Source organism: Haemaphysalis longicornis, unplaced genomic scaffold, assembly GCF_048455015.1.
Source record: "Haemaphysalis longicornis isolate Haplotype H1 unplaced genomic scaffold, Haemaphysalis longicornis Haplotype H1 scaffold_20, whole genome shotgun sequence".
Lineage (NCBI taxonomy): Eukaryota > Metazoa > Arthropoda > Arachnida > Ixodida > Ixodidae > Haemaphysalis > Haemaphysalis longicornis.
This window is the reverse complement of record NW_027526296.1, coordinates 6,987,154-7,131,332: the sequence shown is the minus strand read 5'-3', so window position 1 is coordinate 7,131,332 and position 144,179 is coordinate 6,987,154. Positions and strand designations below refer to the sequence as shown.

At 47.7% G+C, this 144,179-nt stretch overlaps 3 protein-coding genes across 3 annotated transcripts; 1 reads left to right on the top strand and 2 right to left on the bottom strand.

The window, feature by feature from the left end:
* Positions 1 to 69,501: 69,501 nt before the first annotated feature.
* On the bottom strand, positions 69,502 to 74,880 carry LOC144172381 (iris-like). Its single transcript, XM_077701132.1, has 2 exons — positions 74,789 to 74,880; positions 69,502 to 70,860 (listed from the first exon to the last, which is right to left on the bottom strand). Exons 1-2 carry the CDS (start codon positions 74,878 to 74,880, stop codon positions 69,528 to 69,530), a joined length of 1,425 nt encoding a protein of 474 aa, XP_077557258.1. The 3' UTR covers positions 69,502 to 69,527.
* An 11,719-nt stretch (positions 74,881 to 86,599) lies between these two features.
* Positions 86,600 to 115,940, bottom strand: LOC144172338 (calcyclin-binding protein). Its single transcript, XM_077701097.1, has 7 exons — positions 115,857 to 115,940; positions 114,633 to 114,703; positions 110,105 to 110,315; positions 108,583 to 108,679; positions 96,781 to 96,880; positions 92,381 to 92,475; positions 86,600 to 87,603 (listed from the first exon to the last, which is right to left on the bottom strand). Exons 2-7 carry the CDS (start codon positions 114,648 to 114,650, stop codon positions 87,426 to 87,428), a joined length of 699 nt encoding a protein of 232 aa, XP_077557223.1. The 5' UTR covers positions 114,651 to 114,703; positions 115,857 to 115,940; the 3' UTR covers positions 86,600 to 87,425.
* Positions 115,941 to 116,312: 372 nt separating this feature from the next.
* On the top strand, positions 116,313 to 134,797 carry Vha13 (V-type proton ATPase subunit Vha13). Its single transcript, XM_077701098.1, has 3 exons — positions 116,313 to 116,543; positions 123,417 to 123,517; positions 134,505 to 134,797. The coding sequence occupies exons 1-3, from the start codon at positions 116,462 to 116,464 to the stop codon at positions 134,670 to 134,672; spliced, it is 351 nt and encodes a 116-aa protein (XP_077557224.1). The 5' UTR covers positions 116,313 to 116,461; the 3' UTR covers positions 134,673 to 134,797.
* Positions 134,798 to 144,179: the final 9,382 nt, after the last annotated feature.

The following is a 144,179-nucleotide window of genomic DNA, read 5'->3' as shown; positions in this document are numbered from 1 at the left end:
CCAGCGTTTTATTTACTAGGGAAACCGCTATGGATATCTCAATGAACTCGCAGAAATCTTTTTAATTTTCCACTCAAATTTCTAGCGTCTGAAACGTGGCGACATGTTCTGTCTAAACGTGACACTATAATAAGTGTCCAAACAATGCCGTCTATTTCAAAGCCTAATTTAAAAACCGCATGAAGGAATGGGAAAGGCTACACATTATCGTTGTTTTATCCGGGGAGAAGTTTTTCAACACCCCTTTTACACTCAGGTCCAGTTAAAAACACGTTGCAGCGCAGCTAACTGTCATGGTTGCCAGTATTCCTTCAGGCTGGGCACGTACGGCTGGTAGATCTAAAAATTGGGATTTTAAAAGTTCTAGGGCGCTACCAGCAAAATAGTTTCGGGTCAATGTCTTTAGAGTGATGCCCTTACATTTGGAATAAAGAAAATATACTTCACAAAAATCGGTTATCTTTCCCTTCAAGAAGGACCACCTCGGCGAGCTGTTGACGCTTCTTACTTAAGGAACAGCACTAAAAAGCGGCAGAGAGAAAACACGCAGCCAATGGGGCATAACGAACTTACCATCGTATGTTTGTCTTTTTTTATTTTGCTTTTTCATCTTGCTTACTTTCCCCTGAGTGTCCATCTTGAATTGCACAGACCCTTGCTGCGCTTGGTAGGAAGGTACGCAACACACTAAAAAAACTCTTTAGAGGCATGGAGCGACTGCAGGCGCAAGGCCCAACTGAGGCTACATGGAGACTACATGGAGCAGTGGTCTCCATTTAGTGCGCGTAAGTGAAGTTGCGATCCACCTGGTGGCCGTAAAAACGGCGTCAATCATCATAAGCATAACAAGAAACTAACCGGTGTAGGCGACGACAATGCGACATTTCCCGGCGCCGGGCCTCTCCGCGCAGACGATGCATCCGCTTACATCGCATAGATATAGCGGCCCCATTATCGTTCCCTCCTAGACTTCATTTGTGAGGCGAAGCTTTCATGTTGATCAAATCAACCTTCCTCGTCATATATTCTTACCCACTCATCTGCGCACCCATCTAAAAGAATTGTAGGAGCATTGCTGAAGACGACGAAGCACCACTCCCGTGGCGCGTGCAGTCAGTGCTCCTACGAACTTCGAGCGTTTGGACAGGCATAGCTGCCACTGGCCCGTGAGCTGCTGCCTTCTGTTCCAAATATATGTGTTGTTCTGTGGCTCGGCGTTCTCGTTACCTCGTGCTGCCACAGAATTAGTGACCACGGACGTCAGACATGGCTGACGACAATCACAACGCTTTGGATGCCCAACTCAGAGCCACCGCTGTGGGTGACAGCCATCGAACATCCTCCGCCGCGAAAGGTGACGTGACTGCGCTCTCGCTGCAGTTTCCTCAGTACTGGCCTGAGGACCCACAGCTCTGGCTCGCCCGGGTAAACAGTTGGTCCGCCTTAGCGCGCATCACACCGCACAGTCAAAAATGTATTCACCTCGTGTCTGCGATGCTTCCTGAGATCGCCACCGAGCTTCGCGACCTGATTATTTCATCCCCGGAAATCGTCCCATTTGACACCCTGACGAGTGTACTCATCAAGCGGACAACAATGTCGGAACAGCGACGGTTGCAGCTTCTACAATTCGAGAAGCTCGGTGATCGCAAATCCTCACAGCTACTGCGTCGCCTCCAGCATCTCTTTGGAGAAAAGGAAGCCACGTTCGATCAAGCTTTGCTTCGAGAGCTTTTTATCCGACACCTGCCGAACTCCGTCCGGATGGTGCTGGCGACCGCGAGCAGTTTATCCATTTCCAAGCTGGTCCAACTTTTTGACTGCGTCATAGACGTATAAACTCCTTTCGAACGTTCCGTGTTCAACTTATCACTCCCAAAACGCTCCGGGCCCACTAAAGTAGCACCCACAACGCAGTCTTCACCTTCGCTGCAGAGCCTGCGCGAGGAATTCCATGGTGAGATCACCAAGCTATCAGATAAAATCACCGCTCTCTCAGCCCAGCGCCGGCATTTTCGCTCGTGCGGCCACTCCTTCTCGTGCCGCCGTTGGCCGTCGCCTTCAAGGCAAGACGTATGGTGGTATCCCCAGTTATCCCCGCAACTTTGTAAAAGCAGCGTGGTAGTGTGCGGCACCTTGAACTTTTCAGGGAAACACCCCGGCGCAACACTAAGGCAGCGAGTAGTGTCAGTTGCGAAGTAGGCCGCTTGTTTTTGTGACGAACAAAACCACCGGACTGCGTTTCCTCGTCGCCACCCGCGCTGATGTCAGCGCCATACCGTTCTCAGCAGTATTTCGCAAGCGCAGGCGAGCCACAAGCAGCTCACAAGCCGCCAACAAGACTCCCATCACCACCTACGGACAGTAATCGCTGTCGTTCAACATTAGCCTCCGAAGAACATTTCGATGGCGTTTTCTTGTCGCTGATGTGGCCTACCCTATTCTGGGCGTAGACTTTCTCCATCACTACAACCTGTTAGTTGACATGCACCGCAAGCGCCTCATTGATGCTACAAAGCACCTCTCTTCGCTTGGTATAGCATCGAAGGAACCGCACTTGGCGGTCGCAAGCACCTCGTGGAAGACGGTTTATGACAAGCTTCTTGAGGAATTCCCGGCCCTCTACGACCTGCCAACTTCCTCCTTCCCGTTCGACATGGCGTCACTCACCACATTGTCCCTACTGGCTCACCCATTCACCCTCGAGCTCGTCGCTTACCACCTGATCGCTACAAGATCGTATCAACGTCCTATTAAACCCGCGTTACCACCTTGGCAATTTTCTACGTGGTCAATAACAACAGTGCCTGGAATCGGGAAAAAGTCAGCGATGCCTCCACCGGCCTTGACCTACTACACACTTCAGCACACATCTCGCGGCTATGTCGGGTATACCCACGTATATGCTGATGGGTCCGTGACTTCTGAATCTTCCGCCATAGGTGTATGGGTGCCATCATCGGGGGTCTCTGTGAGCCAAAAGCTCAGCCACAAGGCATCGACTACAAAAACCGAGCTGGCAGCAGTAAGAGCTGCGCTGGACTCCCGCTCTGCGCTACAAACGCTTCTCAAGCGAGGAAGTAACCAAGGCCAATTGATACAAGAAATCAACGTCATACACACTTAGGTACTCCGCAACGGGCACACTATTTCTTTGCAGTGGCTTCCAGAACACTGCGGCATCACGGGCAATGTGATATCGGATCGGCTCGCACGCGAGGGCCATTCCACGAACTCACCAGTACAACTCCCTTTATCCAAGGAGGACATCAACGGAATAGCCACAACGCATGGATGGCGCATGCAATTGCAGCACTGGCGGAACCCGGACCTGCAGTACGCCCCCCTTTACGCTATCGACCCGCAGTGTACGTTTCGTATACCTCACAGTTTATCGAGGCAAACAGAGTGTGCTATACATCGCCTGCGCTTCAAAGTAGCCTATACAAAAACCTTTCTTAACAAAATCGGTCTGATGGCATCACCTCTGTGTACGCTTTGCGGTGTACGAGAAGACACTGAACTGAACAGCTGTTCTGCGTTTGTCCACGTTTTAACTCGGCGCGAACGACAGCGCGAAGTTTATTACGGGCGAGAACTTTCAGCATGGAGGACTTTTTCGGCCCCTGGAACAGCGAAGACAAGGCGGTGCGGGGTTTTAAAGCTCTTGCGCGTTTCCTCAAAGACTCTTGACTCGACTCCAGGCTGTTACTGCCTGTGACTTTTTTTGTTTTTGTTTTTTGTGTGTTCATGTGTCTGTCTGGTGGAGTTTCTTCCGTTTTTTTCTTTTTCTTATTTGTATTATTCATGTAAGCATATAACCCTTATCACATGTTCACCAACCATCCGAAGTAGCAAGCCCAGCATTATGCAGGGCTGACCTCTTCGGTCTAATTAAATAATTCTCTCTTTCTCTCTCTCTCTCTCTCACACACACACACACACACACGCGCGGCGAGTTCAAACACATCCTTGAGCTCGGAATCGTTCTACCGTCGTCAAGCCCTTACGCATCCCCGCTGCACATGGTGCCAAAGCCGTCACCTGGAGACTGGCGTCCCTGAGGAGACTACCGGTAGCTTAACAACACCACTATTCCCGATCGTTACCCCCTTCCGCACATCGCAGACTTTTCAGAACCACTGCATAGGGCGACAGTTTTCTCTAAGATCGACCTTGTTAAGGCCTACCATCAGAATGCTGTGGAGCCGGCAGATGTTCCGACGACGGCAATCATCATGCCGTACGGACTTCTTGAGTACGTGTGGATGCCTTTCAGCCTTCAAAACGCTGCAAAACGTTCCAACGGTTCATTGACACCGTGACCTGAGGATTAGCTTTCTTCTTCGCTTACATCGACGACCTGCTTGTGTTCAGCAGCGACACAGAACAACACATCCTAGCGATCTGAGGGGCTAGTTGGTGTATTTACGTATTGTAATAAAAATGCGCATGTAAGTACGGGGCAAGCGATGCCCTGTTTGTTGTCTCCCTTCGCTTGCCCCGTCCTTACATGCGCATTTTTAAACAACTCCAGCACCTTCACCAACTTTTCAGTCGCCTTGCCGAATACGGCCTTATCGTCAGCAGAGCCAAGTGCGAGTTCAGTGCTCACGAGCTGGACTTCATCGCACCGTGTAGACAAGAATGGCATTCGCCCCTTGCCTTCAAAAGTACAAGCCATCCAACGCTTTCCGCAGCCATCTTCCATAGCAAGCACCGCGAGTTCCTTGGCCTCTGGAATTTTTACCGCCGTTTCATCCCAAACTCCACCACTATCCTCCGGCCGCTAACAGACATGCTCAAGGGAAACAAAGCAAAAGCATATCCACTCACTTGGTATCCATAAGCGCTAAACGCTTTCGAGAATGTCAAGAACAAGCTTTCCCAAGCAATCCTTCTGGTCTATCCGAGACCGGGAGTTCCACTGTGCCTAGTAACTCATGCATCTGACGCTGCAGTCAGAGCTGTTCTGCAACAGTTTGTGGACAATGCCTGGTAACCTCTTGCTTTCTTTTCCCGCAAGTTGTCACCCGCGGAGCCACGCTATAGCACTTTTGGAAGAGACCTTCTTGCAATGTACATGGCTGTACGTCACTTCCGGCACTTCTTGGAGGGTTGAGAGTTTCATATCCAGACAGACCACAAACCTCTGACCTTCGCCATCCGGTCGAACTGCACCAATTTTTACCTCGTGTAATCCGCCATCTGTCTTTCGTCTCGTAATCCACAAACGAACATAGGGCACGTGCAAGGACAGGACAACGCTGCCACGGCTGCGCTCTCACGTGTCGCCGCTTCAATCTACAGTTTCCACAACTCGGCTGACATCGACTTCACCGCACTCACCTCAGCGCAGCAAGATGACACTGAAATAATCGCGCTTCGCGAAAATCCCGGCACGTTGCACCTTCGTGAAGTACCCATTCCATCTTGTGCTGTCCCGGTACTTTGCGGCGTTTCAATGCCCACTCCACGTCCACTTTCCCGGCGAGTTTCCGGCACATTGTTTTCAATGCCTTCTATAGACTATCACACCCTGAAATACGAGCCACGCCACACCTGCTGACGTAGCGTTTCGTTTGGCCGGGCATCAATAAGGACATACGCGCGCGGACGCGCTGCTTTCTCGTATGCCAGCAGTCCTGGGCTCACCGGCACACCAAGGCCCATTTCGGTTGGTTGACGGCGCCAACTGAGCGCTTCGACAAGGTGCCCATACATATTTTGGGGCCATGGCCTCCTTCAAAAGGGAACACATACCTACTAATTTGCGTCTATCGTTTCACGCGTTGACCCACGGTGCTTCCTCTTCCCGACATCCGTAGTGAAACCATCACCAACGCATTCGTTGCGGGCTGGGTTTCCCGCTATGGTGTCCCATCAACTATCATCACCGACCGAGATCGCCAGTTTGAGTCGCAACTGTTCAATAACCTGCTGGCTCTTCTTGGCACTTCCCGCGTCCGCACCACAGCGTACCACACCATTGCCGACGGTCTCGTTGAGCGTTTTCACCGCTCCCTCAAGACCGCACTCAGGGCATAGCCAAACACTACCCACTGGTACACCTCTCCTTCGTTGGTTTTGCTGAGTCTTCGGGCTACTTTGAAGCAGGATCTGCACTGCACGCCCGCAGAGATGGTCTTTTATGCGCCGCTACGCCTGCCAGGAGAGTTTTTCACTGCTTCAGAACCATCAGCATGCCCTGACCCCACCGACTACGGGACGAAACTGCGAGATTCGTTTCGCTCACTTCGTGTGCCCGCACCACGTTGCCAGCAGGCTGCGGCTCCCCGTGTGCCCATGGAGCTGGCAACGTCCCCCAACGTTTTCGTCCGCCGTGACGCGGTGCGGAAACCACTTCAGCGCCCTTACGATGGACCCTACCACGACATTCATCGTTCTGATGAGCATTTCATCATGGATTTGAATGGCAGACAGGTCAGTATTTCTGTTTATTGCCTCAAACCAGCCCTCATTCAGGAGCCGCTTTCTGTAAAACCAGATGAATATCCAATACTAATTGCGGTACACCCTACCTACCCGCCCCAGTCGCAACAGCAACCAAAATCCATGAGACGGCCTCCAAAAGTATCCTTCCGGCTTACTCCACGGCTCCGCCACCAGAGGAGGGGCCTCCTGTAGCAGCATTGCCGAAGACGACGAAGTACCACTCTGAGGCTCACTGCGCGAGCCTCGTGGCGCATGCAGCCAGAGCTCCTATGAACTCCTAGCGCTCGGCCACGCATAGCTGTCGCTGGCCCGTCAGCTGCTGCCTTCTCTTCTAAATATTTGTGTTGTTGTGCAGCTCGGCGTTCTCATTGCCTCGTGCTGCCACAGAACTAACTCCAGCTGGCTTACCTCAGTCGCCTACCACCTCTCTCCCGCTCAGGAGAAATATTTATTAACAAATTTATTGCAATGCAGGATACACAGGCGAACTGCATCGTAAGTGGTATATACCTGCTCCACCGATCACCTTACTGCCATACCACCCCTCCATCGAACCTTGCACACCTTTTTTCACCACAGCCCCATGCACAACAAATTCATCGTCATCATCATCCCCACCCTATCTACGCCAACTGCAGGCCAAGGGCCTCTCCCATTAATCTCCAGTTACCCCAGTCCTGTGCTAACTGCGACCAATTTTTCCCCGCAGACTTCCTGATCTCATCTGCCATCTAACTTTCTGCCGCCCTCTGCTACGCTTGCCTTCTCTAGGAATCCACTCTGTTACCCTTAATGAACAATGGTTATCTTGCGTTCACATTACATGCCCTGCCCAGGTCCATTTCTTCTTCTTAATTTCTACTAATATGTCCTTACACGCGGTTGTTTCCTGATCCACTCCGCTCTGTTCTTGTCCCTTAATGTTACACCTATCATATTCCGTTCCATTGCTCGCTGAGTCGTCCTCAATTTAGGTTGAACCCTCTTAGTGAGACTCCAAGCTTCTGCCCCGTAGGTGAGTACTGGTAAGATGCAGCTGTCATAAACTTTCTTCTTCAGGGACAATGGTAGGCTGCCATTCATTATCTGAGAATGTCTGCCGTATGCAGTCCACCCCATTCTTATCCTTATAATTATCTCTGCCTCATGTTCGGGATCCGGGGTAACAACTTGGCCTAAGTAGATATATTTGCTTACCACTTCGACTGCCTCGCCACCTATCTCAAACCGCTGTGCTGTCCCAAGGTTATTGATCATTACTTTGGTTTTCTACATATTAATTTTCACGCCCACGGTTCTAGTCTGTTAGCCCAGTGCGGAAAGCATGCTTTGCAATTCGTCCCCCGAGTTACTTAGCAAGGCAACGTCATCAGCAAATCTGAGGTTACTGAGGTATTCTCCATTAGCCCTTAATCCCACCTGTTCCCAATCCAACGTTCTGAATACTTCTTGTAAACATGCTGTGAGTAACATTGGGGAGATTGTGTCTCCGTGTCTGACACCCTTCCTTATAGGTTTTTTACTGCTCTCCTTATGGAGGATGATGGTAGCTGTGGACCCATTGTAGATATCCTCTAGTATTCTTACATAATGCTCATCTACCCCCTGGTTCCGTAATGCCTGCATGACTGCTGAGGTTTCGACCGAGTCAAACGCTTTCTCATAATCTATGAAGGCTATATATAGAGGTTCATTATACTCAGGGCACTTCTCTAATACCTGATTGGTCATGTGACTATGGTTCATTGTTGAATAGCCTTTACGGAACCCTGCTTGTTTTTTAGGTTGACTGAAATCTAAGGTTGCAGAAATTAGGTTAGCGATTACCGTTGTAAGTACCTTGTAGACGACTGACAGTAAGCTGATCGGCCTGTAATTTTTCAAGTCCTTCATGTCACCTTTCTCATGGATTAGGATGATGTTCGCGTTCCGATACACTTGCGGTCATGGGGCGATTGCGTGTACAGGTTTGCCAGTTTTACTAGTACAATTCGCCCGCCATCCTTCAAGAGGTCTGCTGTTATCTGACCTTCACCAGGTGCTTTGCCCCCTTTCATTTCTTTCCAAGCCTTTCTTACTTAGTATGTCGTTACTGGTGGGATGTGTATCTCCTCTGAACTACTTTCTCGTTCAGCATTATCCTGGATGTCCTGGGTACTGTACAGATCCCTATAGAACTCCTCGGTTACTATGACTATTTTATGCGTATTGGTGATGCCATTTCCTTGCTTGTCTTTAAGTGCATACATCTGGTTTTCCCCACGCCTGAACGCCTCCACTGCTTTCAGGCTGCCTCCGTTCTTTACAGCATATTCGATCCTCTCCATATTATACTTCCGTATGTCGGCTGTCTTACGCTTATTGATTAACTTCGAAAGCTCCGCTAGTTCTATTCTGTCAGCTGCAGTGGAGATTGTCATGCTTTGGCGTTTCATCATTACATCTTTCGTCTCATGGTAAAGTTTACCCGTATCCTGTCCAGCCATCGTGCCCCCGATTTCTACTGCACACTCTGTGAGAATGCGTGTAAGATTGTCACTGGCTTCCTGTGTCGTAAAATCTGCTTCCTCGGTGAGAGCTGAAGATCGGTTCTGCAGCGTGATCCTCAATTCTTCAACTTAACGCCTTACTATTACCTCATTGATCGGCTTCTTACGTACTAGCTTGTTACGGTTCCTCCACAAATCTAGCCTAATTCGAGATATATCATACGGTGGTCACTACACCTTACCCTTCCGAGCACTTCCACATCCTGCACGACGCCAGGGTTATCGCATAATATGAATTATATTTTTTTATGCTCCCAATTCGGGCTCCTCCACGTCCACTTCCGGCTCTCCCGTTTGCAGAAGGTGTTCATGATGCGTAGATTATTCCGTTCTCCGAACTCGACTAGTAGGTCCCCACTGCTATTTGTACAGCCCTGACCACAGTTACCAACTGCCTTGTCTCCAGCCTGATTCTTACCTACTTTAGCATTGAAGTCTCCCATAACTACGGTATACTGTGCTTTTACTTTAGCCATTGCCGATTCCATATCTTCATAGAAGCGTTTAACTAGCTGGTCGCCGTGGCTGGATGCTGGCTCGTAGCCCTATACCACTTTGAGTTTGTACCTCTTATTAAACCTAATTACAAGACCGGCTACCCTTTCGTCAAAGCTATAGTATTCGTCTATGTTGCCCGCTGTGCTTTTATTGACTCGAAATCCCACTCCCAGTTCACTTTTTTCCGCTAGACCACGGTAACATAGGACGTGTCCATTTTTCAGCACCGTAAGGGCTTTACCTGTCCTCCTAACTTCACTAAGCCCTATTACATCTAATTTATTGCCCTTTAATTCCTCGAACAACACCTCTAGACTCGCTTCGCTAGATAAAGTTATCGTGTTAAACGTTGCCAGGTTCAGATTACAACAACAAATTGATGCACAAATATTATCTGAAATTGGAGTTTACTCAATTAAAAGCGGTCTAGCACGGTTGTTTGAGGGGGTTTTCCATCAATCGAACTGGCAAACCTGTACGGACTACCCATTCTATAGCGGTTACCATGAACAGACACATTAACTGCACATTCCAATAACTGGCCCATTCATTGAATCAACTGGCTCTTTTATAAAGTTCCAGCATTTGTTAATATTTTCTTACCCCCCCCCCTCCCCATCTCTTTCTTCCATCGTGACCAGAGGTCCTACGTTTCCAGTAAAGGATCCGTACTACTGCTACTACGACGTCCAGCGGCAAAGTAAACGCTCGAAAAGACTAGCAAGAGCTTTCAATCATGACTATCTGTGTCACAGCTAGCACACACAAATTGAACCCTCTCAGCTTCCTATTTCGTAAAAATGAAACAAACCGCATTTATACTGAAGTAGCGTACACCTACTGGCCACTTACACACCTGGCCACTACAGGAAATTCAGAGGTGTTTCGTATTTGAACAAAAAAAATGCACTGTTTTGACGTCAAAGATTCACGAACGGAACACTTCGAAGGATCTGCCTGGTATTATAGCCATTGAAATAAAACCCAAGCCAATATTATTATTTTTGTTAGGAAAGTCTCTGGAAAAGCTCCTGTCAGCAAACATATCCGTAATTTTCATGCCTGATGATGACAGCATCATGTAGAACCTCACACCTATGTGAAAGTCATTTAAAGGTCAGTCCATAAAGTAAGTTACAAACGTCAGCTTTTATAATAAAAAAACATTAGACTGTTGCCCCTGTCTGTTTCGACTACGTGAAGAATGTGTACTGAAACCAGGAAATTATTTCACAAGCAAGTATACCTACAATGTTTCGCGCAAGGCTACTAAGATAATCTGAACCTACTTACCTCAAGGGTCTGGTGATGTCTAGGATCTGTTCCTTTAGTCGTCGAATGATGTCCTAGGTAAACGAATAGGCACAGAAACCAAACATGGTGTGGGGTTGAACATTGCTGTCTCCTAGAGAAGCGGTTTATTGGGGGTTACTATGCGTCCTGAAAGTTTGGCCTGGCCTAATAAGAGAAGCGAAATGAGGTGTAGCTTGTTCGTCTGGTTTTATGAGGCTTTGGCAAGCGTCTAATCTATGGCGCAATTGTCACTGTATTTTGCCTGTTTTAAATGCGAATGCATTTCTTAGTCGAGCCATGTCAGGCGGGGTGCGGCGTCCACGCGCCCGCAGGTGTTATCTCTCCGCTCTCATCCCCTCTCCCATAGCAACAGCTGCGAGCGCGCGCGCTCCTCCTCTCCCCTAGCAACCGGAGCAGGGGGTGCGGGCGGATCAGCGGCGAGTGAGTGGAGAGGAGGAGCGCGCTCGGGCGTGTGAGGGCGCTCGCATCGCGGGAGCTCGCCGGAGCTCCTGCGTGGTGTTAAATAAATGGTTACGCTACAAATCACCGTCTCCTCATTAATTATAAATTCCGCGCACTCTCGCGCAAAAGAAATGCCTTCGCATTTCCTCACGATTCCCTTCGGGGAGGTGGGGTGAATTTTTTTCAGGGTTTCTCGAAAATAGCGAGTGTGTATACTAACGTTCCTCCGGAGCACTGGACTTCTCAGTGAGCTATGAACTCTCAGAGAAATGTCTATATCGCCTGATTGTGTGTGTGCTTTTTGTGTGTGTCTGTGTGTTTGTGTTTGAGTATTCATGTGTAAGTGAGTTTTCATTATTTTCATCACACCTTCACCCCCATTTGGTGTAGCAAGTCGGGCGCCCTGCCTGGCTGACCTCACTTGCCCATTAAAGATGTTTCTCTCCCTCTCTCTTGGGCTTTGTGAAGGAGATTGCGGAGGAGATAGATCAGACATCTTATCCTGCGTGTTCTAGGCGGGCACGGTTCCACGTAAGCTGGAAGAGCAAGCGCTTCGCTTCTGGGCCGTGGCTGGTGCGTCGAAAGCCGGGTAGGGTAAGCCATAGTAGGCCGCTATAGGGGAGCTGGAGTGGCCTTGCGGGTTGCAGACAGTTAACTTCGGACTGTTTCGGGTAGATCTTCGAGGGAAATGTGTTGAGTAGTGGCTTCTCCATATTTTACGTAGACATACGTAAATAGCACTTTAGCACTAAAAGTGTTTATGCGTAGTAATGATGACGAATCAGGCTGCAATGCACACTGTGGTCCGGAATGCTACAATAGGAGTGGTGCAGTCCAAGAAAAAATGCAAAAAAAGAATGCGCGTAGACTGTGTGTTCCTGCTTTGTAGCACTCGTTCATGCGCTCCTTGCTGTTCCTTCGCTTTTAAAGTGAAGCTTCTATCCCTAGCTTCCGAAAGTTTATGGTGTCCGCGTGCGCTCGTAAACACGCAATGTTGGAACGAGAGAGACAGCAAAACTTTTGTTCGGCATTTCTATGTGTGGTGGTGGCTTCTCAGTCGAGAAGCCTATAGCGTCGTTTTCGCAGGCTCTACCCTATCTGTAAGCATGACCTGGTCGGCGAAATGTACGCTGGTCAGCGCAGCCTCCCGCTGCTGGTTTTGACTACATTCATAGGCTATGTGGCATAGTTGTCGTCGTTGTTGTCAGCGCCGTTGTCGTCGTTCATCCTTCTTATGCCCCGTCTATTGTGTGCTGCTTGTTCGATATGTGGCAAAAAAAGCCTTAATTTCGAGAGAACTTGCATTGAGGTGAATGCTGCTTGGGGAACGTATATGAAGTCAGACTCGGTCAGGAACTTGTTTCTTTGAACGTGTTTCTCCCCAAAACTGGGAAATCAAATAAATTTTTCAGATCTCTTCCGTTCATTCTGCTTTAATAGAGGGAGGCATCAAACACCTGCTTTGGAATCGCAGCAGGGTAATTATATACTGTACATTCCTTTCCAAGTGTCAAATACCGTGACCATAAAGTATGCTGCTGGCAGAATTTGCCTATTCTTGAGAGAATCGCATTGAAAACATGCTCCGCGTCTCCGAATAACCTGAAGAACGATTGCTGCTCAGGAAACTAATTTTCTGACTTGTTTAGAACCTAAGGTAGATTACAAGTTTCTGATACCGTCGCTAGAAAAACGTGGGGACCATATTTTATTATTATTTCTTTAAAAGGATACGTTTCGCGCTTGCTCTGCACAATCTTTTAAGGCGAGGGGTTCATTCGTCGACGTTATTAGCACCCCAAAAAATCGCTAGAGCTCGTCATCAATGCACAAGCTGATTTTTTCCACTTACATTCTCCTGTTAAGTCAACAATTACTGCTCCTGAGCACCATCATTTCTAAACGTGCGAGTTCTCTAAGGCGCTAGTTTTTGTTTTGTAAATGTGCAACAAAAAGTTTGCTTCACTGCGGTTAACTTTAACGGTTCAAAAAATTTAACGGTTTACTTTAACGGTTCAACGCGTTTAACCTTAAAGGGGGAAAGCAATAAAGTGACTGGTTTTTGTAGTCATCATATTCCAAACAGCACTCCAGATAGTCATCCTATTTCGCCTCCACCAGTAAATGACATTGCAGAATATCTACGAGCACAAAAAGTATGCACAAGTGTTAAACGAGCCATGAAGACAAAACACAAGTTTGTGTTATTCGAAAGATTTCGTGTTTTATAGTGCCCCCAGCGCTTGTCCGAATGCAAACGATGCTTTAGTCACTGAGAAATTATTCATTTCAGTTAAAATTTTGAATTTGCCGCAAAATAGTGCTTTTCGATGTCTGCAATGACATCACAGGGCCTTGTTTACCGTTAGTGAACCTAGATGACGCCACCAAACCACGGCAAGCCGTTTTCTGCTTTTGGTTTGTTTGTGAACGTATTTTTACCTGGCTTGTTTTGTTCATGGAGACAATCGTTTCGTAAAACATGGTGCTCACTCGACAAATACGGTCACGTAAGACATCATCGCTTGCGTCAATCTGCTATTGTCGTGTGTAACAACCCCACAACCCCGCAGTCCTGTGCAGCTAAACCAAGTATAGTGCGCGCAGTACTAACAGCAGTACGCATCGGTACTTCTATGTTTATGTGTGCTTTCGTAACTTCCACTGTTTGTCCCACAATCTTACGGCTTTAAAAAGAATGTGCCCTAAATTTAAGCGCAAATAGCTTGTTCGGCAAGCTTATATATAAGCTCTGCCTAATTTGCGTTTTTTTTTTGCCGCCCTCCGCCAATTACAGAGCTGTAAAGGAAAGTTTGACATCCACCTAAATGCAGCCATACGGCTACAAAGGAAAGCTATACAGCTTTCTCACAAACTTCGCAGTTGAAGAAAAATTCGTCCTGGTCTAGGATGACCAGGATGACCTCCAGGATGACCTCCACCTTGGGGATTTCTCCTAAATCTGGTCGATCAATTACAGAGCTGTCTGGCATGACATCATAGGTTCTGTTGCGGAAAATGAGCCAGTGGGTCGCATGGCCATTCCCTTTTTTCCTAATTATGTAGCTTATTTCAGCGAAGTTTACGTTAAAAGCGGTGTCAGTATGATTCTAACGAGGCAATCTTTTGTAGGAACCAAACTTGTGTTTTCTCTTCATGGATCCTTTAATAAGAACGGTTGCCGTCACCTCCCGTAAAAGCCACCGAGGAACTGAAATGAGACCAAGAACCTTATCGCTAAGCAAACCTGCGAGACAGCAACAAAGGCAGTAAGCTATCGTGAAGTTCCTGGTCTGGCGCGTGTAGATCTCAACACCTACTCCGAAATTTCCCTCGTTGGTATATGTTGTTATGTGACTGAGAGCCAGGAATTGCACTTTTTCACGCCAGATTCCCCTAGAAAACAGCCGCGCGTTTTTACGCATTCTTGACCATTTACCCAGCGTACGTATATGTGGTATTCATTTAAAAGTTTAGCTGTCAATTTCTTCGCTTGGCAACCCTGGAAACGGCCTCGGACACGCCCGAAGTGCCACGCACATCATGCGGCTTGTGCCACTTTGCTCGCATGCCAAAGAAAAAAAAAACACCAGCGTGCGTCGTCTGCTCCGTCTCAACCCGATTCTCAACAGGTCTTTATATCTTACGCCCATTAGGATACTCGTTCCGTCCTCCCCGACCTCAAACAACTCCTCTAGACAGCAAAAACCTCCAACATATTACCGTAGCACTTATTCCCCGCCACATGAACAAAGAACGCAATCCCAAACGTCTACTTATTCGTGCCGCATACTACGCCAAGAAACTAAACTGTGATACCGACAGCCACCACGTATTCACAGATGTGGCATTTAAAGATAACATCGGTGTGGTCGCCTTCATCACTTCAGGGGGTACTCACTACTCCAGCACTCGACGCTTCACCTCCCCAGAAGAAGCCGAACTTCTCGCCATCGCTTTTGCCGCTGCTGACAACACATCGCCCGTCCGCACGACCAATATTTACACCGATTCCAAGTCAGCATGCTGCCACCTGGCTCAGGGTCTCGCCTTCCCCTCCACAATGTCCCTCTTCAATAACGTTAAAGGGCATTTTCACGTGCACTGGATCCCTTCTCTGGTCACGCAGGCGTTGCAGGGAACGAACGCGCTCATCAGCTTGCCCGCGAAGCTCTCCTCCGGGCCCCTGTCGACGCTCGCGACACAAATCCTTGTCCTCCCCCTCCACTCCCCACCTTAGTAGTCATTCTAAGCATACGCCGCATGTTCCCTCCCCTCCATTTCGGGATTTACCCGTCGCGAACAAGTAGTCATTCGGCAGGCGCGTACATATACACATGTGTTGTACACGTTCCTATAAAATAGGAACGAAAGCTCGTTCCTCGTTCCTTCCCAATTTTGAAACGAGTTCCCGTTACAAGTTCCTTATTGCGAAAGGAACGCGTTCCAGTTCCACTTCGAAAATGGGAACGTGTCGTTGCATTAACGTTCCAATTAGGTTTTTAAATTAAAATATAGTGTCGGATAATCCTGGGGCAAAATAAGTGAGAATTTTAAAACTCACATAGAACTACGTATATTATACTAATATTAACACCGCCGGCAGCAGATTATCTGGAGATAAAAATAATGAAAAGAAAATCTCCTGGGCGAATTCTTTTAGGAAGCACCGTAGTCCTAATTTACCGTGCCCGCCAAAACAGTGTCGTTGCTGGTGCTTTCGCCACATCTTCCCTTACTAATACAAATATTACCCGGTTCTCTGAACAACATAACTTATTACTGCCGAAAGCTAACACCAACTACGGTAAGCAAACTGCCCTTTTTTCAGCCATAGCACTCTGGAATTCTTTGCCGGTATCAATTAAGTCATCGCCTTCTCAACATACTTTTTCCAAGTGTCTGAAAACATACCTACTCGAAATGTACTTAGGTGATTCTTAAAATTGTTTTTTCTGTGTGCCTTTTATCTTTTGGTTGTATACTTCTTTCCGAATTTAACTTCGGATTTTTGGCGTTTTTTATACCGATGATTGCTTAGATATTTATGGGTTATTGTACTATCACGTAATCCTGATTTCTTGATGTTCGCTACCTGAATATACATTTTGATTTGCATTCCTTGTTTATTCGTGTAGTATTGTATACTTCCTAATCTTTGTGCCTCAAACTTTCGCAAAAATATCAAATGTTATTTAAAGAATTGATTTTCTTCGCCTGACCCTGACATGCTAATGGTTTTTATTACTTCGTGTGCATTCCGTTCTGCCATTATATTAACTTTGTCTTGTGTGAATTTTGAGCCAGGAGGTCCCCCTGACAGTTTTTACTTCGGGACCTCCTTCTGTACTAACCTCAATATAACGCATTTTGTAAACCAAACATTTATTGAATAAACCTTGAAACCTTGAAACCTTGAAACAAACTCCAGACGGCTCTAGAACATTTCGGTGCGGAAATTTCAGTGTACGGACATAAGGGTGTACGGGCGTTTCGGTGCATGGACATTTCGGTGTACGGACATTTCGGTGGGCAAACTTTTTGGCGACCAAATTATCCGGTGCTTGGCTGTTTGTGACATCCGTTATATTTTTATTTCCGCTTAACCTGGTTACGGACAACAATCTGGAGCAGTGAACTTATTTTTTGATTTTTTTAGAAATTCTGCATTTATATATTTTTGTTTATTACCTATTCCTGGGGACACCTGTTATGCAGCCGATTGAAATCTTTGGCAGACATTTTTTTTTTTCATTTACAACAGCTGTTAATTTATATTCGCTCTATTTCAGCTAAGAGAATTAACCGGTGTTTACGATGGTCCGACACCTTTTTTCTTTTGTTTTTTTAATTACACAACCTCAAATTACATAAATTACATGCACACCATCAATATCCAAAACGTAACAAACATTAGCTAGCCCCCCAGAATGCAGAAAACCTTATGAACGGTATTACGTAGGCTGGGCTGCCTTGCTAAAATGAATTTGCGAACACTGGTCTAGGATACTGCCGTGGAGGAAGAACGGTCCTTTTTAAAACAGCCGCTGCTTCTAATGTCCTAAATGTTGATTAAGCGTTTACGGGTTGTGCATACAAATTGCACCCATCCTCTTCTGGAAAACCAACCTTTGTTTTATGTTTACATGTCTACATTCACCACATTTTATTACTTTGTCATAGCGCCCCCCCCCCCCCCTCCCTTCCAGACTGCACGCTCGAATCTCGACCAGATTTCTTTTTCAGTCATATTATTTTCGGTTTCCCCTGAAAATCCTACAGGCGTGGTGGAGTTCACGGTCTCCGAAGGCTCACCGCAGTGATGCAGGAAAAAGTTTTACATTCACCAGGAGCTCACGAAACCTCTATAATGTGCAAAAGAAAAAGCCGCTGAAAACACAATGGCCACTATCGTTTGCTGGCTACGTCTTTCTGCGCGTCGCGGTAGTACTCATGGCGCCCACACTCCAGGAATCGCTCTTTCTTCGCCTTCAGTCTCCCCATTGGGAATTAACTCTTCAAGTCGCGCATATAATGGACACCCCAGGCATACATTTCTTTCTACAATTATAAGGAGCAAAAAATTGAATAGTCTTGTGTGACGAGAGCGGCAACAGTCGTCTTCAAGTGTTCGAAGTTGAGTTGACGCAATGGTGAACCACAAGTGACACCCCTCTCTCTCTGTACCAAGGGGGCTGGTAGCCTGCGGGGCTGAACCTTCCCCTCCCCCATGTAACGCCACCGTAAGTGCGATCATTGGTTGCTTAGTTTTAAGTAGTGCCGACACCTAATGCAACAAATACGAGATTTATTGGAAAAATAATTCAAACGGAATGCACCCGCGCTTAACCTACCTCGTTTTTCTGTTTTTTTTTTTTTTTGATGTTTCGCTGGGGGGGGGGGGGGGGTGGCGGAGCGCAGGACAATGGACTAAAAGCAGCAGCGTCTTGCACCGTTGAAAGCAAAGCGCTTTGGTAACACCTAATGTAGTAGGGCTGTTCACATGAATGTTAAAATAACAAAAGGGTTGAACGGATGAAAATTAACAACGTTAATTTTTACCATCTACTACAGAAATTGGGTATTACGTGGCAATGCTCCGCAGGGTTTAGCGTTCGTTTTCACACACAGCGGTGCAAGCACAAGTCTCGAAGGTAAAATCATATGAAGTCACGAAATTACAATAGTAAAGCTAAAATGTTCAAACAAATGCCTGGGACATCCCGTGACTCAAAATGTCTGGACCAAAGCGTCGTGCACCAAAATGTCCGTGCACAGAAATGCCCGCACCGAAACGTCCTGCACCTAAATGTCCTACACCGAAATCTCCGGATCCTGTATTAGACAATCTTTCCCCGCCACGGACCAGTTCATTTGGCCAGACGCGCGTCCTGGCCTCCCCAGGCAAACGATGAAAGGTGAAAAGCATTCTCGCGGCCGCTATTCACCCGTCGAACGCCGCGTACGTTTGACCAGCATGAAAGCAAGCACAAGCTGCGGCCTCCTGCGTGGTTATTCTTCTGCCTTTGACCTTCGAGGAAGCACTTACGGGTGAAGGGCGGGCAAATTGACCAGCTTATAGGAAGGTAAATGTAGTAGCGACTTGTAGATTTTTGACTCGAGCCTTGGCATCAAAAACGGCCAAATCCTAGCGATGCAACGGCAGGAACGCCGTTCCGTTCCTACCGTTCCATCAAAAACGTAATGAGTTACCGTTACAGTTCCACCGACCCTTAATGGAACGGTGGCGTTCCTCCGTTCCTCCAAAAAGGAACTAGTTCCAGGAACGCCGTTTCTTGTAACGCCGTTCCGTACAACACTGATATACACTGCCCACACCCACTCGGCTCCATCTATTCCAACGCACGCCAGACACCCCTGTCCCACTCTGTCCGCACTGCGTTATTCCCCCTACCCAGGACCACATTCTGTGGGAGTGCCCCTACAACCCTACCCAATCACACAATTACACCGGAGAGTGGCTGGCTGTCGTGGCGAGTCTCCAAGAGCAACAGGAACTGGCGGCCCACATTATCAGGGCCCTCAGCGGCTGCCTGGACCGAGGCGGCTGATTTTCTTCACCATCACTTGAACAATAAAGTTTCTATCTATCTATCTATCTATCTATCTATCTATCTATCTATCTATCTATCTATCTATCTATCTATCTGTCTATCTATCAACGGCGGTGTCAACAGAGATGTTATTATTCGCACTCACATTGGAGGTGAGGCATCACTTTTCGTTCGGTGGAGCACTGTTTGGAATGTCCAAGACACATCATGTGCTTAGCACGGACAAGTACCTCCATCCCGAGGGGCCCGACGTAACCAGTTACGGCGCACTCACATGGTTGCCGGCACGCGCGCCTCGCTAGTGAGTGCGAGCTATACGTGCATACTCAGCTAGGATGGTCCTCTTTTATAGACCGCAATGAACGTCCTAGCTGTCCAAGTATATACAGCCTGCACTCGGGGCGTTGCTGGTGTTGCGACGTTGTCATCCCACCGCTGACAACCCGTTGCTGCATACAGGAAGACGTACCCGAGCCGAGCTCCGTCACCTCCTACATGCGTGTGGTAGCGTAGTGAAGCGAGCGGCCAGCCAATGTTGCAGCTTTGAAGAAGACCAGAAGCCGAAGGCAAACTTAACTTGTTTACTTCATGGCGAGAGATGGCCGAAGCCAGAGAAGAACAATGCCCCGACGGGCGAGGTTACAGTACAGGACTCAAGCAGAGTGACTGCATTGATTCACTGCTCAACAGGTATGAACTGCAGCCCTTGGGGGGGGGGTCTTATTTATAGCGAAAGCGCTAACGGTCAAACAAGCGTTCCCTCTAGATTGTGCACACGACACGAACGGCACAGACACACACAACCCTTTTTCCAGAGTTCGTGAGCGGTCGGTAGTAGCGGCGCACGCTGTGTCCGAGAGAGGGGTGAGAGGACGTCCCCGCAGCCGCTTCCGCGTCCTTCGGACAGGTTGAAGCATGCCTCGTCTGCCAACGCTGAAGTTTGAATCGCGCCGATAGCGAGGCGCCAGAGAGAGAGAGAGAAAAGACTTTATTCATAATTCCTGCGTGCGGGAGCGATCGAGACAGGTAGCAGCTTGTTTGAATCCAACGGCTGCAAGCGTGAGTTACCGACAGGGAGGCCTGCTCGAAGCGCGCATGTAGTGGAGGCTTCGCCACACAGCCGAGGGGTGTTGCACAAAGCACTGCGGATGGCTGATTCGTAATACTGGTTTCTGTTGGCTCATACGTACAAATACCACTGAATTAGGTGCCCCTTCCTGTGGACGTTCTCTGCGAATGAGTTCGCACACTAGACTTCGGCAACTCCAGCTCCTTTTCAATCGGACTATGATTGGTTCGTAAGCCATGCGAAACGGTTCTCTGCCTAATGGATGCTTTTTCTTTGTCAAAATACGCATACAATGCAGTGTAGAACATGTAACAACAGATCAGGAGGGACTCCTAATGGTATGTGACATAGTGGTCCCATGCCGTTCTTGTAAATTTGTTGTGGTTTACGCTTCTTGTAAACCTTATAATTACAAAAAAAGCAAAGCCTGTTTATCCTAACAGCTCATATGTATTGCTAAGCGGGCGATTCGCCGAACCTCCAAATCACAGTTCCTGAGAAAACAGCGCAAACAAGAAATATAATGACGACGGCAATAAAACGACAATTCCACCACGGAACACCTTTCTGCTTGCCTGTGCTACAATTAATCCTGAAGCGCCTTCCTCGGCGGCAGCTGTGAAACGTTCTTGCACAATGAAGTAAATAAGAGAATGAAAGAGAACACAAAAAAATCTCTCAATACGAGCAAAGAAAAGGCAGGCTCTTGCTGCACCTAAAAACACCACCAGCCGACAGCACCGAAACAGTTACCGCGCTTAGTTCCCATACCATGCATGGCAGAAACAGAAGAGGATATAATCACGACAGGCTTGCCGTTAGACATACTGAATCGCACCGGTGGAGATGAAAAGTAATGCTTTCGCACAGTGGCGTAACTAGCTGGGACGGCGCCCATTGCAAATATATTTTCGCGCCCCTCATGGTGATAATGATTGTAATTATCAATATTATAATATTATCAGTACTAACAGCTGCTGTAGAAGCTCTAAGTTCGGTGTTGCAGGAAAAAATGCCAAGGAAATGCCGAGCGCTCCGGAGCGCGGGCATCGCGGCGCCTGCAGAGCCCGGCAGGGCACGACCGCAGTGGCTTTAACAAGAAAATTCCAGCGCTATCGTCAAGCGCTACCGTGTATAAAATGCTTGGCATGAGGGACACGAGGATATCAATTAATGTGATGATTACTACTACAAGCACAGCGCAAACTAACGGCGGAACATGTAAATAAAAAAATTCCAACTTGTACAATGCATGGTGATGTGTCCTTCAGTGGTAACGTAGAGAGAAATCCAGCAGCTTTGCTATGGTTCAAGAATTGCGCGACTTAGTGCAAGCTTCGCCAGTTGAGCTGGAGGAAGCCTACAATGCTCTGGATGACTTTGCGTCAACCACTCGCCGCGAAGAAGATGAGAACTTCTTCGAAGCCTATGATGACGATTACTAGCACCGCATCTATGCAAATAAACAATGATACTGAAACTTAACTATGTATTCGGAAATGCTCCCCTACAACAGCATCGCCATTCAAGTATTGCGCATAAGTGCAAGCGTTCCTGAATTTTTAATATAATGTAAGCGCAAATAAGGCCCCCTGGCTGTTTTCGGAAAGAAAATTCTGAGCAATATCGTGATTGATTGTTCACTACAGTTGGCAATAGCCATCTTAGAGAGAGAGAGAGAGATAGCTATGTTTAATGATAAGATCGTTCTCTCAGACGGCTTTAATGAAAAGCTGTCTGAGCGCATCAGACGGCTTCGACGGTATCAGACGGCTGAGCGCATCGCTGGTGTATAGCCGTCTTAGCATGTCCATGAATCGTACCATACACGCAAAGTCCATAAAGTTAGAAAAAAAAAAGTGAAAGAAGAAATTTACCTTGCCGGTCACCGGTTTTCGTCTTCCTTGGCACGAAGTAGGTGAAGATCATAAATTACGTACAACCACACAGAAGAGAACGACCATGTAGGCATGTAAGCAGCTCTTATCGTTTTTCCTTCATTACCATGAAATGCATTGGCCAAAAGTATTTATTGCGTACTTCAAATCTGCATACTATGCCCCCAGTTTTTATCAGTGCTAATACTGCGTTCAAAAAGTCATTCCGGGAATCCCTGTTGTCTTCCAACAGTATTGCCGCTTGTTAAGAAAAACACGTTTTTTTAAACGCCTCATTGAAATCATTCGGTCGCTATTAACCAATTATTTAAATCAAGGGCACTCCGTCAAAGCTAGACCAGCAATTTTCTTGTTTTAAAAGAAGCAAACTGTTATATAATGTCATAAAACTTTGTTTTATCAGTTTCTTCTCTTTCCATGCCCACCAGAGCGAGATTAGATTCTTGCTTTCCTCCGAAAGAGAGATGCCTATCTGTACATGTAAATATGTTGTTTTTATTTTGCGAACAAATTAAAAAAAGCCTGTTTTGGCCCCTTGTAGCCCAACAATATGAAAGTGTCAAGTTTAATTTGCAGAAGGACATGTCACAGCCACCGACAGAAATTGTTAGGGTCCCCGCACGGGGCACCTTGAGCAATCTTGGTGACGGTGAGTGGCGACACCGCGTACCCCGAGCCCCCCATACTTAAGCTGTCACCTACCGTGGCTAGAAGTTGAAAGGTGAAGGGTTAGAAGCCGTGAACGGTGGCCGTCGGAGCCTTGGTCAAGCTCCGGCCGATGGGCTCCCTGCCTGTCTACCAGGCAGGGAGCTCCGGGACCTCTTTGACTACCAGGTTAAGGTCAAAGAAGAAAGTACCCCCGTCTCCCTGCTTTCCAATGTATCGTATGGCATTTTCCAAACCCCTCCCCCCCCCCAGACGTGATCGGCTCCCGAAAAGGGGCCGCACCGAAGCATCTTTTCCTCCGTTGCAATCAATCTCGCTCCAAAAGCCTGATAATTTCTCACGCTTTCTGATCATGGAGTCTCTTGACAAGACAAAACCAATCACTTCCCAGTCCATGTTTCAAATCTCCAAGTATCTTGAAAGCCTTGTCGGAAAGTCGTACAAGGCTAAGAAACTGAAAACAGGAGAACTTTTGATTGAGGTAGACAACAAACAGCAGTCTGCAAACCTTCTTTCACAAACGCGCATGGTCAATGTTGACATCAAGATCACACCTCATCGCACCCTTAATAGCTGCCAAGGCGTGATCTCTGATTCAGATCTTATAAGTCAAACTGAAGCCAATCTGCTCGAGGGCCTCCATGATCAGGGCGTGACGGCAGTGAGGCGAATAACCATACGCCGAAACAATCAAATCATACCTACCAAACACATCATCTTGACGTTTGACCGCTCAACACTTCCTGTGTCGGTCAACGCAGGCTTCGTTAGATGTCCGGTCCGACCCTACGTGCCGAATCCACGCCGCTGTTATAAGTGTCAGTGGTTTGGCCACGGCACAAACTCTTGTCGTGGGAAACTGACGTGCGCCAAATGTGCAGCACAAGATCATCCAACCGATAATTGTGAATCTGAGCACTTCACATGTCCGAACTGCCAGGGACCGCACGCTGCTTATTCCAGAAGTTGTGAGAAGTTCAAACAGGAGAAACAGATCATTGCCTTGAAAGTAAACGAGAACATCACCTTCCCCGAAGCGCGAAAGAGGTTCGCCTCCTTCCCTCTGGGCAGGTACGCTGACGCAGCTCGCCGGGGGGCGGAGCGGCGTCTGGTTTCGGCGGGGACCCAGTACCGCGAGTCGGACTTGGTCCCGCCCCCGCCCCCCCCCCCCCTGGGTTGCCTCTTGCAGCCCAACCCGCCTCCACACCGCTCGCTGAGCCAGCAGCGGTTGTGGTGGCAACCTCTTTCGTCGGGACCGGTGCCGCTCCCGTCCGTGCCTCCCCATCGGCCAGTGCGTTGGAGGGTGCCATGGACACCACGAGCCCCGCACCGGCTCCCACCGCCACCGCACCGCCCGTGCCACTTCTGGTGCCTCCGACACCACCTGCCGTGGCGGGTCAAACGAAGGGCCCCCGAAGGGGGGCCAAGTCCGGGGGGCCCGGTTCGACGTGCACACCCAGGACATCGGACGACGAGATGGACGTCGTGCCGTTCTTGCCTGCAACGCAGCGCAAGGAGCGGCCTCCGACGTCCAAGCCTACAGATAGGCCGCCCAAAAAGCCCAATCCAAGAGCCACAGCCCCGAAAGACGACGCATAAACATACACACTCCAGTAGCTCTCACACTAAATAATGGGAAGATAAAATATTGTTCAGTAAAACTGCAGAGGCCTTCTGAATAATCTTGACGACGTGTATGAGATTCTGCATACCAATCAGCCAAGTGTAATGTGTGTTCAGGAAACACATTTGAATTCTAAACACACAAATTTCTTGAATAGTTACCTGGTATACAGGAAAGACAGGGATGGCTGCACACACTCTTCTGGCGGTGTGGCCATAATCGTCCGGAAATCCTTAGCATGCCACCCTGTCACCTTGAACACTATCCTTGAGGCTGTAGCAATACGCTTAATAATATTTAATAGGTTGATAACGGTATGCTCCATATACATTCCTCCTGATCTTACACTTTTGAGCTCTGACTTCGAGGCGCTGGTTGACCAGCTGCCCGAACCATACATTCTAACAGGCGCCCTTAATGCTCGCAATTCTCTTTGGGGCTCTTCTCGTACGGATGCTCGGGGTCGCCTGATCGAGAGGTTTCTTACATCCTCTGGAGCATGCCTTTTCAACAATAAACAGCCTACATACCATAACATAGGTCACAACACATACTCACACCTTGACCTGGCTATTGGCTCTGCAATTCTCTTTCCATGTCGTGAGTGGGGTGTGGGCACGGACCCATATGGTAGTGACCATTTCCCCACTTCATTAACGTATATAGGTACAGGCCCGAGCAGTCCATCTTCCCATAAAAGGTTTAATGAAGCAAGAGCTAACTGGAATACATTTACAGAGACATCCAAACTACACCACACATTCATAGGACACCTACACGTTGACGAAGCTACCCAACTGCTCACGGCGCACATCCTCGACGCCGCCGAAAAGTCCATTCCCCACGCCTCTGGTGCCCCGCACAACCAGCGGAGGCCGTGGTGGAATGAGGACTGTAGGCGGGCGCGAGAGGCCCAGAACAAGGCGTGGCGTATCCTTCGTCGGTACCCCACGTCGGGAAACCTCATTTTGTTGAAACGGGCCAAGGCGTTAGGAAAACGTGTGCGCCGTGAGGCAAAACGAGAGAGTTGGCGTTCCTTCATAACATCAATAAACTCCTACACAGACGCACGGAAAGTATGGACAAGAATACGCAAACTCAAAGGACAACAAACACACAGCCTGCCGCTGGTCAGCACAACAGGGGACACACTCGAAGACCAGGCTGACACCCTCGCACAACACTTCCAACACGTGTCCAGTTCCGCACACTACACAAACACTTTCATGAAACACAAACAAACGGCCGAAAAGAAGCCTCTACTATATAACAATAGGTCAACATCTTCTTATAACTCAGAGTTTTCACTGCATGAGCTGAGGGCTGCTTTGAGCACGTGTAAACCCTCAGCTCCAGGCCCAGACAACATCACATACACAATGATACAACACCTGTACGCAGACACTCTTCTAACACTCTTACACCTATATTACAAGATATGGCTTTCGGGGCACATTCCAAACTCTTGGAAGGAGGCTATAGTTGTAGCTTTCCTGAAAGAGGGAAAGGACCCGTCGTCCCCCTCAAGCTACCGTCCTATAGCCCTGACGAGCTGCCTGTGCAAGCTCTTCGAGAAGATAGTAAATCGCAGGCTTGTGGACTTCCTCGAGTACAACGGTCTTCTCGAGAGCTGCCAGGCAGGCTTTAGGGAGGGGCGATCGACGAACGATCAACTGGTAGCTCTTGACTCGTACATCAAGGATGCCTTCGCGCATAAGCAGTATTGTTTAACTGTCTTTTTCGACCTTGAAAAGGCATACGACACCGTTTGGCGTTATGGGATCCTTAGTGACCTCAAGTCATTCGGTGTTTCGGGTAACATGTTGAACACTCTTGTTAGTTACTTGTCAGACAGAACGTTTCGAGTAAGAGTTGGTTGTGCACTCTTAAACGTTTACGTGCAAGAAAATGGCGTGCCACAGGGTGGCGTGTTGAGCTGCACTCTCTTCATAGTAAAAATGAACTCTCTTGGTAAGGCACTGCCACCTACAATCTCTTATTCCATGTATGTAGATGACGTGCAGATATCCTATAAATCATGCAATATGTCAATCTGCGAACGTCAAGTCCTGCAGCTTGGTGTAAAGAAACTTGCCGGCTGGGCAGACAAGAATGGTTTTAAATTAAATCCTGTAAAAAGCTCTTGCGTTGTGTTCTCCAGGAAGCGCGGGGTCCATATGGACCCAGACGTTACTCTTAATGGCGTGTCGCTTCCTGTGAACAAGGAGCACAAGTTCTTAGGTGTTGTGTTTGACCAGAAACTCACATTCATTCCACACATCAAGGAACTTAAACATAAATGTCTGAAAACAATGAATATACTTAAGGTTCTCTCCCATCAATCTTATGGTTCCGACAAAGAACTCCTACTACGGCTCTATACCGCTTTGGTTGGGTCTCGTTTAGACTATGGCAGTGTGGTATATGGTTCGGCGACTAAAACAGCGTTGCGAATGCTTGACCCAGTGCTACACTTGGGGCTTCGTCTCGCCTCGGGTGCTTTTCGCACTAGCCCTGCCGAGAGTCTGTATGTCGAGTGTGATAAGTGGAGCCTTGAGAACCAACGAACGTACATGGACTTGCTATATGCTTTTAAAATTTTATCACTGAATAATCATCCTTTTTATCCTGTCTTTAACGATACATCAACGTCTCTGCTCTTTGCAAATCGCCCATCCGTTCCTCTGCCCTTTTCACTTAGAGTGAGAGAGCGAGCCTCGGATCTCAGTGCTTCGTTTTTAGATGTGTACAGGTCATCCTTTTCTAACAGTGTACCGCCTTGGCAAGTTCGTCCTGTGTCGTGCGACCTTTCTTTTATGAGACTTGACAAAAATCGTGTACCACGAGCTGCAATACTGCAGCACTTTCTGTCTTTGCAGTTTAAATACACATGTGCAGAATTTTATAGTGACGCTTCTAAAACCTCCAGTATGGTGTCGTGCGCTGCTCATGGTCCTAATTTCAATGCAGCCAGAACCATGAGCGTGCACACATCAATTTTTTCAGCAGAAGCGTATGGAATTTTACTGATTGTACGACACATTCTTGAAACTCAAATTCCCAATTCCATCATCTGTACAAATTCTTTGAGTGTAGTGCGCGCACTGTCATCGCACAAGCCGCCCAAAAACCACATAGTTAATCTTGTATTCAGCACTATCATGTCCGTGTATGCACAAAAGCATGAGCTGGTCCTCTGCTGGGTCCCAGGACACGCAGGGATCGCTGGGAACGAGTTGGCAGACGAGAGGGCCGGTGCTGCTGCACTCAGGAACACTGTGGACATTACAACGGTACCCTACACAGACCTCAAGCCCCACATAAGACAACACCTGCGTAGAACATGGCAAACACACTGGGACGAACAGACAGACAACAAACTACATGTAATAAAGCCACACTTGGGACGGTACACAGCTTACTCACACAACAGACCCGCGGAAGTCGCCTTGGGTAGGCTACTGATAGGGCACACCCATGCGACGCACTCCCCTACATCCATCGTTTTTTCTAGGTGACGATGCCATTGTTTCTGTGAAACGTGTGTTTGAGTATTTGTTAGACGTCAAGTTTTTAAACCTCATTTCCTATCACGCATCATGAAATCTGGCCCTATACACCAGCCATGCTCATTGTCGTTATGTAATTTCACTTTTGTTTTTGCTGACTGTACTTAGTTTTTAAGGTTTCTCCCCTCATATATGACTATTGTTTTGGCGCTCTTTGCCCCAGTTGGCCTTGCGCCATAAACATCCAACCACCACCACCAGAAATTGTTAGGGTAAACATCTGAATGGTGACGCGAATTGTGGTAAATACGCTATCAGTTCAGTCCCATACTGTACGACAAATTTCGGAAGTTCTTCAGGTCTTGACACTGGATGGTGAACCCCACGTGGAAGCAGCAATCGCCAATCTAAAATCTCTTCATAGAGGTAGTGCGCGTCAACGTCGGAAAGCTAAAGCTCGCCAAAGGTATAGAAACCCCACAGCGACCTCAGTAGCGGAACACCTTCCACTTGGAATTCGCGGCGGGTATTTTTTGATGAAACATGACCTCCCTGAACGTGCATCAGCTCGCCTTTTAAGAATACCTGGAAAGGGTTGATAGCAATACAAGAGTGCACATTTTTGGCACCGCCCTCCCCCCCTCCTCGCCGACTGCTGGAATACAAACGGGAACAGATGAAAACACACGCATGCAACACGTACGCACGCACACTGGATATCATCTGAGGGTTCCTCCTGGACTCCTTGATTCGGGCGCACCTGAGTATCCACGCATGGGTGGAGGCGCTACACAACAAGGACAGCAGTTTAGCTGGTAGCTCGAGCATAGCACATAACTGGTAGACATGTATACATTTGTCCTCCTTCGTCGTTTCAGTTTCAGTTTCAGTTTATTATTCATTCCAAAAAAGTAGTACAGTAATATTATTATACAGACGAGGGTCCCAAAGTTAAAAACTGTAACGGGACCCTCGACTTTTTGTATAATTTTTGCGCTACCATGGATACGAAATTGCGCTACCATGAATACCAAATTTTTGCGCTATGGCATGAATACCAAATTGCCCAAAAATCCGTCTTAATCAGTTTAGCTGCTTGAATAGCGACATTGCAACAAAAGAATAGCGCTTAGGTAGACAAGGACGAAGAGAGGGGGACACACGAGGAAGCTAGCTCCCCATGTGTGCTAAATTCACTGGAACTTGGAGAGCACCGTCTCTCTTTTCTCTCCGCTGCCGTGTGAATCCGCCATTCAGTGGTCCGTCTCGGTCACGTGGACGGCGGTGAGCACATTCCCTCCAACTGTTCGAGGATGCACATCGAATTGCATCATCGATTTCTCGCATGTTTTTTTCTAATACATTACGTGATACAACACAATGTAAAGGATAACTGAATTCCACGGGCTGTGCTTTTGTGCATGCAACAGAAGGTAGTCTGGAAAGGCACTTTTTTCGTTAAGTGCTATTGAACGGAGTTGATTACGCAGCTTACTCAAGTTTTATTCGAGGCCCCCTGAAGAACTTTGAACCCATTTTACTTGTTTTTATAATCTCCATTCGTCCCCTGTCCCTTTTTGTGTTCTGGACCTCTCATTACTTGCCACCCTAATCCCCCCCCCCAAAAAAAAAGGCTAACGCATGATGTTACGGTAAATATACTTCTTCAATGGGAATTTTTAGATATCACTACGTTAAACCTCAGGGACGGCATGATGAAAGGGGTTGCTCATTCGAAGATCGACAGAGAATATGCCCTTCTATAATTCCAATGACTATAGGCGATTTCCTGCCACAAAACTTTTACAAAGTGCACGTTGGGGAAATTAAAAGACGGATTGCATATTGCAGCTAGTGCTGATACAGATTTTGTTTACTTTTTAATCTAATTTGAGTAAGCTCGAACATGATGCACGATAAACAAACTACATACGTTCTGTACTCGGATTGGAAGGGCTGGCGCCCCCACCCCTCCCATGATTATTTGTCACGGGTATGCGGATAAGGGAGGTTATATAGCTTGAATCAAGGTCACTGAGGTTACCCATAAAGGATGTAGCTGTTTTCAAGGTTTTGACCATTAAAAGTGATTTTTTATTTCAATGGTTTCATTGGCTCTCCCTAGGCGTGAACGCCCTCCTCGCGCGAAACTCCGAAAAGAAATTCAGTGTACGACAGTGGCGCATACGGATAACCTTGATGTTCGCTGATATGCGTGGTGGTGGTGGAGAAATATTTATTGAAGCGAAATAGGTTCGCGCTTGAAAGCGGGAGAAGCGGCCCCTGCGGCGCTTGCGGTTCTGCGTGCCCGGTCCACCAACTGTCGCTGGTCCTCAGGATCCGAACTGCACAGCGCGGCCTCCCACTGCTCGAGGGTGGGAGTGCGAATAATGGGGGCTGCTGGTGTGTTTTGGCAAGCCCATGTGGTGTGGTACAGTGTTGTATGTTCGCTGCAGTGTGGGCATGTTGGTGCATACATTGTGGGGTGTATGATGTGCAGGAAGCTAAGGTGGGGGTATGTGTTGGTCTGTAGTTGCCGCCAGGCTACAGCCTCCTCTCGGGTGAGCTTCTGGTGCGGTGGTGAGTAGGCACATCTGGCAAGGCGGTGGTGTTGCAGAAGTGCACGGTACTGCGGCTGGACAGGCTCTGGGTCACGGGGCGACTGGTGCGGTGCCCGGAGGTTGCATGCTCGGGCTGTAGCGTGTGCTCGCTCATTTCCGTCGAGCCCTACGTGACCTGGCGTCCATATTAGTACAGTTGGGTCAGGGTGTCCCTGTACTTTTTTAGTAGTCGGAGAGCGCATATTGAGATCCGACCATTGCCGTAGTTTCTGCAGGCCTGCTGGCAGTCTGCAATTATATGAAGTGGGCTATTCGAAGTTGGAGACGTCATCGCCAGTGCGATGGCCGTTTCTTCGGCTTCAGCGATGTTTTTGGCGTTTACAGTCGCAGTGCGAACGACATCGCCCGAGCCGTCAATGACACTAACTGCTGTGGCTGGATGGGACGCGTAGTGGGCCGCGTCCGTGAAGCCCACATGCGGGTGGTCAGAGTACTCCCCTTGCAGGAATTGTACCCGTGCTTGTCTGCGCGGTACGTGATGCTCAGGATGCATGTTTTGCGGGAGCGGAGCAACCCTGATGAGCGAGCGGCTCTCCTGAGGAACAGTTTCCTGACGAGGGTGGCTGGCGTCCGCTATCCGGTAGCCTAGCTGCCTCAGCACCGTTCGACCGGTCGAAGTTTGTCTGAGCCGCTCTAGTTGGTTGACAAGGTGGGCATCAGTGATCTCCCGCACCTTGTTGTGCACCCCGAGCTCTTCCAACTTGCTAGTGGCGGTGTGAGGAGGGAGGCCTAGCGCTTGCTTGTACGCCTTCCGCAGTGTATGTCAAGTTGGTCCAATTCCCGCGGTTTCAGCGGGAGGTAAGGTGTCATACGCCACACTGCATGTTCGAAAACTGTGATAGAAGTGGTGGGACAATAATCTTTGGCACTATTCTGCGACAACAACCAGCTTGATTGTGAACACGGCGCACGAAGTTCCGGTGACTTTATGGCGCACGGGAAAGCTTGTTACTTGCCCTTGACGTGAATACCGTTAGCGTGCAAAAACAAATCCTGTATTGCAGCCAGTTTCTTATTTTGTTCGTAAATTACATAAAATTCTCAAAAACACTTCAAAAAGGGCTAATCCGCATGCAGTAGAATAGTTTTCACACACCCAAGCGGCGATTTCTATGCGAAGCAGACAATGCCAACATTTATAGATTCTTTAAACGTTGGACTATAGTGCATAGAATATATTCTAGGCAATGTAGTTGGGCGACACGGCCGCAGCGCTGGACTTAATTTGGCAACAAAACCCCAATGTTACCCGCGCGTCGCTCGCTAATGGCCGTACTTTCCTAGTTTCAGTGACTTTAGTGGGTGTACACCGGCACAGCGCCCCTTGTGTGTCCCTCCCTCTTGGTTCTTGTCTCCCTCAGAGCTGTTAGTTTGTTAAATGTACCGGCAAGTCCAAACTATACTCGGGTACAACTTAAAGGAGCCATGAAAAAAAATACAAGTTGGGTTTATTAGGAAGACTGCTTAGTCCTGATAACAATGATACCAATATCATCGCAATCCTCGAACAAATAACGGAGATATTAAAGAAAACTTGTGAAGCAGTCGCGACCCCCTAGACAATTTCCCGCAACTTTTCTATGCCGTCACGGAACCTTGTTTGTGTTATTGGTGGCCACCTAACTGACCTGTCGCGACAACACGACTGGACGTCTGTGATGGGGCGTCTAGTTCCATTTGACCGCATCACTTGAATGCTAACGTGCAGTTAACGCACTGAAAATTGTGTTTTATTGTTGGCCCATATGACGTCATTCTTGCTCATAACGCGTCACTGTGGCGCAAAATTTGAAAGTTTTTAAATACTTCTTGCTTTTTTTTTGTTAAAAAAAACATCTTTTGTGGCTGTAATGGGGCTGAGTAAGATACTGAATCCTAGTTCTTTCAAATTAAACGAAGTTGTATTTTCTCTTCATGGCTCCTTTAAGAACAGCAACAGAAGTTGCCGCTGTGCCTCATCACCTCAGCCAGATGTTACTCCGCGCGGCGCAAATGATGCGTTACTGGGAATATTTTGAACATGGCATGAGCCCTTTCCGGGATTTTTTTGGCCCTAATATGCTTATAAACTACTGCAGCGACGACAAACAGAGTGAGAAAATGCAGACGATATCACGCATTCACAGCACTCTCCTTTCAAACGCGCGCGCCCGTTGACATCCGGGTCCGTCGTTTAGGCGGAGTGCATGAGCTATGGCCGTTCAGAACTTGTTCCGGTCACTGCTCAGAGGGCGCGGCTGATGATGATGATGATGATTAAAGGCCTCCCCTTTGAATCGGGGTGACGACATGCGCCATCTAGCCTATCTTAGTAATTTAAATTTAGTTAGCCATCAACTCGGATTTCTTTTTAACTCTGCCCTGCCGCTACCCCTGCCTGGGATGACACTTTATGGACTTCCCTGCTTTTTTTCCACCAATACTCCAGCCGATGCTTAGTAATACCTACTGCTGACCAGTTAATGCTTCCATCAACTGCGAAGCCCAGTGCCTCAGGAAGTAGGACTTTCCCCCCAATTCTATCCGGCTGAATCGTTTGGCATTCTATTACTATGTGGTCGATTGTTTCTTTATCCCTGCCACATCCCACACATGTCTCATCCTGGGACGAATATTTGCTCATGTAGGTTCGAGTTCTCAAGCAGCCAGCCCGCGCCTCAAAGATCAACGCGCTACCTTTATTGTTGTCATAAAAGTTCTCTTTCCGTATCTCTTGTTTGCTTGCTTTATAGATTCCCAGTGATCTCTTCTTTTCCATCCTCTCTATCCACATGAGCGTCTCTGTTTCCTTCACTTGCTTTTACCTGCTCCCACTTGTTTATTCGCCGCGGTCAAGTTATATTTAGTCGCCAGCTTTCGCGTCCTCTTCCGCCAGTGGGAGTCCACACTTTTAAGGTACAGGTACCTGTGCACTTTGGCTGCCCAGTTCTTCTCATCTAAATGTCTAAGCCGCTCCTCAAAACGTATTTTACTATGCGCTTCCCTCGCCTCAAATGAAGCCCAGCCCATATCGCCTTGTACCGCCTCATTTGTAATCTTACTGTGAGCTCCCAGTGCTAATCTGCCGACTGCCTTTTGGTTAACCTCCAGTCCCGCTAGGATATCTGACTTTAAGCATAATACGGCATTAGAGAACGTGAGCGCCGGCACCATTACCCCTTTCCAGATGCCTCGCACTACCTCGTACTTATTGTATCCACAAAGTGCTCTATGTTTCTTTACTGCTGCATTTTGTCTCCCCTTCAGTTTGAGGTGTTCTACATGGGCATTCAGGTAGCCTTTTCCGTCATTAAGCCAGATCCCCAAGTATTTGTACTTATTTACTATTGGTATGGCTTCCTGTTGAATCCTTAGTGGTACTGTATGTGCTTCCTCGTTAAACACCATGACTCTAGATTTCTGCAGGTTAAAATGTAGGCGTAGGTACGTTGCCTCATCCCCACAAATGTCGGCCAGTTTTTGAAGATCTTTCACATTATCTGCCAGCAACACTATATTGTCCGCGTACATCAATCCCGGAATCAGTTGCTCCACCAACACTCCATTGCTTCGGTACGACAAGTCAAAGCCTAATCCACTCTCCTCCAATCGTCTTTCCATTCCCCTAATGTAAAGTGTGAACAGCAATGGCGAAAGGGGGCACCCCTGTTTTAAACCTCTTCGAATGTACATGGGCTCTGTGCCTGTACGCCCTTCCCATGTAATATGCGCCTTGTTATCCTCATATATTGCCCTTAGCAGCCCTACAAATTCTGACCCAATCCCGTCTTCTTCCAGTATATGCCACAACAATCCCCTGTCTACGTTGTCATAGGCTCCCTTTATGTCCAGAAACAGTAACCATGTTGGTCTGCCCTGAGCTACCGAAATTTCGATGGTCTGGGTTAATACGAAAATATTGTCTTCTAAGCGCCGACCCGGCCGAAATCCATTTTGTAGTTCACCTAAAATACCGTTACTTTCCACCCACTTCAACAACTCGGATTTGATAGCTTGTACAGCTAATCTATAGAGCACTGACGTGACTGTAATCGGCCTGTATGAGCTCGCCTTGCCCTTCTCTCCCTTGCCTTTATAGATCAAACTCATTCTGCTTTCGCGCCAGTGCGTAGGAATCCAGATTTTTATAGCGCGCTCGATGGCTGTATACAAGTGCGACTTTCCCACTGGTCCCAAATGGTTGATAATCTCTATTTGGATTCCATCCGGTCCTGTTGCCGCATTTTTGGGAACATTGTGTTCTGTTTTTTTCAAGTCCAAAAATTCGATATTAAATTTTTCGTCTGTCGCGCTCCTATTGACCACCTGTGTCCGGTGAGCCGATATCTCGTGTGTTTGGCCAAAAGTATTTGGTACCACGTAGGTAGCTTAATGCGCTGTCCCCCAGGAGAACGTTACTGTCCCCGTCCTGCATGTGAGTCTGCACCTCTTTAGTCGTCGTTCCCAATGCCTTTAAATGATTCCAGAATTTTTGGGGGGCGCTCTTATCCTTCTTACGTATACCTGATACCCATCTTTCACTCACCCATTTAATTTTCGCTTGCACTAGTTTTTGCACCTCTAATTTCTTTTCTCGGTACAGGCTCCACCGTAAGTGCACCTCTCCATCCTGTTATCCCATTTGTTTTGCCTTTCTGTGCAATTTAGAAGCCTGTTGTCGCTCTTCAATGGCCAGTTTAATTTCGTTGTCCCACTAGCTTCGTGGTTTCCTTTTACCCCTCCAGCGGTTTTTTTTTCCTTACTTTGTTTATTTCATTCGGCCCCCACACATTTGCGGGCTGGGCCTCTACTTCTCTTTCGATGCTATTGACGATGTCTGCTATCTGTTTCTCGCTTAATTTCGGGAGCCCAACCTCCCGTGTTTCCTTCCTAGCCCCTCCACTGTCAAATTTCAGGATTACACGCCTGTGGTCGCTGCCCATGCTGTTTTCTCTTTCTTCATCTATCGTCATTTGGTTCAGCCGCTCGTACGTGTGCTCTGAGACCAGGCTATAGTCTATGCAAGACTGTATATTGCCGCTTTGCCACGTTATCTGCCCATCGCATTTATGCTCCCGGTTAACTATCACCAGTTGTTGTTCTTCACACATATCTAGAACTAGGGCGCCGTTATAGTCCGTATATCCATCTAGATCCTCAATGTGGGCATTTAAGTCTAATATCACCTCGCCGGATTCTTTGAATTTCTTTATGTCCTTCCTGATGCAGTCCACCCATTCTTTGTTTTGTTCTCTGGTGTCATTCCCTGTCCTTAGGTAGGCCACTCCCAACCGTGTCTTTTTTCCACCCACCGTTCCACAATTCCATAAGTTCTCCTTGCAGCCCTGATTCTCCCTTTGCCAATTCCCTCCTCGCCTAATCAGCATGCCCACGCCCCCACCTTTCCTCTCTCCCGCTGCCCTGTTGCACCCCAACCATAAGTAGTCACCCATCACTGGTGGCTCCTCCATATCTCTCAGGTGGGTTTCAGTCAGGGCGTACACGTCAATTTCTTCTTTCTCGAGTTGGGTTTGTATCTCAATCCATTTTTCCTGCTTGCGGCCGCCTTGCATGTTTATATAACTAATTTTAGTTCCACGGTTTATTTTCCTTTTCTTTGCTTTACGTTTCCGCCGCCGTGCATCAGTGCCCCCTCCTTCCTGCGTTTCGCTACCGTCTCCACTCACTCCGCCTTCTTCTTGAACGTTCGGGGCCCCCCTAATAAAGCCACTGCGCGGGCTGCCAGTCGGTGCCCTACAGGCTCAGCTAGACGGCCACTGAAGTGTATGCCGTCGAACACAAACACCCCGTTGCGGCCTGCACGGACCAGGTCCCGGTTCAGGTTGACCACCTCAAACTTCATCGTTTTACCCAGGGTCCAAAGCTCCCTGTTTGCCGCAACCACCGCCCTTTCTACGTGGACCCCTTGTATCTGCACCTCCGGCACCGTGCAGACCACAATGTGCACATCCTCCAAGACCACCCTCATCTCGGTGATCCCCTTCGCAATATGCTTTGTGAACCCTCCCCCACGTTCCTGCAACACATCTTTCACACCCCCCATTATCACCACCAAGCTGCGGTCCTCCATTCTATCCCACAGTTGCCCCTTTGCTGTTGCATTACTTCCCCGACTCTTTTTCCGGGAAGCTTGCTCCCCTTCACGCGCTCGGCGTCTCCCACCCTCCCCTTAATCACCTCTCCCACCCTGGCCATGTTGGAGTCGCCGAGAATGATGACTTGGCGCCTTCTCTCGTCTTTAACCGGCACTTTTGCAGGTGTTCGAGGTCTACTGTGGTTGACCAGGGCAGCAAATGACCTGGCTGGCGACCCACCACTTCCCGGCGTCGCCTCGGTGCTTTCTTTGCTACCCGAGTCCGCTCTGCGTTGACGGACACCGCTCGTGCGCGCAGCCTCAGTCGCCCCCTGTGGCTCTGCGTTCTCGCCGGCGTGCCGCTCGTCGTGCTGAGCCCGCGCACTCGCGTCGTCTTCTGCCGCCGGAGTCACGAGCTCTTCCACCCGCTTTTCAAGCTGGGCCTTCTTTTCCCGAGCTTCGTCCAGTTCGGCCACCGTGCGCACCAACTGGGCGGTCTTCGCCTGCCCCGCCTTGTCAAGCTCGGCCACTCGCGCCTCGAGAGCCACCCGCACTTCTCTTTCCTCCCTCAGGTACCCCTCCAGCTCCTCCACCCTCGCATTCAGCTACTTCTCAAGGCGTTCGAAGCCCTGTCTTGCCCGCTCGCAAGGCCTACATTCGAAGGGCGCCTTCTTAGCGTCGGCCACGCGCTCGAACGCAGTCTCCCCCAAGAAGCACCAGCGCAGGCACTCTTGGCACTGCACCTGGTCCTCGTCCTCAGGGCCATTGTCCGGCCAACCCCTAAGCCTAAGTCGCCCGTCACACAAAGCCCGCTACTTCGCTAGAATTGTTTTTCCCCACTTGATCACTAACGCGCCCGTCGCGTCGCCACCGTTCGGTCACACTCGTTGCTCCCAACCTTCAATACATTTCTGTCACTGCGCTAATACAAAAAAGAACTACTACCTACCACGTGGCTTTAGCACTTGTTACATTTAGGTGCCCGCTTACTCACGCTAACTGCTCTTTTACCTGTTTACCTCTATTTATTAAGCCGATTCCTACTTCTACAACATCCCGAAATGAAGCAAATAAGTACACACAGCGCCGCCCCGCGGAAGCCTGAGCTAACTTTGGGTCGGTGAGAGCCAGACGGCGGGCGCGCGTTCATATATTCGGCACCTCTCGGTTGTTTGTATTGGCGATTCTGCGATTTTTTTAAAGGTGTCTCGTGCTCGAAAACTTCTGGCAAATAGTTTCTCCGTGTCCCAAGTGCTTCTGTGCGATTACCCGACAATTACGGGGTAGCACTTCTACTGTCCACCTCGCGTGCGCAAGAAGGGAAAGAGATTGAAGAGGCAAATACACCAACCAAGGGCGTTTATTCAAAGCGGTCCCAACGTTTCGGAGCCAACTCGGCTCCTTCATCAGGGGTGACTGTGTACGACATGAAGCAGCGGTTATATAGGTGTCTTCTTCTTTTTTTTTTTTTCTTACTGAAATCTTGCACTTGCGCGTCGGAGGCCATGGGCGTAGACGGTGGGAAGGGCTCCGAGGGATCTATTCAGGCCTTGCCGGTTCCCTTGTATGTGCCAGGACTTAAGGAGTAATCTTTGTGAGTAACGGGTTTCGGTGCCAATCACCTGCGCGCCATCAAAGTTAATCCTGTGGTCAGCTTTTTTGCAGTGCTCGGTCAATGCACTTCGCTGAGCGTTGGACTTGCGAACGTGGTATTTGTGTGGGCGGAGGCGTTCCGAGAAGTTCATGTTCTCCCAAACGTAACTAGCGGGGCATTGTGCGCAAGTAATTTTGTAGCTGACCCCTTGGGCTTTTTTCTTTTGGCGGCCGCTTTTTAGGTCGAGGTATGAGCCGTCCAAGAGTTGACACTGGCTTGTGGGAGATGACAATGCCTTCCTTGCGAAGAATGCGGGATAATGTTTCACTCGTTCCTTTAACATAGGGGAGGGAAATGCGGGTGGGTCGGCGTGCGGAGAGGGTGGGGGGGGGAGGGGGGCAGACGGAGGAGACAGGAGAGGGGTTGTTTACCGGCGGCGTCAGTAGAGAGGAATTTTCTTTGTTGCAGCCCGACTGAGGGAGACGGCGTTTGACGCGTCGTATGAAGTTGCTCGTGTATCCATTTTTCTTCAGGTCAGCGATTACGGCTTTTTTTTCTTTCTTCCGGTCCTCTCCTGTTGAGCATATAGTTCTGTCTCTAAGTAAGAAAGCTGAGACCACATATGATTTGTGGGAATTTGGGTGGCAGGAATCGAATTGCAGGTAGCGGCCGGTTGGGTGGGTTTTCTGTACACTGTGAAATTTAGTCCGTCTCGCTGTCTTTTTATCAAAACCTCGAGGAATGGTCAGGTGCTGTTCGTTTCTTTTTCCATGGTGAATGGGATGGCTGGTTCAATTGAATTTAGCTGCGATCGGAAGTTGTCTGCTGTTGTTTCTTTGATGACACAAAAACAGTCGTCAACGTACTGGAGAAACCCCTTGGGCTTTTCGGGGAAATTTTCCAGAGCATTCCTTTTATTTTTTTCCATTACAAGATTCGCTGTGGTCACGCAAATAGCAGCCCCAATCGCAGTTCCACTTACTTGCCTGAAATATTCCTGCTTGTAGCAGAAATATATGCTTTGCAGGCAGAACTGCAGAAGCTGCGTTATCTCACCGAAGCTGAGGCAGGTCCTGGAGCTCAGGCTGTCGTCGTTCTCGATGGCACTTGTGGCGGTTGCGACAGCCAGGGAAACAGGGACGCTGGTGAAAAGCGACACGACGACAACGTCAAAAGAGACGAGTCTACCCCCACGGTCGATCGGTACTTCGAAGACAAGTTCGACGAAGTGGCCGGCGTTCTTGACGTGGGTGGACGTTTTGCCGACAAGAGGGCAGAGAACCTGATGAAGGAAGTTGGACAGGGCTCGAAGTGGTGAAGTTGTGAAGTCCACAATAGGCCGGAGGGGCACATCAGGTTTATGAATTTTGGGTAGCTCATAAAAACCAGGCGCTGAGCCATTCCGGCAGATCAGTCGCAGATACAGGCTTCGAAATTCGGGGTACTTCTGGAAAATGTTGGCCAGGAGTTTGTTAAGCTCCCTTTGAACATGTGGGGTTGGGTCCTTTTTCAGTTTTTCGTACGTTGAGCAATCGAAGAGCTCTTGAACTTTGCTTTCGTAGGCTTGGCGGGCAAGCACGACGGTACAAGTTCCTTTGTCAGCAGGGAGGACGACTACATTATCATCATCTCGTAGGCTACGGATGGCTGCGGCTTCATCTGGGTTGAAGTTTTGTTGGTGCTGTCGGGGAATGCTCAAAAGAACGCCAATCACCTTCAGTCTGACTTCCTCTCGGAGAGTGCCGAATTAGGAAACTTTGGGGCCCGGGGCTACTGCGTCTTTGGGGCCCTAATGATGATGATTATTATTATGATGACGATGATGATGATAATTATTCCGCTTTATTATGTGAAAATTTTCGAAGACCGTTATGCTCCCTTATCAGTGATAAATTCTACATAATTTTACGTTTCCGGAAACTAATTTCTTGGCTTGATGTCTACCAAGATATAACGGATTTTATCAGGAGTAAAAGTTAGTATGGTTTGGTTGCTGGTCCATCACCGATTAACAATTAATCGAAGCGCCGTGTCGGCCTGCAGACGCCATGGTACAGAAGAGTATTTTCACACAAGAAGAATATTTTTTTTTTGCCTGTAAGGTTTTAGTTTTATTGTAAAGTTCTCCACCTGCGTATATGGGAGGGCTCAAAGTCCGCGCAGTCAGCTGCCACTCACAGACATCTGCCAATAACTTAGCCGCCACGGCTTACGGGCCAAAATCCTCTAGGTTACCCGCGCAAACGAGAAAGCACGCGGCGTTTAGAACACGCGCCGCCTTAAAGGAGGTTAGGGGAGGGGGGGGCACAGACGTGTCGTGAAACGCAACCTTCATATCGCAGCACGATTAGCACAATGACGATAAGCAGAAAAATGCGTGTGTGGGTTTGCGCATGGCCGTCGAACTTTCAGCGGCGATGAACTCCTGTTGCGCAGCTGTGATGGTCTTGCTAGTCGGCAAGCCGTTCCACATTAACGAATCCCCTTTGGGTTGGAGAGCGACAGGTGAGCACGAGAGATGGCATCAGACAACAGTTTAATAAGGATAGAATGTCTCTGCTCACCCCCGCGCTGCTGCTCCCGTCGGCGCCGCGCAACAGTTCCAGCAGTCACTAGTTCGTTGTCGATCGGTCGGGTCGTTGTTCGGTCGTAACTTGCAGTGGAAACACGCTGAAACTTCTCGTCTAGATTCGGGGTCTACGACGGAGGCGAGTATGGGTGGACCTGTTGTTTTCGAGTCCTCAACGCGTCTGCCGCGTCCACTGCTTTTCCCGCGCTTCTTCGGGGGTTCCTCTCCTCCTGCCGCGGCGCCCAAGCGGGACCAGATCTTCGGGAAGCCTTTGGTCCGTGCCGTCCGCCGGCTCATCCCAAAGTGAAAAGCGCCCACGGGGATAAACAGCTTACCGCCCCCAAGTCGCGGTGAAGGTCCCTTTCAAGACGGCATCAAAGGGGCCGCACGCAGGATACGTTTTTAAGTGGACACAGCTTTCGTCATAGGAAACAGACGTTGTTGTTGCTTTGTATGGCGTCCACACCTGAGCTCTTCACACTGCCTAGGCCTGCTGATTCCCCAGCTCGAAGGGAGCCGCAAGGGTCGTGCTGGCCCCGTGTCCTCTGCGTCCACACGGAGTGGCGCCTAGAGAATTACGCTACGAATGGAGTCGCGCGGACATGTAGCTTCCGCAACGCTTGTTGCTCAGACAGCCTGCAGGGGCTACAGCACAAAGGCGCGGGCTGAAGCCGAACGACCCCGCGAGTGGCCTACACAACCTTTGAACATTTAAATAAGCATATATACGATGACCATGCAGCAAAAATATCGAGTCGATATCAATCCCGCTTATGCGATTCAACTAATTCAGTAGCTTTATTGAACGGGTCATCATCGCAATGAACTTCTTTGTCAAAAGCTATACATTGAAATTTGTGGCAGAAACTGAGCCCGTAGGGCAGGGCTTAAGTTGTCAATAATCACATATAACGTCCCTCAGGCTTAAACAATTTACAATGTTCTTCAGACATTATTTCATTATTACCCGCCTCGGTGGCTCAGTGGATAAGGCGTTGCGCTGCTGAGCACGAGGTCGCGGGTTCGATTCCCGGCCGCGACGGCCGCTTTCCTGATGGAGGCGAAAGGCAAATACGCCCGTGTGTACGAGATTTCGGCGCACGTTAAAGATCCCCAGGTGGTTAAAATTAATCCGGAGCCCTCCACTACGGCGCGCCTCATCGCCGGCGTTGCGTCGGCGTGTTAAACTGTTGGTTAAACCCTACTATCAATCAATTATTTCATTATTCGCACTCCTGACCCTTTCTTATACCGAAACGTACGCGCGCCGAAACGTCCGCGTAACTAAAAGACTACCGAAACGACCTGTGCCGAAAAAGACCGAAGCCGAACTCGGGACTTTATTATGTGGCTTCTTAAGGACCATCAAGCTGTGTACCCACGACTTTTGGTTCAAGACGTCTTCTGATAAACCTCGGGAAAAAAAGGAAGAGGAGTAGGAATAACTACATTAAATTGAAATGGACTCGAAGGTTGTCAACCATAACGTGAGGGGCCCCCCACTGCTCCCCACCTGTCACGTGTTAGTCAGATTCGGTGTGAAAGTGAGGTTGAAGCTCTTACCTTCAACTTTCAATGCGGGCAGCCAGCACACTCAAGATATTTTTTTTTTCATATGATCGAGTGGGGCCACTGGCAGCTGGGGGGCCGCGGCCGCAGCCCCCCTAGCCCCCCCCCCCTCCCCTTAATTCGGCCCTGCTTTCGGACGCCTGCTTCAAGACGCCTAATCCCACTTTCGATGGCAGTCACCATTTCTTCCAGAGGGGGTGGGTGGTCGTAACGTTAAAGCCATGACCTTTGGCCACAACTTCCGTCAAGGAAGGCGAGAGTTGTCTGGGTGACAAATTAACAACAATGCTGGCACGGTCAGCGGGTGTGGCCTCTTTTTTCTTCAGTTCCGAAAGCTTGCTTTCTTGGGATGCCTGATGTTTAACCTGATGCTCAAGTTTAACCCAACCAGACAGAGGTCTGTAGAAGATTATTGTACGTTGCCGGGCGCGTGTACGCCGCGAAAGAAATTTACGGGACAGACATCGTTGTAAAGTTCCATTCTAAGCAAGGGAAGCTTATCTACAGCGGTTCTCTTCAGGTCAGTACCATTTTTTTTTTCTTTTTGTGTATGAAAGCCTAATAAAGTGACTCAAGAGTATACAACGACGCTCCACGGCAGGAGCTTGTTTGTGTTGTTGTTTTCTCTGTTCTCGCCACCACACTACAGTTACTTTTTCGGTGGCCCTTCTTCGGCTCGGTTGGTTTTGACACTAATTTGCAACGCATTCCAAATGTTATTAGCTGATGGCAAAGTAAATCCAGTTCCACCCAGTGGGAAATCTGCTGATACAGTGTAGCTGCGGGTTGTCTTTACGAAGATTCTGTTTAGTTTCGGCTTCTTTCTTGAGAGTGATGTTAGAGTCGTCTTATCGGCTAATTGCGATACAATTTGTTCAGGCAGTTCAGAATTCTCCACAAAAGTATTTCCTCCCCCTCCCCCCATTCCCCTCCTCTGCTTATAAAATAATAACCTCAACTTTCACAGTACGCAAAACGCAATAAAGGGGTCAACGCGTGTGAATGGCATCTTGCCTTTGATATTTTGCCACGCTCTCGCTTGTAATGCGTGGCCAAACTCTGTACACTTCGGGCAACAATGTAGGGCAGTAGGCGGGATGCGTCTTTTGGCACCACCAGCGAAGTGCTGTGAACATATTCTTGTGCCTCCTTTTGGCGTCCATTCGCTGCCGTGAATGTCGCAAAAAAAGTCACTGCTGATAAAACAAAAGTGGCGGAAGCTGTAATACCCTGTGTTATGCAAATAGTATGCGATTCACAAATATCGCAGTGTGCGATGTGTATGAAACACTGAAAGCAAACGTTTGTTTTATGGCCCTTCATGTCTGCGCAGCGCATAAACGGTAATCGTACTCACAATTTTACTCCTTCAACTGACAAAAACTGTCATGGTTTTCTTGCTTACTTGACTCTTCCTACTGCCGAAATTCATTTCTTGCGACTCTCCTTCTCCCACGGCTGCCCGATAAACCTGCAGAGAACCACGGCCGCTGGATGAAAGGCGCACTTTGCGTGCGCTCTCATCCAGCAGCCGTGACAGAACGATGCCAGGCCGCCCTTCGCGATTGTGGCAGTCCTTCACGCCGCAGTAGCGGCGCTGCCACAAATTCTTTCCTGCAGCACTTTGATCCTTTCGGACACTGCAGCTTGGCATTATAACTGTGTTTCTCAAAAAACGCAAGCCACACAGCGTCGAGCCGCACGCAACGCGCGTGTTTTCACGCGCGCTGAACGGCCGGTCGCGACATCCACCGACCCAAAGTTGCTAAGCGGCGGCGAGAGCCGGCGCAGCTGTCGCGGGCAACCTTCAGTGTCCGGTGCTATGGTGACCGGTGCCTATAGATGATGATGATGATTAGTGGCTTCCCCTTTGTAACGGGGTGGCGTTGCACAGCGGCTTTAGTCGCAACGCCACTGTACAATCACCTCGCCAAAAAATAAATAAATAGGAAAAATTATGTCAAAATAAAAAGAAGATACTTTTACGAAATTTTTGTGCTAGACTGACTTCTTTGTTCGCATGTCTTCCCAGATTGTTCTCTGCTCTTTTCCCACCAACATTTTAACCTTCTTTTACTAACCTCTACTGCTGTACAATCCACTTTTCCGCTAACCTTAAAACCAAGGGCTTCCGGAAGCTGGATGGCTTCATCACTGAGGACTGGACGGATACTTTTGCACTCCGTTACAATATGTCGCATGGTTTCTGGCTCATTTCCAAAGCCCGCGCATAGTTCTTCCTGTACCGGCTCGCGGATAAGCGTTTTTGTCCGCAAGCAACCCGCCCGGGCTTCAAAAAGCAATGCACTCCCTTTGGTATTATCGAAAAATTTTTCCCTTATAATCTCCTGCTTCCCGGTCCTGTAGATATCTAAGGACTTCTTCGCATCCATACTCTTTTTCCAGGTTGTTGTCTCTGTTTCTTTCACTTCATTTTTTATTGCCTTGGTCGTTTCCCCTGCACTTCCAGGTTTCACATACTTTGTCCTGAGCCTTCTGGTTCTTTTCCTCCATTGTGTGTCCACGCTTTTCATGTAAAGATACCGTAACACTTCGGCCGCCCATCTCTGATCATCCATATTTCTAAGTCGTTCTTCAAAACATATTTTGCTCTGTGCTTCTCTCACTTCGAAGGATGCCCATCCCATGTCTCCCTGCACTGCCTCATTTGTTGTTTCACTGTGTGCGCCTAATTCCAATCGACCTACGGCCCTCTGATTTACTTCTAGCCCTGATTGAATCTCTGATTTGACACACACTACTGCGTTTCAAAAGGTGAGTGCTGGTACCATTACTCCCTTCCAGATTCCTCTCACTACTTCATGTCTGTTATATCCCCACAGTGCTCTGTGCTTCATGATAGAGGCGTTTCTTCTGCCTTTCATTCTTAAATGGTCCTCATGAATTTTTAGATACGCCTGACCTTCGTTTAACCATATGCCCAGATATTTGTATTCCGTTACTCACGGTATTCCTGCTTTTTGAACGAATACTGATTCGTTACGGGTGTTGTCATTAAAAACTAGAACTCCCGACTTTGCAGTACTAAACTCCAACCCCAGTTCAGTGGCTTCTTCCCCGCAGATATCTGTGAGCTGTTGCAGATACTGTTTGCTATCTGATAGTAGTACTATGCCATCTGCATATATCAGTCCCGGGATATGTTGTCCCACTCCCTGTCCTTTGCGGCTATAACATAGATTGAAACCTATTTTACTGCCTTCAAGCTTTCTTTCTAGTCTAGCCATGTACAGCATGAACAGCAATGGCGACAGAGGACAACCCTGCTTTAAACCTCTATTTGTGACTACCGGTTCCGTGCACTTTTGGTCCTCCCAGGTAATTTGCACCTCGCTCTCATTGTAAATTCCCTGCAACAGCTGTATAAAGTCCTGCCTAATCCCTCCCGCTCAAGTATGCTCCATAGAAGTTCTCTATCTACGTTGTCGTAGGCTCCCTTTATATCGAGAAATGCTATCCATAGTGGTCTCTCCTGAGCCATTGACGCCCCTATGCATTGGGTTAGGACAAATAAATTGTCCTCTAAGCGTCTGTCCCGTCTGAAACCATTTTGTAGTTCTCCCAGTATGCTGCTCCCCTCTATCCACGCCTGTAGTTCCGCTTTTATGGCTTGCATTGCCAGCCTGTATGCCACTGAGGTAACTGTAATAGGCCTATACGAATTGGCATCAGCCCTGTCTCCTTTACCTTTATATATCATATTCATCCTGCTCTTACGCCAATTGTCCGGTACTTGCTTAGTTTTTATCATTTTTTCGATTGCTCGAATCAGTTGTGCCTTGTTTTTTGGACCCAGTGGGTTGACCAGCCGTATAGGAATTTCACCGTATTAGCTGGAACATTTTCTTCTGTTTTTTTCCAGTTTAGATTGCCGCCATCTACCGCCATCTACCGGTTTTGGACCCAGTGGGTTCACCAGCCGTATAGGAATTCCACCGTATTAGCTGGAACATTTTCTTCTGCTTTTTTCCAGTTTAGATTGCCGCCATCTACCGCCATCTGCCGGAAGAAAGTGCCGCCATTTACCGGAAGAAAAACGAAACGAGCACGCGACGCCATCTTGGGGGATGGCGGTCGCGGGATTGCTTGGTACGGAGCGTGTGAGGGGCTTTCTGGGCTTGGCGATCCTTTTATATTCAGATTTAAGCAGTGTGTCGAACCGAAAAAAATACGGGTTCGGTTACGGTTCAGGTTCAGGTAAATTTATTTTGTTCCTGTTCGATTAATTCGATCCGCGAACCTGTTCGGAAATTATAAATGGCAAATTGCAACATCAAAATAAATTACAAATAAAATATCTGAAATCAGCACATACGAAATGGGATACATCGTAGTGTAAGGCTGAGGGATTTCTACCAGGAATGGTTTCTTTATGTGCACTCAAAGGTTACCTCACCGACGTTTACTCATTCGGACTTCATCTAATTGGGTCCGACGCAGTAGCTGTAAAATCCGCGACCTGCTTACAAACCCACTTACAAGTAGAACTCGCTAACTACCCGCCACCTCGGCGTGTAAGCAATTGAAGGAACAGTGGGGAGAAAACACAGCTTTCACCTGCCGCGGTGGCTCAGTGGCTAAGGCGTTGCGCTGCTGAGCACGAGGTCGCGGGTTCGATTCCCGGCCGCGGCGGCCGCTTTTCTGATGGAGGCGAAAAGCAAAAACGCCCGTGTGTACGAGATTTCGGCGCACGTTAAAGATCCCCAGGTGGTCAAAATTAATCCGGAGCCCTCCACTACGGCGCGCCTCATCGCCTGCGTTGCGTCGGCGCGTTAAACCCCCACAATCAATCAAAACACAGCTTTCTTTATTTGAACTAGCCTTCGGTAACTCAAATTAGACCCTTAAAGAAGTTTTCATTAAACAAGATACGGAATATGAAAAACACTTCACCGAACGCAACGCCAGAAGGACGTAATAGGATAAATATTAAAAAAGAAGAGTTCGCTGTCTCACAAATATGTTAGCTTCTAAGTGCCTATACGAAACCGGATGCATCGTGGTGCTGGCTTTCGTCAGCGGCCGCCACTCGCACAAAACTACACCGCACACTATATTACCTGTACGTCTAAAGGGATGCGGGAGAAGGTAACCACTTCTGTTCCAGTGACCACGTGGTTACTATGAGGTGCTGCTTTATGACGTAAGTTATTCTCTCGCAAAAAAAAAAAAAAAAACTTGCCACTGATTGATCTTTTTTCAAAAATAAATACATAATTGCATTTATGTGGCGTTAAAATTGGTATCATTGTTATTGGTATAAAGCCGTTTTTTTCTCAAATACCAGCTTGTTTTTGTTTTCGTGGCCCCTTCAACAGCTTCTGCAGCAATCAAAATAACACTAGTCTGCAACTACAAAAAGGTTAAGAATACCACAAAGCGTAGGACGACCCGGGAAATTTTCCATTTCCCGCTTTTGTTCTCTACTGCGCAAAAATTTTCAGTTTAGGCAAAGTCGTAAAATTAGAAACGCAAGGAATGCGCAGGAGAATAAATCCGAAATTCCGTAGGGCACTTCGAAAACGGTACAAAACGAACGGTCTCCTGCCGGAAAGATTACCACAGAAACGGAAGTTTGAAACGAAGTTGTGTATTTATTCCCTCAAATCGTTAACCACGAAAGGATCATATCAGAATGAAATATCCCTTTCAATCAACGTACATCTGACTGGGAAAACATTAGTTATACAATAACAACAATAACGCAATATTGATAAAAACCAAACTTGGTATTAAGTTGGTTACAGTGCTACCTTAAAGAAATCCACAATTACATATAATTATAGTTTCAACTTGGTTACCAAAACGGCCCGCAGGATCAGGTGTAACATCATCAGTCGTGGATTATCACAATTATTACAATGTAGCTTAAGAGGGCTGCTACAGATCCCGTGGTGACGGCGCTACTGGTGTTAAGAAAACTTTACCGTTAAACAATAGGAGATTTTAACAGTGTTATTGTGCAGCCATATGAAATTGGCACTTTCGAAAAAAGTACTCACACAGCAAGGAAATTGTGTGACGATGACTACAAACCTCCAACCCGTCACTCTACGGCACAAACAGGCTGCACTGCACGACCCGGCGGACAGAACACGGCCGAATAAGCATCTGGAAGCATTATACTCAGCTGTCATTTACAAAAATAGGAGAAAACATCCTCAATCCACATTTAAAGGGGTCCTGAAATGCCTTCCGCCGATGCATGGATGTACATGTAACCAAATAAAGCAATGTATTAGCAATCTCCTCCTGCAAGAATTTTGTTAAAGCGATGAGTATTAGCTGAGAAATCGTAAATCAAAAACCGCGAATTATCGTCGCGCCGTATTTCCTCCTCCTTTCAACTGTTTCTTCGCTGTTGGCCTCCCCTCCCATGATGCTCCGCTCCTCTGCGGTGACGTACTTCCGCTATTGCGCTCCTACAGACTGCCGTCTGCTACGGGCCAGCTCTTTCGGCTTTTTCATCTCTGTAGACACCATGGACACAGGCTGGAAAAGCGAACGAATGACCTGGCCGCATGTGTGCGGCCTGGCCTTGCCCTTTCGCGGTGTACGTAGCTGCAGGGCTGCAGTTGGTATCGGCGGCGAACTCGCAGCCGCGTGGGGAGAATCCTGCGCTTGTTCCCTTTGGTGCACCGCGCACTGTTTATCCAAAAAGTGCGGTCTCAGATGTGGCCCCGCTGGTGCCGGGTGTTATTTTGCGGTGGTTGTAATTCCTACTACCGGCGGCATGTGAAAAAAGACATTTTCAACCGACACAGAACCCGTGCACAAAACGCGCCGGATCGGATCGCTTTATCAGCGGCGATGAACGTGAAGGCGAAGAGCAAACCAACGCTGCACTCGATCAGCGAGAACCCGTGTTCTGACAAGCTGCACCCATGTGTTGCATTCAACACTGACGGGAAAGCGTTTGTTTGCAGTTGTTTGGATAGTCGTAAAATGTTCAAACACTCCGGCACTCCGCTAGCAGATCAGCCGGCGAGACATTTCGGAAAACATTTGACAGATGGCGCCGTATGCATTAGTGTGTCGCTACGCAAAACTGATGAGACGCTCTACTAAAACTCCCATCGCGGTGTCACGTAGCGGGACGCAAAAATTTAGTGTTTAGCGTATGCAAAGGCCCCAAACGCTGTACTAAAACTCTATTAGCAGCAAAATAGCGTGCGTATGTGAAACCGCTTGCGTTTACAAAGCTGCACGCCGAGCGCGTACGTTTCAAACCTAGTGACATCGTTTAAATACACTGGCAAGCACAGTGTAACGTAGTCAGATATCAACCGTATGCTCAGGCGACAAGCAAGAGCTTGTTTTATGTGGGGCGAAGATTGCGCATAAAGGCCCGTTCGCACTTGCGACGAAAGCGAGTGAGAGCGGCAGGAATTCCGTCGCTTTGTCGCGCGACGATCGTTTTTGTCGAATGGTCGGGACAAGTTTTGGTTGCGCGACAGAATTCCCGTCGCTTTCGCTCGCTTTCGTCGCAAGCGGGAATGGAAAGTTCTGCCGCTGCCGTCTGCTACGCAGCTCGGAGGTAACCGCGCGATCTGCTCGGGCCGGATGAACGCGCAAACTCCCGCACGGCAGCGCCCCAAGCGGCAGACGGCCGCGTACATCGCTCCCGGCGCCCGCCTGGAGCCCGCCATCGGCACACTAGCCAGTATATTTCAGGCACTATACGCCTCGAGCGCGGCCTGTAGGGGCGCCACTGAAATCCCCCTAGCGGCCCGTTTCGAAAGCAGGCGCGGGAGTCTCCGTCTCGCTCCCCACTGTCGCCGCTGCTTTTGCGGCATGTTCACGACTGAGATTTAGCGTTTGCGAGCGTTGGAAATCCATGTTTATGTGGAGCAGTCATTCTGTTCGCAAATAAGGTGGGTTTACGAGAGTGTAAATGTTTCTGACGCGATATTAGTGTGTTATATTCGGTCTGTATAAGCGCCAGGTATGTGTCACAGGCCAGCTTCGCGGAACCGGCGTATGCATGGACCTGATTGTAGTTACACTACCCTGAATTTACTAGCAGTGTCTCCGTAACCTCAGGTTCCTCAGATGCTCATGCTCCGGGTATACACTACGATGTAAATCAGTTTTGTGCGCTTACATGTTCAGCGGAACACTCATACCCGATAGTACGCCAGTTACTTTTGCCAATAATGAACCTCAGATATTGATCACCACCATTTAAAGCCAGTGTGTGTTAATTTCGGGAATATTCAACGTAAGTACGATGGATAATGCAGAATTATACTCGGGGATCAGCACACGACAGGGTCGTCTTGTCGTGAGGTGGGCGCCCGCAAACATTCATCTGCTACATATATCCTCTGCGAGCAGTGCGCAGACGGCGTCCGCGACTAAACGCCTAAAACGATTAAAACGACTAAAATATAATCGGTGTTTATGACTAAACGCTTCTTCGAAATATCGTCACATGGCATAGGGAGACTGCAGAATAAAGGAGAAACTGAAATCAGAGGGCCTTATCACATACCCCACACTTCCAACGACACCTTTCGTCACTTGTGAACTGGATATCCTGTATGCTTCCAAAAATGCTATCGTCGAACGATCAGCTGTTCGTTGCAGTCGAAAAACAAAACGACAGTGAACGCGAGATTTGTGTGTGTGATTACTAAAACATTCATTGCTTGATTCCGCTCCGAATTTGTACACAGCGTCCCCCTCCCTTACCCCCCCCCCCCCATGTCTCGCGAAATAGCAGTGAATTTCGTGTATAGTTGGTCTGGTGAGCCCTAACTGGCGTAAGTTTTGACGAACGTCTTTGGCGTGTTAGAAGCTGCACTGTATTTTTTTTTTTCATTTCTGTTAGAGCTATTACGTTTCTTCCGCATTTGCACAGCATGTATTTTTCCGTGGTTTCATATTAGATTGTCTTGGTTCTTGCTATAAGGCGTGTGTGGGCACATTCTTAACGACGTACAGGCTTGGAAGATACTTCACATTTCGCATGGTTTATATAATTTGCATAAGTTATTGTCCGGGATTGGCTTAACACATCCCCAAAACAGATTTTTCTGTGACGTATATATCGAAACGAAGCCGCATTTGTTGTCCACGCTGCAAAATGAAGCCAACCTCTCACTGTGCCATTATTAGGTCTAAATGAGGCGACAGTAGAATTCATTTGGGTCTGACGTATTTGGAGGTGACAGGGGTGATATGCTGCTACCGTCGCCGACGCCCGGAAGAGCGGCGACGATGCGCGCAGAACCGGATCCCCGGATAGCTCTTGCAGGCGATCGCGGGCGGTATACGAAGACGACGCTTAAAAAGCATGCTTTTTAAGTGACATAAACGTACTCTTTGCTTATACACATCACCATAAGTTTTTTTAGGGCGCGGAAAGGCGAAAAGAAGCGAAACAGAACCAAAACACTGCACGAGCCCCTATCAGCCACGCAGCGCACATCCCGTCAACGCCGCGGAGAAGCCTCGGCAGGCGGCGCAGCGATCGCGAAGCTCGAGGCGTATAATGGAGGAAAGATTTTTTGCTTCCGATGAACCTAGTTCTTTGCCCCTGTGTTTTTAAATACGTGAAGTGGTTAGCACGTCGTCCTCACGCAGCTCTGTATCGTCGTAGCATCGCTGATTGTCCGAACGAAGCTTGCAGCGAAGCCAATGCAGCGACCGAAGCTGTGTGTGTGTGTGTGCATCGCCTCCTGTGTGTTGTGGACGCGTTCGTTTCGCGATGAAATGCGACATTGTACTTCTGCGGGTGGATAGTGCTTCCCATGGTCTGGATTATCTTTCTCGAACGACGTACCACTCAACCTCGCATGGGGTATGTGCAGTGTGCCTGGCTAAAAGCCTTCTCGCTTGCGCGCCAGAGTTGTGACTTGCTGCTCGTCCCCGCAAACCGGGTGTGAGGTGAGTGCCGTATTTACGACGGGCAGGAGGAGGCAACTCATCGTCTGTCAATCGCGGTTCAGACTTGCAACGCATGTTGTGACGTTGCGTTCGTTCGAAACGCATCTCTGGATTGTTTTGAAGTTGAATAAAATGTACGCGTCAAACCCGGGCATTCGGCTCAGGGCGTTCTCTGCGATTGCACCAAAGAAGTGCCACGGGACTTTCTTTATGGTACGTACTCACGTAAGATAAAATCCACGTCGTGTTATGGCCGCGTTGCATTCAATACAAACGGTTAAGCGTTTGTTTACACTTGTTTCGTTTGTCGTAAAATGTCAAAGCACTCCGGCACTCCGCTGGCAGATCAGCCGGCGAGCCGACGCTGAGCAGACGACTCATCTCTTTGCCGGAAGTGCGTGAAAAAGCCGCCCAATAGCAGGATGTCTAGGTCATGACGAACATCTGGGAATCGATGATGTAGACATGTGAAGATGGCGGCGTCCAAAAACACGAAGGAAAGGGTGAGAAAAAAGCGACAAACTTTGCAACAAAAGTGTGAGCTTTCCGCTGCGCGTAAAAGAGTAATACTTGGCACAGGTGACGTTGGCGACCCAATCTAGCGATTGCGCTAGTTCATTTAGTGTGCTCAAAATGCCTTTCAGGGCCCCTTTAAGGCATTGCACCACTCCCACTAACACAAACCTAAAAAAATGACGACAAAACAAAGCAGTTTTTGTGTTGTTACATCATTCAACAAAAATGTAGAAGCAGAACTGTTGCTCTTTTACTTTTTTTCTCCCCAGTTAGCGCGGATCAGCAAAATATTGTCTAGAGTATTCTCTGACAAGTTAACGCGTTGAGGAGAAAGTATGAACTTTAAGATAGAAAAAGTCCTCTCTACGCTCACTTGAGTTGCTGGGCATGCCAGCACAACTTTAGCCAGTTCATGAAGCTCGGGGCGTTCCAGTCGTTGCGTCTCCCAATAGCAAGGACGTTTTCATCCTTCTTCAGTCTCTTTTCTCTTTCGAAGTCGCTCAATGCTGCCGCTATCGACTTCAGTGCCCTTCTTTTTTCGTAATTTTCAGCCACTTGTGATTTTTCCTTTTCCTTCAGCAGAGCGTCTACTTCATCATCACTGCCTAGAGAGGATATCGGACTTTCTGGGCAGTCGTTGGCGTCACGGCTGAGGCGTACAATGTTGGCCCACGTGTTGCTCAAGTGAGCGCGTGCTTGTTGCTCGTCGCCTTCAGACAGCAGAATGTTGTACCTCGGATCAAGGAAGACCGCCGCCCTGAACGCGTCATTCTGAGAAGCAAAGTCTCCCTTGCCTTGAGTGCATCAACAACAGAGCGTGCAAATGTGGAATTCACTTTCCCTGTGTCTATAACGCCTTTCATCCAAGCGCCGTAGAAATCACCGACTGTCAACTGTTGTGACTGCAGGGTGAGCGTTGTCTTCTTTTCCGGGTGGAGAGCTCGTGCAATGTCCTCTATTCTACTCCATTCGTCACCGGCAAAGAACAAGTCCCGATTTGTGGCAGACACCTCCACACAAAACCCCCGAAGTTCGAGCAAACGTTCCAACATATCATGGGTGGAGTGCCAGCGAGTTTGGCAGTTCAGGATGGGCTTCCTTAAGGTTAGTTTTTTTATCATCATCATTACATTTGGGCACCGAAGTTTCTTGCAAACTTCTCTTGCTTTCGCAACAGTGGCCTTGACGGAGGCCTTCTTCATCGCGTCGTCAACTGCTAGCTGCAAGGTATGCGCTGCGCATCGCACTCCCCTCAGTACACCCGGCCACGGTCCCGTGTCGTCGAACGGGTCATCACTTGTCAACTGCAGCTCAGCGTTCTGATCCCCAGTGACCTCCCCTTCGTCATCACTTCCCGACTGCTGCTGCTGATCTTCCATGAGCGACTTGACTGACTTCACTAGGTTGGTGCCGTTGTCTGTAGTGATGCTGTACACTTGGCATAGCTCGACATTGTACGCCGCCAGTACCTCAAGCAGGATACTTTGCAAATAGCTAGCTGTGTGCCCTTTCTTTAAGTATTTGATCGCGAGAACGAACTGCAGGTTGACACCAAGCACTGATCTGTCCATACGGGTGACACAATCAACTTTAAGCGATATCAGTCTTCCCTTCACTTGCTGCCGGATTTCTTCGCGCATTTCATCGGCCAAAAGAGCTACTCTTGTCCGAATGTTTTCGGCGTTTATGACAGTCTTTGTGCTAAGACCATCGAGCAGGGGATCAAGAATTTTTCGGAAACCGGAGTCTTCCATCAGCGCAAACGGTCTGACATTCACAGTACACGGCTCAACACAAGCGCTAACAATTATTTCATCACTTATCGACACTCTAGCCGTGCCAGCTGGTAGCATAGCAGTGAGCTTCTGTTGCCCAGATGAACGTGGTCGTTTTGCTGAGCTTGCTTCTGCACCTGTAGGGGCCATGGAGGAGTCCGCAACGACCTTCCTGTAGATCTCGTAATGATCCCTCTGCAGGTGTCGTTGGAGATTAGCAGCATGGTTGCCCTTAATTTGCGCAGAACAACTTCCAACACCGCATTTTGACATCTCGGTTACATCATCATACGAGAAGTACTTCCTCGCTGTGTTTTTTCTTCTTCTGCCCATGCCGCTGTGTGCTGTAATGTGAAAATTATTCTAGTAAATTTATGATCCTATTTGCAAGCTCTGTACTTGAAACATGTACTGGCTCTCAATAGCTACAAATGCTTTCCGAAAACTATTCTGGATAAACTCCTATATGGGGTAATAACCGACCTCATAGAGCTGTGCCGCGGTCCCAAAACGTTCCAAATTTTCATCTGTCCCAAAACGTAAACACGGGAGAATTTACATTATTCTTTGAGATCAGCGAAAATTATACTGCACGAGAAATGTAGTGAACGGCTGCGATCTTTTTTCCCTTCTCAACGGCGTGAAAGACTAAGGAAAATTAAACTGACTATTCTGTATGACAGCAACCACTCTGAAGACAAATTATCATGATAAACCTTGGTGCCTCTTGAATCGCTAGTAGTTCATTGGTAGCTGTTGTAAGCCATTGAATGCTCATTGAAGTTTCGGTTCCCTTGAACAACTTGGGCTTACATCGCGGTCCAGTATGTCACAATTATAGACAACGAAACAGGGCTGGCAGCCCCTGCGCTTCGGATGATGGTGTTTATCCACTATACGCTCCTTTCTCAATGGCCACATACCTTCAAATACCGAAATGAATCTTCCCTATAAATGGACATGAACACAGAATCCTTAAAAAAACGAAGGCATTCAATTCGCCGCCTTTCTCTAGACTGCAAAACAAAGCCGTTGCATAACTTTAAACGATTTCACAAAGGCAATAACTACCATATTTTAGCATTTGCACGCGTGAATGCGGAGTTCAAGAAGAAAACGCCGTTCAAGAAACCAAAATGGAACACCTTGACTTAAGGGCAGCACACTCGTTGTCAGCCTGGCTCTACCGGAGTCGGCGCACGGAAGCAGGTCCATAAAGCGCTGCCAAGGAGGTTTGAACCTCCTTGAGCGCTACAAGCGCCTGTTCTGCCCCTAGGATACCCTCTCTCTGCCTCGGCTCCAGTGCGGCGGGACTGCAAGGCGCCGTATTCCCGGGGACGAGCGGTGTCGGGCGCAGGGAGTCGGAAAGCCAGCGCGAAATAAGTACAGACAAACGGCGTGTCTGTGAGAGAAAAAAAAAAAAAAAAAAAGAGGAGGGTGCACACCCCAAAGGTGTACGGGTCACGGCAAACGTACGTAGCATTCGATTCGGTCTGGCGCGTTTATTCATGTATAATACGGACACCGATGAAAACAAATGAACAGTAATTGAAACTAGTAGTGCATAACGTTTATAAAAGCCTGTAGCCAATGCAAGCGGCGAACAACGACTGTCTGATGACAGGGGTGTCTGTCACGGGCGCTAACTCCAGCGTCTGCTGAGCTTTGGTTTGAGCGCACGCGCTTGAGTCCCATGACTACGCTGGGCAGGCGACGGAAGCAACAGAAGCTCGGCAGATCCTTTGTCAAATTCGAAAGTGCGCGCAGCTTCGCTTCTCCGCGAGCGACTAGGGTTTGTATCCCTGTTTTTTAAACGCGGAGCGTTTCTTAGTCGCACGATGTCCCTCGACCGTCGGCGGCGGCGTCCACACGCTCACTGCGCATGCGCGTCGCGGCGAGGCGCAGGTGCGCGTCTCTCCCCCGCACCCTCCTCGCTCTCAACAACAGGTGCAGCGTTGTTGTCCGTCCACACCCCTCCCCCTACACTATAAAAAAAATAATAGTTATCGGCGCCTGGTTTCGATTTCACGACCCTATGGGGGGAACGCGAGGTACATGGTGCTCTTCCCACTGCGCCACAAAACCGACACAGAATCAAATGCTACGAACGCGCCTTACATCCTTGACTCATTCAAACTACGTCAAGAAGCTGCTGATACACGGCAGCAGTTGCATCGATCTCGTCTTCACCAGTTGCTGCAACGCACGACCACTGCTTAAAGACCCCTTAACAGTACACTTTAGCGACCACGAAGCCGTCGTTCTCAGCGTCCAATACAACGACAACAGCAACAAATAAATAAATAAATAAATAACGACTTACAACAACCTACTCCTTGCCTCCACTTGCGTCACAAAAAAAATAAAAATTGGGCCCATCTCTCCACGAGGGGGGACTCGAGTCGCAAAATCACGAAAGTATAATAATTATTATATGAAAGGAATAATAATAATTAATAGTAATAAGCAATAATAGTTAACACATTCACTACCCCCCCACCACCACCCCCCAAACACTAAAGTTAACGCAATACACCCACCCCCTACGCGACGCATTTACTCGAGTCCCCCCTCGTGGGGAGATGGGCCCAATTTTTTCCCCGCATTTATCGAGTTTCCGGTACGAAAAAATACGGCATGTAAATCTTCACACTTCATAGCTCGATATACTCTGACCGGTGGTTGGGCAGCGAAGAGCAGATATAATTCATGAATGCTCATTTCAACTGTAAATAAAATTTCTTTCTCTCCCTCAAACATTATCAAACTCCACAGCCTTTTCTTTTCTCATTCCGATGGAAGCACGCTTGAAGAACTCGCGCGTTCTAGAAACGTGTTATGAAATGAGCACACAGCAGCATTTAGGATTTACGAGATTGTAGGAAAATGAAATCCCGTGACGCGATTTTTTTTTTTTTTGCACACCCTTCCAATTCATTTTCTGCCGTGCAAGCCGCAACCAGCGCAATACTGGTTCCTATGTCAAGATTGATGGATGCAGCGTTTGTGAAGATTGATGGATGCAGCGTTTATATTCCTAAGACTGAGTGGAGAAGAAAAATATGTAAGCGAGGTGTTCATTGTTAACATTCATTGTTAACAGCGCGTGGCCGAACCGTTTTGGTAACCGTGGTAACCAAACCGTGGTTTTGGCGTGTGGTAACCGTTGTTTTTTGTCCGGTTCAGTTCCGGTTCGGGTTCATCGCGATAACAATATAACGGTTCGGGTTCGGGTTCAGTTCCGGAAAAAATACCGGTTCGGTTCCGGTTTTCGGTTCGGTTCGGTTCCGGTTCGACACCCTGGATTTAAGCGCAGCAAAATGAGCGACGAGTGATCTATGAACCTTTCTCTGTTGCCCACATTTGCGAGCGACTTCGTAAATACGTATTATGCATCGAAAAAGCAGTCGGGAGGCACCGGCAGGAAAGCTGTTGGAGGCTGTCGCGTTTCTTCTCTTTTTTTTTTTTTTTGGTGGGGGGAGGGGGGGGGGAGGAGCGGCTTTGAGAATGAAAACATTGAAAGTACATCCGTGTTGGTTCGCATCCTGCAGGTTTCTCAGGCGGTCATTCCTGAAACGCTTCGAGCCGATGCGGGCTGCCCTGAGTTAGAAATGGGGGAGGAGGGGGGGGGGGGGCACTCCGCGATATAGCTATACGCTACGCCTCGAGCGCAGCCTGTAGGGGCGCCACTGAAATCCCCCTAGCGGCCCGTTTCGAAAGCAGGCGCGGGAGTCCCCGGCCCGCTCCCCCCTGTCGCCGTTGCTTTTGGGGCTCGTTCAAGACAGCGATTTACCGTTTGTCCGCGTTCGAAATACCGAATAACGTGGAGGAGGCACTCTGTTTGCAAGCGTGGTATGTTCACGAGCGTATAAACGTTTATGACGCGATCTTAGTGAGATCTATATGAGCGCCGGGCGTGTGTCACAGGCCGGCGTCCCGAAGCCAGCATTTGCATGCAGCTGATTGCAATTCCGCTGCCCTGAAATTTAGTGACTGTGTCTCCGTAAGCAGTGTTTCCTCCGATGGTAATGTTGCGGCCATACACATTATGATGTAAATCGACTTTGTACACTTACAAAATCTAGCGGAGCACTCATACCTGACAGCACGCAAGTTACGCCTGCCAATATCACATATCAGATATTGATCAGTTCCATGAACAAGCCAATACGGCATAAATTTCACAAACATTGTACCAAAGAAGTAAGATGGATAATGCAAAATTACACTCCGGAGTCAGCACACGACGACAAATTTAATGCTGGGTCGTCTTGTCCCGAGGTGAGCGCTCGCAAAGATTCATCTGTTACATTTATCCTCCACGAGAAGCGCGAAGATGGGCTTATACAGTAATCCGCGTCCGTGACCAAACTCTTCTTCGAAACACCGTCATATGAGTCATGACACAGGGAGACTGCAGAATCTAGCATAAACCGAAATCGGAGACCCTTATCAGATACGACACTCTTCCAACGAGCCTGTGTGTACGAGATTTCGGCGCGCGTTAAGGCTCTAGGTGGCCAAAATTAATCCGGAGCCCTCCACTACGGCGTGCCTCATCGTTTCCGTTGCGTCGGCGCGTTAAACCCTGCAATAAATCAATCAACTCTTCCAACGACACTTCGTATCGCTTGTGAACTGCCTACCCTGTATTCTTCAAAAAATGCGTTCGCCGAGTGATCAGCCGTTCATTGAAGGCAAAAAACAAACGAAAAGTGAACACGCAGCTTGTGTGTGTGATTACTAAAACGTTCAGTCGTTGATTTCGCTCCGCATTTGTAAACAAGGATAGTTGAGCGTCCTCCTCCTCAGCCCCCCCCCCTCCCCCATGTCTGGCGAAATATCAGTGCATTTCGCATCTAGTTGGTCTGGTGAATCCCACCTTGCTCAAACAAACGTCTTTAGCATTTCAGAAGCTGCACTCGTTTTTTTTTCATTCCCGTACGACTATTCTATTTATTCCTTACTTGCAGACGATTCATTTTCCCGTGGTTTCATTAACATATACCTTGGTTCTTACTATAAGGCATGAGTGGGCACATACCTGACTTAACATTTTCTTTTCTGTACTTAACATTTTCGCGTGGCTTATATTCCCATAAAAGGCACAAGTTTTTGTCAGCTATTGGGTTATCACGTCCCTGAAACATATTTTTCTACGATGTACATATTCGAAGCAAAGCCGCATTTGTTGTCTGCGCTGCAAAACGAACCAACCTCTTACAGTGCCAATATCAGGTCTAAACGAGGCGACAAAAAAATAGAATTCACTTGTGCTGACGTGTTCGATGCTGCTGCCATCGCAGACGCCCGCAAGAGGGGCCAAGAAGCGCGCAGAACCGCCTCCCCGGGTAGCTCTTGTTGGCGTTAGAGCGCTCTACCAAGACGCAGCTGTTTTTTTTTTAAGTGCCCTAAACGTGCAGTTAGCTTACAGACGCCACCATAACAAGTTGTTTAGAGCGCGGAAAGGCAAAGAGAAGCGAAAGAAAACTAAAATACTGCATGACCACCTATCAGCCACGCAGCGCTAATCCCGCAAACGCCGTGGAGAAGCGGCGGCAGGCGGCGCAGCGATCGCGAATCTCGAGGCGTATACGCTGAAGATCCTCTGGGACGCAGAGGAAACCTGCAAAAAAAAAACACTTCATAAAATAATTTGCATACCTGGCATTTTTTAACAGCGGAGCTGTTGTAGCTGACAGTAATGTGTAGCGCGTAGCGCGTGTGGCGTTTAACGCGTCAAACATTGCCAATATATTACCAATAAATGGCCAATGAATAATTAAATCACCAATACATTGCCTAGCGCTGGTGAGCGCGTGCCTCGCGGCGACCGCCGAGCGTCCCCAGCACACGCGAACGCTTAAGCAAAAAAAAAAAAAAACTGCGAAAACCTTAAAGAGTGAGAAAATGCCGAGCACTCGTGAACGCGTGCTTCGCGGCGACCGCTGAGCCTACCCTGCTCGCGCCCCGGACTACAAAACTGGGTGCACACTACCGCTTAGAAAATTCCGCTCGAAAAATTTGATCTTGGGAAAATAGGCTACGGGCGAACAGCAGGCGACGAGCGGTAAATGGCCGATACACGGGTTACTACGTACGTTTACGTGCGTTGTTTGCGCTACTCATGGCGCTACGTGAAGGTTGCAACTCTCGCGGATCCCTTTTTTCCTGTAATGTTTGGCAAACGAAAGAATGCGTAGTACGTCCATAAAAGCCCGCCGAATGCCAGAATAACAAGAAAACACCGGCACGCAAAGCACGAACGGCAGACTCAAAACTAATCCCACACGATAAAGTACGAACTGACCGATGCAGTGCGCTTTAACTACCAGCAGGCAGGACTGCTCGGTGGCAAATACTGGGCTAGAAAATAGCTCACTCTGGGACCTTTTTAGCCCTGCACATGTTATTCGTTTCGTGACTATGCATGAGATCTAGCTATAATATTGCTGCGCGAAGAGAGGTCGACACCCGCAAGCGACTTCACGCAGGGCTCGAATCATGCTTCCGTTGAGAATTAAAAAAAGATGTGTACGCTATTTCCGTGGTCGTCCTCGTATCATCCTTGGGCATAGCAAGTTACACGACAGTATTTAAGCATCTTGGACAACGACAAATGCCGACGTGCGCGTCGCTAACCCCGGGCTATTATGTATGCTGCGGTATCCGGAGATCCGGGAATCCCCCAACATGGCGGAAGCGCACGCCGTTCTCGCAAGAGGGCGCCAGTTTTTGCATAAGGGCTATAGCACTCTATTCAACGGCGACTTTTTTTGCTGCGCCGCCCCGCTGCGATTTGTCTCCCTCGGGCGTACTCGGCTCGGCGCACCCTCCTAAGCGGCGCCCAGGGCACTTGTACCCGCCTGCCCCCCTTAGTTACGAGTGTTTTCGCAATCCCACATGTGAGCGGTCGTAAGTGTGCCCCTGAATTATTTTATTTGAAAGCACTTTTGAAGGCATGTGGAATTATACAGCCATATTCTGCTTGCAATCCAAGTATTTTGCCTCAGGCGACGCGTAATGCATGCTTCTACACTAAAATTGTGGTTTTCTCTGATTTGCGGCTGCTAGTGGCCAAAACGTGTTACCGCAGTGTGAAGCTTGTAGATCGCGCAATCTATCCAAGTGTTTTTCAAAACTTGTTCCCATCGTCGTTTGGGAAAACGTTCACTAAATGACAGTAGCTCTGGCGTAAGCATTAGCGCTGGCAGACTGCACACTGCGCTCTCCACAAGTCAGCGCGTACGATAGGTTAATGACTACTCTGGCCAGTTTTCTCAAAATTTCTGTATCTTTCAAGGAAAATCTGGTCATATATTCTCAAGGAGCATTTCCTGACAATATGTTTACAAGGTTGGTGTGGCAATTGGAGGCGCTAATGTCAACCTACTGGTAGCTCACGCTTCCACGTATGTTGCCATTGGGACTGTGGGATTTTTCTCGGACGCTCGTGGACTGGTGCACCTGCAGCATTTACTTCCATATCACTCTCCAATGGCCCTCACAATAGCTTGACGCTTGGAGACACCGCTTTCTAAACTATGGGTCTGTTTTGTGGTGCCCGTTGTGACGTTGTTCTTGCTGGCCAGTTTCACCAAAGGAAACCGGTAAGACCCAACGTACACATAGATGCCCGCTTGTTTTTGTACAGATATAACGACAACGCACGGCTTTTCATTAAGTGCCCATTTTTTAGACCTCGTAAAATTATTTAACTCTTGAAAATGTAGTTTTGACTGGTAAAATCCACATAGGAAACAAGCATCATGCCAGGGGGCCAGAACTGGAAATGTGCTGATATAAAAGATTAAAGTCTCAAGCAGTCATGAGAGCATGGTCATTTTTGAAACGATGTCATTCTAACGCGTATACTCCAGAAGCAGAGCTTCATACGGGGCAAAGTATTCGGCGTCGATGGAATAGGCTGTGGCAGCATTACTGAAGCCGCCTTCCATCAAAGCTTGTATAAGATGTCGTGTGAGCTACATACCAGCTTCGTATACGCTCTAGATAGCTTTGATTGACTGAGTGTAGGTTTAACGCGCCGACGCAGCGAAGGCGATGAGGCGCGCCGTAGTGGAGGGCTCCGGATTAATTTTGACCACCTGGGGATCTTTAAAGTGAGCCGAAGCCTCGAACACACGGGCGTTTTTACCTTTTGCCTCTATCAGAAAAGCGGCCGCCGGGTCCGGGAATCGAACCCGCGACTTCATGCTCAGCAGCACAATCTACATAGCTTTCACGCCACGGGCTGCTCCACAGCGCTGCGTCACCAACCGAGTTCCTGCGCACTCCTGCAACGCACCGCGTGCGCTCGCTACAATTCTTTTCGCCCGTTGTGGAGAGAGAGAGAGAGAGAGAGAGAGAGAAAAGGACTTTATTTACAGTAGCCCTGCTCCAGGGGGATCACCGCACAGGGTTCCGCCCTGGTCCTGAAGGCAAGAGCTGGAGCACTATCTAGCCCCCGGAGCGTGACCGGGCGGGGCACGAGGGACGACCCGGCCATCACTAGGACGTTCGGCGCCCATCTCGGCCCGCCGCTGTCTGCTCAGGGCTGTCACCAGCAGCTGGACCACCGTTCGTTGTTCGAGAAGGTTCGTGGACACCAACCCAGAGTTTATCCTCTCGGGTAGAGTCTGTGGGTACCCTCGACGTTCGTGTTCATTACACCCCCACAACACATGTGGCAGATCTGCCAGCACTGCACAACACACACTGCACGTTGCCGACGCGTAATGTCCGGGCCGCACATGTCTCGCCAGCGCGGGAGTAAGCACTGTGCCTGTCTGAAGCCTACGAAGATGGACTTCTTCTTCTCTGGAGAGACGGTGATGCGGCCGAGCCATGCTTCGACGCTGCTCTCTGTACCATACGAGCAAGTCACTATAATTAGTGATTGGGCAGGGATCTGTCGCCGGAAGTTGTCGAGACGGCGGAGTGCCGGCTGCACGGTGCGTGAGCTCGCGTGCAGTCGAGTCTGCCTCTTCGTTCCGGTTAGGCCTGCCGCCTACTGTGGCGCCCATGTGTGCTGGAAACCATCTGATGTAGATTTTCGGGCCAGCGACAGCGGTGGCTGATGACCTACTTCCTCCAGGTAGTAGGGCTCGCGCCGTCTGACCGACATAACCCTTACCGAAGTTAGCCACGGCACTCATCGAGTCGCTCAAGATAGTGACCGTGTTGTGCTTGCTGCAGCCGATCGCAAGCGCAATTGCCGCCTCCTCCGCGCGGATGGCCTCTTGCGTTCGGACACTTGCCGCAGTAACGCATTCTCCATCGCTAGCGCGGATGACCGCCAGTGTGTATGCTCCACCCGGCGTTGAGTATCTTGCCGCATCGACGTAATACGCCTCTGCGTCCGTTTCGTGCGCCAGTGCCAAAGCTCTGGCCCTGGCCCGTCTGCGTTCCTTGTTTTCCTCCGGATGCATGTTTCGGGGTAACGGGTAGACTGTGACCCTCCGAGCCACCTCGCCCACGTGTTGTAGTCCGTCCTGCAAGGCCTCCGCCTCCAGCTGCGCGATGCGGGCTCTGTGCAACACGGCTCTGCCGGTTTTGGTCGTGCCAAGGCGGTTGATCTGGGATATTCGTTGCGCCTCCCCAATTTCCTCAAGTGTATTGCAGACGCCCAACTCGGCGAAGGCTGCATTGCTGGTTCCTGGGAAGAGTCCCATGATTGCTTTGTATGCTTTGCGTATGGCCGCGTTGATGCGTGCGGTCTCATGTTGGAGCCAGCGATGAAAGGCTCCCACGTAGGTGACGTGACTGACGATGAAAGAGTGGGCCAACTTGAGCAGGTTTTTCTCTCTCATACCCGTCCTGCTCGTGGTCACCTGCTTTACCAGTCGCGTGGCAATACCGATTTTGCTCACCAGGCGGCTAGTCGCTGTGGGATTGCCGGGTCCTCGATCTACGTGCATCCCGAGTATTCTTAGCTGTTTGACGTGCGGAATGATTCCCCCGTCTCTCGTCTTGATGGTTATCTCGGCGGCTTGTCTCTCTATATCCTTCCTCCAGTGCCCCGGCGGGGGCAACACCAGAAGCTCAGACTTCTGCGGCGCGCATTGTAACCCAGTGCCGTCCAGCTGGCGTTCTATGACCTTTACCGCTTCTTGCAGTCTGTCTTGAACGTGCCCAAGAGGTCCGCCTGCCGTCCATAGGGTAACATCATCCGCATATATCGTGTGGTGCACCTGCGGGAGTTTCGCGAGGCTTTCCGCAACCGGTATCATCACCAGATTAAAGAGTAGAGGTGAGATTACCGCCCCTTGCGGGGTCCCCTTGCTACCTAGCTTCCTTTCCGGAAGTTGTAGATGACCAGCCTGAAGCTGCGCCGTCCTGCCCGTAAGGAAGTCGCGAATGTAGTTGTATGTCCTTCTTCCCAGGTTGAGTCGTTCGACTTGCTTCAAGACGGCGGCGTGTGACACGTTATCGAACGCGCTCTTCACGTCCAGTCCCAGTATAGCGCGACAGTCGACTCTACTGGGATCGTCCAATATGTCTTTCTGGATTAGTAACATGGCATCCTGAGTGCACAGTCCGTTGCGGAACCCAATCATGGAGTCCGGATAGGTATTGGTCGTCTCGAGATGGCGCTGCCATCTATTGTTCAACACATGTTCAAGAACTTTTCCCACGCACGAGGTAAGGGAGATAGGCCTGAGGTTTTCCAAGGTAGGAGGCTTGCCCGGTTTGGGTATCAACACCGTCCGGGCCTGCTTCCATTGCCTCGGGATCTGACCGGCTCGCCAGCACTTATTGTAGTATGCAGTGAGCTTCGTTACCTCGTAATCTCCGAGGTTTCGGAGGGCCTTGTTGTGCACCCCGTCAGGGCCGGCCGCCGACTTGCAATTGAGCGCCGCCAGGGCACATCTCACCTCGTGCTCCTCAATGTCCGCGTCTAGCGCCGAGTTGTCCTCCCCCGCATACTCCGGATGATCTTGAGCCTGCGTCTCTGGGAGGTACTTGTCATTGAGGTAGTTGCAGACCTCTCGCTCCCCCTTCTGTTTGACGGCCGTCTGCAGGATTTGTGCCATTCTGTGGTGCTGGTACGATTTACTCTTCGTCTCATCTCTAAGATGCCGAAAGAGTTGCCAGGTGCGGCTGGTGTGTAGCCGCCCATCGGCTTCTCTGCATATTGCGTCCCACTGCTGTCTGCAAAGCTTCCGGCTGTACGACTCTATTTCTTTTCCAAGTCGTGCAACCCGTCTGCGCAGGTTTCTATTCGTTCTGTTCCTTCTCCACCGCCTCTGGATGGATTGCCGTGCCTCGATAAGATGAGCCAGCTTTGCATCGACGGTCGAGACCTCCGTGTCCGTTTCTATTTCAGTACTGGCTTCCTTGACCATGGTTAATATGTCTTTCGTCCAGTCTTCGACGTCTGTTATCTCTTCATTCCGCGTTCCCTTATTGCGAAAGGCATTCCAATCTATTAACTGGTGCTTGTTGCGTGATCGTTGTCCCGTTATTCCTCGAACTCGTAGCGTTACTTCTATAATGAAATGGTCGCTTCCTAAGTTGTCTCCGGTGTTCCTCCACCTCACTTCCTCCTCGACGGGGAGGTGTATAAAGGCGAGGTCCGGCGTTGTGTCCCGTGCAGTGGACGTTCCTAAGCGCGACGGATAGCATGGGTCTGTGAGGAGTTGGAAACCCGCTGCGGCGGCTTCGTCCAAAAGGTTGTCCCCTTTAGCCGTAGTACGCGGGTAGCCGAGTTCCTTGTGAGGTGCATTGAAATCTCCGGCCACGATGCAACGGGTTTGCGCTGCGCGCCTCGAGATATTCTGGAAGTAGGCTTTGAACCTCTGTCCTCTGTGTTGAGGATTACTGTACGTGTTAACAATGGTTACTGGAATTCGTTTGCTTTTTCCCAGGGACAATTCCACCGCACAAGCTTCTAATGCCGAATTCTGGTTGAACGATAGATCCACGGGGATGAAATTTATACCCTTTTTAACAAATATACACACTCCCTGCGCCGCTCCCTTGCCCGCGGCTCTGCTGCTGGGCGGCGACGCGTGCGCCCGGTAGCCGAGGAGCTTGGGTACGTCCTCCGTATGAGTTTCCTGAACTAATATAACGTCTGGCGGGACCGTCATGGCTTGAACGACTTGTTGCAGTACGGCTCGTCGGCAGCGGTAGCCGTTGGCATTCCAATGCCAGACCTTCAGCTGTTTATACTGTCTGGCCATGTTTGGTGCTCAGTTCAGTGACTACTCGCGTGACCTGCGCGAGTTGGTCCTTGATGAATTGCTTGAATTCAGCAAATTCTTGCTGTAACTTAGTGAGTCCCTGCTCCATGCTGTTCATCCTCTCGCACAACGATCGGACTTGATTGGAGACTTTATCAATCCGTTTTCCTTGCTTGTGGATCCGCGTCCCGTAGTTGATGCCGTCGTCTTCAGGGCGGCGTTCGTCATCGGCGTTGCTCGTCACACTAGCGGCATCGTCCACCATGCCGGAGTCGTCTTCCACCGCCGCGGGAGTTTCGACGGCACGTTTACGCATCTTCTTGCTCAACGGTTGTAGGGGCTCCGTTGTTCCAACCCATGGCGGTGTAAGGCTGGCCGGTCGTGGAACGTTCCCGAGTTGCCAGCCCGTACCCTCCTTTGGCGCCGTGGTCGTCTGCTGTGTCGACGCTAGCCTGTATCGCTCGAGCATCTCTCCCTGTTTCTTCACCGTTTCGATGAGTTGCTTCACCATCCCGCGGAGTTCTGCGATCTCCTCGTTGTCCGTGTTCGACGACGCGGGGGGAGCCTTCCCGTTCCCGCCGTTCGCCATCTTATCTGCACCGTTTTCCGGAGTGATTCGCCGTCCTTTCCCCGCGGCCATCTGCGCCCAGGTGCTGCGGCCACGTGAATGGCTGCGCTCCCTCTCCCTGCTCTTTCTTCTGCTCTGACTGCGGCTGGCCTTTCGTGAGCGGCCGAGCTGCTGCTCTTGCTTCTGTTGTTTATCGCCGAGCCTTGGAAATTCTCCTCCTCCGGGAAAGAAAAGTCGACCTTTCGATTTTGCTGTCTCCGCTTTTTGCTGCGCTAGTTTGTGCTCGCGCTCCCGCTGCCTGACGACAAACGGGGTCTTGAATTTATTGGGGCAGCTGCCCGTGCCTGAAGCATGTGGCCCTCCACAAAGCTTGCAACGGGGCTTACAAGCGGCTTCATGATCCGGCTCCGGGTTTGCCGTCCCGCAGGCGAAACACACTTTAATCTCCGGTCGCGGACAGACGTCCTTTCTGTGTCCAACTTGGCCGCAGGTGTAGCACACTTCTCTGTGCTGTCGGTACAGGCGGCATCTTGTCATGTAACCGGCAAAGTTGACGTGTCTTGGTATCCGCTGACCTTCAAAGAGAACGACGACCGCTCTGGATTCTCCGATTCGGTGCGCCTCAATTGCTGTCGGATTGCCTCCGTGGATCACACATTCCTTGATGTCCGCTTGGGTATATGTGGGCGATATGTTATAAATTATGCCCTTGACGGTGTTGTCCGGCGCCGCACGATATGCAAACACCTCGTACTTCTTTCCACGCATGTTAAGTTCCCTGACGTTGGAATACGCCTGTGCCCTGACTAGGCACGGCGTGCTCACGACCAGGATGTTCTGCCCCGGATTGGGATACGTGATATCCTGCCTGAAGGCGCTCAGGTCTATCTTGGCTGCCGTGGCTAGAGCCCTGTTAAACTCCAGCGGCTCCACTTCTCTTATGGCGAGGCCCCCGCGAGGCCTAATGATAATTTTCTCGGTTTCCGTCGGCATGCGCGGCATTCTTGTCGTTCTTGCGAAGGTACGATTAACTTTTTGGGCAAACTGGGCCCTGGTAAGGTTAGACCCTTTAGCTTGCTTACCGGCATTTGGCTTGACCTGCTGCTTGTCGGCTGCCGAGACCGGTGTTCGCTCCTTCGGACGACCCCGGCGAGTGACCACGGTCCACCCGGCGCACTGCACCGTCGATTCGTCGTCGCCCGCGGTCAGCGTCCCGCGTGCACCTTGTTCACCATCGTCCGTAGACACTTCCATGTTCACCGACGCCCGAGGGGCCTCACCGTCGATGACCGACGCAGCGCCCGGCGTTCCGGCGAGGAGGGTGGTGTCCATCGCGACTGCCGAGGCCGACGCTGGGCCTAACCGCCGGCCCGTTAGGGCTAGCTGCCGCTCGGCCACGTTGAAACTTCAGACTGGCGTAAAACACCGAAAATAGGGAAGATTCCCAAAATTCTTTCACCGGACGGTGCCGGTGATCGAACTGAAAAGGTACGTACACTTTTAGAAGAATGGGCGAATTTCTTCCGCATTAAATAGCAATATTTCACGGAGCCGAGGTGAAACATGTGCGCACTCGGCGACCGCTCGCAGCGCCCCCTCCCCCGTTGTGGAGAGACCGCTTCCTTTCCCCTAGGAAGAAATGGATCGTCACTTTTCATTCTGTGTCTTAGGTCTTAAGAGTATGTGAAGAAGCGATGCGATGTGTTTCGACCTTTTCCCGTTTTCCTAAACATCTAACATTGAACGGAACACGGCTCGTGGGTTTTTTTTATGCTGAACACTCTTAGGTTTTACTGAGCCTGCTAAACCGACTTTGCAAGCATGATCAAATTTATTTCCTTCCGAAGAGGATATAGCATTTTTCTGTCTTTGTGAATGTTTAATTTCTATACATAAAAAGAACGTTTTATTCGATAAATACACACAAAAATTTAGACATTTTCTTCAAAGACTGTTTTGTGCAGTGTCGACGAGCAAATAAACTCAAATACTATAATTGTTTCAGAAATACGCGCAGAGGAGCAGCGCCTAAATGAAAGACCGCTACGGTACTGTAGCACGTGGTGGCTTCGGCAGACGTTCAGGCTTGAAGAAAGGCTTCACCTTTCTCACGGAGCCCATCAGGAGCACGGCATCGGGGTGCTCGCACCGTACTATGTACAAGAAGGGCCGGTTCACCGTGAACTTCTGGTGTTCCGTGCTGGGCTGTGGCGGCGATTGTTTGCGGCTCACGCGGCCTTTCCAGCTGGTGCGGAACGCAGCCGCGTGCCTTGCCGCCGACACGGACACGCCCTCGCTGACGCACACGCCCGATAGGTCGGCGACTCCCTCCTGGAACAGCGCGTTTATTCCCGCCGAGGGCAGCACTGCGGCCAGGTCGATTACGGCATGTACGCGGAACTTCGGCAGGCTCACATCAACGCCCTCTCGCTTTTGCAGGCGTAGGATACACTCCGCTATTGCGTCCGCTGTCATCCGCGACTCCAGGGCATCCAGGCCGTTCAGTTTCAGCGGCAAGAGTATGATCAGCGACCGCCGCTTGTTCTTGTAAGGCAGCTCGAGCGCAGTGGCCTCTAGGTCCGCGCAGTCTGCCATGCGGTAAGAGCCGGTCTGGTGCATCATGATCACAGGCCGCGGAAAAAACTGGTCCTTGGTGCAGCCCCCATCACCCTCCGGGATCTCGTAGAAGACTCCCTCGCTGACCTCGGCCGGGTCGAAACGACGCCGCCATCGGCCCTTGACGCCGAGTGCGCAGAGCAGGACCAGCTTGGTGTGCTCTCCCACGCATCCCGAGGGCAGGCACTTGTAGAAGTCGCAGCTCTTCAGCAAGGGCACCGTCTCCACCAACTCCGCTTCGATCTTCCAACGCTGGTGCACTGCGTCGTTGACGAAGTCGTGGCGTCGCCAATTCACGCGTCGACGCCTCGGAGCAGGAATGGCGATGATGCTGCCGCGGGAGAACCTCGAGAAAGAGCGTCGGAACGACGCCTCAAAGTCCGGTCTCAAGATCACCCGGCGGTCCACGTGCAGGCAGCAGGAGTAGTAAGTCGTAAAGCCGCGTTGGGCGTCGTCAGGGCATTCTGGCATCAGCCGGTAGTCTCGGTGCGCGAAGTACTCGGCCGCACGGCTCGCTCCTTTGTGGTCGGGCTGGGGTGGCCAGCGGAAGCGGCGCGCAACTTGCTCGGCCGACTCTCCGCGGGAGACCGAATACAGGAACTGCAGCACGCTGGCGATAAGGTAGGGCGACAGGAGCACGTTTTTCTCTCCATTTTGGCGTCCGGACCGCGCTGCTCGATACAGGTCAATGGCAAGTTCTAAAATGGCGTGGCTCAACTCAGCGTCGTTTTTCCGTTGCGAAGGGCGCCTGCCTGGTGACCTGCGTAATGCAAAGGCGACGACAAACACATAAGGGCCGACCCGCGCACACCACGTTGTTTATATAGTTCATGCAACGGAAATATTTGGGGGGGAAATTTGAATTCTGCAAGAAAACATCCGAATAGCAGACAGAGCAATCAGCGCACCTGTGTTGGAAGAAACCTCGGTGGCAGAGTAAGTTACTTATCTACAACTGCGTGTCTTTTTAACAGCGGAGCTGTTCTACATGCCATTATCGCCGTTCCAGAAAAAAATACCAAAAATGCTGAGGGCTCGTGAGCGCGGGACTCGCAGCGAACGCCAAGCGTCCCCGGCCCGCGCAGTGGGTTGGAGGAAAAAAAGAACTCCAGTGCTGTCGCCAAGCACTACCGCGCTTGTAAAGGTAAATTAGCTCCATAGCTAATGCTAAAGCTGAAAGACACCCTGCTTGGAAGAGGTAACAGCGGCCGCCGCATTCTCTAGAAGCCATTATGGATACTTGCAGACATGGCTACGAATGTGTCACTCCTTCCCGAGACGACTTGCAGATCCCGCCACCGCTGCCTCAAGTCCATGACAAAGAGCTAGTGGAAGCCTACAATGATGAGGATGACTTCGCATCCACTACTCGCCGCTAAGTCTTCGACATCTTCGATACATATGACAATGATTACTAGCCCCGCAACTATGAAAACAATGATACTAAAACTTAACAATGTGGCCGGCAGTGTTCACCCACAACAGTTCCGCCATTTAGACTTGCGCGTGACTGAGTGCAACCTTCCGTCAGTTAATTTCCGTGTTTCTTCAACTCCGACAACTATCTCGTTCCAGAGTATGTCTTGAAGCTAACCATGTAAAAGAGAGCCGCCTTCAGCCCCGGCAGCGCTTTCGGCATGCTAGGAGAGATGGGTGAATAAAACTATTCTGGTCAAGTTGTGGGTGCGCATTCAAACCACCAGAAGTAAATGCGGCCTATAATAAATATTGGTTGGAAAGCATACGGCACAGACTTTGTACAGTAACATTTTTCACTGAAACGAAAGGTGTACAACTCCCGGCGATGGCTGATGCGGCAGAAACTTGGGGAATTTTTAAGGCGAAAGCTGAAAGTTTTCGCCGTATCTGCGAAAAACTCACGTCGTTGCTGTCCCGTCAAGAAAATGGTCGCCGCTGTAAAACACGTGTGCTCCGAAGGGATTTGAACGTGGATCTCCACAGTAGATGCCCGGTGCACTACGTCGATCTCCCCATAGTGCCAGCGGTGGAACAAAAGTTGTTTTTATAGACGATAGTCTTGCTTGGGCTACTTAAACGCAGAAATTTTGCTCTGTCTGTCTGTCTGTCTGTCTGTCTGTCTGTCTGTCTGTGACTCGATTCAGCCACCCGGCCAAAGTGAAACAGAAGCCGCGCAATAGTCTTATATACCCACAGCCAAATTTGAACGTCTAAGTCCGGTGTCAGTGTTCATACTTGCCAAATATTTGAAAAGGAACGAGACATTACGCAAATATAAGACAGAAATTCAATACATGAGTGATATTTGCAGTGTTCCATTATTACAAATTCACGGATGCTTGGCTTTTGCGATAACAAATAAAATACTACATCAACTGCAGAAAACCGTCGCGTGCTGTTGCTCGCGCTACCTGGCGGCTTTTAAAAAATCAAAATTCGGCAGCAACGAAAGGTCCCACTAGATAGGGTCCACGTTCCGCTTGGAACGCTCGTGGAGTAGGGCAACGTGATTTTATAAACGCTGTACAGTAAAGGCTCGTTAATTCGAACTCGGTTAACTAGAACTGACGCTATGGTCCCGCCAGAGCCCTGTCTACTTCAATGGGAGAAACCTCCCGGTAATTCCAACGTGTCGGCATCCACAACGGTTAATTCGAACTGGGTTTCCACAAGAAGTCGACCCAGAGTGATTACTGTGTGTTGCAAATCCAAGCCAAACCAAATTTGCTAGAGATGCATGCAGAGCAGCGCAGAGGCTGGATGTTACAGCACGTTATTTCTCAGCAGATGAGAATTGTGACGCTGCGCTGGAGCTTTTCCGCAAGTTCCAAGCGATTCTCATGGAGTCATGACAGAAGAAATGCGAGCACATGTATATTTCCGATTACTTTCAATTTTGGTTGCCTCGACCCTGCCTAGTAAACCAACTTGTTTTCGCGCATAAACAGCGTTATTATTTCGACATTACGCCTCACTGCTCACCAGTGATTTCCCTACACCCCCCCTAGGGGGTGTGTAGACCCCCCCTAGTTTTTCTGGACACCCCCCCTTGAATCCCCAAATTTCACTCTTGTCAGTCCTTGTATGGACCTTTTTCAGTATCGATCTGCGCACGCGCGGGCTGCCCGTCTGCTATTCTCGGCAGTCATCATCATCATCATCATCATCATCACCAGCCTATCTACGCCCACTGCAGGGCAAAGGCCTCTCCCAGTAGCCTCGGGCAAAATAAGCAAAAGTGCGCCCACCGAGCTTGCTGTTAGCGTTGCACGTATTTATTTCCTTTTTTTGGACAGCTCGTGGCAAGTTCGTATGTGCACACAAAAAAGGCTTTCAAAGGAAAGGGGCAAAGTGGTTTGAGGCTGACCACGCTGCGAGCACATTGCTACCAGCCAGGGAGTAGCGAAAAGGAAAAAAAAAAGTAAAGGAAAAGGGGAGCTTCAACGGCCGCAGATTAGTCACGGAAACTTTTGCCTGCTACCGTGACATTCATATGAACGGTACGGGTGACGGGTGGGTGCGGGAGCAACTGCAGGACGAGAACATTTTGTGCACGAGTTCTCCGAAACCCAGATATTTTCGGGGGTGTGCCTTACTGCCATTTTTAATACGCCGAAGTGGAATACCACGCAAGTGGAATACCACTTGCTTGAAGTGATTTTGGGAGTGACGTCGGGTGCCCAGGGAAAAATGGTCCAATGGAGGCAGCGGAAACGCGAGTATGCAGGACAGTCCCACGGTCGAGGGAAGTTTATTTAACTAGTTATTTAACTTAACTTAATTATTTAACTTCATTATTTAACTAGTTATCCTAACCTAATTATTTAACTAATAATGTAACGTATTATTTAACCTAATTAATTAACTTAATTATTTAACTAGTGGGATAAAAAACAGCTTTTCTAGTTTATGAACCCCCCCCCCCCGGGCCATTGAGACACCCCCCCTTGATTCGATGCCTGGGGAAACCCCTGCTGCTCACATATGATGCCAGTGCCTGTTTCGGGCGTACAACTGACTGATGCATTAATTTCGTTGTCTTTTCGGCCTCCATGAACATTATTTACCAAATCACCTGCCACAAACGTGTAGCGGCGTCATAATTCGAAATAACCAGTCGAGAGGTGGCGTCAGCGCGGGCAGAACATGCGGGCAGAAGTATGCTTGTACCGCATGTCTCCACGTTTAACACGCCAGATTTGCTGACCGAAATGCGCGGTTGAATAGCATGGAAACCCCGATCAATCATTCTGGATTCGGCAACGTAACTTGGTTCATTATCCAAGGAACCACCAAAACGGTGTCTAAAATACGCATTGACAATATGTGCTTATGTCTCGTTCCCTCTTCCGTTACCCATTAACATTTGGCTGGTAATATCGAGTAGACGTTTACCTCTTCCGTTAAATTGAATACTGTAAGATTGGGGACAGAAAACATAATAGCGTGCTAACATGGTTGCTTGCGCTGCCATCATGTGTGCCCAATTAAATGCGTTGTCGTAAAATGTACCTTTCAGTGCCGTTGCTGGACCTTCCCTCGGATTCGAGCCCTAGTAACAGAGGCCATGACGGACCGCGACGGCTCGGCGCTTGTGTCAGTGAGGTCCGATTTGTGGACGTCACCTGATTGGAGGACGTCTGTAGCGATGACTCCTGGCTCATGGCGCAGCCAACATAGTTACAGGAACGAGAGACGCATGCAGATACCGGACGAAGAACTCGCCCATTGGCATTGCATGCGCCCTGTGCGCGTGCACATGTGACGACGACGACGACCATGATGGTGGTGGCGGTGACATTGCCGTGAACATACGCGCGTACGCAGAAGTAGATGCTGATGAATTTGCCGTTGTTTCTGCTGCTGATAATGATAGTGAGTGCTAAGAGTGTGCTTAGGAGGCTCAAAGCATTCTGATCTGTCTCTCGTGAAGGGTGAAACCTCCAGTGCGGGCCTGCACACGGGGAAGCATATACGTCAATGGCGGATCGCTAGCGCGCGGGCTCGGCATCCTCGAAGTTGAAGGGCGCCGTGCTAAAAAATGAAAAAAAAAAACATAAAGATGACGTCGCAGTGCATCCGAAGCGCAGCGCGTTCCTCTTTTCGGCAACAAAAACGTGCCGTACGCAAAAAAAGAAATGGCGCAGCTTGCACTATAGTGGTACGAGGCTGGAGAAATGCCAACGGATAGGCACCTACTTTTAAGCTCTGAGCGGGCGAATTAGCACTCTTCTTGCTCGATTCCTGGCCAATCCCCCGCGTGGGTATGCGCCAAAGACGTGGAACGACAACAACAACAACAACAACAACAGAGCTGGAGGCCCATATCTCACTTCGTCGGAGCGCCGACTGCTGCACTTCACGTGTATTTCCGAACTTGCCGCTGCAAGTTTTCCAGGACTGGCAGGCCCGTATAGTTTTGCCTACAGCGCTTCACATCTCTCCCAAGGTGGACCGCGTTAGCACGCGCTTGAACCGGCCGCAACCTGCTTCGCGAACTCGGCGTCTGGGGTTCCCACTTGAGGCGCGAAAGCATGTGAACTGGCGAGTAGAAGACCAGCGCTATATTGCCTCGAACCATGCATTGTATTTGTTTATTTGTTTTGTTTTTACCGCCTGGCTGCACTCGGCTGTGTTATCGGTGTCCAAAGTGAAGTGCGTGCTCCATTCTGTCTTTCTTATGCCGCACAGGTTATCTCATTCAATAGGGAGAATGTTTCGCCCTAACGTCACTAGCCTAGAATAGTCTCCTGTGATCTACAGTGTTCTCTCTGTAATTCGACTTTTCGAGGAACACCCGCGCCGAAAGATAAATGCCCGCAGAGAAGACGCCGCGGCATTCGAATCGGCAACACTCGCCTGCGCACATCACTTTGTTAACTGCTGCTTCGCCGCCTGTGTATTCTTTGAGTGGATTGGGGAGCACAAGTTCGCTTCAGTAAACGTGCTTTTTTTTCAAGACATCTGCGTCGTCTTTGCGCCACGAACGCTACTACAGGCACAGTATTTTCGAGGCGAAAGCTCACGTGCGCTCGGTATTACTGCGAAGCAGTATATGTCTCACCCCGCAGTTGAACATGGAGCATGTTCAAAACGTAATTTTTGCAAACGTTCACAACTATCGTGCATAAAGAACGAGCTGAACTATTGTTGCAGACGCGAATCCAACACCCCAACTAAGCTGTTGTAGTGTTCATTGAAGAGATAACGTCTTTATGTCTGCTTTGTACAGGTTATAAACCTTGCGACAAAAATGGGGGAATTTAAGAGATGGAGATGCTATTCCGACGAGCTGTCCCCGAAATGGCAGAAGGGAAGAAGCTGCGCTTTCTGATTCGGGGCGTTAAACAAGAGGTCTTCGCTGGACCCATTCGCAACCTGCCAAAAACCGTCGCTGAGTTCGTGACCAAGGCTTCCATGATATCGAAAGGACCCTCGAGACCGACCACTCAACGCGTTTTTGCCGAAACCCCTAAACGCCCCTGGATAAGAAGTTCAACGCGCACTGGGGACTTCTACGCTGTCGGAAGCACACCGCCAGTCCCAAGCTATCGCCTACGCCAAAGCTGTTCTTCAACACCGCCCAGCTCCGACTCGTCGTCAGGAGTCCCCGCCGTACTGCCGTCCACTGTCGCCCGCCCGACCCCCTATACGCCTCGAGCTTCGCGATCGCTGCGCCACCTGCCGCCGCTTCTCCGCAGCGCTTACGGGATGTCCGCAGCGCAGCTGATAGCGGCTCATGCAGTGTTTTGGTTCTCTTTCGCTTCTTTTTGCCTTTCCGCGCCCTAAACATCTTGTTATTTTAATGTCTGTAAGCAAATAGTACGTTTAGGGCATTTTAAAAAACAGCTGCGTCCTGATTAGAGTTGCTAGAGTGCTCGAACGCCAACAAGAGCTGACCGGGGACGCGGTACTGCGCGCTTCTTCGCGTCGGCGACGGCAGCGGCATATCACCACTGTCACCTCTGAATATCTCAGGCGCAAGTGAATTCTATTGACGCCTCGTTTAGACCTGATATTGGCACAGTGAGAGGTAGGTTTCGTTTTGCAGCGCGGAGAACGAATTCGGCCTTGTTTTTAATGTATACGTCGTCGAAAAATATCATTCGGGGAGGTGATTACTTATGTATACCTGGCAATAACTTGTGCCTTTTATAGAAATAGAGGCCACGTGAACATGTTAAGTATATCCCAAGTCTATGGGTCGTTAAATATGTGCTCACTCCCGCCTGATAGAACGGACCAAGGAGAGTTCATGAAACCACAGAAAAATAAATGGTCTGCCGAAGCAATGTTCGTGCGAGAATGAAAAAAAGCAAAAAAACAGTGCAGCTTCGCAAATCCTAGAGACGTTCGTCTTACCTTAAGCAAGGTTGAACTCACTAGACCAAGTAGATGCGAATGCACTGATGTTTTCCAAGACAGGGAGGAGGAGGAGGGGGCACTTAACTGTCGTTGTGTACAAATGCGGAGCGAAATCAAGGAAAGGCCGTTTTAGTAAATCACACACAAGCTGCGCGTTCACCTTTATTTTGTTTTTCTACTTTAACGAACAGGGGATCACTCGGCGGACACATTTTTTGAAGTACATTAAGGAAGCTTTTCACAAGCGATGAAAGGTGTCGTTGGATTGAGTGTGGTATCTGATAAGGCCCCCTGACTACACTTTTGTGCTAAATTCTGCCGTCTCCCTGTGTCATATGATGATGTTTCCAAAAAGCGTTTAGTCACGGCCGCGGATATAAACGGAAGATATATGTAACCGATGACTGTTTGGGGAAGCTCACCTCGCGACAAGACGACCCAGCCGTAAATTCTTTGTTCTGACTTCCGCATGTAATTTTGCTTTATCAATATTACTTATTGCGTAGAATGTCCGTGATATTTATGCCACATTGGCTTGTTCAGGGTAGTGGTCAATATCCGAGATATGAAGCGTAACTGCTGGGCTGTCAGGTATGAGTGCTCCGCTAGATTATGAAAGCACACGAAACCGATTTACATCGTAGTGTGTAGCCGTGGCATGAGCGTCTGAACGAACGCTGCTTACGGAGTTACTGTTAGTAAATTTCAGGGCAGTGGAATTACAATCAGATCAGTGCATATATGCCGGTTTCGTGACGTACGCCGGCTTGTGACACACACCTGGCCCTTATGCGAACCGAATGTACCAGAGTAAGATCGCGTCAGAAGCATTTACACTCTCGCAAATGCACCCCGTTTGCGAACAGAGTGACTGGTCCACATAAATATGTATTTCCAACGCATACAAACGGGAAATATCAGTCGCGAACGTGCCTCCAAAGCAACGGCGACAGTGGTGAGCGGGCCGGCAACTCCCGCGACTGCTTTCGAAACGGGCCGCTAGGGGGATTTCAGTGGCGCCCCTAGCGCTCGAGGCGTATAGTCCAAAACCAGATGCCGAAGAAAACCGCCGTGTGGCGAACGCCCGATAATCGTCCGCTGTGCTGCAAGAGCGGAGAGGCCTACCACATCTATCGTCGCTGCCCGTATACAAGAGACTCGGACTGTGTGGTTTCTCCGTGGGCGCACCCCGCCCTCTCCCTGGCCAACGACCACGTGAGATCGACGAGTATCTATCGCAGACCAGCCGAAGCCCAGCCCGTTTCAACTGTTCGCCGTCGTTCTACCCATACCAATCTCCGAGTCGCCGTAGCAATGCTGACTTCGCACGTTGAAGGTCCCCTAGCCCACGCAGGGGAAACCTGGGAAACGACCGAGCCTGCCGACGCAAGTGCCCGACCGTCAGCACGCACAAGCCGAGATACGACGCTCCGACGCAACCTGAATTCCAGGATCGTGTGTGGGTTCGGACTCCCATCCGGCGATACGGACTCAGTGAGAAGCGTCTGCGACGGTATTTCGGACCCTACTTCTACAACGTCTTGGCCAACTTGCCAACGAGGTGATCCCCGACGGTGATTCTGGAACATCACGACGACGCACGCGGCCCCAAGTCATCCACTTGGTTCGCCTAAAACTTTACTACGCAAAATGACGGATTTCTACTGCGAAGCCGTATATGTCTCACCCCCCCCCCCCCCTCCCCCAGTTTTCATTCCGGTGAAGCCGATTTACTTGGCACCGCCCCGCGGCTCCTCCTTGCCGCCGCCGACCGCTCTTTCACAACGGTTATCCTAATGGTTATTCCCCTCGCCACCACCGATGACTCTTTCACAAGTTGCGCCGTGGGCTGACAGCGGCCGCGGCGGCGTTATCAGATGATTGGGGAGAATCAACAGCCACGCGAATGGGTGTAAAAACGCCCGAAAGCCACCGCCACCGCCCCCGAGAATGTAACCGCCGCCGTTGCCGCCTCAAAGTACACCTCCCCGACTAGCTGCGGGTCCATGCCGGTTGAACGCAACTTGCCCCGTTTGAAGGCCGGCGTGAGCACAGAATTCTTCAGCTTGAAAGCCATTCCGAGCAACATTGTCGCGTCCGCGGCCCTCGTTGACCAGCTGGTTATAGTTATTCTGGCGGAAAAATAATACTACATCTAAGTCTGGCCCCATATAAAGTATTTCTCCCTCCCTTCGCCAGTGTATTTCACGCCCAACTGTGCGCCCATCACCGGTTGCCGGTTTAAACGTGCACGGGTTGGGAGTGCAGAGAGGGGGCACACCGATGCCGCACCCGTTGTGGTGGTGGGAGATGAAAACGTGGGAGTCTCATGACTCAATGCGCCCTGTCAGCTGTCCTCCGCAATCGAGCGGTTTGGGCTTGGGTTGATGTGTTGCGCATACAATTGCCCACGACTGGGAAGCGAAAGGGACACCCACGTGTTTGTACGAGAGAATACAGATGGAGGCCTTCGAGGTGTTAACTCGCCATGTGACGGACGCATGCCGTTCCCTTGGAGGAAGAAGAGGGGAAACTGAACAAGCGTCAGCCAGAACAGAAGTGTGAAATTGGCACGAAAACAACGGAAAGCTGCTGTCGCCTCCGGTGCTGCCTCAAGTTCCAACTGGTCAAGTAGCTGCGAATCCCTCCTGGATAAACAGCAACTGGCCCGCTTGGAACGCCGACGAGGGCCCATATCAGTTGTTCAGCTTAAAGGGCTTTCAGGGCGCCATGTTCGACAGTGTATTTATTTATAAGCAACCGCTCATGATCGCGGTTGCCGGTTTATGCGTGTTCGGACCGTCGTTTTATATTGGCATCGGGTCGATGCAATCTTGGAAAGTGGGGGGGGGGGGGGGGGTAATGCCGCGAACTATGCATTGGATTTGTGTAGGTTGTGTTTTTGCCTCCCGGCTGCGCCGAGCTGTGTTATCGGTGTCTAAAGTGAAGTGCGTGCTCCATTCTGTCTTTCCTATGCCGCACAGGTTATTCATTCAATAGGGAGAATGTTTCGGCCTGACGTCACTAGCCTAGAATAGTCTCATGTGATTTATAGTGTTCTCGCTGTAATTCGACGGTTCGAGAAACACCCGCGCCGAAAGATAAATGCCCGCAGAGAAGACGCCGCGGCATTCGAATCGCCAACACTGGCCTCCGCACATCACTTTGCTGACTGCTGCTTCGCCGCCTGTGTGTTCTTTGAGTGGATAGGGGAGCACAAGTTCGCTCCAATAAACTTGCTTTTCTTTCAAAACAGCTGCGTCGCCTTTGGCTGAGTGACATTAGGGGACGCCACGAACGCTATTATGGGGAGAGTGTTCACGAGTCGCACGCTCACGCGCGCTCAGTATTACTGCGAAGCAGTAATACTGAGTTTTCATCCCCAAGTTTTCATTCTCCCCCAAGTTTTCATCCCGGTGAAGCCAATTTACCTAGTACCGCTACGGGGCTGCTTCATCGTCGTCGGTGTGGATCCCCTGGAGCTATGTTCCAGTTTCCTTTTTCTGCTTCCCGTAATAATATTGTGGAATTCCCGTCTGCTGCCGATACATGGGTTTTTACAGGAGGGGAACGGACAGCCGCACGTTTGTTTGCTATATTAAAACTCTATAGTCTTAGGTCCGTATCAGCTAATTACTGGGAAGTATATGCTCAATCGTAAATGAGCACATTTATTTGTTTATTACAATACTGCCGCTCTCGCCGCAGGTGGGCGTACATATATGGGCACGTAAGAACATAGCTGAACAACTTTGCTTGAGAAAAAAATGCACCCACACACATTTACACATAAAAATGCACAAAGAAACAAGCAGATAAAAATGGCTAACAGCTTAGCTCAGCTTATCCTGGATATGCAAGGTGAAACCTTGGTCTAACCTGGTTAAGCCTTCGTTTCACTTGGTTAACCTTTGATTTAGCTGCAATTATTGTACTTAGGTACACTGTATACCCTCATCGTTATGCCAGGTATGACGACTCTGCTTTTTGTCGTGGTCCCACTTCCGGTGTTTTGCGTTGCGAGCCGAACGGCTCGGTCTTCGACGCCAGCTTCGGCCGCTTGGCATTCCGTACCCTCTCCAGTGACCTAGGTCACCGAGCGTTATCCCCGAGATGTTCAGAAGCCCCTTGCCGACGGCGACTCGAAGCCTCCTGCTTCAGGGCAAAGCTCGTAGAAGACGGCCCGGCCTCGCTCTCATCTGACTAGTGCGGCGCTCCTCTAGCCAGGCACGCGCCGAGTCACGTGGTCAGGCCGCGACCCGGCAGTGGAGAGCGCTTGCGCCAAGCCAGCGGCGAGTCCCGTGATGCTCTAGATGCCAAGGCTACAGCGCAGCTGCGGTAAAATGGCGATCGAATTGCTGGCGGCTGCGATACTCAGCTCGACTAGGTTAGTAGAGCTATGCTTTAGAAAGGTATACAGTGGTGCATATATGCCAAGTTCGGTGATCGTGACAATGAGTGTTAGTTGTGTATTGATAAGTCTAGCATTTGGCCGAACTCAGGTAACGAGTCTGCACGTATTGTCTATCTGCAACTTTCACCAAGAGTGGCGCCATCGCGTGGTGGCCGACTGAACCAGTTGAAGATATGCCGTGTCGTCAGCTGCAGTCGCTGCACCCAAACATCGGTTCTTCCCTTTGCTTACGTTATGTTGCCTCCGCGACAAACGCCACTTATATTTTCCATCGCTGACCTCATTGTTGGCTCTGAGCATATCTTTTGACCACTCAGTTCATCGTGCTGCCTCCGTAGATCACTAGATAGCTGTCCTGACTGCTGTGTGGGCAAGTACCGTAACTACACAATTGTAGGTCGACCCATTTTATTGAAATTTGAAGAATCTGAACTTGGGGCTTTGACCTACAAGCGAAACTGAAACGTGTACCGCTGTTGACGATGCAGCGGCATAGTTGCAACTGTGCATTTGCTTTCTGCCTCTACCTATGATGTATTGTAGTTATTCCGAATGCTCATTTGGGATACTTTTCATTTCTGCTCTTACTATGATAATGGTAATACATGTGGCATTTTCCCTTGGCAGTTTTGAAGCACTCCCATGAGCAGCGCTTCGTTGCTAGCGGTCCCCGGTGGCCTAATAAAGAAACATCGCTTGACGTGGGCATAAATAAGTTGTTCAAGGACTTTTCGCGCCGCAAATAGAGTGAGTGACCATCGGCGGACAATCGATCACTCACACCAGCCGGGCTCACTGTGAAGAGGGCCACCCTGGATACTCTGCGCTAGTGGGTGCTTTCCTCATAGTCGGCCAGTCCACATGATGTAATAATGCGGTCTTTAGCAGAGGGTAGGCTTACACTGGATGGAGACTTGCTGTGGGATCGCAGCAGCTGTGACGGCGGCAGCAGCACTAGTGATGACGATGACAATAACAAGGATGAGCTCTAGGTCAGGTGAACAATTTATTTTGGTGGTGGAAAGTGCTTGTTTGTTTTTGTTTTTTGTCTTTTTTTCGATGAGCAATGTGAGGGTGTCGACCTAAATCATGTAAATATGGTACGCGGGATAAGACACCGGGGATTTTTGAAACCATCGTCCTTCACCTCAATTTCGTCGCGGGCTTCTGTTGCACCAGACTCTTGAAGCACGGCTGACACATGAACACTTTAGAGAGGCAAAGAATGACTCCCAGCACACGGAAACAGCTTCCTCAAGATCAGCACGAGGGACCGGGCCGAGCAGAGGACATCATAGCGAAGGAGACTGGGGCGGAATTCCGAGTTGCGCCCGTTTCAAAAACATCCATTTCCCCTAGGTTTCAATCGTGACGTAGATGCACTTGCGAAGCCTCTGAGCAATAAAATGCACAGAAACCTACTTGTGCTGCTTGCGCAGCGGCACCTCTGGTTCGTCTGCCTTCAGTCAATCAGGGCGAGCTCAAAGTGGACACTTTGAAATGAACATGGAATGAACAAAACTGAGAATTTCCCCCCTGCAGATGCAAGCGCAGACAAGCAGAATGAGCTACATTCGATATTACTCCATCATTAGTTATTGGCATTAATTAAAAGAACGAGAAGAGAGAGAGAGAAAGCTTTAATGAACACTGAAGAGGTTAGCCCCACAAGCGGCTTGCTACTACTTCAGATGGGGGTGAACATAGTGAGGCGAAAAAAGAAGAGGGGAAGAAGCAAGCAGCAACAATGAATAATAGGGAGAAGGAAATAAAATCAGTTCGGAATACAGAAAAAATTGACAGCGCTAGCAGAAAAAAAAAAAAAAGAAACTCTAGATCCCAAGGTCAAAGAACCCCGATTATTCCAGTCAGAAAAAAAGGTTGAGAGCATTTGTCTCTTGTGCCACGTCAGCGTGATTTTGCCACAGACCAGGAAAGTGACACAGCTCTAAAGAGTTTCCGTGTAGCAGTCGCACAAGAGTTCTTTCAGCCTACAAAAATACATACCTTTTTTTTATTGCGACGTGGATAGGTCTGGTACGCCTCAAAATGATTTATTCTAAGATGTAGTTGTTAAACAGAAATTCACAGCTACTTTGAGTATTGTAGAGTGTGCTGCGAAGGTGTGCACGCAAGTAGACAGGAGGCGCCCTCGCCCTTGGATCAGTGCTAGCTCCTCTCCACTGTTCTCCATTGCGCCCCTTTGCAGCACATGGTAGAATGAAACTATTCGGAACAATATCCCGAATAGCCACGAATGTCGGTTGCAAGCCTCAAGCTCAACATGTGTTAAAAAGGCAGAAGAGGTTCAACCAGTAGAAGTGCCACATGACTAACCATTTACAATTTCAAACAGCTGCCCCCCCCCCCTCCTGTACAGCACGTTCTTTGTAATACCAAAAACCGAAATGAACACTTGACCGTGTTGTCAGACCAGTCATCGATCGAGCATGTCGTCACTTATAGCAAATCGTTTCTCTGGCACAAAGTAATTGCTCAGGAGCTGTAGCAGTAGGTGGTGTTAGGACTTCAGAAATGGTGAAAACAAGAAGCTGTGAGGGGCCCACGAGAAGATGAAAACAGTGTGCTGGCTGGCTCTCGCTAGCTCAACCATGTGATCCATGTGGTGTTCAAAGTGTGCGTCCCTTTCTTCGCGTTCGTTTCTTTGTTTACTTCGAAAGGCCGGCAGGCAACACTTTGCACCACAGCTTGCCAGAAATCGGTTTTCCTAGTCCGTGGTGCATTTGCTCTGCTATACCATCCCAGTCACATGTCACATGGTGCAATTTCAGCGCCGCATGCTCTACACATAACTTTTGTTCCATGCTTAGCAGCAAGCAGAGATTGACAGCACAGTGGTAACACACTCCACTTTTACTCTGGAGACCCATGTTCAATTCCCATAGGATCTGAAATGTGTTCGCTTAGAGGAGCCATGAAGACAAAATACAAGTTGGGTTTATTAGAAAGACTGCTTAGTCCCGACAACAATGATACCAATATCATCGCAATCTTCAAAAATAACGGAGATACGAAAGAAAACGTGTGAAGCAGTCGCAACCCCCTAGCCTATTTCCCGCAACTTTTCTATGACGTCACGGAACCTTATTTGTGCGATTGGCGAACTGACCTGTTGCGACGACACATGACTGGACGTCTGTAATGTGACCTCTAGTTCCATTTGACTGCATCACTTGAATGCTGACGTGCAGTTGCCGCACTGAAAATTATGTTTTATTGTTGGCCCGTGTGACGTCATTCTTGCTCGTAACACGTCACTGTGGTGCAAATTTTGAAACTTTTTTAATACTTCTTGTTTTTTTTTCGTTAAAAAACATCTCTTGTGGCTGTAATGAAGCTGAGTGACATACTGAATCTTAGTTCTTTCAAATTAAACGAAGTTGTATTTTCTCTTCATGGCTCTTTTAATCTTCATAACAGCAACCACTTGCTCTATACTCGGTGACAACTTAAGAACGGCACCGGAAGTTGCCTCTGTGCCTTATCACCGTAGCCGGGTGTTTCTCCGCGCGGCGCAAGTAGGGCGTTACTGGGAATATTTTGAACATGGTGCGAGCCGTTCCCGCGATTTTTTGGACTTAATATGCTTATAAACAACTCCAGTGATGACAAACAAACTGCGTGAGACAGGGCAGACGGTATCACGCATTCATAGCAAACCCCTTTCAAAACGCACGTGCACCGACGTCACGGATCCGGCGCTTTGGCGGAGTGATACACTACATGAGGTGGTGCCGTTCTTGAGTTGTAACCGAGTGTAGTAGCAGACAATGCCACCCACTTTGCATGGGGGGCAGACTGGTCTTAGAGCTGTTCTTTTTTATTTACAAACCCATTTTAATGAAACTGCACAGCATTATGAAGTTTTTTGTGCCGATTTCAAATCCGCAATTAGACGTTATGCAAGTTGAATATTTTTTGAAATAATTAATCATTACTAGCCATATTTTCGGTCACAATTACAAAATAACCGCTCCATACAGAATGGTAGTTACCCCATAGCTAGGCAGACCAATGACTAAAGAATACAATGTTGGAAGAATTACAGAAATAAGACTTAGCGCAGTGAAAGACACAGGCAGTGAAAAGGACGGGACGGGCATGTCTTTCACTGCGCTAAGTCTTATTTCTGTAATATGAACCATCGTCAGCAACACATCTTATTGGAAGAATTCTTCTGATTTAGCTAGTATTTTCGACCATTTTACAACACACTAAACACTCCTCCCACACTCTGCCAGAAATGGCTCAATTGAACACTAATTTTCCAAAGCCTCCATTTGAAAAATTTGTTTCAACACTGTATTCTCCCCTCGTTTAGGTATCAGAAGCAAAAAAAATTGCAGTTGTACCTGCTCTGGCTGCCGAGATATCCGTGAGCGAAATGCTAGCTTCACGTTGCAAGAAAAGTGCCGTTTCACCATTAAATTCTGCGCAAACTAAACTGTAGAGTGCACTTTAAAACACTATTTACAATAAAACATGGTGCCTTATGATGAGGAAATCTGCAGACTGATAGAAAAATGGATGAGGATGCCACAAATGCCGTATTCCAGAAAACGATTTTTTGCCGGCTTTTCTGCCCCAAAAACCCATCTCCCCCTTAAGGCTTTTGACTTAATTTTAAATAAACAGTAGGAAACACTGGTATATTCTTTGAACAGAAGCATTCCGACACAAGTGTGCAATGATAAATAAACACAACCAGGAAGGAAAAAGGTGCCAGCATATGTACATTTATTTTTAACATTCAAATAACACACACACACAGCGACACAGCCCCAAGTATTCAAAACTGGCATTCTGCGCCCACACGCGCATATAAAACTTTAAAAAAGAAACAAAACCTTCCCTGCTTCAATCTGAGCAAACAATGGCTTTCAGTTTCTCTTTATTGAAAACTAGCTACAGTGACAGAGCGGACTCAGAGTCACAGGTCCAACGCGTGGAAACGAAATATGGATTCAAAACATATTTTCCATCTCGTCCTAGTGATGAACCGGTATGTATGGTTACAATGCATCTCACCCTTCCAAACAATGGAAACGATCGCACTATGCACTGCTGCCTGGTACCAAACGGTGCTTCCCCTGTAATTACCGCAATGCAAAAATACGCAGACAACACCACCTGCCCCACAACACTGCCATAACCTTCGTCACATTCAGCAAGCTTGAAGGATGATGCGTCTGAGCTCTTTGGTGTTTGATCACGGCTGGCGCTCAGCAAAGCTTTCACCCTGATCTCTACACATGCACGCACTCAACCTTGCTCAACACGGCCAAGGTTACAAGCTCCAAGGTTGCGGATGAACGAACGTGAGCCCACTACCATGCCTTCCGAGCCAGACACGTCCATAACCCACACTGACCCCAAGAGCTGATGTTGAAGGGCAGAGGCTGCTGAACGCTTCAGCCGCAGGCCTCTGTGGCTCCTTCCCCAACGCCAATCGTCAAACGCCAATGACAGCCAAGCTCCCGCAGTTGTCGATGTGCTCCGCACTGTGTCAGGTTCAGTCGAGCGTCCAGGAGGAAGGGGTCATCCTCTTAGAGGGCCCCAAAGTCCCCCAGGCCGCCGCCCCCCGACTGCTGCTTGTCCCGGGCCTCCGTCCAGGCCTTGGCAATGGTGCGCTTCATCTCGTCGTCGCCCTCGTCGTACATCTGCTTCATCATGTTCATCAGTGAGGCGCTGGGGTCCCCGCTGTCCATCTCAGGCTTGGGAACCCTGCGCAGCACATCAATAAGACAACCAACGCGTTAGTAAGAAAATCTGCAGACAGTGTGGCTCAACTATAGTGCATACAATGAATTACTTCCAGTGGGCTGCCAAAATTTTGATAGCCAGAGCTTTACCAAACGCACCACCCCTCGCACCAAAATGCATAGAAGGTTTTATGTTTCCGAAGCGCACTTCTTTCCACACACCCTTTCAAGAACTTAAGGCAGTGTTTGAAAAGCTACAATGGCCAGCAGCCAATGAAGCAAATTAAATGGGTTAGCCAATGCAGCGGAGCAATCATGCCAACCTGAGGGAAAAATCGAAATGCAAAAAGAGAAATATATTTACGGCCAATGCGAAATAGGGGAAATATTTCTTTGTCACATCCCAAGACTGTTTTGGTCTTTTCTACTTTTCCTTCCAATGCTTTGGGTAATATTTCTCAGATTCAGATTTATTTCACGTACAAGTACATGAGGTGGTTCGAGAGAAAACAGCAATACTGCAACCTGACAAAGCTCCAGCCTCCTGGTTGCATAAGCAACAGTGCATAAAAGGGAGACACAACAAAATAATTCCGTCTACACTATTTCACAGTAGTCTTTGACACAAGTAGCAGGTACATTTTTAGCACTCAAAAAACACTATAATAGTATGCAACACATCGCAGTAGAATCTTGGTAGTACTAGGGAAAATTGCAGCAATGTAAACCGATACATCAATGAGTTATTTTCCAGTAATGTTCATTATTATTACTTATAGAAGCATGGCACTTTAAGCATGCTGAACAAGCCTGAATACTTGTGAATCAAAGCAAACATTTAGTGAGCTCCAATAACAAAATACCCCCGCGATTATTCAGCCCAGCGGCTGATACCAAAACAGGTTGCATGGCCGATAATACCAGTAATCTGACTTTTGCCACTGGTTGTTGCGAGTAACATTGGCAATAACCAACCCCCCGTTCACTTGCATATAACTTCTAATTGAACTTGCTTGACAACACAACATTTGACCAACACCGAAACGAATCTTACTACCATTCTTCATGAGAGAACCTGCTCAATAATGCTTAATTTCATGCTTTTAGAGAAAACATATGCTCAGCCGTTCCAATTTAAATTTGACATACGCACGTACACCCTTCGTCAAAATTTTGTGGGCCAACCCTAAGCCTTCTCAACCACAAAGAATTCGAAGAATCAGTGTTACCTTTAACTGTGACAAAAATATTTTAAGGCAGTAAGAAGAAAGAACTCTAGGTTTCCCGCATAAAAAGTTTCAGCCTCACTCGTGATGTAAGCTAGTACATTGAATTTTTTGCAGCCGGCGCGTTTCCGGCTTGGCCCACAAAATTTTGTCAAAGACTGTACACGCCTTACTGCTTGTTACAAAAATAAGCAAATTCTACTAATCCTGTTTCAACATTCCCGATTTGCGATGCAACAAATAACTGTGTATAAAAGTACATAAGGCGGCAATACCCGCTAACATGCTTTTGGCATTTTGTGCATTTAAAAGCGGCTGCTGCTGTCACCAGTGGTAGAACTGAATTCACTGTACAATAGCCTGCCATAGAGGCCAACTTGCTCTACAGTTTAGTGTGCCCTTGAATGGGTACCTTGCCATTTCTTCATCCTTTGCTACACACACAGGTAGCAACAGTTCACACACAAACGTTTAGAATAGTTAGCCAACCAATTGCCCCTTTGGTTGTCTCACATTTCAAGGTGTTCTAAATTATGCTCCATTCATGCAATGCAGCACAAGCCGCCTTGACAGCCTCGCTCGAGTGAAATATGTTGATGTGGTAAGTATTAAAGCGGCCATGACGACAAAATACAAGTTTGATTCAATAACAGGGCTGCTGTGTCCCGATAACAAAGACGCCAATTTTATTACAAACAATGTTCTTAGTGCTAACCCGTATTAAGTCACCCCTGCCCATATTGCTTCACCTGAGAGCAACGTTTCGAGTTTGTAAATACTTGTTTCGTCTTCTTGGCTAAAAAAGCATTCTTTCGTCTTCTTGGCTAAAAAAGCATCCTTTGTTGCTGGAGTGGATTTGAGAGAGTTACTAGCCAAGGCTAGTCCTTTCAAGCTGAAGAAAGCTGCATTTTGTCTTTATAGCCCCAGTGAGATGTTACCTCACAAGAGCACACATTTCGATTTTTCTCCCCTATGCCATTCATAAGGCTGCAGTGCTGCGGTGGCTCAGAAAAGATGTCTGGCCTGCAGGTGTGGAACAGGGTACATGGGCTTAGGAGCAGCCAAAAAGGCCTTTTGTAGCAGGCTTGGAGCAGACAGAAATGTCATTTGGAGCAGATGCAACACAGCATTATGGTGCCTCCTAAGCTCCGTACAGGCCCTACCATTTAAAACGTTTTATCGACCTACCGTACTATATCAGGCATTCTGCTGTGCACTAGAACCTACTCTGAACCAGTAACTTTTTTGGCACTATTTCGGGAGGTTTACAAGATGCGGAGTTATCTAGATTTGGCCCCATCGAGCACGTTGCATTATCACCGTTCAAAGGTCCAACCTCTCAAACAGAGTTGAAAGGGACCACATAACAAGCCGTACTTTGTGTCAACAGCAGTGTTTAAGCGGACTCCCGGCGGCATTCTGCAGAACAAGGAGTTTGCTTGCATTTTTTCGATAAAATAGCAGTTGTAGTGCGGGCGAAGTTGAACATTGCTTTGTCTTTATCGGACACAGCTGTGAGTGTCGACAAACATACGCCGCAGACTACTTAACTAGAGCATGTTAGAAGGCATGATTAATGTTGATTAGGGGCCTAGCAGGCGTGCAGCTAAGCTACAGAAAGTTGCAGCCAACAAAGCCAGGATCGTCAAAGATGGCAACTAAAATTTATGTTCACCACCAATAAGCTACAACCTTTCATGCGATTATTATTCTGCACCTCAAGAGACACATGAACATTTTACTTCTGGTCATTTTCCATTGATTGTAGAGCAGCAGCCGACACCACAAACAAAAACCATGCAAATGTGACACAGAAACGCAAAGAGAAGGTGGAGAAGGGACGTAATGCCTGTGGCCTTACAACTAAGCCAAAGCCAAATTCCGTAGCCACTCATAGAATTGATGACACCGAAACCATAACAGAAGTGATGAAACCGAAAACGCAATGTTTCAGCCAAGTGTCAGGCATCGGGCATCATGGCATCATCTCTGTCAAGTCTCGATGCCGTTTATTGCAGGAACCAGAAAGAGTCCAGCTGCCGGCTGCCGCTAAAACATGACGTCGTGTCAGCTGCACGCTCTGGCGCGCCGGGACTTCGTCTCCCTCTTTACCATTCGTGGGCACATGCACCCTACCAAGGCACCTAGCGTACCGATATGTAGCAATCTCATTGGTCAATTCAGGCGCTGTGGCGCGGCTCTGGTAAACAGGTTCGGCGCAACAGGGGTGGTTCGACGCAGGATGGCACAGGACAGGTCAGCAAGTTTGAGACTCAATGGTGCAAATGGCGCAGCTGGTCCACCCCTGGGCCTGATACTGCACATCATTACCAAACGCATACACAGCTCATCACGCTGTCGCTGTTGCACTGTTGCTACCAACTTGAAGCTGTGCTATGGAAGTCAGGGGGATGCTTCTGCAAATGATGTGGGAGCGGGGTGCACTGATTGCAGGATTGGCCTCGAAGATGATCAGCTGTTGAGCTTTTGTGGTATCCCAGGTTAAACCAAACCACCTTGCCCTAAGGACTGCCACAATTTCTACGAGAAAGCAAGCGCCACGGCCACTACAGCCATTATTGACAACCTTGCGGAAGAAAGGAAGGTAAGGCTACAGCTATACTTGGTTGCAACTTAAGAACGGCAGCGGAAGTTGGCGCTGCGCCTCATCACTGCAGCTGCATGTTACTCCGCGCACCGCAAGTAGTGCGTTACTGCGAGTATTTTTAACATGGCACGAGCTGTTTCCGTAATTTTCTGTACTTAATATGCTTATGAAGTACTCAGCGACGGCAAACAAACTACACGAGAAAAGGCAGACGATATCACGCATTCACAACATCTCCGTTCAATACGCACACGCCCGTTGACATCCGGGTCCGTCGCTTAGGCGGAGTGATACCGTATATGAGCTATTGCCGATCTTAACTCGTTCGCGACATGATACCAGTTAATGAACAACATAAACAAGTGCTTTAGAAGCGAGCCAGACTGACGTCAGTGCGATGTTTTACGAGATCATGAGGCTGCTACTCACATAGCAGGAGTGGTCTAGTCCAAAGCTATAACACCAACTTTCATGTTACTTGAGTGGGAATTTGGCCGCCTAATATAAAAATAAACTTCAAATTGCATTGTTTGAAAATTTCCGTTTTCGTCCGCTTTCTGAATTGGCGCACACTATCTAGCCACTCTAGAGTTGTCGTATAGACGTGAAATTTTGCACATATGGTCTTTATGGTGCGTAGAGTCCGCAAATATTGTCATAAAATAAAATTAAATAAAAATATGTTGACACTATTTGCCAATTCTTTTTTTCCTGCTGAAGAAAGTGAAGATAAAATTGCAAGGTCCCCTAAGCACTTATGATGTAATGAATGGGAAATGGCACTGTTCTATTGCCAAATGTGTTCCCTCATCATTGTCATCATAACAATCCTTTGCCCCCTACGCCTTTTTCCTTCTCTACCTCTCAAAACACTACCCAAAGTCGTTGGGTGGCTGCAAATTTTACGACCCCATCCACGCTGACAACAGTCTTCAAACGTGAGCAGCAATCAAAAAGAAACCCACTTTGGTTCCTTGGCCTTCTTCTCAAGCTCGGTGACGTGCGACCAGTTGGCTGTGGACGCCTTGCGTAGAAACAACGCCACCATGTCTGTCTTTACCTGGAACGAAGGCGCGGAGCAATGATTCCACAATTATTAGTTCTTGCTACTACTCACACAACACAAGGCAACAGTTAAAGGAGCCACAAAGACAAAATAGAAGTTTTGTTCATTCAAGAGACTGTCTTTTCTTCAATGGCAATAAGATCAACGGCAACAAGATCAACTTTATTGCAAACTTCAGACATAAGGAAGTGGCGACTCACTGGCCTCTTTCCAGCAATTCCTCTATGACCTCAGAGAATTTCATTGTTAGCGCGACTGGCAGGTGCCTACCTAAGCCACTGCCAAGAAACTAGGAGTGTGCGAACACCGAATAGCAACTTTCGAATTGAGTATCGAATCAAATTCGGAAAGAAAGCTGAGTATCGAATCAAATATCGATTATCAATTTTTTTTACAGGCCTTGATGTTTCAATGACATTCTTTTTCAACCTGGAGAACGCATTTTCAACTCGCATCGACAGAACTCCAGGAATCCCGAGCAAGCACGATACACATTTAAAGAAACACCCCTACTTGCACTGGAGTTGCTGTACTGCAATCATAAGCAACAACCATACAGCGCCTCAAAACTCAGAAGCGAGTACTTTGCAGGCATGAACAATAAGATGCACAAACACAGCACAACCACAGCCATGAACCACGATGAGGCACTTTGGGAGCACCTAAGCAGCGTGAAGCGTGAACAATACGTAGCGGACGGAAAGCTCGCACTACAGTCACCGTGGAAAAGCCTGGGCTATCCACTGTGGTCTAAAAAAACAAGTAAACATGCAGTAACCATAGACCAACCGCATTCAAAACAGCCAAAACTGCTGTCAAAACAGCGGCAGTCTTTACCGGAAGCTGCCCCAACATGTAAACATCCAGTGGCAGAATTCAAAATAGTGGCCAGAGCAGACGGCGAAGGCACGAAAGAAGTACCTTATCAACACAATGGCAGATTACTCCATGCAGCGGGATAAAATTTACAGTCTCTGCATGGCACGCTTGTTGAAAGCGCAGTTTGGATGAAACTTGCCGAGCACACAGTGTAGCAGCAGTGCGTTAGTGTGTGCCGACGTCTCTTGCTTTCGCAAAGCCAGGGAACGTTCGGAATCTCCACTCGACTATTCGAAAAGTTGAATTAGTAGATATTCGATTTGCGAGTCAAACTATTCGCAGTGGTACTACAGTCGATCCTGGATATATCAAACTCTAAGGGGATCACAAAATAGTTCGATATATCGATAATTCGTTGCATAAAATATTATCTGTTGCATAGGATTTCCGAGGGGATGTTTGGACTGTTCGATAAATGCAATAATTCGATATATCTGGGTTCGATATATGCAGGATCAACTGTATTCAATTTGAGCATTTCCACACCCCCTACAAGGAACGCATAGTGGGGCAATTGTAGTGCAGCCTGTATGGTTCTGTTTGATCGCATCGCTTGAATGCCGTGTAGCCACCACGCTGATAACTGTGCCTTTATTTCTGGCCCATATTAAGTCACTTTAGCCCGCAATTTAAAATTTTTTCAATATTTCCTTTTTTTTTTTTTACAAAATGTCTTTCATGGCTGTAATGGAGCGGACTCAGTTACCAAGGGCCATATTTTTCAAAGTAAACAATGTTGTATTTTGTTGGCTTCATGGCCTGTTAAAAGGGAAGCAACATTTAGTTGGTGCCCATTTTTATGCTCCTGGGACAAGAAATGCGCAAGAATCAATGCCATCAAAAAAAAAAAAAAAAAAGAGAGAGAGAGCCATGTAACGTATGAACAGTGGAAGCTCAGTGATATAAGATCACGGCTGATGCAAACCTCAGGAAGGACAATGCGAAATTAAAAGATCCTCTGGCCTAAGTGCACTGTGCTTAATGAACCAATTTTCAGCTGCCCCGAATGCATTTTGGAGCCACAATAAATGGGACAACTTGGCAAGTGCTTTACAACAATAAACTTTCAGAAAGAGAAAAACAGATGCCCTAATTTATGTATTTCAGAAAAAAATTACACTACATTTTACGAGATTACATTTTAGTAATGCGAGGCTATCACTCCCTCCCACTGCTGCTTGGCAATCTGAAGGGGCATGAAAAGACGCTGCAAAGTGAGCTTTAATGCAGGTTTCCTAAAATGTATTACCGATAGCACGTCTGTCTGCCCGTTACAATAAAATGACAACCTTAGCAGGCTTCATTGCGCTCTTTAACTTGGAAGTATGCTGAGTGAGATTTGAAAAGAGTCATATTTTAGTGCCAATAAATTAATTTGGTCACACCCAACACAACGACCTGGTTGACATGGCCGCAATTCGCGGAGATGGCGCTGCTCTCGTTGCCTTTTTTCACACAATGAGGATAGAGAAAATGTCAGAGAAATGTCTCTATTAACCCTCAAAAAACGAACACAGTTCCTATTTTAGGTCAGAAGAATGCAGCCACAAGACTTCTCTATGCTAACACGTTTCTCCGAAAGCTCCCGCCTGCCAGCATGTTAAGTGTTACCTGATCAAAGTGAGGTGAGGCCTGAGGTGTAAAATGTCACATAGTTCGCAGCACGAATTAAAAAAAAAAGTATAGAAATAATAACAAAATAAAAAAGTAAAGAAAGCTTTCACACTAACAGCCAAGTGCAGGATCCATGAATAATGAATAATAATGAATATGAATGAATAATGAAGGATCCATGTGCAACTTTCATATGTTACTGTGATCTCAAGGTTAAAAAAGAATAGGACACATAACAGTTTCTGTGGGTGCACGAAGAGAAAACAGATATGCATATTCTTTGTGCATTTTTTTCTTGGTTAGATTGTTTTTGACCATACGAATCTTAGATGATATGAATATTCATCGCTATCCTGAGAGATTTGTACCACTGTCATTCCACTGTGGACTGCCAGAATAGAGAGATGTAGTTATTTTGGCAAACGTCCCTGTGACAAATAACAACTGCTAGAGCAAACAAACAGCAATTCACAAGTGCATAAAGCGTATCACAAACATTGCATGAACTGTACATCAGGTGTCAATATTAAAGGGACCAAGAAGACAACATGACCATTTTATTAAAAAAGACTGCCACACTGCAGAAACAGACACGCCAATTTTAACGCGAAACACAATTTGATTAGGCTAATTAAAAAACAACAACAGAAGAACGATGACGCCACATTGACTATTTCACAGTTACCAATGGTGAGACGTATGCCAACCCTTCCCAACTTACTTAGCCACAAATCAAAGACAGCTTTGTTTTGCAAAGCGAGTTAATTGTGACGGGAACTTAAAACAGCATTTTTCTTGTCTAACTATAAGGCGATCAACAAACAACTATGACGCAAAAATTTCTGTCAAACCAACAATGATGCACGCATGATGCACCCTAACACATGGGAGCAAAAGCTCCAGCAGTCATGAACGCAGCCCCATTTCACATCAGCACAGCAAATTTGCTTTCGGGCGCTCGAAGACACTTTACACCTGTCACACCTGGTACACACACTGGGCTTGTTCAGCTAGATCGAAGTTATCAAATTACGGCCAAATGACTTCCAAAGGCGACGTACGCTACCAGGTTTTACTAGACTCAATCAGCAACAGCTCTAGTTACTCTTCAACTTAAAAAAAATATTTACAGCCCTTCCACTACTGTAAAGATGGAAGAATAGTAAAGCTTTATATAGGTGGATAGCTATATCAAGTTATGTGTGCTGATTTACTAAATTAGTAATCAGTAAAAAAAATACGTACACAGGACTTCCTTGCAATTAACTCTGAATTAATTCTCATATCTGTCTCGGGATATTTTTGATAAAACAACAGTTACAGCCATTTCCTGCAACCATACTCCCTTCAAAGAAGGCCATGTATTCACAGCCGACGGGAATTCCGTAACATTTGCAACTTCAATGTGAACTAATTATAAGAAATAAATTAAACTCAACATAACGATGGAGTCACCTTATCAACCTATTAAGGTGATTTTTTTCCAATATTAGATTGAGAGCCACAGAGCAGCTCAGACTAACTCTGGAGCAAGCGCACGTGATTCTTCGTCGCCACGACCCGATGGACGCACGCAACTTTCGTCCAAACCTAATCTAAGGCAGCTTCGCTACAAAAACTAGTTTTTAAGGGGCACTGCATTATTATTTTAGATGCCGATTCATCCCTAAACTTGGGAATCTTTAACAACTGGCATCGGCAAAACTCAAGGGCCCCAGTGTTCTCAAGGAGCTGTACGCAAACACCAGGCCACTCAATACCTCCAGATGAGCATGACAAACGAACGAATGAGCCCGAATCACTCACCTTGTGGTAGCTGGATTCTGGCAGGATGTCGTTCATGAGGTTGGTGATGAGGAGCGAGTGGTTCTTGCCCGCCAGCGCATTCACCTCCAGCTCCAGCCGCCTGCAGCAACAACCATTCACACCGTCACTTTGAGTCTGGGCCTTACTAAACCACGCGTTTATTGCCTAGGCTTGTTTAAAGGAGCCATGAAGAGAAAACAAAAGTTTGTTTTATTCCAAAGATTAGGTGTTTCATAGTACCCCAAGCGCTTTCCCAGAAGCAAATGATGCTTTATTCACTGAGAAATAAGGCAATTTAAGCCAAAAGTTTAAATCTCCCACGAAAATTGCACATTTCGTCACGTGAACAATGGCGTCATACGAGCCGGTCCATGAAACAGATACTTAGTATGTCGACTCCATATAGCACCCACACGCGGGAGTCGACCGAGACGGCGGCCATTTTAAAAATATACTATTAAAACTTAGTGCACCCGCAGCCCTAGTCATGGAATCGCCTGATCCGGAGAACAAAACTCTCACCGAGGAGCTCGGGCTTGCATTTAACAACCTCACACCACTTGAACGCTCAATGCTTCTAAATGCACGAGCGGCAAGAGTTGTGGGATACGCAGTGGACGGGAAAGTGACCATTCCGCGATAGCCACAACAGACGAACGCCCAGCCGTCGGCACCGCTGCCTCGTCAGCCCCGTCGCGACGGACGAATACAGACTCGTACGTACGTGCCGTATTTTCAATTTCAGTAGCAGTATCGCTTACGCCAGTTGGCCGGTGTCGTGTGTGGACCGTTCGCTTGAGCTCTCTGCTCCGACCAGAAAGATACAAGTGTCAATGCGCGGTGTGTACGGCAATTTTTTTCCCCAAGGTCAGAGCGCTTCGCCGAGGTTCGTCGTTGGGCAGCACATGAAAGGAGATCTCACCGGCGGGGATGTCGCACTCCCTCGACGATTTGCCCGTACTACATGGGCATTTCAAAACACAGCAACGAAATTTCATTGTAAAGTACTCGAACAAACTGAAGTTTTCATTGGTTGTAAACTGTAAACGAGCTTGTAACGACAGCAGCAAGCCAACACGACCTCCATACCGAAACCTGTGCGACGAGTGGCACTATCTCGTTGCTGCTCTGCGTTCCTTACTCCCCTTGTTTCTATTTTTACCTTTGCTGGTTGGCGATATGACGGTCAACCTCCTGTGAAGGGATTACGATACCAAGCAAGGTCGCGGCTGTGCGTGCTGGGACGGTTCGTTGGCCCGAAGAGCCTTGAACCCGAAAATTTGTCTGCGCGACGGTGGCGACGGCGAGATGTCGAGTTCGGCTGGCGGTAGTTTCGTACTCATTGGCGCACACGCTTGCGTGTTCGTTCGGAACTTCAACCATTTACTCCACCGTTCTTTGTCATAAAAAGAATGTGCAGTATGTTTCACGGGCATTTAGCTCGCTATGCAAACTGTAAGCCCTGCCTAACATGCGTTTGCTTTTGCCGGCCTCCGCCAATCGCAGAGCATTCTCGAGTGACATCATAGGTTCTGTTGCGGAAAATGAGCTGGTGGGTCGCATGGTCATTTCCTTTTTTCCTAATTATGTAGCTTATTTGAGCGAAGTTTGCGTTATAAGTGGCGTCGTTATGGTTCTACCGAGGCAATCTTTTGAATGAACCAAACTTGTGTTTTCTCTTCATGGCTCCTTTAAAGGGGCCCTGAAGGCAAAACATAACTCTGTTCAATCTTAAAGAACTAGCCTTTGGCAACTCACTCAGCTTCACTCAAGCCATGAAAGATGCTTTTTTTTCAACCGAAAAGACAAGAAAAATGGCGCGCTAGCTTCCCTATTGTGAAATCTGGGGAAGGGCGAAGCAAGTGTATAAGTGTATTCTTGGCACCCTGGCGTTTTTGCCAACGGAAATGAAACCGTTGGGGTGGGGTAGAGGTACACAGCTTTGCTGCCAAAGCCTCCTGTTTTTGAAGCACAAAGCTCTCTAGCGCGAGGCGCAAACGAGTGTGCCGGCGTTTTTTTTTTAGTACGAGTCACGTGCCTGGTGTTTCCTGATGTTTTAGTACCGTGACTACATGAGACAAAGATTACAACGATGACAGGAGACGCCAAGAGCCCCATCCCCTAAAGGGTTTGCCCGTAATATTGCAAAGCTTGCAAATTTCATGTCACAGAGACAAAGTAAGGGCAAGAGTAACGTAATATGGGCCAGGGCAAGAAATGTAGTTATCTGTGTTAATGCGCAGTAGCATTCAAGCAATATGATCAAACCAAACTAGAGACCCCACTACAGTTGCCCTGTCATGTTTTTTGGCGGTGGCTTAGGTTGCTGGCTGCCAATCGCACAATCAAGTCCCACGACGTCATGTAGAATTCGCGAGAAAGTGATTGGGGAGTCGCCACTGCTTCATCTGTTTTCATTAAAGGGACCCTGCAGCACTCACTTCCAATTAACTACTTGGAATGTATTTTGGGGTAAAGACTATGTTCCCAGCAATCCCCTCTCGCAAGAATTATGAAAATCTGTTCACTATCACCAAAAGTACGCGTGATGACAAATCGCGCAGAATCGTTCCCTCTCAACTCGATGGTGGACAATGCGACGAAAGCTGCGCGCTCTCTCCCGGAGAGTGGGGTGGCTCACGGCATTCCCTTTGGAGGCCTTCAATATATCACAGGCCGGGGAGTTTTCTCCTTTTCTCCGCAACGTGGAGGGGTCTATTTCCAGTTTGGTGCAACAAAAAAGCAGGCATGACTGCCTGCTCGCAAGCGCACATTCAGGCTGGTAGGGCATTTTTTTGAAGCAATAAACGTTTGCTGTCGAGTGGTCTGGTTGAAAGGGAAGTATTGAGCTCGTCACTCAAACTCCACGCGCACTCGAAACACAAAAGAAACGCCAAAACTGTGCGCACATGTTGAGGCATAGAAGAGGTTGGTACAGAGCGCCGACGACGGCAGATCGTCACAGGAAATGTGAGCAAGAAGCCGTGAAGTCCACCAGCAACAGCCAATAGGACCATTACCACACAAATGACGTCATTTCGGTGGTGCCAGTGGTGCATAATGAGGGAAATTGAAAGAGAGCACAGTTCAGGGGTGGAAGCGGGCTTGAGCCTTGTGGAGCAGCTCAGGGAGCAGAAATAACGCTCTTTAGGAGCAGCTTTGGAGCAGTAATGGGTTAGTTTTGGAGCAGCTTTGGAGAACCAAAAGGAATTTTGGAGCAGTTTAAGTCCGTTTGGGAGCAGACCTCTAGATCAAAACATCATTTATTTGCAGTTTTTCATTCTGGTAAGCACAAAAAAAAAAATCAAATGGCTTTTACTCAACGTTCTATCAATACCAACCAGACCACTTTTTCAGCAAGTTAGAAAAATATACGTTCCCAGAATAAAAGCATCCCATCTAACAGAGCAATCACCAAGAAAAAAACTAGAGATAAGCAATGCTTTAAACAGCTGCACCTAACTAGACTTCAGACAAGTAAAAAATAAGAATTACAGTGACGAGAAACAACCATGAGAAGACCAGAGCTAGGCAAAATGGTCTGTCTTGCACCTAAGAAAATTTACCTTCATTCTACACCTAACGGGACTATAGAAAAAAAAAGAAAAAACCTGACAGAGGAAGAAGTTAGGAGGGAAAGAAACTAAGAGGAAACTGGAGATAATCTGAACTAAACCTGACTAGATTCCAGAGAAAGTAAAAATAAATGTTCCTGTTCACAAAACAAAGGATAAAAATATTCTAGGGTATTATTCACATTATTGACCAAGTAATATACGTGCTTCTACGCAAAAATGCTGTGCAAATGCATTGTGTTTTTTCAAGCGTGAACAGCAGGCTTCCAATGGGGGGAGGATGTGCCTCCACACCCTCCCCCCAGTCACATTATACTACCATACTACCCCCCCCCCCGCAAGAAAAAGGCAGTGTTGGGCATGACACCTACGCAACTGATTACTTGCAGATAGCTAGCTTAACAGAATCTCCACTCTCGCTTGTGCCAGTGCATCAATGTTACCTCATATTCGTGAACAGGGCACCCCTAACCTTTGGAATGGCAAGCACACTCTTGGTAAGATAAAATGACAAAGGTCCGGATGAACAATAACAACTGCTGTAATTTTTGCTTTTTACAATAAGCACAGACTAGCACGCCCTGTCGAGATTGATAGCTTCCGTGCTCAATGCAGCTGGCATTGATCATCGCCTCACAGTTGCCTCACATCTTGCGGCAGCGCTTTGGAGCAGTTTCGGAGCAATACTGCCTTTTGGAGCAGTATGGAGCAAGAAAGCACATTGAAGCAGCGTGGAGCAAATGGAGCAGCGCTTCCACCCCTGACAGTTGGATTTTCCACCTCTTTCACAGCAATTTGCGTGCTCACCGCTCCACTTGCACGTGTAATATTGGGCTCGGGTATCCCTGGCAGTGCAAGCTAAACGTTGCGCCGCTTTATTTGCACTGCCCAGGGAGTGTTGCAGGGTTCCCTTTAATGACTCCATTATTTCGTCGAAGTTTGCGATAGAACTGGTACTGGCATTGTGATCAAGACAAAGCAGGCTCTTCAGTGAACCTAACTAGTATTTCGTCTCCATGGCCCCTTTTAATGCTTCGAGTAAGCGTAAAACTCGAATGGTGGCACACGGGTACCACAATTGGTGCCACAGAGGGGAATCCTAAATTACTCTTGGATATCCCCATGTTCATCACAACATCCTCCATTACAAGAAGGCTTAGCCGGCCGTACACACTTTACAAGCAAAACGTTTAGCTTTCTCGCCTCTCTCAACTTTCTTTAAGGTTTGCTCAACTTTGGTCTTTGAACAATTTTTTTTTATTTTTAGTGTCAGCTTGATGAAAATTGGCAGTCTTGAGCAGTTTGTTATGCTGATTTCAAATATGTAGTTGGTTTTAACATAGGAGAATTTGTTGAAGAAATACAGTGATTTGAAATGAATTTATTGAGGCATTTCTTACTGGGGTTTAGAGCTATTTCGCTTTATCAAGCTCAAAGATGAATTATATGGACATAGTGCCAAAGGTCCACTCTACCAGGCTATGCTATTTTTATTCATTTCAAATCTTTTGCAAAGTATGAAAAAAGTGAACATTTTATACCAACAATTTCTATAAAATTATTTCATCATTACTCAATTTTTCTTGTAGGTGAACAGCGTCAGAGTGATAAAAATAGCATAGCCTGCTAGATCAATTCAATACGAATACAATGATACCAGTCTTGTCATCCTAGCTCAAGAGCAACATAACAAAAGCCTCCGCAAGGCGGAGAACGGTCTCGCAAAAAAAGAAACTGAGAAAAATGTATTTGAAGTTTCCGATCATGGTAACTTTTGTTACAGCACAGCTACAATAACAAAAATGGCATCACTGTGTAGCTCAGTTTTTCGTGAAGAAAAGCACACTAAGTATGTGCCTGTACCACAAAAATTAGCGCAAAACATTCAGCGTAAAGCCAAGCATAATCTCGGAAAACGGTTGAGAAAAAGTATTGATTGATTGTTGGGTTTAACGCGCCGACGCAATGCAGGCGATGAGGTGCGCCGTAGTGGAGGGCTCCGGATTAATTTTGACCACCTGGGGATCTTTAACGTGCGCCGAAATCTCGTACACACTGGCGTTTTTGCTTTTCGCCTCCATCAGAAAAGCGGCCGCCGCAGCCGGGAATCGAACCCGCGACCTCGTGCTCAGCAGCGCAACGCCTTAGCCACTGAGCCACCGCGGCGGGTTTTGAGAAAAAGTAGATTTTCTCCTAATAAACTTCAGAAACCAGATTTACTATTTCCCGGTTTATTCCAGTGCCTCTGAAAACTACATACAAGCCCACACATCACATACTGCAATCTCTTCAGCTACCTGTAATGCTAAAGCACAGCAGCCAATGAAAAAGTGACATTATTCCATTATGATTTTCAAAACTACCGTAAAATCCCGAGCAAGCGCCCCTACCCGGACAAGCGCCCCCCCTCCATTCTCGAGTGATTTGAAATTTGCGCCAAATCCCGAGCAAGCGCCCCCTGCCTTTTTTTAACCTTTTCCGGCGCTTCACCCATTTTCACAAAACCTCTTACCTAGTTGTTTAGTATTTTCTTTTCTTTTTTTGCTAAATATTTGCATGTTAAATTATAGAATGATGCAATTTTTTGGAAAAATAAACTGTTTGGGCTTACGTATGTCTCGTGCAGTATCCGTTCCCCATGCGTAGCCAGCACACGACCGAAGCCGAAGCTGGCCGAAACGTGAGTCAGCCGGAGCCAGCATAGCTGCTGTCAGTCGACATTTGCCATTATCGAAAAACGTGTGGACCGTCCCACGTGTGCGGGACATAAGCGAGAAGGATGCATTCGTACACAGTGAAAAAAAAGGTTGAGGTTGTAGAATGGCATCGACAAACCGGCAGAAACGTGCACGCGACTGCGCGGCATTTCGGGATCGACCGGAAGAGAGTGCGCGAATGGGACAAGAACTTTGAAACCGTACTACAGCGCAGCTACGGAAAAGGAAAGGCACAACGGAAACTAAGCAATGGTGCGCCTGTATTCAGTGAAGAACTAGACGACGCTCTTTTTGAATTTTTCGAGAGTGAGAGGAGCGCCGGTCGTGCCGTCAGCAACAGGCTGTTGGCTGAAGAGGCCAGAAAAATCGCGGACAACCTGAAGCTCGGGAACTTCGCAGCATCGTCGCAATACATCAAGAGGTGGAAATAAAGTTATTTCTTTTCTCAGCGAGTGTTTTGCGTCCATATTGAGTTCCGGTCCGCTACCGTAAAAACTTTCGCGGGATAGGTATTGGGGGAGGGGGGAGGGGGCGCTTGCTCGGGATAATATGCCGCCATTTTGAATTTCGGTCGACGACCGAGCAAGGGCCCCCCTCAAAAATTCCTCAAATTATCTGTTACCACAGGGGGGGCGCTTGCTCGGGATTTTACGGTAAAGCAAAGACGTAGGTGAATTGCAATTTTCTAATCAACGCTAGGGCTGTACAAATAGCATCACCTGCTAGAGCAATTCAATACGAATGCAATAATACCAGTCTTATCATCATAATTCAACTGCAAGATAAAAAAAAACACCCAGTAAGGGGGAGAGGGATCCCTCAAAACTAAAAACTGCAGGGCCGTAGCTGGATATTGCAATTTTGTGATCAACACTAGGGTTGTACAAATAGCATCACCTGCTAGAGAAATTCAATACGAATGCAATGATTATCACGGATTTATCACGTCCAAGTCCACGGTGACAAATTCCGTGCCACTTTCCGAGCTCTCGCTAGGGTTCTCTGTCCAAAAGTTTGAACTTGCGCTCTGTCGCCGACTGTGACGCCAAACGCTACATCCGCCGCATGTTTAGCACGCTCGGCAGATTCACCAGCGGTGTAATACACGGTGTCAATGCGGTCCTAATTGGCACTTGAGGAGCCGGATGATGGTTTGCTGATGCCTGAAGCACTGCAACTTGCCACGGCCAGAGATTCCGAAAAATCTTCTGTCTTAGACGCAACAGGCGATGTCGTCCCCGCGTTCCACGCGCGTTTCCGCTGCGTTCCGTACGCTTGGCGCGTAGTTTTTTTTATCCGAACATCTCCCGGCATTGTAGCACGAAAAAGAACACATTGCACCAAATTGCAGCAGCAGAGAGAAAAAGACACGATGAGATAAACTACCGTGGGGGCGAACGCGAGGAAAGAAAAACAAAAATACAAACCCAAAAGGTGCCGGGTTCACCGCACCGCCCAATCAGAGACGCAATACGAGGGGCTCGCCTCGCGCGCGTGCGGTCTGGCCAATCAGGGGCTCGTAAGTGACCTTTCGAAAAATGGCGAGAGCGACGGCCCTCGCCATGCTACGCCATTTTGAAATATCGCAAAATACGCCCAAACAAACGACTTTCAAAATGCGTCCAAGATGGCTGCCGCCAGTCGTCTCCTTCGCGCATGGTGCGCGCACAAAGTTCAAGCATTTCTTTCCTGATTTTCGACAATTTGGGGTCGCCGTCAGTTTACAAAGATAATTTTTGGACACTTTTCGATCGAATTCAGCGGTGAAACTTTTAGAGTAGGTTCTTGAAGTTACAAAGGCTTCAAAAACGTATTTTTCTCAAAACACGTTTTTTCGCGATTTTTGGCCATTCTAAGACCCACGTACCCCCTTAACTCTTTCGGGACCGCTCCATAGGTCATCGATCACATATGATCGATGGTTTCGCGAGCCTGCAGAATACAAATTTTCACTCGATGGAACACCTAGCGACATCTAGAAGATAGTTTGAAAACTGGAGTTTTCTCCTTTGTGAAGTTTCTTTTTTTATCACCAGGCGGTAACGCATCAGATATTTTATTCTGACGGGCAGTGGTTTCGAATGTAAACAAACATGGCATCATACTCGCGCGAGCGCGATAAGAAATCCGCCTCGTCTCGTCTCGCATATCTTCGCCTTCTACTGTGGATTTTAACGATGAGAGTGGCAGTGAAGAGTCGAAATGCGGCTTTAGAGATCGGATTTCAGCTCGAGTGAGGATTCAGGTGTCGATCAGCCTGGAACAGCAAATCGCGCTCAAAGATGGGTGTTGCTTTCGGTTTCAATTGGCTCTGGAGTAGGTATGTGCGCTCGAAATATGTTCTGGCTGGTTTATATTTGTTCGCTAGGGTGTTGACTACCTATGGTGGTGATCTCCTGCCACCAGCACAGAAACGAATCAAGTTTTCACCAAGACGAGAGCCCGGCGTGTACCTGGGCAACGACGTAGCCATGGCCCTAGTGCCAAAGAGATCACACACAAATCAAAAAACCAGTTACAGCTAGCCACATCAAACTTTCGCGATGAAGAAACAAAGCATTGTGTTAGGTTTTGTATATCCTGAAATAATTGTATTCTTTTTTAATATTTTTATATTTACGCTTTTTTCTATCTTTTTCTGTAGTTTTTTTACGAAGTTCAAACTTTAAGATTTTTTCATGGTTCTATCGTCAGTGTTGAAGTAAAACTTGGTATTGTATGTCAAAGAACATATAATTAGCTGCATCTTGGTATATGCTAAGGCAGGATGGTGCCTTTGCTTTATGTCATAAAAAATTTGTACCGAGACCTACCTTTTTCATGACTTTTTTCGGCGGTGCCAAAAGAGTTAAGGAAGGGAAAGTGCATATAATCGATCGTAAAATCTTTAAAGACCCAGATTGCAAATGAAGAACGAACCCCCGCGACAATTTTCTGCGCACTAAGTACATGCATCTACAAACCACGTAAGAGGTGCACTATTGCAATCCTTCTTCATGGTCGATGTGTGTATAGTTATCTAGAAGCATTCCTATTTTGCGTAACCGTTTTGACACAATGGAAGTCCGGTCTCACGCATGCACCTGCCCACAGATCTTATCAGAGATTTCCAGTCGGCCAACAAGTCTACGGGAAAACGCATTAGTTCCATGACATATCGTCATGAGTCTCACTAAGAAAGCTGTCGCTTTAATAAGGAGGAGAGCTATTACAGGTCATATGACAAGTAACCCTTTCAGTCCTGACTTTTTTATTTGAAGCAAAACAATTTTTTCTGTGTGTATTCTCAAATTTTGGGTCCCCATAAGCCCACACACAAGAAATAGAGCTGGTAGTGCCAGTATCACCTAATTTATTATTAAGGCAATTAATTAGAACATCTGCAAATTAAAAATTTTGTACTGCAGTAGCACAAGTGAAAAACCAAGTATTATAACTTGTAGGCTCGCAGTAAGGTTACAGCAGCCATTATCAATGGATTTTTTTTTTCAATGACTTGAGGGTGTGCAGCCAGTCAAATATACTTCCTACATTGCTGACATGTTGAGGAACCTGCATTTCTTCGTGGTAATGTATGCCACATCTTTGTTCCACTCCTTTGCCAGCTTATCTTAATCTTTCATATTTAATTTTTTTTTCCCATTGTTTCCTAGTCAGACTACTTTATGAACGAACACTCAATTGTGGTAAGTCCTGACCGCCTAGGTTACATTTTTTGTAGCTATTTTTGGAGCTCTATACACACTTAAGCAAATATATCTATATTTTAAAATATTCTATTCGATTTACAGTACTCGTAATAGTTGGATTTGAAAATATCCTATTTGAATCGCAGTCAGTGTTTAACTCTTTCGGGACTGCTCCATAGGCCATTGATCACATATGATCGATGGTTTCGCGAGCCTGCAGAATACAAATTTTCGCTCGATGGAACACCTAGCGACATCTAGGAGATAGTTTGAAAACTGGAGTTTTCTCTTTTGTGAAGTTTCTTTTTTTATCGCCAGGCGGCAACGCGTCAGATATTTTATTCTGACGGGCAGTGGTTTCGAATGTAAACAAACATGGCGTCATACTCGTGCGAGCGCGATAAGAAATCCGCCTCGTCTCGGCTCGCATATCTTCGCCTTCTACTGTGGATTTTCATGATGAGAGTGGCAGTGAAGAGTCGAAATGCGGCTTTAGAGATCGGATTTCAGCTCGAGTGAGGATTCGGGTGTCGATAAGCCTGGAACATCAAATCGCGCTCAAAGGTGGGTGTTGGTTTCGGTTTCAATTGGCTCTGGAGTAGGTATGTGCGCTCGAACTATGTTCTGGCTGGTTTATATTTATTCGCTAGGGTGTTAACTACCTATGGTGGTGATCTCCTGCCACCAGCGCAGAAACGGATCAAGTTTTCGCCGAGACAAGAGCCCGGCGTGTACCTGGGCGATGACGTAGCCATGTCTCTAGTGCCAAAGAGATCACACACAAAACAAAAAACCAGTTACACCTAGCCGCATCAAACTTTCTCAATAAAGAAACAAAGCATTGTGTTAGGTTTTGTATATCCTGAAATAATTTTATTCTTTTTTAATATTTCTATATTTACGCTTTTTTCGATCTTTTTCTGTAGTTTTTTTACGCAGTTTTTAGTTTCAGATTTTTTCATGGTTCTATCGTCAGCGTTGAAGTAAAACCTGGTATTGTATGTCAAAGAACATATAATTAGCTGCATTTTGGTATATGCTAAGGCAGGATGGTACCTTTGCTTTATGTAAAAAAAAAAATTTGTACCGAGACCTCCCTTTTTCATCACTTTTTCCGGCGGTCCCGAAAGAGTTAAATTGATTTGCAGTCCCGAATTTGATATTCCCACACATCCACTAAATTGTAAAACATCTCAGTTTCACGTCATTTCATGGAGAACAATTAGGCACGTATGCTGCTAGTACAGCTATTTTGGGTGACATCCATAATATTAAAATAAAAACAAAAAACTACTGCAACATGGGGATGTACTAATGTCAACTTGCTATACCGAAATACAATGTTCATTGAAAAAAAGCTGAAGCCTCAGTTTCAACACCGTGTTTTTGTTTTTAACTCCGCTCAATATATTAAACATATCTAAAAAACACGTTTATTAAACAAGCCCGCTTTACTGTATAAAAGGAAGACTACATACATCATTAAAAAGCACATTTTGTTAGTTTCATCTTTATCTGCCTGGGAAATATGAGTCAAACTGTCTTTGCACATAAAAAACTTTAAAGAAAACCACAAAAAAAAAAAAACTTTTTCCGCATGGTATGTAATGAGTTGCAACAGGAGTGCATTACTGCGTCGAAAGATGTGCGAAACTAGACAAACCAGAGCTGAATGTACTATACAAGCAAGAATATTTCCCCATTCCTGTTCTTAAACTTCTAGAGCATTCTATGCACAGGACCTCTGCTGAATTTTTTTCAAGTGTTGCTGAACTGGGCATAAAAATTGTTACAAGGAGCCAGGGACGACGCAGCACTCACCGTGTGCCAAACACCGACTTGACGTTCTCGGAGGGAATTTCGTGGACTCCGGGGAGGGTGATGTACAGCTTGACAAACTTGTCCGACTGGTCCCAGGCTGGAAACGAGCGAGAGCCAACAATGGGGCACTAATCGCGCAGCACAAATGCTGGAATACAGTATCACACTCAATTGCTAATGGGGTTTACAGTTCACTTCATTCGAGCTCTTTTCAAACAGCTGGTACATCCAGACACCCATTGCAGAAGCAACATTCATTGTATTGCTTCTCGATTCATTTATATCAGTGACTGATAAGCAAATGGCATCAGAATTTACTGGAGCACACGAAAAACAAATTAAGTTCTGGAAAAAAAAAAAAAAAAAACGGTAATGGTAGTAAAAAGGTGTACAGTTTTATCAGAAGCTACACAATTTAATAAAAATTTCCTCTGTTCTATGTGGAGTGGAAGCTACAGCCTATGCAGCCAGCCACCCCACCAATTCACATGACTACGAAAGGCCAGCGATCAGTCATGCAAATGAAGCAATCACCGGCTTGAAGCGAGACAGATGCCTCAAATGTCAGAGTACTCACAGATGAACGTCACTGCAAGTAAATTTCTGAACTTCATGAATGACTTAACAAAACGCTTTGTTGGGCAAGCGGTTCGTGGCTTCAAAAAATAAGAAGAGCGCGAAGCGCGGATTTGTCTGCTTCTTTTTCCCCTATCCTACCTGTTCTTTGTCCCACTTTGTTCACTTTGGGGTTCTTTGTTCACGTCCTTTGCACTCTACTTTCTGAATTCATGAATGGCACCTGTGCGAAACCAGGGCACTGCCACACCAGGAAGACTGAACTAACTTACAACAGATAAAGCACGCCTGTGCAGTTTGTCCCAAAATAGCTGTTGGAAGCAATTTGTCGTCAAAGCAGCAGCTAAAGGATCAACCGTCTAGAGGTATCCCAAGGTTCCCCTCATAATACACGCTTCCTTTTGTGGTACACTGTCTTTCACTGATGGCATCAGCAGTGCTGACCTGACTGCTCTGCTCACACACTCCAATGCACAACGGTGCCCCGCAGTGTTAATTTCATTTCATTTCATTTATTTACTCTCAAAGCACTGGGCATTACAGAGAGGAGTAGGCTAACAAAAAGAAAAGAGAACATACAGCAAGAAAGCACTGCTACAATAAATTACAATTTAGTGTTAGAAATCGCCATTTTGAAGGCGTGATTGATGCAATGAATGCGAGAAGGTGGTTCCAGTCACCGTAAGTTTTGGGGACGAAACAGTTGAAATATTCGTTCATATGGCTGAAAGGAACGCCAACTCTGTATTGGTGATCACTGCGTAATGATATGTACATTGGGGGCAGAAACAATGAATCGGCGAGGACTCTGTTAAAATGAAATGAAAGAAATGAAACAAATGAAAGAATAGAAGAAATGAAAATGAAAAAGAATGAGATGAAATCTTATGAAAGAGTCACAGACATGAAAGAGACCCTAGAATGTTCGCAACTACCAAGTGCTCACCGTAGTCGGTGATCTTTGTTTTGAAGACTGTGCTGCGTGGCTGTGTGGGCTGGGAGGCGGGAGAGGAGCCGCCCGTAGCCGAGCCAAGCCGCTCCTTTTCCCTTAGTAGCTCCGTCTCGAGCTTGCGCACCTCGACCAGCAGCAGCTGCTGCACCCGGCTGCGCTGCGCTCCGGCCTGCAGGGCACGCAACTCCGCCAAGTCCTGCTCCAGCTGCACAAAAGCACAGTGAAAAAGGATGACAACATCAAAGAACACACCTCGGGGCACTCAAGTCTGCTTGCAACAAGTTAAGAACAGCAACGGAAGTTGCCGCTGTGCATCATCACTGCAGCCGGATGTTACTCCGCGTGGCGCAGCTAGTGCGTCACTGGGTATATTTTTAACATTGCACGAGCCGTTTCCCTGATTTTGTGGACTTAATATGCTTATAAACTACTGCAGCGACCACAAACAAACTACGTGAGAAAAAGAGCAAATGGTATCGTGCATTCATTGGCTGCGTTCCAATTTGCGGACAGCTTGGTAGACAGCTTAGAAAGCAGTCGAACTAGACGACTAAAGGAATAAGAATTGGAACGGCGCAGCAGTCCCAAACGCAACGCCAACGCAGACAACAACCTCGTAGCAGACATGTTGAGGAATGCGAGCCACAGGTTTCGTTAATAATATTACCGTTATTATTACAAACATTAACTGATTTAAAAATTACGCGAAATCACCTTCACCACTAGGAAATTATACTAAATATTTCAATAAAAGAACAAGTTATTTTGTGACAACATTAATACGAAAAAAGGTGGCGCTGGCGTCACTTATTGGCTTAGACAGGAAAGGAGCCTGCATTGTTGCTGACTTTGATGCCGTCTCCTCGAAGAAGTCTTCGCTGACTGCTTCGTTTGAATTTGAGTGGGGCTTAACATGGTGGGCTTTCCACGAAGACGACAACGAAGCCGTCTAAAGAGGAAATTGAAGCGCACCAATTACAATCTCCTTTCAAAACACACGCACCGGCTGACATCCGAGTCCGTCGCTTAGGCAGAGTGATACTTACACGAGTGATTACCGTTCTTAACTTGTTCAGTATAATCAGACTTCTTTACTGCTACATGATATTTATGTCTCTTTCTTCACTACTGTTTCTTTGCCTTTTGGTGTGAATTACTCGGACAGTCCGACTGGCAACACTTCACACTGCAGGTCTTCAGAATCACAATTCACAGTGGCTGCTGGCGGGCATCTGTTCTACTCATGTGCCATCATGTTCATTAGTCACGCAATACGTCAGCACAACACGTCCTTCACTAGCCGTTGTTCCGCCCCCAGCAACGTGCTCAGTAGCATGGTGGTAATGTCAGCGCCATCATCATCATCATCAGCCTGTCTACACCCACTGCAGGGCAAAGGCCTCTCCCATGGATCTCCAATTATCAAGGTCGGTCCTGTGCTAGCTGCGACCACTTTATCACCGCAAACTTCTTGAAACTTTCTGCCGCCCACTGCCACGCTTGCCTTCTCTAGGGATCCACTCTGTTGCCCTTAATGACGGTTATCTTGCCTTCGCATTACATGCCCTGCCCACAACCACTTCGATGTAACATACTGAGCTCGTATTCTGGAGACCTGGGTTTAATTCTCTACAAACTCAAACAGTTCTTTTATTTATTTATTTATTTATTTATTCTTCACAGTGGTGAGCATTTTCTGTACCGGACAAAAACAGCGGTCTCACTTTGCAAGCCATGATAATATTTTCACCATGAATGAAAGGTGGCCAAATCATACTTTTTTTTTTGCCAGACACCAAATCAACAAATGTTATGCAACTCCTTTCACAAGATGACTGACTGAAGTGAGGGTCTTTCAGTCTCAGGTTTTATACGGTTTTATCTAGGAAAAGGCAATCGAGAACTTTTGTTCCTACAACCAAATGCGTGGCAGTGAATTCTACGCAACCTTTCATTAGCTTATCTCTTTACCCAAAATGGTCGCTATATTAAGCCCTTTGGTTTCTTTCTTGGTATGCATCGATAATGTCCGAATGGTGTCCTCCCATGAGTGCGATTAGGTTTTTGTGCCAACAAAGAATATCTGCAAGAAAAAACAATTCACAGTAGGAGGGTGCATATGCATGGTAGTGTATTTCCTTCATATGCAGTAGCAACAGAACAACCGGTTTCGACCATTCAACCAGAGCAGGAAGCTCTATGAAGAAGTGTCTGAAGCTGCCGCAGAAATATTCCACATCGTAGCATTGTCCCATTGTCCATTACACTTATGTCGGAGTTCTCTGCCGGAGTATGTCGGAGTTCTCTGCACAATGGGTACCAACTCTCTTCACAAGGCCAACCGAGCCTCTTGCATTAATCAAGGAATTTTCCGAGCTTGTACAAAAGTGACCGATATTCCCACCTGGTTTGTTACCTTTTCAATGTCAGGCATACCTCAAAATCTAGTGATGTGGCCCACATGGCATGCATGCACTCATGCACACTGCCATCTTTATCTTCTTCATCTTCATCACCAGACTAACATTTACGTCCATGCAGGATGAAAACCTCCACCCCTGGCCTCCAAACGCTCCATTCTTTGTTCCCAAGTTTTCTAAACACATCCCTCCATTGAGTTAGCAGTCTACCGCTACTTCTAGTCCTGTCTCTTAATAGCCCCTTTGTTACCCCGGGAACCCACCGATTGTGAATTCTCCATATTCCACACTCAGCCCAAGACCATTTATTTCTCTAAATTTGGGCTATGCACCAAGGCTGATAACAATGATGTTCCTATGGACAAAGTGTCCCATAGCCATAGAAGTATCGAAAAATAGCCGATGTTGATGTTCCTATGAACAAGGTGTCATAGCCAATGTTTTCACTGCCTTTTCAGCAACCACATGGTGACCTGTCTGTTACTAACAAGATGATGCAGGAAAATAAGAGGGATGAACATCGTGCTCGCAGAAGAGTTTGGTCGTCATCCCGCTCCTCCCTATTTACTCTATGCAAATAATTCGATCATTCCGGCCCCACTATTGCAGAAGCCGGAACGATGGGCAGGAACATACCCAGCTTATCACACGAGACAATGCCATACACGTACACCTAACATTTTTTTCAGAAAGCTCGATATTCACTATATGTGATACGCCTCGCTACTAGCCAAGGAAAATGGACCTAAAATTTCTGTAAACACTTTGGCTACTTGCTCTACTGTTGGGCCTCGTATCAAGCACTGACCCAAACAAGCCACAAGGTTATCGTAACAAGCAATGTCTGAACAAAGGAAACGGAGGTATAAATGTTAAACTAAGCTTTGGGATTGTTCATATTCAAGGCGAAAGCGGTTTGAATTGTCAATTACACACAATTAGACAGCGTGGGGAGTATTTAAGGTAATTTGTTTTCATTCCCCGAGTTATCACGGTGAGGTCAAAAAGCAACACCGGAGTTTGGCAGAAATGAAGTTGCCACTGTTGTCCTGGAAAGATGAACCTCTGTGGATGGAACATTTTGACACATTTCTGCGGGCTGTCCACAGCTGGTGCACAGCTGCTGCCTACTACGACATCTGGTTACAAACGACTCTATGTGAACTGAAATCGACTAAATTAGACTTCCAAGATTTGGACTTTGATCACTCACAAAAACACCTGATTACCTTTACTACTTCTCCCAGATTTCGTAGCTGTTTTGAGTCAGATGCAGAATTTTGTAACAAGAATTAAGCTTACGTTTTTCTATTGACGGCACAGCTGATGTTTCCAAACTTCGATTTCATGGAATGCCTTCTCTAATAAACATGAGAAACGACAGGAAACGAGCGCTGGGATCTTGCCCCACCGGTTATGTCAAACTGCCTTTTGGATTTGTTCATTTCCGGACATTTTGTGCGGTTGGCGCGGGCGAAGCTGCAGCTACATCTCCTAGAGCCTCAAAAGTACTGCAACGAAATAATGACATGATCTCCTGACAGGTGTGTGAAGAAAGTACCAGCTGAGAATTTTTCGTAATCGTTACTTGGCCCTAGATTAATACAAATCCAGGCAGGTAGTATTATCACACGTGCGCTTTGCCGAACATCACCTAAAGCAGATTTACCAACTTACCAAAGCAAGGCGCCGGGAAAGCTCCTAAGCTCCTACGAGTTACTTCTGAAGATGTTTTGAATTGAAGTTGCGTTTATTCGAACAAACGGTCGTTAACTCAACCTTTCCCGCGCGCTGAATGAATGTAGTTGGAAGATCTCAGCTTACCGCGTTGGCCTTGGCAGCTCTTACTTCCTCTACCCCGCACTTTCATTCTTGCTACAACCGGCGTTCGGGTACAAACCGTTTCTTCAATCACGGCACGCGAACCTTACAATAAGTAGTTTTCTTTTCCAAGGGAAGAAATCTGCGTGACAGCGGAATAACTTTCTTGATGTGCATAGCCGGCCAGTCAGCGCAAACTAAACATCGCTGATCATAATAATCGTGAGTAGCGGCTGATTTCCGATCGGAGCGATGATCCAACGCTACTGTAGACCACTCACCTCTTCAACTTTAGGCATCTTTGGCGCTTAAAACAATGAACAAGGGCCCGAGAACTGGCACAAAGTGTCGGAGAGAAGCAAAGGTCTAGCTTTGCCTGTAGTGCCAGAAAAAGCGTAGTGGCGGCGTCGTGAACTACCCAGTACGCCCGCTTGATGGCGCTGTAAACACGGCTTTGTAAACATGGCGGATGCTTTTTGCACAGGCCGCTTGAGCTCCTTAATAACATGGCCGCCCTCGCACGTCGGCCGCCGGCTCGCTGCTCCACGGCTGGACTCGACTCTCCTCCTCCCGCGCGCGAAAGGGGCGTCGAGTCCGGCCGTAGCCCCGTAGCTGCTCCTGCTGGTTCCTGGCTGGCACGCTGGTCGCATGTTTACTTGCGCCGCGCTAGTGAAGTGATGTTACGCCAGGTGACCAGATGGCCTCGACTGGCACAGACCACAGTGAGCAGCAAGTGAGAACAAATCGTTTATTGACATCCGCAAGTTTACAGAGGCCACGACATCATTTCATTTCGATCGCTGCAATTGTACGTCGCTTTCATGACAACATTTTTTTTTTGCCATAACAACTCGTTCACTTGCGCTAAGATTTCGAACGAAGGGCACGAATGAGGTATTGACCGCGACAACGGTTTCGTTTGCACCGTATTTCTAGCGGAGTGCATAACACTCACCTTCTGTTGGAAGAATCAAATATTTTGGCCTCTACAGCTGTCTTCCGATGCGGAATTTCCCACATTTGTCACTCAACAAGCACTCAATTCCCGTGTTTTGCCAGTCCTCTCAACAACTGATGGACGCAAAAGCACATAACAGCAATAACAGTCACAAAACCAGTGCTCCGCGCACATAGAAACGGTGGGCCGTTGCAGCGGTTGCAGCGGTTTCAATTTGAATTGGCGGCTTTGTGGTTGCGAATTCAGAAACGAGGTGGTGCACCAGTCGGCTGTTCGTAAAAAGTTGCGTACATTTTTGCTCAACAGATGTTTGATGTGGAACTTGTTAATAATATTTTTAAATAACACATTGTAAGCGAACTGTGTGGGCTCCTTGAGTCACGGAATGAATGTTTTGTATTCTATACCAAAAGTAACCTTTCGCTTGCGCCGTCTGGTGGACTTGATGGTCGAAAAGTGCCCTGTAGGTTGGTCACGTGGGGCGTCGATTTTTACGCCGCCTATAGGGAAGACAGGGAACGTCCGAGCTTGGGAGGCCTGGTGTCGGTCACGTTTCTGAGTACGCCGCTTCTTGAACCGCGTGGAATGTGCGAGAAACAGAATGCGTTGTATGTGTACGTTTCAATAGACAGATAAAAGCAATTGTGGCCATTTGATTTGTTTCGGGAAAGTAACTGCTGCTGCCACTGGCAGCACACTCATTTAATATAAAGTTACTGGGACCAATGTCTTAAATTTTAGGTTTGTTTTCAAAAGTAAACGCGAATGTAAAATTTAGTTTAAAATGAAATAGAATAATCGCCTGAAAAAAAGGAGGTAAACACTCATAAGAGGGTAAGAAGAGAAAGAAGCAAAAATTAAAAACGAGTAACCAAAAGTAAGTTTAAACTTTTACGCTAAACAGGTTTTCTAAAAAACTATTTGCAAAACTATTTCTTGCTTTCAATTTCAAGTGTGGAAATGTAAAATAAGTCTTAACAGCAGCGCCACACTTTTGTGTTAGTTTCTTATTGCTTGTAACGGGCCTAACAAAAAAACAGCCATCGCCGCAAAAAATCACCTGACAACTGCGGCAAGCGGTTCCCGGAGTCTCGTGACTTACGTCGAATTTTCATCTCTGCTGCCGCCCTGAGTCCCTGCGTGAATCCGAGGATGACGAGTCAGAGCCAGGGGGTCCAGCAGCTCCTGGCGGCCGAGAAGAAGGCGTCCGAGAAGGTCAACGAGGCCCGAAAACGTTCGTTCGATTTCCGCTCATTTCCCAACCTCGGCTGTGTTCCATTCAGAGAGGCGTTACCGCGATCACGTCTGGCAAAAAAAGTAAAGAGAAAACAGCATCCGCTTGCTTGGATTTATATTCCCTCGAGATAAGCCATATAGTAAGAATTGTAATGCGCTCGCAAAAATAAGTTGGAGTTACACAGCTTTGTGAGCGGTCGTCACCCCCGTGTGCGCTCTCGCGCGCTAGTGTGGTTTCGCTCTTGAATTCCTCGTAGTACGGCTTAGTGCCACAAAAGAGGTACGTTCTATCGTCTGTAGTTAGCGCTAACATGAAGAAAAGCACGTCTATATTTACAGGAATGAAAAGAATAGCGCCACTTGGCGGCCTAAATCGTGCACTTTCGCTTTTCGCACTTCAGTTGTGTGCAATGGCCGAGTGAATTCATGTGAGGCCGGAAGAAAAAAAAAAAAAATTCAGGGGTGACTCTCTGATGCTATCTCAAGGGACTCGCAAAGTGTACCGGCCGCGAAGGACTATTTCAAATATTTATTCTTAATTCTGTGAAAGGCGGTTAGCTCATACTTACTCGATTTTCACTCCCGAGCACTATGCATTGTTTGACACATTCCCCGAAAAGTCGTTTTCAAACTCCGGCAAAAACCTTGCCCAGCATAGCAAGCGTAGTAAAATCTGGCTTGCTTACGGAAATATGGCAAGACGCACCGTGTTACTTGCTTTAGAGTAAGCAGAGCACGAAGCTTAAGGTTTGCAAGTTTTGCCTGGAGCATTATTATGATAATGGTCACCACTCTCAGGTGGCCAAAATTAATCCGCAGCCCTCTATTACGGTGCGCGTCGTACCACAAATGTACAGGCGTCCACAGAATAAACCGGACCAAGCGAGCGGCGCGCGATAGCTATCGGTGCGACACCTTCCGGCCCAGCGTCTGCTGTCGAGATAGCGGAGGGCGCATGCGTGTCCCTCCCTATAGTTTGTGCATGTCAGTTTCCTTGACTGCGGCTGCAGCACTCCGTTCCTCTCGAATGCGACGCGCGGCGGCGCCTTGCGCGGCTCTCCTACCGAGCGGGCGTGATGCTTGGCAGCAGCCGGCAGCGTGCGCCATGCGCTGATGCCGCGTGACTGTGCGTTCATCTGGGAATGTTTGTTCGGCGCTCTTTTTATCATTTTAATGACTGGAACGCAAACTGGCGTTGTAGAAAGGCTGCGATAAAGATTCACACATGACTAAAACAGTGCTGGTCGTTATGCGACGAACACAGTGGATAGCAAGAACTGAATACAGCGAAGGTTTATTCGGTTCGGAACAAAAAAAAAAGACATCGGTGATTGTCCGAGTGGTTCCCCTTATTCATTGTGTGTGAAGTTTCCGTCGTTTTTGATAACTTCACGAATGCGTCGGGGAAGCGACTCACAAAGCGACTTTATGATTTCGGGATGGGGGCGCAGGCGTCCCCATTCATCTTCCACTGCCTGCCACAACTCGTCCCCCGTGCGACCGCAGTCATTTCGTTTGCCGAGATTCATCTTCATAATCCCCCACACATTTTCTATCGGATTTAGGTCTGCCCCGCACGGAGGCCACCGCAGCTGTCGCACCGCGTGGTCCTCGAGCAGTGAGCTCACGGCTCGTGCTGTGAAGACAGGGCTTCGGTCCTGTTGCGGGATGAAGCACCCGTCCAGGACGTAGGGGAGCAGACTTGTCGAAATGATGTTACAGTACTGGGAAGCATTGAATGGCCCAGAAATTCTGACGAGGAATCCCAGGCCGTCCGCACTCATTGCGACCCATACGCTGACGGAGCACCTCCCACTGGAAAGGACGCTTTGGATGTAGCCGGGCTGGTATCTAAATACCATCGGGCTAAATACAGAAATACATTCAGGAAAGATATCTCCGAGGAAAGATATCTTCGAAGATGTTCGGAGGGTATACTAGCTAAATCAATAAAAGGACATTCGCCGTGTTTGATAGTTTACATCGATTGAAATTACTGGCACATTTTTTAGCGGGAGGCTGCACCCCCACTGCCACGTAGGCGAACAGTATCCTGTATAAAACTATGCATCAATTTCATCCTCTTTCCACATCGGGAATTACAAAAGCCCCGTTAGCCGATGTGGGTTACCTGAAGCGTTTCGTAAAAAAACAGCGACAAGAAACGCTTAACAAACGGTGCTTATAAAACTACGATTAAAACGTTTCAAATGAACCTAGCTGAATAAAATTTACAGAGACATTGTATATCGGTTGCTTCAAAATATAGCTATTAACAGGTAGTTATGCATTGCTAGCCTTAACAATTACGCTTAGCGTTGCACTCGGGACCCCCGAAGGAATGCTCAGTAATTGTCACATTAAACCGTGCTCCCGATTTGACCTCTTACACTGTAGTAGTTTATATATCATCCAGAATGCACATTACCAGCTACGTCTCACAGTTTAGTTTCGTACCTGCAGCTCATCGGACGCCAAACACGCCGCTGTTGATCCCAGCGAGTGGAGAAAGTCGATTCGTCTGTGAATATAACTTCCTTCCACTCGTCTGTTGTCCACTGCTCCACTGCCCGGGCGAACTCCAGCCTTTCCAGCCTCTGGCGGTCCGTCACGCGCGGTTTCTGCGCTGCCACGCAACTCCCGAGTCCCGCCTCCTTCAGTCGTCTTCGAATTGTCTCGCAATAGACATTCAATGACAGCTCCTGTCGAATTTCTTTTGCAGACAGGAGGAGATCTGCCACAGCGGCTGCGACAATCAGTAGTTCCTGCTCCTCACTGGTGACTTTAGGCCGCCCGCTGCGCTCTGCGTTAATGAGTCTGCCCTCATCATCGCGGGAAGCTTGAATAATGCGGCTTACAGAAGTCCTAGACCTCCCGGTGAGGTGGCAACTTTCCCACTGAGTAGTCCCTTCGATGAAAAGTCGCACGATGTGCCTCCGTTGCTCGATGGGGACGCGGGAAGGCATTCTTCACGAATATGACCATGCAGGACGAGTTACGTGCTTTATACGCTTCATAGCTATCACTGTCCAATGGGTGACATGGAAGGAAACGCCTCATTGCTTTTCGATAGCAATTCACTCACACTGACAGCTGTGTATTTCGGTCTATTTTTCCGAAGCGAATAAACTTTTTCCTTCCTACTTTCTTCCCTCCTCCCATCTTTAAACCGCCTCTTATATGCCGCACGGGAAAAACTCGAAATTAAAAAAAAACATCGCTGTTTTTAGTTCTATCAACTGTGTGTTTGTCGCAGAACGACCAGCACTGGTTCAGTCATGTGTGAATCTTTATCGCAGCCTTTCTTCAACGCAAGTTTGCGTTTCAGTCAATAAAATGATAAAAAGAGCGCCGAACGAACATTCTCAGATGAACGCACAGTTACGCGGCATCAGCGCTTGGCGCACGCTGCCGGCTGCTGACATTCATCACGCCCGGTCGGTAGGCGCGCCGCGCAAGGCGCCGCCGCGCGTCGCATTGGAGAGGATCAAAGTGCTGCAGCCGAAATCAAGGAAATTGACATGCACAAACTCTAGGGAGGGACACGCATGCGCCCTCCGCTATCTCGACAGCAGGCGCTGGGCCAGAAGGTGTCGCGCCGATAGTATTCGCGCACCGCTCGCTTGGTCCGGTTTATTCTGTGACCGCCTGTACTTTCAGCATGTAAAACGGAACGAAATTTTTAACCATGGGTCGCTTCGCAATGCAATGACCCATCTCTTTTTGGCACACTTGGGCCAGCCTAGATGCAGCAGTTCCGTCCGTAAACTTTGAGCAGAAGATGTAATTAACAGACTCTTGCCGAGTATGTTGTGTTCTGCTTCGATAGTGCCAATCGTTTGTTTACCTTCGCACTTAAAGGACCCATGAAGAGAAAATACAACTTCGTTTAATTTGAAAGAACTAGGATCCAGTTTCTCACTCAGCTCCATTAGAGCCACAAAAGATGTTTTTTTAACGAAAAAAAAAGCAACAAGCATTTAAAAACTTTCAAATTTTGCGCCACAGTGACGTGTTATGAGCAAGAATGACGTCATACGGACCAACAACAAAACATAATTTTCAGTGCGTTAGCTGCACGTTAGCATTCAAGTGATGCGGTCAAATGGAACTAGAGGCCTCATTACAGACGCCCGGTCATGTGTCGTCACGACAGGTCAGTTAGGCGGCCGTTTATCGCACAAACAAGGTTCCGTGACGTCATAGAAAAGTTGCGGGAAATTGGCTAGGGGGTCGCGACGGCTTCACACGTTTTCTTCAATATCGCCGTTATTTGTTCGAAGATTACGATGATATTAGTATCATTGTTATCGGGACTAAGCAGTCTTTCTAATAAACCCAACTTGTATTTTGTCGTCATGGCTCCTTTAAAAACCATTGGAAGCATGACCTTCCTACCCAATGATACTTGTAGAATAATATGACAGACCAATACGCACCTCAGTCAGCGCTGCGGTAGCTCCAGCAGCTTTTTCAACCTTACAGTCCTTGCTAACCGTGTGATCTGCTTCAGACAAGGAATGTCAACAAACCAGCCGGTGTCGACTAAAAGATGTTCCTTGTGCATTAACAGCGAGGCTGTCTATGACTAGGATCTGGGATTTTATGGCGTTAGCGTAAAAAAAACTCTCCCTGAAAAAAGTGCGAGTGAAAGAACAAAAAAAAACAATTAGAGCCGTTCCACTCAATGTGAAAGCTGTCGGAAGTGCAGAGCAGTGATTTGCTTCATCATGGGGACAGGTTAAGCGCCAGGCACAACTGGAGGAAGGAAAACGCAGTTGTGCCTGGCGCTTAACCTGTTCCCATGATGAAGTACCAACTAGCTCGCATCGACACATTAATTCAGTGATTTGCCATAATGGGCTGTAGCACCGTTATCCGCTCACTGCTGCCACCCAATGCAATTCGAATTTCCCGCCTTTGCAGTGCTCGCGCGCCTCCTTCCTGAAACAGTGCCAGCGGGAGTTCTGTTTTTTTTTTTTTTTTTTTTTTTTTTTGGCGCTTGCTTTTCCTCCTGCATGTGCCGTTGCACTGCCACTTTTTTTTTTTTTCTTACTATCGTAAAAAGCAACCCAACGAGCGTTCCTAACTAAATGAATGCAGGCGCTGCCGGTTAATTACGTATATTTTGCCTCAAATGTACCTCCAGTTTTCTTTGCGCTAAACAACGGGGAGATGTACGACAAGCGCCAGTGGTTCACAGTTTCGAACGCTTATGACTACATAAACCTCTTGGCTTTCGAAGCCTCTGAGTTACACCACGACAGAACGCCGTGTGGCTCTACTTGGGTCCAGCGAGCGAGCTACGACGACAAGGCGCGGCCCTAAAGTGCTCTGCATTTAAAAGCAAATGCATATTTCTGCTCGCATTAGAGCTTCATGCCTGTGAACGTATGACATAGTATGTGCCTGATAAGGCCCTATCCAACATCATCCTGGAGCCATTGGCAGTGTACTAAAGTGACCCCAAAGACATTATTGCTTCCGTGATAAAATAGATGAAAAGAGAATTTCAAGCACAGACTAAATTGTGTATGTTGCAGTATTTCCACAAACGATATACCTAGTAATCACATAGTTGCATAAAGGGTCTTATTACATATCACGTAATTGGTAAATAGGGCATAAGAGCTCTCTGTACTGCTATAGCAGCTTGGCTGCTCAACCACTTATAGAGTGGAATGGGCGATAATCATGATTTAACAGCGCAGGGAACGAGAGGAGGAGCAGAAAGACACGGGGCGGACACTGACTAACAACTGAATGTTTATTAGGACAGAAAAACAGAAAGCAGACAGATGTGCGCACACCATAAACACATTAAGAAAAAGAAAGGAAAGAAAGTGGAAGGTAGGCATTATCATGTTGTCTCCAAAAAATTCACCGCACAATCAAGCACCGCAAGTGACGGTGCACTTACGCATGCATCATGATGCTTACGGATTGTGAAGACTTCAGCAGTTTCTCTTGTGCGAGAATCGCTGTGCACAAAATTGATGGTCGTGCGACCAAATTCCGGACTTCGTAATTGAGGTCAATTTTTTGGAAGCAGCATGATAATGCCTGCTTTCTTCTTTCCTTTCCTCTTTTTTTTTCTTTTTTCTTTTCAATATTGTGTTTATGATGCGCGCGCATCTGTGTGTGTGTTTTTCTGTCCTAATAAACATTCAGTTGTAAGTCGGCGCTCGTCCCGTGTCTTTCTGCTCCTCGTATTGTTCCCTGCGCTCTTAAATCATGGTTCCATACCAACTGGCCCAAATTTCCCTTTTGCTAAATGGGCAATAGCTGAAAAAAAATATATATATATGGCAGCATCTCCACTTTGTGGATGATGGCGAGGGTGCGGAGTACGGGAACTCGAAATGACATCCAAGTTGCGCCCTGACCGTCATTCGATTTCAGCTGTGAGTTGCACCTTGATTACTCCCTAAATAAAACTGCAACTCGCGGCTCAAATCAACTTTCGCTTGATGGTGGTGTGCGCACGGATGGATGCGGATGGACATTGGGAGGTCCTAAGGTACTCCGCACCGTTACAGACGAGGGAGTAAACCGTTTCACTCTCGGGTACTAACTCGCGGTCGTAGCCCATTGGGTAAGATGACTAACACTAACTCTGTCTGGCCTACCAGACACAGGTTCGAATCCTGCCGGTGCCTGTGTGATTTTTTGCGATTGTAAATGCTATCTGCACGGACGCGGACGAACATTGTGCGGTCCTAAAGTGCTCTGCACCTAAAAAGCTCTTAGGCTACTGAGTGTGTACTCACCCATTTTATAAGGTGCCCCCTCATCTATTCTGGTTCCCACATTGTGGATGTGTCCCAGCTGAAATGTGTGCCGGTGGGCGGCTGCCTTTCTTGGAATTCAGGCAAAGCCAAGCGCCTAAAGCAGGCAAAGGATGAGGCCCAGGTGGAGATCGACAAGTTCAAGGCTGACAAGGAACGCCAGTTTAAGGAGTACGAAGCCAAGGTATGGATCGCCTAACCAACTTAATAATCTCGTAGCATTTGATTTGCCCCGTTGCATTTGGCAACTAACTCTGCCACGTGGCCACTTTTCTGATGGAAGTGAAAAGCAAAAATGCTAATGTGTGCCAGATTTCGGTGCATGTTGAAGATCCCCAAGTGGTCAAAATTAATCAAGAGCCCTCCTCTGCGGTGCGCCTCATCGCCAGTGCGCTTTAAACCCTACAATCACTCAATCAATCAACTCCAGTATAACTTGTTTGGCAACATGAAAGATGTAATGGTTTGGAGGAGTTCACTCTACGCTCGACCTGCAGCAGTGGCTCAGTGGCTAAGGTGTTGCGCTGCTGAGCACGAGGTCGCGGGTTCGATTCCCGGCCGCGGCGGCCGCTTTTCTGATGGAGGCGAAAAGCAAAAACACCCGTGTTTACGAGATTTCGGTGCACGTTAAATATCCCCTGGTGGTCAAAATTAATCCGGAGCCCTTTACTACGGCGCGCCTCTTCGCCTGCGTTGCGTCGGCGCGTTAAACCCTACAATCAATCAAATCATTCCACGCTCACAAGAAACATTTTCTTGTCCACATTGGCGGTCTCTTTTATTTGCCTGTCTGGAGCAGTTTTGAAAAGTTCCTGGACAGTCCGAAGCTGCTCTTGCAATAGAAATTCTACGGGGCAAACAAAATAAGGAACTGCTTTAGTCCAAAATGACAAATAAGAGATCTAGGATTTTACCAGAGTTACTTGATATAGGAGTTGCGAAACTTCCCGTAGTCCCCATGCATCAAAAAGTGGCCCCGCGATTGGTCCAGTGTTTTGGATTTTCCCGTACAGTGGCGCCGTCTGCTAGTGACAAAATAAACTATACAATGTTGTTTGCCGCTCAACGAGCTGGGTGAAAAATGGTATTTGGGTGCTTACGTAAATCTCTTTTTGCCGAAGAAGCCCAAGGCGTTCACCCATGCAAGTGTTTTATATGCATTCGAACCAAGAGTAGCAAAAAAATGCGGCCGTGTGTTCAACAAGATACGTTGTTGCCTGCGCAGTATCGTCTGCTGCACGTCACGTGCGGTCGTCTGGCGGCAAAATTCTCTTGGAAGGCTTGACGCAAGCTTGAAAGGGTTATTTAGAGCCACTTGATCAGATACTGGATTAGTTTCGGCATACATAGTGATGTAGGCCGAGTGAGAACTGCAAATTTAGTACTCCAGGTCGGACCTATGTTGTGACGAAGTGCCCCGCGCAAGCGCCAATTGGCCGAGGCAGCTGTGCAGAAACTATGGCAACAAACAACCACACTTAAATAAGCAATGAATACTTTAGGAAAGTACAAAAATAAAAAATATGCCCCTTAAAATAAAGGTAATGTTAAATTGTCAGCTTGAAAAATTACTGTTTTTTGGATACTGCCTACATCGAAGAGCTCTGGGGTTTTACAGGTATAACTTTTGATAACAGCTTGTTGCAGGGAACACCTTTTCTCAGCATTACCATGTGTTCATTGCTATTTGCATTAGCAGCATACTTTACAGCACATGCATTTCCAATTGCAGGTCATACAAGCAAAATGATTTTGCTCATTCGTTTCGGACTAGGGGTTGATCTAGGGACCTTTCTGGTTCTGAATCACCTTTGTGGGATTTTCTATGAATTTGATAGAGCCAGCACCTTTCAGATGGCTATTGCAGTAGTTGTGGTGTTAGTAGTTGTCAGTAAATTAATTTTTAACTTGGGCCCCATTAATTCAGGAATTTGGATAATTCAGCATTCCTACTCCCTCCCTCCAAAAATGTACATTGCCCATCACAGACCTTTGTTGTTCTGGCGCAAATTTACCTGTGCATCGCTTAATTCAGACCAATGCCTTCTCGAAACATTAGCTGCAACGTGCCATACGTCTCCGACCACCTCTCTCCCGCTAGCGGTGGGGAGGATGTGATTGTACATCGCGGTCAGTGAACAGCTGGCAGCGCCTGGCTGTTCACTGGCTAGAAGCTGTGGTTGCTCTTGCTGCTCTGGAACAATTGTGCTATGATGCTCCATGCAGTACTCTCTCTCTGCACGCATTGGCGCACGTCCGAAGTCCTCTTTCCCCTCAGTTATTCGTCAAAATACAAACCTAAGTTCACCAACTTTATCGAAGAGTAAAGGTACTCGTAAAAGAATCGTAAATGTGCTGTTTTTGTTATTGATTCGATAATTTGACGTTTATATAATTCGTACATTTTTGTTACTCCCTAAAGATCCGAATTAACGAGCTTTCATTTCATTACAGGTTTCGTTTGTCTGGATGTTGATACTACTGTTGAAGTATTTTAACTACTGAATTCGTCATTGTGTAGAGAGCTTAATGCGAACCTGTCTTTTTTAACAATATTGTAGTGAATTCTAGAGCCTTGTGAATGCATTCCAATATCACTACAATGGACAGTTACCGTATAAACCAGAATATAGGTTGATCCGGTATATAGGTCGACCCCCTAATTTGAGGTGAGAAAAGTTGTCAGAAAAATGATTCGGCACAGAAGCGCACACACAATGTCCATATTTATTTTCGACGCCCGTCCGTCACTGCCACCCACTATGCCTGTCGAAGTCACTCGTCCGAGCTGTCAGTCGTCCGAGGATGACTGCTTCTCACTGTCATCTTCAGTGCCGTCGAGCGCGTTGCTGATGGAGCACTTACTAAACGCTCGTGCAACCATGTCGTCGGGCAGCGACTGCCAAGAGGAAGACACCCATCTTGATACGGTCACGAGGGATGGTCTTCCCAGTGGCCCGTAGATGTCTTTTCGTTGTCGCCGACTATCCACTCATTGTACAGTTTGCGGAGCCAGTCCGTGGATGGCCTCCGTTGTAACCGGCAGCAATTGTAACCGGCAGGGAACGCACACCATCGTTACGCGCACACCCCCTCACGTTTTTGCCAGCATCGCGCAGACGGGTGCCTCGTGCAAGCACAGCATACTGCCTCCTCCTCATCCCCACCTCACACTTGGAGAGCACTGGCTTTAAAACATTGCGTAGCAGCTCAGTGAGGGCATTCGAGTCCAATGACATTTCATTCAAAGGACTTCAATAGTATGATCGTGTCTGTCTAGCAGGTGTATTACAGAGCTTGTTGTGCAGAATAGCTAGAGGGATGTAAGTGCTTTACAGGTATACATCGCCTCTGAGGCCCGATGGAATGTTAAGCAGGGGTGACACACTTTGGGGAGGGAGGGCCGCTTGTACGAGCCGAAGAGGTGCTAGAGTAAAGATTTTTGCCATATAATGAAATTTTGTGAGTCCATTTATATGACGCACCGTTTTTCAGTACCAGTCGTCCTTGCGGCCACTACGGCAAACTGTAAATGGCAGGCAGGCATGCCCCCCAAGTGCAGTAGGACCCCAGTTATATGTCCCCGGATTTCACGACAACCCGCATTTTGCAACGGACTGGTCAAGTCCCGGCGAAGTCCCCTTAGAAATAATGCATTTAAGACCTCGGTTGTCCGACGCGATTTCATGCCTAAAGCTATGTTTAGACTATTGACGCAAAAGCGATATTGCGATCTATGGACGTAACAAAAGACGGCATGTCACGCAGTTTGGTTGGACGAGACGTGAAATGACGTCATTCTTTAAAGTTATTACGACAGTTGCGGCAACAGTCTGAACCCTGCCGAACCTGCGTTGTGTGACTACCCACGCGAAGTGTGCGGCCAATCGTTGCTCAAAATGCGGTGCCCTGTATTGCGGACCTTGAGCAGACTCGGTCGGTTCTACCCAGCGTAGCTTTCTTCTCCGCCTCACCTTTCATTTCTCTCCCCTCCAGCAGCTGCCCCCTCCACTGCACAGTCGCTTTCCCCCTCCTTGCTGGCGTCGCTTCTCGTCTTGTTGCGCAGCGGTCGCAGGGGCAGTGTGCAGTTGGTGTCCATTGCTCCCGCTCTTCCGTGAAGTGTCAACGAGGTTAAGCTGACAGATTGTGCCCTCATTCACACAGCCGTCACCTTCTCCGTTACGGCACCATCACGTCAAGAAACCGCGACGTAAACGGAGTAGCGTCTCCGTCAGTGTACAGGGTCGTCTGCCTAGTGATCAGTTTAGCCTGGAATTGAGTGTTCTTAATCAGAAAAGTAAAGAAAATGGCTTGTGCTCACTTTCCGCTAAATTTAGCCATAAAAAATTGTTTTCTTATTGGCTGGTTTACCGCGGGGCATGGTCCCGTCGCGTTGACGGGACGGAAACCTAGAGCTCTGCCTCCTGTCACTGTCGCACCATTTTCGGCGAGAAATCACCTGAAAAACCGTCGCTCATGACTTAAGACGGTGACGTGAGGAGGTGAAAAACGGCTGTGTGAATGAGGGCTGAGGCTTCCACATGCGTTTGGTCGTGATCGCGTGTGCCATGATTTACACTGGCTGGCGGGAATTGCAGCAGGGGACTGTGGTACAGGGATTGGTTTAGTGCAGCGTGATTGGCACCTGCACTGCGTTTTTAGGGGCAAAGCCCTTTAGGGGTTCATCGTGTTGGCATCTGTTATAATTGTTGTCTCATGTAGTCACGGTACTAAAACACCGGGAAACTCATTTGCGCTAGAATGTAACGCTTGCTAAGAAAACACCGGGACACTCATTTACGCCTTGTACTAGAGAGCTTCATGCATCAGACAAGAGACAAGAGCAATGTTCCCACTTCTAGACTATCTCTTGTCATTTCAAGCCTCCATCAGTTATTCTTCACCTTGCGACTAACAAACAATTATGAGATATCATTGATGAAGGAAGTGTCACTGGAGCCATTGTATCAACAAAGGAACTTGTCTTTAGACAAGTTCCTTAATGTAAACATTGGCTCCAGTGATGTTCCCACTTCTAGGCTATTTCTTGTCATTTCAAGCCTCCATCAGTTATTGAACATTGATCTTATTTCTTATTTCTAATGGGTCCTGAAGAATTGACAAGCAGAGCCTTGAAAGTTTCTAGAAAGCGTTAAATTTGTCACATAAATGAACATGAGCCCTGGCTGGCCACAAATTGACCACCTACTGATCCATTGCAGTCATTACTATGTTCTGGTGCGATATTCCAAGAGGTCTGTCACAGTATTGCAGCTGGTAGCAGCAGAATTGAGGTGGATTTGTGCAGAAAGGTGACATTACTTCACAATGTGAGGTTTGAGGCAAAGTTATCACCAGCACGAGAGACTCGAGCCCTCCAGTGGAGCGCTGCTAAAGGATCGAAATTCAGGCTAGTTGGGTCCTGTCATCTTCTTTCCCTGCTTATTTACCGAGCTGCCATTCAAGATGCCTCCGGTGGAGAGCTGTCAGACTTTCTGCAAAGCCTGCAAGCATCGTAGAAGCTGCAGGCTATGAAAGAGTCTGGTCAGAGAACCGGAATTCTTGTCTCGGCATGCAGCTTACTCTATCTGTTGCTGTCTTTTTCTTTCCACCTCTAGGCTTCTTATCTCCGTTCACCTCTGCTCTTTCGCATTCCTGTGTCATTTTATTGTGCACCTTCCTCCTTCACACGGGCTTCTCGGTTTTTGTGCCTGGGCTTTATCTGCAGCATAGGGCATTTTAGGGCCGCATCCTCCAATTCAACACCACAGTTCTTCAATGTGAAAGGGAGAGAGAAGGGGGGAGCAGCCAGGCATTACTGCGGAACGGTAGTGGCTTGCATGTATACAGTGGTACAAAAGTTGCAAAACACCACACAAGCACAATAAAAAAAAAAACAGTGTGCAATTCCAGTGCTGTTGGGAATGGGTTCTTGCAAGTGGAAAGCAGTGTCGTATCGTTTGGTCATCCTTTAATGCAACAAAAATGTGGACTCCCGAGATTTTGTTGTTAATTGTACGGTTTAGTGGGCTGACGCAACACAGGTGATGAGGCGCGCCGTAGTGGAGGGGTCCGGATTAATTTTGACCACCTGGGGATCTTTAATGTGCGCCGAAATCTCGTACATACGGGCGCTTTTGCTTTTCGCCTCCGTCAGAAAAGCGGCCGCGGCGACTGGGATTCGAACCCGCGACCTCGTGCTCAGCAGCGCAACGCCTTAGTAGATTTCGTTGTGTTGAAGTTTAACTTTATTGCGTCTTGTGGTATGTCGTATTAATCGCTGAAACCGGCAATGGCGTGATGTAGACCTCCAGCAATTGCACTTAGCTCGTTTTTTTTTTTTTTTTTTTTTTTTGAGTGAATGAAAACTGGTGTTTCGCTCCACTGTATGTTGGAATGATGTCAGAGTGTGCTGGTTGGTAAGTGTTCACAAAGTAGGTATAGCACAACTGGATGTGCGTACGTACTCAGACTACTACTTCAGACCCATCATTATACCCCTCTAACTACTTTGATTTAGCAAGCACAAGTTCTGGCACTGACAGTGAGAAAGTGAGTGGATAAGCTTTTGGAGGATCAAAAATGAATTTACATTTAAACAACAACAAAAAAAAAAACAGGACTTCTTTACAGTGGATGCTTAAAGGGGCCATGCAGACAAAATACAAGTTCATTTTATTCAAAGGATTCGGCGTTTTAGATCTCTGGGGGCTCCCTAGCCCCCAGAGCTTGTCTGGCAGCAAACGATGCCGCATTCACTGAAGAATTAATCAATTTAGGTTAAAACTTTGCTTCTCCTGCCAAATCGTGTGTTTTGGTGATGCCTGCCATGGCGTCACAAGGGCGGGTATTCAAATGAAGCTCCAGTGCGTCATTGGGCTGTGCCATGGCCTCCGTGATCGGCTGCCGGCGGCGCGCCGTTGCTCCGACCGTCCCATTCGGCGCGTCCCCCGGCAAAAACCTGTAATTTGGCTAACTCCGCAACGCGCCGTGAGGTGGCGGTGTTAGCCGATGGTTCGGCAGCTTGCACCCACTCCTCTTCACGGCTTTGCGGGGCCTGAGTGAGTTGCTGCGTGTCTTCGCTGCTGCCGGAATTTGCGTAACTGTGTTGAAGCTTTATTTTTGCTGAGCTGACAGACCAAACGATTAGGTCATGAAGTCTGCTTGTCTCAGAAGCTTTGAGGAATAGCACGGAAACCAAGATATGTCACTGTACGGCGAAAAGTTATCGCGATTTGCTTGTTGGGCTTGATTTGATCGGTGCAGGACATTTCGGAGCAGGACGTTTCGGTGCGGACATTCCGGTGCGCAGGCATTTGGGTGCGGAAACTTTTCGGAGACAGATTTATCGGGTGCTTGCTTGTTGGAACAGCCGTAAAATTTTTACCGCATAGGCCTAGGTGGGTTATGGACAACAATCCAGGGCAGTCATTGCATTTTTATATTGACGCCGTGTTTGATTCTTGCCAGTTATTTTTAGAAATTGACCATTTCTATATTTTTGTTTGATACCTCGTGCAGGATACACCTGCTATGCAGCCTACTGATTATGTTCTTGCACTCATGCTTTTTTAAATTTACTACAAGATTTTAATTTATATTCATTTTCTTGCGGCATGCAACTCAGCTAACACAATTAGCCGCTGTTTACGATGGTATTATTCATAATTCTTTATTCAGTTTTCTCTAAATAAAAGGCGCACTGTCACTATCCAAAGAAAGCAGCTTTACAGGCATTCGGTTGCACCCCAGAACGCAGAAAATCTTATGAGGAGTTTTATGTAGGTTGTGCTGTCAAACTAAAATGATTTAGCAGACAGTGTTGTCGCCAGCATTTTTTTGTCATGCGGACAAGTCAACGATATTGTCATGGAGGAAGAACGGGCCTTTGTGAAAACAGTTGCAACTTCTTTTTATCCTAAATGCTGATAAAGCGCGTGCTGCTTGTGCGTAGAAAGCAATGATTTTGCCTCATATAAAACGTTGTCCTCTGTTCACGTGCACAGCAAGGGATTATGAACATATGCTACCACCACTCTGTCCATAGCGATTGTGAGGTCACTGCTTGCCAATGTTGGTGCAACTGTCACGAACAACGCTGAATTCAGCAAAAAAAAAAACTGGTTTCCAAGCCCCTGCATCGCAAAGTGCTTCATGTGTGAATTATTCTGTTTGTCAAGACAAGCAGATCAGAAATGTACGCTTTCAAGGCACCGATGCCTTGAAAGCGTACATTTGTGAATATAAGTGCAGTGTAGTTTCTAAATAGTCGTTCAATAAACTATGCAGCTCTTGGACGAGCGTTAAGTACAGATTTGGTTCCCAACTTTTCGTGTGTACATATTGGATATTGTCCAAAGCAAACATGAAAGCTATCATCATTGCTTAACACATGGACATGTGCTTCGAAATCAGTATTTGAAAATTTAAATGTCTTGGCTATTCATTCCAAAATAGGCAAAATTGGGCTTGCCTGTGGCCACCGAATTACGTTTAAGAATACAATGAAATCGGGGTACATCTGACCTCAAGTTTTTTATTTGTTGTGACTGAAATTGAAACCGTAACTTGCTTAACGCGCACGTGTAGAACAGATGGCCGCATCCTTGAGGCTATCGCTCAGGGTAACACTCCTTAAACGTGTTAATCCAAAAAATAGGATGGGTACTTCTACCCAACAGCCATTAATTCAAAGGCTAGATAAAAGCACAGCCATTCGTCACGGGTATGACGCTCTAATGAACTGCATTGACCATGCAGATTATATAAAGTACGTTTTACGTCATGACGCGTTAAGTACGTTATAAAGCGAACTGAACGTTAAGCGCCAGAAATTCTCTATTGGCAGCAGCGAATATTGTCCGTGTGTCGAGGGCAGTCATGCGGCACATATTAAAGAAGTCGCATAGCTGCAATCCTAGCTAAAATAAATGCATTATCAGGTTCTATGAGTCGCTTTGCATCCATGACATCAGGTATCCTTTGTTTATATTACGATACAAAGCGCGAAAGCTGACGAAACGCCACTTTGAGGAGCGCTGCAGCATACCCGTCTTTCGTTTCAACCATTGGCTCCGCGCGCCGCGGTGCGGCGGAAAACGGCGAAACGACCTCTTCGGAGTTACGCTCTCTCTGGGCGATTGGGACGGCCGGAGCGATGGCGTGCCGCCGGAAGCCGATCGCGGAGGCCGTGGCTGTGCAGCCTTGCTTACTGTCAGTCCTTCCAGATGGCACTACCATACTCTGCTGTAGACCGTTTTCTGCCGTTGCTTTGTTTTTGACCGTGCTTGCCCCTGGCTTGCTTTTGTTATGGTAGGAAGTAATCGTTTCATGAAACATGGGGTATGCTCGACAAACAGGGTCAGGTAAGAGAACGTCGCTTACGCCAATCAGCCAGTGTTGTGTAAGACAACTCCAAAGTGGCGGGCTGATGTGCAGCTATAACAAGCATAGTGCGGCCAGCACCAACACCAGTGTGCATAGGCACTTCTATGTTTACGTGTATTTTCATAACTTCCATTGTTTACCCCACCGCTCCTACTGCTGTAAAATGAATACGCATTACATTAAAGCGCAAATAGTTTGCTTGGCAAGCTTGTAAGCCGTGCCTAATTTGTGTTTGCTTTTACCGGCCTCAGCCAACAACACGGCTGGGCAAAGGACATCATAGGGTTCTGTTGCGGGAAATGAGCCTGTGGGTCACACGGCCATTCCCTTTTTACCTAATTATGTAGCCTATTTGAGCGAAGTGTTATTTAAAAGTGTGTCAATACGATCCTAATGGGGCAATTTTTCGAATGAACCAAACTTGTGTTTTGTCTGCATGACCTATGTTATCGTAAAAACCTGCATATAATACGTCCCCCCTCCCTACTCCAGAGTGTTGTATGTTAAAATTTTCAGCTTGTACAGTTCGAATATACAAACAGTATCTTTAACATCGGACATTTAATCGCTCGCAGTTCTTGTTGCAGTATAAGCACCCATCGTCATCAGGTCCCCTAGCGGAGATGTTGCATCGCATAGTCGTGGCACAGGTTTCCCGTGTCATGGTCACGGTTGTGTCTAACCTTTCTGCAACAACTGGGTACCATTTGCTGTTGACTCTAGCCGCCATATTGGGGCCACAACAATACTCGGCTCCTTTTGAAAGAGGAGGTTCACTGGCAGCCCAAAACATCGGCAGCTCTACTTACTGGCAGGCAGAAGTTTGGAGTGAATCATTCCAGTTTTATTACGAGCTTCAAACGAAGAACGGCGATATTGGAGGAAATAGCAGTGACGACTCGCAAATCTTTTTCCGGCGACTTTGCTGTGACATCACAGAATCATGTTTGTGCGATTGCTGGCTGCCGAACAAACACACTGTCAAGAAACATGACTGGGCGATTGTAGTTCTGTTTGATTGGGTCACTTGAGTGCTAACGTGCAGTTAACTGATTACTGTTCTTAGTGCTGGCCCTTATTACATCACTCATTCCCGTAATACATCACTGTGGCGGGAAATTCGAAAGCTTCACAATATTTCCTTGCCTTCTTTTAGTGAAGGCTATTTTCTTTAAAATAGAACAAAATTGTATTTTGTTGTCATGGCCCCTTTTACAAAGCTTGTTTTTACCAGCAAGCACACTGTGTATGGCATCCACTGTACCGAGCGGTGGTATTGCCATATTTTCACGCGGATAACCTGCACCAAAAAATGTGAAAATTTCAGTGGCGAAGCAGGGGTGTGGAATATACGCGGGGTTTTTCCTTTGGTGCAGCTTTACGGCAATGCGCGTTGTGCCGTGAAGCTTCTACGCAGTAACACTAAGCCTTCCATGGAAGTGATTGCACAAAACATACAAGGACAAGGAAGAAAAAACAAAGACGAGCGCACACTACCAACTGAATTTTATTAGTGAATTGTGACTTTCGCCTTGCAGTCGGTGTATTCTACGAGCTAAATATATGCTTTTTCTGTCTACATGGTATATGATGTGTTGCTTGAGCAGTAGCTTTCGTGCAGCGTTCCCTGTATCAAGTGCGAGGACAATATGCGAGGATATTTTTTTCTTTTCCGAAGTTGAGGGTGCAGATTATATGCAGGGGCGGGTTATACACGAAAAAATACGGTAATTTGTCTTCTCCCTCTTCTCTTCCTTTCCCTCTCTTTCATCTCACGTGTGCAGCACATGGGCTCGAAGGAGGACATAGCGTCCAAGATCGAGGCGGAGACTCGCCAGAAGATGGCCGAGATGAACCAGCAGGTGGCTCAGCACAAGAAGGCTGTGATCGAGAAGCTCATCAGCCTCGTCTACGAGATCGACCCCAAGGTGCACCGCAACTTCCGCCCCTAGCCCCTCTAGTCTCCACTAGTCTCTCTCTGCCTCCTCGTCACATTCCACATGCCTCCTCCTACTTCTCTTCCTGCCGGTTGTTGTTGTCATTGTGTGTGTGTACAGTAAAGAAAGATAAAAAACCCCACCGGTCTCGTTCCTTTTGCTGCCACCCGGCTGGCATCTGCCTTTTAGCCCACCTTAGAGGATTGCCCACACGCACTCACAAATACGCACACATTGTAGGAAAGGGCAGGGGACTCCACACTTGGGTGTCTTGCGTTTATTCATCATCATCGGCCTGCCTACACCCACTGCATCTCCAATTTCCGGTCCTGTGCCAACTACCATCAACATATCCCTGCAAACTCCTTGATCTCATCTGCCCACATAACTTTCTGCTGCCCCCTGCCACGCTTGCCTTGTCAAGGTATCCACTCTGTTACCCTTAGTGGCCAATGGTTAGCATGACATGCCCTGCCCACACCCATTTTTTCTTAATTTTTACTATGTCTTTATAACATGCTTGTTCCATGATCCACTCCACTCCCTTCTTGTCCCTCAACATTACACCTATCGTCTTCCATTCCACTGCTCGCTGAGTCGTCCTCAATTTAAGTTGAACCCTCTTAGCGAGCCTCCAAGTTTCTTCCCTGTGGGGGAGTATTAGTAATATGCAGCTGTTATACATTTTCCTCTTCAGGTACAATGGTAGGCTGCCATTCATTATCGGAATGCCTGCCAAATGCACTCCACCCCATTCTTATCCTTCTAATTATCTCTGCCTCATGGTTAGGATGTGGAGCCATTACTTGGCCGAAGCAGATATAAGTAGATGCATTTATTATAGGTCCACAACTGGCCCAGAGTAGGGAGTGGAGACCACAAGGTGGAACATCAGGTGTGTACAAGTTTAATATGGACAGAACATTGTGTACATCTCGGGAAGACGTAAAAACATTCATTTACAGATGTGTACAAAAGGGGATCCGCAGCCAAGTAAAAGTCCTGAGGTCACTCTGTGGGCAAAAAGGGTTGAAGGTTAGAACGGCGCAGTCGGAAGTTCACGTCCTGTTAGTGTTCTGTGTGTCCTGATTTCTGGTGGTCATGTGGAGATGGCACAGTTGGTAGAGCACACTTCTGGTGTTCAAGGCTACATGTTTTGCATTTGCAGGGGCGTGAAAACACAATGTAGCATCACAGCGGGGTAGACGGCACATCAACTGTGCTTAAAGCTGGCCAGTGTGGTGTGCAAAGGGACCCGAGGGGTGCAGTCTTTAGAATTGGCAAGTTGCTGTGGCAGCCGCTTGAGGGACACGTGCTTTCGTAGTGGTTACGAAATGTTTGGGAACGTGGATGGAAAATGTGAGTGTTGTAGCTGCGTTCAAAATGGTGCCTAATGAATTAAGAGATGTGTACGAATATAAAAAGTTGAGACTGCAAATTACACATAGTAAGGACTGATTACATTAAATACAATCTTTGAGAATAAAAAAATGCCTTTGCTTCAGTGCGTGACATTTTTAAGACATAGCTACAAACATCGTGCACCCCACTGTCTAAGGACGACAATGGTAGAACTCGAAGCTTTCTTGTGATGGATCCTTTGGTTGGCCGATCCTACACCGTGAGTATGTGCTAATCTGGAGGTACCGTCCACTTTTCTGGGATACCCACTGCAACTCTCGGGTGTGCATTCCGTAGGCCTAATGTTTGGGGTGTACGGCGGGAATCGGTACCTTTTCTTTTTAGATTATATATTTAGCACAAGTGGCTTTCCACTCCAGCTAACACACACACGCCAGAGTTGGAACGTGTACAGTTTTGCCGATTCAGTGTTGAAGGCTTGCACACATGAGGCTTTTTTGCGCAGCTCAGCGCTGTGAAAAGAAGACAAACCCAAAGGGGCTAGCCATGCGGTGAAGCTTGGATGATTGTTAGAATGCGAGGGTATCCATCCAAATCTACATGAGGGAAATATTCGTCTTCCAGAAGCCCTAGGATTTAAGGGTAGCACAGAGTGAGTTAATTTCAAGGCTGTCGAGACGATGAAAAGGAGATTAGAATGCTAGTGGACGAAAAGCAGAGGGGGGAATATTGCCTAGGACAGCTACCACCTGTAACAGAAAAAAAGTATTTTGTGCCTGCCCTAAGAGCAGCGCTAGTATTAAACGAAGAGTATAAAACATAGGTATTCTAGTTGTTTTTTTTTTTTGTAGGATGACACGTCATCACTCCTCTACAAAGGGGATGCCAACAGCAATCATCATCATCGGCAGAGCCAACGTTTACGGCTTCATTCACATATTAAACGATTCGAAATTGGGAATCGAATCAAATAGCAAGTACTTCTCGTGAAGTATTTGAAGTTTTAAATATTCTCACACCTCTAATTTATAACTAAGTTCGGAGTACTGTTTGTGCCCTGAAGAATGACTGTAGTCACAAGCCCTGGAAGCTGTTGGTATCGAATTTGTAATTGGGTGATGTGTCATCTCACCAAGGGAGCTCATATATCTGTGTTGCACGTCTAATTTAATTTTAGCACATATTAGTGGCAGATTCAAATGAAAATTGTAGCTTTTTTAGGTTATCTTCTTCCACCAGCATTCAAATATCTCTTTGGTCACCTCCGTGGCTTTGCAGTTACTTTCTGTGTACTACCTTTAATTAAACCAACAGTGCTTTGGTAAGGTGGACAATCCCCTTGCGTGTATTTGGGTGGTTACAATCACGTTACAACAAAACTGGTGAATTGTTTGCTTCCTTAAAGTTATTGCGGCGATTTAAAATCCTTTCTGATATTCGGCACTTATTTACCCTGTACATCTCGAGTGACATGTTCAATATCATTTCTTCCCTTCATTTATTGGTTTTACTTTGCCTCTTTATTGGTTATATTTTCCCCATGGGACCAGCAGATGATGCAGATTACCCGGACCATCAGGGTACTGCCCATTGGACCACAGATATCCGTAGGACATCCGTTTTACAGCCGAACGTCCAAGTCCCGCGCTCGACGTCTGGTGGACGTACTTCGGATGTATTTTTTGGGGAAATGTGAACGTCCGTCCAATTTGGTCCGACGGACGTCCGTGCTACGTTTGTGCATGGACTCTTTGTTCTTTAGCGTGCATTGATGGAAGTTGTGTCTTTAGCAATTTAATGAAAATATCCCAAACACACTCGGTATGGATTCATAAAGCTTAATAGTGTAGGTTTCAGTTTTCTAGTAAACTTGAGAACCTGTACTTGCTGTAAATTTCAGTGCTTTATTGATAACATGCCTTGAAGTACTACTCCAGCTTTAAGAATACTCAATACAAAAGCCCCTTCTGTAGTTTGTTTTGGCAAAACAGTAATTATAAGTGCTTGTACCACACGCGGTGTGGACCGACAGCTCCACACCCTATTCATATTTTTCTTGGCAAGAGTGGGAGCAGGAGGAGGAGGATTGACAGCATCGTAATGTGGTGTGGGGCCCTCAGAAGAGTGGGAGCAGTGATGCTTGCAGTATCATAATACAGTGGAAAGTTGCGAGCTTATTGTAACCCCTTTTCAATACAGAACCATGTGTACACTGTGGGCTGCCATGTTGAAGCATCCTGTTCACCGAGGTAACTGCCTACTACAACTTATTTATGTTGACACAACAGCCCGCAGTGTATGTATAGTCATTATTGAAAAGTCATGACGATAAGCTTACAACGTTCCACTGTATTATGCTTCTGTAACATCACTGTTCGCACTCTTGGCAAGAGAAATATGAATAGGCTGTGGAGTTCTGTCCACAGAGTGCATGGGGCAAGCATTTATAATTAGGGTTGAGCCTAAACAAGCTACAGAAGAGGCTTTTGTACCAAGTATTCTTAAAGCTGGAGTAGTGCTTCAAGGCATGTTTATCAACAAAGCACTGAAGTTTACAGCGAGTACAGGTTCTCCCTGATTCGAAAAATTTAGGACTAGAAGCGGACGTCCGGCGGACATCCAATATCCGCATTTTGTTATCCCCTGGACGTCCCCTGTACATCTCGGTTTGGAAATGTCCGATTTTGAACATCCGCTGGATGTCGGGAAATCCGGCTAGGACGTCTGTCGGACGTTCGTAGGATGAGCAATTCCTTTGTATCGGACCATCCCACGGACGTCCCTAAAACGTCCGCTGGCTTTCTGCGGATGTCTAAAGGACGTCCAAATGTCCGACACCGGATGTCCAACGGATGTTTTAGGGACGTCTGTGGTCCAATGGGTGGCATCACAGAACTCGACTCCCCTTTCACGGTACGGAGATATGGGCAGTCTTACAAGAACTAAACGGGGGGTCGGCCCCAGGGCCCGACGGCATCTTCTACGAACTACTACGCAACCTTGACAGCGCTTCGGTCGAGCTACTCACCAAAACCGCGAATGGGACACGGGAGACGTACGTGCCTGATGACTGGAAGCTGGTGTCGGTCATCCTCATTCCCAAGCCCGGAAAACCACTCGCACCCGAGAACCTCCGACCTAGCTCCGTTACCTCGTGTGTGGGAAAGGTAATCGAGCATGTTATACACAACCGCATATCTCAATGTAACGACATTTTCCCATATAACATGCTAGTTTTCGCCAAGGTCTCTCTACTCGGGACGCGATGCTAATGATCAAGCGCCTTATCATCGACCGTCACACCAAAGATGTAGGAGCCATCCTTGCTCTCGACCTTACTAAATCTTTTGATACCGTCACACAAGTATCTCCTGCAGGCCATATCACAGATGAACCCGGGGAAAAAATTTCGCAACTATGTTCGATCTTTTCTCCGGAACAGGAATGCTACGCTAAAAATCGGGCGCATCAAGTCTACCGAGAACACTCTGGATTTAACATTGCAATGAAGAAGCTGTCAGAACTACCCGCACAGATTCCATGGGTACACCATGCGCTCTACGCCGATGACATCACGGTGTGGAGCAGAGGCGGGTCCGACGCCGACATCGAACAGAGGTTACAACGAGCGCTTGAGGCAGTGGCGGATCCAGAGGGGGGGCCCTGGGGGCCGGGCCCCCCCCCAAGGCACCTGTTCACCCCCCTTGCTTTCCCCTTTTCTACCCATCTCTACCCATCCGTTTCATCCGCCAACAACGTAATGTTCCTGCATGTGTGCATGGCTTTGGGCTCATAGCAGGCACATGTCGAATTCGCTCCGCCTCACATTTCAACCCCCCCCTCCTCCCACCCCGGCGGCTCGTTCAATGTTTCCCATTCCCGCGATTTTCGCTGCCAAGCGCTGCCCCACAGCAGCCGCCAAGGCCATGAGCACGGGAGCACGGCTCGGCAGCGCCGATGCAGACGACAAAGATTGAGCAAAAAAAAAAAAGGAAAGCTCCCGAGATTTGTGCAACACTTTTGGACTCTTTGCCTGTCCAGAGCAGTTTTGAGCAGCTCCTGGGCAGTCCAGAACTGCCCCCGCATAAGGCAAATGAAATAAGAATAATAGATGAAATTAAGAATAGACGTGGCCTTGATTTTTACGACAGCAAATGGATAGAAAACGCGGTAAAAACAATGTTTTAATGTTCTGACCAAAAAACAAAAATAATAAGCTGGGGCGCGAGCCACGAGTGCGAGCGCAACCCCAAGCCGAACAGTAACAGGTTCCGACAGGGGGCGCGGGACCGTTGCGGGCGGGAAAATTGAATTTAAATTAGCTAAAATGTACGCTGTTTGTCATGGGAACGGGCGGGGAAGAGCGCGAGGGGGGGGGGGGTTGAGAGGGAATGTATGACGTGGCAGTGGCTGCAGAGGACTATCGTCTTTCGACGCCATTTGCAGAGAAGCGAGCAGACACGCGGCCAATTTTTTTTATCTCGTGCCATTCCAAAGTTGTTTTCGTGTTTTGGTGACGATGGCTCAATGAAAGTTCCATAAACTTCGCATGTTAGGTCCCTGTCTCCCTCAGTACGCAATAATGTAATCAATTTTTACCGATAACAAATCACATAGGCCACAGCAAACGGTGTTGAAATCTGTGAGGTCACAGCGGGATAGCGCGGGAACTTCAAGGCGTCTTCACTTCCCATCTGTTTTTAATGCGTAAGTATTTCTATGCCTACCCCAAGCGTTAACGAATCTGTCCACGTAACGTAAGACGAATCACTTCGTTGCAGGCGATTAGTGGGAAATGTTTACGCATCTCGATAAGCCCTATAGAGGAGTTTGTTTTTATTTTTCGTGTTGTTTCTTGTGCATTTTATGGTTTATTATAAGCCTTCTCTCTGCAAGGGTGGCGTTTTTGGAATTGTGCAATGGTAATTTACTAATACAAGTGAAATAGATTTTCCGTTCTTTATTGTCCCTTTGACACAATGTCCGTAATAGCTTTTTCCACATACTGTGGTGAAATTTGTTGTGAGCAGCGCACCAAACCAGTGAATAATAAATTGCTATTTTAAAAAGTGTTAAGTGAAATAGTATTTTCATTGTATTCTTGTTATTATCATTAAACTACCCATTAGGCTGGAAATAAATGAAGATGTGAACTATTTGTTAAAATTTTCTTGAATGTAAAAACATGCTTGGTCATTACACGGCAAACATTGAATATTGGTTGATATTTTTCATGCTTGGTCATTCACATAATGTTAAATAGTACTCTTTTCTGTAGAGGTGGACAGAACCATTCTAAAACTGAAGAGACCAGCCCCGAGGACCCTGGACAGCTTCTTCAAGCGGCTAGCAAGGGAAACTCCTCTTGAAGGCAGCATTACCACTGCTGCCGGCAGCACTGACGCTACTAGTCCAACGTCATCGACGGTTCCAGACGTCCATACTTCTTGCGTTGCAAGCTCTTCCAAACCCATTCTTCATTCAGCTTTTTCTTGCGGCGAACAAACAGATCACGGTAACTACAGTCCTGCCAGGTTACATTGAGTCTCCCGCAGCGGACAGCAAGAATATACAAGGAGTTCCGAACGATATCGGCAGCTGTATCGGCAAGCCACTTGATGATTTCTCGAAGAAAATGTTGCTACAGGAGCACTGGAAACCCCCAAAAGGCTGCACATTTCCATTTTGTTTTCATAAAAAAGATGGTAAAGATATCCCACGTCATGCCACACGGGATCATTTGGATAAGTTTGAGTGGTTGGTCCTCTCGGATATTCACAAAGGGTTTTACTGCAAGTACTGCGCCCTTTTTGTGCCGGGAAACGTTGGCGGCAAGCACAAAACGGTGCCTCTTCAGCAGCTGGTTTCGAAGCCACTAACGCAGTTCAAGAATTTGCTGAAGGACGGTAGCCTGACTACTCACGCAAAAAAAAGCTATCACTTGGCTGCTGTGAGTTCTGGGAAGGAGTTTCTCCAGCGCATTAGCGCGCCTGAAAGAAGCGTAGAAAACCAGCTCAACGCCCATCGATTGTGTCAGGTTAAAGAAAATCGACGAAAGCTAGTGCCAATCGTCAATACTATAATTTTTCTTGGCCGGAAAAATATTTCTTTGCGGGGACACAGAGATGATAAGGCGCTCTTGAAAGGAGGTGAAATGAACTTTTCTTCTTTTGCGAACAAAGGAAATTTCAGGGAACTTTGACGTTTCCGGATGGAAAGCGGAGACAAGGAGCTCACTGAACCCCTCACTCGTTCGTCACGCCGGGAGACGTACATCAGCAAGACCATCCAGAACGAACTTATATCCTGTTGCTGTACTGAAATCAGCTCTATCATCACAGAAAGAGCTAAAACTGCGGTTTTATACGGCATCATGTTTGATGAGACTACGGATATCGCCCACGAATCGCAACTAGCGCTGGTGTTGCGCTGCGTGCATAACGGCGTACTCCGCGAGGATTTCCTTGAATTTATCTCTTTGAGAAGGCCATCTGCCGAGCACTCTGAGACCATGAATCAAAGTGTCCACGAGCCAACCATTACAGGTAATGATCTGGGGTGCACTGTTCTCGCCATCCTACAAAGGCATGGACTGAATTTAGAAAACTGTGTCGGAGTTGGAACAGATGGTTGTAGCACTATGGTGTCTGAAACGAAGGGAGCGGTAGCAAAGGTTCAGAGAAGTGCGTCGCATATTCTAAGATGACCATGCTACAATAACGCTCTTAATTTATCAATTTCGAGATCAACTGAAGCGCAAAATATCCGAAACGCTGTCGGTGTGATAAAAGAAGTAATTGCATTCTTCACAGCTTCGTCTAAAAGGAATGAAGTTCTTAAACAGATGTTTGGAGGGCAACTCTCAGGATTCTGTGAAACCCGATGGGTCGAACGCCATGAAAGTGTTCAGCAGTTCCGCAGCTCTCTCCCGAAGATCGTCGAAACGTTAGATAACATTGCCTACTGGAGGGAACGCCAGAGTGCGTCCAGAGCTGCAACACTTCTCGCTGCGGTATCTGATAGCCACTTCATTATTGCTTTGGTGGTCCTAAATGATTTTTTGGCCCACACGTATCCGCTCAGCAAGGTGTTTCAAAAGCCATCGATAGACGTTAAGACGGCTCAAGATGCTGTACAGGACACGCTGACAGTACTGCAAGGAAAGCGACGTTTGAGCGAGAGCGGATCTTCTAACATTTTTAACGAGGCCACTGCACCCGCTGAGGAGATCGGGACAGATCTCCGCCTGAAGCGCGCACCGAAAAGACAGGCTTGCTCCCAAAATATGTCCACGAGTGACGTTGCCACTTACTTCAGACAAACTGTCTACGTGTCTCTGTTGGACAATGTGATCATGGACATCATCCAAAGATTTCCATCTGAGACGCCGGATATATTCCAGATCTTTTCTTTGTTGCCTTCTAATTTAGTACATGCTAGTTGCACTTCCGGAGCTAGCCTGATTTGCAGCAGCTTTGCAATGAAGTACGGCTCAATTACTCGCATGCCACCGACTAATCCTGAACAGGCGTTCCGCGTTGAGTACGACTTGTGGTTTGCGAAGTGGTGCAGAGAAAAGGAATGTGGTGAGCGCATTCCGTCGACAGCCATTGAGACCTTCGGCGCTTGCGATAAGGACATTTTTCCAACCATTCACACACTCCTGCAGATCCTGGTGACGCTGCCGATCAGCGTTGCGACAGCACAAAGGTGCTTTTAAACTCTTCGCAGACTGAAGACGTGGATTCGGTCCACCATGTGCGAAGATAGATTGTTAGGACTTGCTTTACTGTCTACGCACCAGGACATTTTCGTCGACGTAAATAGTGTAATTGAGCGATTTGCTCATGGTGGGAACCGCAGGTTGCTGCTATCTCTGTAATCCGTCTATAACAGAAAAACGAATGGCTGTAGATTGAGCGCTGTTATCTTTGTAATCCGTCTACAAGCGAAAAACGAATGGCTGTAGATTGAATTTCTAGTGTCGGGTGCGTTAGTGTATGCCTCTTTTTGTATCATTCACATCAATCATTTGTGTGTTTAGAAGCTGAGAAATTTATTTGAAATGTTTATTTAGGCACAGTATGCACCTTCAGTTTATGCTGTCTGGTGCTTGAGCGATTCCATGTGTCTGCAAGTATGTCATATGCCTCATTGGAA

Excerpts from the sequence above, each read along its gene's own strand:
- LOC144172381 (XM_077701132.1), bottom strand. The coding sequence starts at position 74,880 with ATGTCACCGCCACCACCATCATGGTCGTCGTCGTCGTCACATGTGCAC. Across the intron at positions 70,861-74,788 it reads ATGGGCGAGTTCTTCGTCCG|GTCACCAGGCAGGCGCCCTT; the intron begins GTATCTGCATGC and ends TGCATTACGCAG.
- LOC144172338 (XM_077701097.1), bottom strand. Across the intron at positions 96,881-108,582 it reads AAGTCGGTGTTTGGCACACG|GCGGCTGGAGCTGGAGGTGA; the intron begins GTGAGTGCTGCG and ends TTGTTGCTGCAG. Across the intron at positions 92,476-96,780 it reads CAGAATCCAGCTACCACAAG|GTAAAGACAGACATGGTGGC; the intron begins GTGAGTGATTCG and ends CCTTCGTTCCAG.
- Vha13 (XM_077701098.1), top strand. The coding sequence starts at position 116,462 with ATGACGAGTCAGAGCCAGGGGGTCCAGCAGCTCCTGGCGGCCGAGAAG. Across the intron at positions 116,544-123,416 it reads GGTCAACGAGGCCCGAAAAC|GCAAAGCCAAGCGCCTAAAG; the intron begins GTTCGTTCGATT and ends CTTGGAATTCAG. Across the intron at positions 123,518-134,504 it reads TTAAGGAGTACGAAGCCAAG|CACATGGGCTCGAAGGAGGA; the intron begins GTATGGATCGCC and ends TCACGTGTGCAG.